Genomic DNA, 112,537 nt, shown 5'->3' on the forward strand with positions numbered 1-112,537 from the left:
CTTGACGGCCAGAAGCTCCCGGTCCCCGATGTCATAGTTACACTCTGCTGGGGAGAGACGGCGAGAATAAAAGGCACACGGGTGCAGCTTACCGTCCGTCTGTTGAGACAGAACTGCCCCAACCCCGGAGTCCGACGCGTCCACCTCCACAACGAACTGCCGTGTAAGGTCCAGTTGCTGGAGTATGGGAGCAGTGGTGAACCTGTCCTTGAGCAGGGCGAAGGCTCGCTGAGCGGCAGAATCCCACTGGAAGGGAACTTTGGGAGAGGTGAGTTTAGTGAGAGGGAGAGCGATTCTGCTGAAATCGCGAATGAACCGTCTGTAAAAGTTGGCGAATCCCAAAAAACGTTGCACTTGGCGGCGATCAGGAGGAGTAGGCCATTCCACCACAGCCCGCACTTTCTCCGGATCAGTCTGCAAGTCCCCCTTCTCGATAATGTGGCCCAGAAAACTCACTGACGTCACGTGGAAATCGCACTTCTCCCCCTTCACAAAGAGCCGGTTCTCCAGAAGGCGTAGCAGGACCTGCCGGACATGGACCTTGTGCTCCTCGAGTGTCTTAGAAAAGATCAAGATGTCATCTAAGTACACAAACACACAACGGTTAACAAAATCACGAAGGACATCATTAACCATCGCCTGAAACACTGCGGGGGCGTTAGCCAGCCCAAACGGCATCACGAGATACTCAAAGTGGCCCCGATGCGTATTGAATGCGGTCTTCCACTCATCCCCCTCTCTGATGCGCACCAGGTGGTAAGCGTTGTGCAGATCCAGCTTGGTAAAGACGGTCATGCCCTGAAGCAGTTCAAAGGCGGAGGAAAGCAACGGCAAAGGGTATTTGTTTTTAACAGTGATCTGGTTAAGGCCCCGAAAGTCAATACACGGCCGCAGCGAACCATCCTTCTTATCCACAAAAAAACCCCCAGCCGCGACAGGGGAAGAGGAGGGGGGAATCAACCCTGCCGCCAGCGACTCCGAGATGTAGCGCTCCATAGCATCCCTCTCAGGCCGGGAGAGGCTGTACAGGCGGCTAGACGGCAGCGGAGCTCCAGGAAGAAGATCGACGGCACAATCGTACGGGCGGTGCGGGGGAAGGGACTGCGCCCGATCCTTACAAAAAACATCCCGCAGATCATGATAAACCCGCGGAACCATCAAGAGGTCCGGGGCGTCCGACGGCGAGGCCGCGGGCGGGAGCGGAACGGGGGAAGCCGTGGCCCGGAGGCAGTTCATGTGGCAGGCCACACTCCAACCCAGCACGGCACCCTTCTCCCAGTCGATATGCGGGTTGTGGAAGACAAGCCAGGGGTGACCCAGAACCAGCGGAGTGAGAGGAGCCTTAAACGAAAAAAAACAAATCCTTTCTGCGTGATTGCCCGAGAGAGATAATGAAAGGAATTCAGAAACATGAGTGATGTCAGGCAGGCGCTGACCCGACAGTGCGTGAACGCGGAGGGGGCGTGACAGAGGCTCCAAGGCGATGTTCAGTTTGGCGGCGAGTGAGGTGTCAATAAAGTTCTGCTCAGCCCCAGAGTCAATGAGAACGGAGAGAGAATGAGAAACAGTCCAAACACGCAGTGTAGCCGGCAAAAGAAGTCTGGGGAGAGGGCTTTCACTCGACAGATCGCCCACCAGCACCCTCACGATCACTGGTGAGCGTGCCCTTTTGCCAGCGTTGGGCAGGAGGAGACAGAGTGGCCTTTACGGCTGCAATAAACGCACTCACCGGAGGCAAGGCGGTGCTGGCGCTCCGCGGGCGACAGCCGTGAGCGCCCAAGCTGCATGGGCTCTTCCCCATCATTGGTGTCGGCGTCAGACGACCCATGGGCTGCAGTAGGGGTCCCACAAAAGTCCAGCGGGGCATGCCCCGAACGCGCGCGTGCGCTCCGATGTGCGCGCACCTGATCGCACATCGGAGCTTGAGCCCAGGTTAGAGCACGGTCCTGGAGTAACTGGACGATATAAGCGATTTTCGCACCATCAGTAGAAAAGGCTTGTGGTTGCTGGCGAAACTGAAGGGCACACTGAGTGAGATCTGAGGCAGAAGAGAAGGAAAGTCACCAACCAATCAAAAATCACGAATTACGAAGCACAAGAGCTGTGAGAACACTAATGTCAGGAGTACAATCATCCAGCGACGACAGGATCTATGTTTCAGCCTCAAATAGTGCTCCCGGTGATGACCAGTGATTGTTGTCAGGTGTGTGTGTGGGCCAAGGGCGGGAGCCCACAGTGAGTGCCGCCCAGGCAGAGAGGGAGAGAACAGAAACAGCAAATGTAGCCTTGTGGGGCCGACCGGGCAGGCACGGAGACCATGACAGATTAGTCCTTAAGCTTTTATTTTGAAAATGCTTTCGGCAGATTAGTCCTTAAGCTTTTATTTTGAAAATCCTTTCGGCGGATTAGTCCTTAAGCTTTTATTTTGAAAATCCTTTCGGCGGATTAGTCCTATTTTTACAGATCCGTGCAGTGGATCAGACTAATTACATCCTTTCGGATAAGACCTAGGTTCGTTTTACGCGAGTGTAAGTGAGTGGTTTCTTTACCTTCCCAAAACTCTCTGGCTATGTTGAAAGTCAGCCACTGGATCCCAGCGTCGTGGACGACTTAATGACACTGGCCAGAACCCGAATTTCACGTCTCTGGACTTTGACTCCTAGGCTGTCGACAGGCTTTTCAGTGCAGCTTCCACGACGCCAGGACACAGCGGCCGATGCTTCCTATCCGGCTCGGAGGACCAAGAAAATGTGAAGAGAAAATTATTTAGAAGATAAAGAAACTCACAACTCAGATATCTATTTTTTACATGCGCATGGGCAGTCAACGGTCCGATCTGCTTTGCACTGACGTGCACAACAGATGAGACACAGAAAAACCGCGCAGGGCATCCAGAACGTCCTTTATTTATACTTAAAACGAGCTTTCAAGGAAGTAGGAGTGGCAAAAACATTTCCATAAAAGGAGAGACTGTTCGCTTGTCAGCTGAAATAGGAGATAACTTGGTATGTATAGAAATGCAGACATTCCCATAAAAGGAGAGAAAGAGAGAGAGAACGCCAGCTTGTCTGTAAGAATAAGAGGAAGTGTCGTATGTCCCCGCATTCCTCTACACATATGGCTTCAATCTCTTCCTGTGTTGGCTCCAATTCACAACCTATTCTTCCTTTAAATGAAGCTACAACTAAGCATTAATCACAAAATTAAAAATCTTTCATCAAGAACTTTTCAGATACTGACTTCAGCTTATTCAGCTTATTCAGCTATTTTCAGCTATTTTCAGCACAGCATCCACACAGCATTTTCGCCATAATGCAAATTTTTCTAGTTTAGATTTTCTTTTTCTGCAGTGAAGCACTTTAAGTACAAGCACTTTTTCAGTACCATATTTTTCTAGCTATAAAGCGCACTTAAAATCCTTAAATTTTCTCAGAAATCGTCAGTGCACCTTATGTATGAATTCTGGTTCAATTCAATTCAATTCAATTTTATTTATATAGCGCCAAATCACAACAAAAGTCGCCTCAAGGCGCTTCATAGATACAGAGAAAAACCCAACAATCATATGACCCCCTATGAGCAAGCACTTTGGCGACAGTGGGAAGGGAAAACTCCCTTTTAACAGGAAGAAACCTCCAGCAGAACCAGGCTCAGGGAGGGGCGGGGCCATCTGCTGTGACCGGTTGGGCTGAGAGAAGGAAGATAGGATAAAGACATGCTGTGGAAGAGAGACAGAGGTTAATAACAGATATGATTCAATGCAGAGAGGTCTATTAATACATAGTGAGTGAGAAAGATGACTGGAAAGGAAAAACTCAATGCATCATGGGAATCCCCCATCAGCCTACATCTATTGCAGCATAACTAAGGGAGGATTCAGGGTCACCTGGTCCAGCCCTAACTATATGCTTTAGCAAAAAGGAAAGTTTGAAGCCTAATCTTAAAAGTAGAGATAGTGTCTGTCTCCGAATCCAAACTGGAAGCTGGTTCCACAGAAGAGGGGCTGAAAACTGAAGGCTCTGCCTCCCATTCTACTTTTAAATACTCTAGGAACAACAAGTAGGCCTGCAGAGCGAGAGCGAAGTGCTCTAATAGGGTGATATGGTACTACAAGGTCATTAAGATAAGATGGGGCCTGATTATTTAAGACCTTGTATGTGAGGAGCAGGATTTTGAATTCAATTCTGGACTTAACAGGAAGCCAATGAAGGGAAGCCAAAACAGGAGAAATCTGCTCTCTCTTTCTAGTCCCCGTCAGGACTCTTGCTGCAGCATTTTGGATCAGCTGAAGGCTTTTCAGCGAGTTTTTTGGACTTCCTGATAATAATGAATTACAGTCGTCCAGCCTGGAAGTAATAAATGCATGAACTAGTTTTTCAGCGTCACTCTGAGACAGGATATTTCTAACTTTAGAGATGTTGCGCAAATGGAAGAAAGCAGTCTTACATATTTGTTTAATATGTGCATTGAAGGACATGTCCTGGTCAAAAATGACTCCAAGGTTCCTCACAGCGTTACTGGAGGCCAAGGTAATGCCATCCAGAGTAAGAATCTGGTTAGATACCATATTTCTAAGCTTTTCAGGGCCGAGTACAATAACCTCAGTTTGATCTGAATTAAGAAGCAGAGAGTTAGCGGCCATCCAGGTCTTTATGTCTTTAAGACATTCCTGCACTCCTGCAAGATCTAGAGTGTGATTAAAGTGGTGGGTGGGTTCTTTTACATTTTGAGAGAAGCCAGTTGAGTCTAATAACAGATTAAATGCCATGTTGAGGCTGTCATTTTTAGCATCTACATTGATGTTAAAATCACCCACAATAATTATTTTATCTGAGCTGAGCACTAAATCAGATAAAAAGTCAGAGAAATCAGACAGAAACTCTGTGTAAGGCCCAGGTGGATGATAGATGATAACAAGTAAGACTGGTTTCTGAGTTTTACAGCTGGGGTGGACGAGGCTAAGCATCAGGCTTTCAAATGAAAGTCTGTCTTGGTCTTTCGTTAATTAATAGGATGGTGTGGAAAAATTGCTGCCACACCTCCCCCTCGGCCTGTGCTTCGAGATTTCTGGTAGTTAGAATGACTCGGGGGTGTTGATTCATTTAAACTAACATAATCATCCTGCTGCAACCAGGTTTCTGTAAGGCAGAGTGAATCAATTTGTTGATCAATTATTAAGTCATGTACTAATATAATGTTTGTGTCACAGATCTTAAAGTCTCTCTCTGTGTATAAACAATGGTTGCAGGTGCGTCTTCAGGTCCACGTTAGTCACATTAGTTGAATGCACGTTTAAAAATCTGGTTTAGTTTTGTCTTTGGACCCTTGTGTAACAGGTTCTGGGTCCCAACTGTGGTCTGCCTGTTAGTGACCTCTGACCCTCAGTGACCTCTGTCCTCCTGTTACAGGTGTGTGTGTGCTGCTGCAGTCTGCACTGACTGTTTCTGCAGGTGAGTTGGTGGAAGTGAAAACATTCAGTGAGACTCCAACAAGAACACAAATACATTTATTCTGTGTGTGTGTGTGTGTGTGTGTGTGTGTGTGTGTGTCCTCCAGTGTCTCTGTCAGTCAGCCCAAACCTTCAGCAGTTCTTCAGTGGACCTTCTTCAGTGTATCTGACTTGTGTTGATGATGGACAGATAGTTGATGGATGGACAGTGAAGAGGACCAGAGGAGGACTTACTGAGGACTGTGGAGCAGCTGCAGGCTTTGGGGAGTTTAAAAGTTACACCTGCATCCTCTCAGACATCTCCGAGCCAGACTCTGCAAGTTACTGGTGTGAAACCAGTTCTGGACAGAGGAGTGATCAGATCAACATCACTGTAACTGGTACACAAACTCACTGCTCCATCTGCTGGTACAGCATCTGGATATGACTCTACTCTCATTAACTCTGTTTGTCTCCATTGGTCAGAAAAACATCTTATCCTTGAGGTTCCTGCACTTCCTGTGAGGACAGGAAGTGATGTCACACTGCGCTGCAGACAAAGGAATGGTGGCACAGTTCAGGGTTATTTCTCCATCAAAGGAAGTTCTGTTGGTCCTAAACGAGAGCACAGCATCACTAACATCCAGCAGTCTGATGAAGGCCTCTACTGGTGCTCTACTGATGACGGTGGAAAGTCTCCTCAGAGCTTTCTGAGGGTCAGAGGTCAGATCACTGGCATCACTTCCTGTTTAAAGCCATGAATTAATCTGCTGAGCTGATAATAAAGTGACTGAATCATCTTCATCATCTCTCCTGCAGATCCTCATCTTCCTCAAACACCATCTCCCTCCTCTCCTCCTGTAAACTCTCCTCTTTTTTTTACTCTTTCCATTCACCACCCAGCCTCCCCCCCCCCCCCCCCCCCCCGTCTCTCCTGGTCACAGTTGTAGCAAGTCTCGTCTCTGTGGTTCTCCTGGTTCTAGTTGTGGGTGGAGTTCTGTTCTTCTGCAGGGAAATAAAAGGTGAGAAACCTGGACAGAAGTAAAAGTCCTGTCACTTTAAAAAATTCATTTAGAATGAACTGTATATTTGAATTAAACAATTTGATTCAATTCAGTTTTATTTCCACAGCATCAAATCCCAACAACTGTCTCCTGAAGGTGCTTTATATTGTAAGGTAGACCCTACAATAATACATACAGTGAAATCCCAACAATCATTTGACTCCCAGTGGGAGGAAAAACTCCCAGGAAGAAACCTCCAACGGAACACAGCACCTTTATATAATTTAGTGTATGAAAATAAGGCCAGATAATGATAAGAAAAAAGAGGCTTTTTAGGGAATACTGCTCAGTTTTTATGATATATGTAAGAACAAGAGTTGGTCTGTCATTAACATGGTTCTTTTACATTTTGAGAAATCGAGGTTTCTGGTAGTTAGAATGACTCAGCTGCTTCATTTAAACTAACATAATCATCCTGCTGTGACCAGGTTTCTGTAAGGCAGAGTAAATCGATTTGTTGATCATTTATAAAATCATGTACTAACAGAGACTTGGAGGAGAGAGACCTAATGTTTAATAATCCTCAGTGAGTTGTTTCCTCCTTTGGTGCTTTGGAGCTCCTCCTGTGCTGATGAAGATGATGATTGTTTGTTTGTTAATTTATTTCAAACATGTAAAAAAATATTCAGGTACATTTAGTAAAGAAAATAAGAGGGTGAAAAAATTCTATACAAAAGTCAATACATTTCAATATTGCTACCGTTCTGATTCATTTACATGTTGAACGGGAGTGGGAAGAAGTAGACACCTATTTAATCCCACCCTTTTGCCATAAATTATTAGTTAATTTATTAGGAACTCCTCCTGTGCTGATGAGACTCTGTGTAATGTAGGAGCTCGGGGAGAAGACCTGTGGAGGTGTGGTGGTGACGGCTGTCTGAGACGGAGCGTCTCCCTCTTCTGTGAGTCTCGTTCATGTTTCTTCACGTATCATCTGTGTTTCCACCACTGGAGGGCGCTGTGGATTATTGATGTGTGGGAACAGTAACCAATCACTGCAGTATGAATGGTTCTCTTTGGTCATGTGAAAATTTGATCTCTGATCAGTATGTTCTTCGTTTTCAGGCCTGTTTCTGCTGACTGCTGCAGGTGAGCTGATATTCCTACACCTGTCTGTCCTCATCATGACCTCTGACCTTTGGTGAACTTTAGTGATCTCTCACCTTTAGTGACCCCTGTCCTTCTGTTGCAGGTGTGTGTGTGCTGCTGGTGAGGTTTTTTTAAATTTTTTCTATAGGTGAGTGACAGTAAAAACATTCAATTATTTTTCTGGTTATGTGTCTGTGACGGTTCTCAGTCATCCAGTTCATTGTGGTGTAAGGAGCTTGGAAAGAAAAGAAGTTCCATCTTCACCAAGGCGTTCCCAGGCCAGCCGAGAGATATAATCTCTCCAGCGTGTCCTGGGTCTGCCTCGGGCCTCCTCCTGGTGGGACATGCCCAGAACACCTCACCCAGGTGGCGCCCAGGAGGCATGCTTGTCAGATGCCCGAACCACCTCAGCTGGCTCCTTTCGATGTGGAGGAGCAGCGGCTCTACTCTGAGCCCCTCCCGGATGGCTGAACTTCTCACCCTATCTCTAAGGGAGAGGCCAGCCACCCTTCGGAGGAAGCTCATTTCTGCCGCTTGTATCCGCGATCTCGTTCTTTTGGTCACTACCCACAGCTCGTGGCCATAGGTGAGGGTAGAGACGTAGATTGACCGGTAAATTGAGAGCTTTGCTTTTTCGCTCAGCTCTCTCTTCACCACGACGGACCTGTGCAGTGTCTGCATCACTGCGGCCGCAGCACCAATCCGTCTGTCGATCTCCGGCTCCCTTCTCCCATCACTCGTGAACAAGACTCCGAGATGCTTAAACTCCTCCACTTGGGGCAGAGATGAGATTCTGAGGCCACGTAACTGAAATCCCTCCGCCACTTGGCTGCACCTAGAAATCCTGTCCTTAGAAAATTATGAACAGAATCGGTGATGGATGGATAGATTCAGATAAACAATCTGTAACACATCCCAGATGTACACATTTCTTGAAAAAGTAATGAATTTTGTAAATTAATTTGACATTAGAAACATAAGTCAAGGCTTTGAGTCTCTTGACTCTTCCTCTATGTCTTTCTCCTTTAGGTCCTCCACTTCTTTTTTCTGAGTCTGTGCTTAGACTCTTCTGCCATCTAGTGGTCTTCTGTCTGTACTGCATCTCCACTGGTCTGCTGCTGTCCATCTGCTGTAGCAGGAAGACACGGAACAAACAACCTGTTTCCATGGAGATGACCCAGCGTGATGGAGGTCAACGTTTGCAGCAATTGGATGAAAAGTGTGATGATGTTACTGCTATTATCACCACTGAGCATGCCTTCTGAGCTGCAGAGGCTGTTTTACGATGAAGTTGTGTTTGCTTTCATGGTGGATGTTCTTGAGTGTTCCTGGATTCATGTGTTCATAACTTTGATGTGTAGCTGCTGAAGGTGAATTCTTTAAATGACTCCAACCTCTGCTGGGCTGTGTATGAGCAATCAAACATCTTAAAGGGTTTTTCTGCCTTCAGCTTCTTGTAGAGTCATTAGCTGAGCTCACCTTTGCTAGCATGAGTGTATCTTCATCAGAAATCTCTTTGGTAAAGCTGCTGAACAAAAAGTAGCTGGATTATGTCGTTTTACAGCTTCTAACCTGAAAGCTGGCTGTCATACACAAGATATTCTGTTAATATCAACATAAAAGGCAGACACAGGCACACAGAAACTGTGTGTCTGTGTCTGATTTATAACACAAAGTCTCTACGACTGATTTTGTACAGATGTGCATGTGTGTTGGAGTGTTTGAAGCATCATCAGTGTCTCTGTTATGTTCAGTGGCAGGTTGTTTGTACAGTGCAGAGAGGTCTATTAACACATAGTCAATGTGTTAATAACAGCATAACAAGTAACGGTGTCAGATCTTTCTCTCCATTTTGTGGGTGCAGGACCTTGTTCGATTGAGAGGCTAGTCAGGGACTAGGCGCAGTGGTGATCCAGGATTACCCCATGCACATTAAAACAGGCTAAACAAAGAATAAAAAAGAGACGGTATAGCAATTCAGATTCAGAAGACTTTATTTATCCCCAAGGGGCAATTAAGAGACTGACCTTGCCGACCGTACATACAATACAGAAACATCACATTTGGGATAAACGCTCTCGATCTGAAAACCTAAACCAGTGTCTCTGGTGAAGTAAATAGAAGGATGGAAACTAACGGTGCTAACAAACTCTTATGTCTCTGGAAATCTAACGGTCTCACAAAAATAAAGAGATTAGTTATCCTATCAACTAGGTTGGCTGATTGTGGACAAACGCTGAGGTAAAATCATCAACTATTGCTTTGAGAGCTCCAATAAAACAAACTCCTAAAGGTAAACATGCAGGATAGAGGCATAAAACTACACTGTAAACCCGAACAAGTTGACTGAACTTAAAACTTTTGTGGAAACTGATTACCTCAAAAGATTTAAGTACAAAAACTCATATCTTCTAAGTATGGGGGTACTCAAAATTTGTATTTATTGTGTTAAGATTCAATATTGAGGAAGGGTACTAGAGGTGATCGAAGAATAACCACACCGATCCGGCCGGGTAAAGTCAAACGAAGATTTTAATGAATACACGCGTGGGAAGACAACTCTGTACGCAGACAGGAAGTAGTCTTCGACTTAATCAAAGCATGAACAGATATTTTATAGCATCAGGGTTTATTTACTGACGCCCCTTCATACGTCACAGATACATTTTATACATAGATCAGATCAACATCATCCTGACTTTTCACCTAGAAAATCATCTTCTATTTTCATGGCTAGCCCTTCCTGTCTACCTTTCAGTTCTTGTCTTGTTCCTCTTTCTTGCCGAGACACCAAGAAACGGTTCCTCTTTTACCAAGACAATTTTGCAGTTACAGCCAAACATAACTAACCTCTCCTCTAAATAAATCTAATTTAAAGTGTGTGTGTGTGTGTGTGTTGACCTCACATGCTCTTTGTGTCACCTCTTCACCTACTGTCTGTGTCTCGTCCTCAAATGCTCTTTCTTAATTCACCTGTTACACTTCTGACCTTTTACCAGACCAGAAGCTCACTGAGACTATGTGTATGTCTTCTACTAAATAAATGTTTTAATCAAGAACCTCTACTAAAACCTTAATATAAAATGATCTGATATATAAGTGTTTTGTAAGCATGTATTGCAATTCCTTCTCTGGCTCCAAGTCACTTGCACAATAGATTGTCCGAACATCGCGCCGAACAAAGCTTCCGACCCTCAATTAATTGACCGAGCTCCAACTCTTTAATAAGCACAGATATGCATTGTGTATAAAATAGTCATAGCTGCTTAAGGCCTTCTTAAAGCTATCTGTTACATTGTTAAAGCCTCGTCTTAGCCTGCGGCTCAAAATAACTTCCTGCTTCTTTCTGCATACAACTTCCTGTCAGCCTGCAACTCAGTCTTTCTGAAAGAGACACTGTTTAAACCTTGGAATGCAATATCCATGCTGCAAATTATATTATTAATGCAATAACAATTATTTAACAATAGCAGTAAAATAATTTCCCTCCTCGACACTCCCCCTTTTGACCTCTGGAACACCAGAGGTCACAATACATTGTGTCCTCACGCAGACCCTTCTCTGGTGGTCTCGAACCTCGAGATCTCCAGGATCCTCGCCCCTCCTGTGGTCGCCGAGATCGATCTTCTGCAAAGGAAACAAAACACCTTTTCTTGCATCTCCCTAACTTATCCTATCTGGGACTCTTTAATTAAAAGCCTGATCCTAATTATCTTCTTAACTTATTGACTTGTATTTATGTATACTCTTCAACGTTACTCATCACTTTAAAATTCTTTTAAGCGCTGGTCTCACGTCCAGTTGCTCGCTCTACTTTCCCTTATCTGATCATCAACATCCTGTGCACAAGTTGTCGCTGCTGCAAGTTAATCTACTCCAAAAGAAAACAACCACTTTAATCAATTATGTTTAAGCATATAAGCAATTACTCCTGTATACATTTCATCATAGCTAAATGCTGCCTTGAAACAACTCCTATGTGTTAACACTAACTTCATTTTAAAACCTCACATTTCCTATGTTATCACCTGTTTTGGTATAACCTTTTTATTTCATTTTGCTCCCTTAATGTAACAATACCTCCTACTTCTAGTTTATCAGACTTAACCAAAATATATGCTTTCCTTCCTCTTTGGTCCTTCTTTAAGTTCAGTTAAAAGCTAAATGAATTTAGGGCCTTTTGCCTGGAATCAATACTGTCATGTGTGTTTCTTAACTCTGTGTCTGTAAGCGTGTGCAATCCTTCATGAACTCATATTATCCTCACAGTAGATTGGCTAATCATAGCGCTAGCCAAAGGCTCATGACCCTCCAGAGACAAATTTGAGCCACAACTCCTTTAAAAGCACAAAATGCAATATGTATAAAATAGTTATAACTGCACCTGAAATATAAAGTTAACATCATCATAAACATCTTATGGTCATCAAAGCAATGGGCAGGGCTGCGACCCAATTTAGCCCTGTCTGCACAAATTTTAGCCAACTTGTTTTTCAAATTTAGGTTCATCCTCTCTACCTCTTGCAAATCTTTATTCTTGAAGTGAGTACCATTGTCTGATCTAATTCTCTTGGGAAACCCATGCCTTGGAATGTAATGATTAAGCACTTAATCACGCTTTTCGCGTCTTCACATTTGGTCGCCCATGCTTCGGGCCATCCAGTCAGAACATCCACACACACCAACAAATACCTCACCCCACCTGGGCCTGTATCAATCATGTCGGTATAATCAATCACGACCTCTTCTCCTGACCTTCCTGGCATGAGAACCTTACCAGCTTCAGGTTTTACTGCTGGCTTTGGGTTGTGTGCCCCACAAATTAGGCACGTTCTGGCCTTTTCCAGTATCATCCTTCTCAAATCAGGATGCCACCATCGGCACAAATTTCTCTCCATCTGTTCCACTCCCACGTGACCAAGCTCCTTTTGCATTTTATAATACTTACCTCGTCTGGGTCCTCCAGGGCCTTTTTGTGACAGATGGGTGCATTAGTGGCCGTTCTGAACCCGGCTCTCTTCCACTGAGCCAGTTCCACATGAGCTGCTCCAAACGCATATGCTGAGTCAGTGTAGATGTTCACTCTCATGTTTTTAGCCAACCTCAGGGCTCGAGTTAGGGCTATCACTTCAGCTCTCTGGGCCGACTGTTGTCCCTCGATTTTTCCTTCAACCTGGGCTTTCTTAATACAGTCATGTGGTTCTCCTGACCCCATTAGGTCTGCCATATTTATTCCTTCATGTGTGAATATCAGATTTGGCGCCTCTAAAATTTTGCTGAACCTTTGTTGCGTCAGTGGAGTCATTGTGAATGCCTGTGAGTTCACATAGGCCACTACACTGTGTGTAGTAAGCACTTTCAGTGGGTGTTCCCTCACTATATGTGCTGTTTTCTGAATTATCTTTGCTACTCCTGCTGCGTGTTGTGTGCATGTGGGATGCCTTGCTTCTGTTGAATTTAATCTTATGCTGACATACATAAGTACATCCCTACCTCCCCCTTTTTTCTGAAACAACACACCATTCACAACTCCCTTTGTTTCTGAAACATCAAGATAAAATGCCTCATCATAGTTAGGTGTGGCCAGATCTGTGGCTCTTGACAAATCCTGTTTTAGTGAAATGAACGCTGTCTCTGTGTCCGGCGTCCAAGGCAATTCAGCCTTCAGATTTCGAACACCAACTTTCTTGATCAAGTCCCTTAAAGGGGCCGTTTTACCCGCATAGTTCGGAATGAACTGCCTGCTGTAACCTGTCAAGCCAAGAAAGGAAAGCAACTCCTTCACAGTTCTTGGTTTTGGATGTGTCAGAATTTGGTCTCTGTGTGTGTTCATTAACCCCGCTGATCTGTGTACGATCACCCGGCCCAGGAATGTTACCTCTGGCCGGACCAACTGCAGTTTTTCTTTGCTCATTTTGAAGCCACACTCCGCCAATTTGTTCAACACCACGAGCGATGCTGCCGTACAGGCCGCTGCTGACGGGGCTGCAATAAGAAGATCATCAACATACTCTATTAATGTACAGCCCCCTGGCAGTTGACATGGGGACAATGCCTCTTTCAACACCTGATTAAAAAATTCCTGGTGAGAGTGCAAAGCCTTATGGTAGGCGTGTGTACCTAAATTTGCGGCCTCTGTATGTGAATGAGAAAATGTCTCTGAGTGACTCGTGCAGTGGGAGACAAAAGAATGCATTCGCTAGGTCAATACATGTGAACCACTTTTGGTCTTCAGTTTTGTGCTTCTATTATGGTCTGTTAAATGGTATGTCAGACTTCAGCTGGAACAGGACAGGCGAACAGTTAGCTAGACCCACATCTGTGGGCCCTGCGGACCACAAAGTACCAGGCAATTTTGAGAGCTCAGCTACTGCATCAGGATGATCCATTCTTTCCCTGCCATGTATTCTGGAGATTTCTTTATGTTCTAAGATCACTGCCTCGTTGGACAAACAAGTTATGCGATATATTTTACATTTTGGTGCATACCAGACATTTGGAATTTGGGTGCCTTGCCAGCATGCGTTGTCCAGCGCCCGCTTGACCATTGGTCCCAGATCTCTTGGCCCATGACCCTCGTGGACCGCCAATGTAACGTGAGGGGCTGAATCCTCTCCCACATTGTACCAAGGCAGTTGTTCATCAGTAAATTTCACAGCCGCGGCCACACCTTCTGGTCCAACATAAATGTTATGTGTTTGCACATTCCACGTCTGTCCCTCAAGATCAGACTGGAACTGTTCCCGATAGATATCGTTATCTTCCCTATCATAAAAGAGTGTAACGTGGAAAGGATCTCGCGGAGGGGAATAGACGGCCAGGCTCATTATCCAGGGTTTCCATAGCTGATAATGTCTCAGAATGCCTACTTCCACTAGCCTCCCCCAGTAGATTTCGGCAGTGGGTTGTTCAGAGTTCTGGACTTAAATATTGAGTCTTTGAAGGTGATCCCAGTTTCACAAGCAGGTCCCTGCCCATGAGATTTTCCAGGCACCTGTGAGGACACCACATATTGGTGCTTCAAAGTCTGTTTTCCCAGCTGTGTCAATGCTGGATCATCATCATTGACAGCATAGGTTCTGCCGTCCCCACGCTGTTCAGTTTCTCCGGGCTCCATCAGTATTGCTCCCCCTCCCAGCCCCAGTCGGCTACTGGGTACTGGGGGGCTGGTGCTGCATTCGGGTTTGGAGCCTGATGTGCTCCCCTGTAAGCAACTCTTTGTCTTGGGCCTCCTTGTGCCTGGGGTTGATAGCCTCGCCTCTGATAATTTCGCTGTGATTCAGGGCATTCTCGGGACCAGTGTCCTTCTGCTCCACAGCTGTAACAGGCAGTCCAAGACACATTGTCAGGATTCCCTGGATTCCGAGCCCTTTGTCCTCCCCTCACGGATCCACCACGCCCTCTCTGCGGTCCACCGGTCCCCCAATTCCCTACGGGTTGACGCTGCCTTGGTGCATTGGCGGGCCAACGGTCATCAGGGTAGAGACCCGGATCCTGATCTGGCCAGTCAGGCACAGGATCGGGCTGAGGCCTTGCCACCATTATTTTCCTTGCGCTCTCTTTATCCTCTTTCTTTCTGTCTCCTGCTTTGTTTTTTGCTTCTACCAGCTGCAACTTGACCAGCCACGCCTGGGCTTCCTCCAACTCTTTCTTTTGTTTGTTTGCCAAATCCTGTTCCTGCTGAAGTCTGTGGGTCACATGTCTCTCCCACTGCACCGAGTCTGCAACGGCAAAATCTGGGTTCTTTTCCAAGTCAACTGCAACCTGGTTGGGCAGCCCTGCCAGCACTGCCGAACGAAACCACGCTCTACTTTCACCCTCCTTCCCCGGATGTATTCCTGTTCCTAACAACCATTGTTCCTTTGCTTTAGCTAAACACTCTCTGGGTGTGTTTTTAGGATCCCAAATAATTTTTGGAATGGCTCCAAAGTTAGGAGTTGGGTCCTTCTCCCGAACTGCATCTGCTAAGTCACTCTGCACCTCATGATATTTCAGGTCATTTGCATATCTGGTTGTTTGAGCTATCTGCTCTACATCTGCTAACCCACCACCCAGCATACAACGTCCGGCCAAAGTGCGAAAGTCGCCCAGCGCTAATTCTTCTCCTTCCCAATGTTCTCCCTTGGTTATTGGTGGAAGTTGTTTAACCAATGCTTCCAAATCTCTCACCTTATAGGCGCGATAAACTGGTTCGTTCTTTGGACCTGCTATTAGAGGCAGACTTAAACCAGGGTCAGGAGCTCCTTGTTCAAAACTCACTCTTTTACTCTTCCTCAACTTTCCTTTCCCCTTTGAGCTCTTAAATATGGGCTGTCTCTGTGCTTGGTCTCTCTTCACACTTCTTTTCCTCAAAATTAGGCTTGTACTTGGTTGAGGTTCAGCTCCTCCATCTTCGTCCTCCTCATCGTCTTCTTCTTCTGATGACGTCGCACGGTCTTCATTCTCCTCTTCTGGCCCTCCCTGCATTACTCTCTGCTTTATAACCTCCAATGCCGTTAATGCCTCTATGGACGCACGTAGGGCCTCATGCATTTGTCCATACACTTCTCCTTCAGTTTTTAACACCAAGCTCAGAGGTATTTTATCACCCAGCCCTTTCTGTTGGGATATAATAGGTTTACTTACCTCAACCTCCATCGCTTGGCACTCTTTCTCTGCTGATTTTGATACTCCAGGGGAAGCCAAGCGAACAGCTTTCTTAAGCTGTTCGAGCTGATCCTTCAGAGGTTTGCATCCCCTTTTCCTACTAGGTGTCGCACCCGATCTGTCAGCCATTCTCTGAAACACAGACTTACCTCTTCCAGTGGCGTTGGTCGACTCCACCTTCTTGGTCTAGGTCACCCAGACACGCTTAACTTTCGGTTTCAGTCTTCGTCTCGCTGTTCTCGCAACCACTGGCTCCTCTTCCCCTGCTCGGTGATACACAAAGTTTAACCCAGCCCTTTAGACGCTGTCCTCGCGTTCTCAAGCGTTGACACTCAATCAAAATTATTCGCCCTCAAAGTGTTAATATATGACACCAGCAACCCTTATGCGCAACGCGCTCACCTCCGTATACTTACCTCTCCAATAGTTCCTCGGATTAGTGTTTTTTCATTTATTTTAAACCCATTAACGGCGCTGCGCGTCCCTTGTATACTTTACAGCAACACACCCTCAAGGGTCCCTCAACTTGTCCCGTACTAATAAGTCTAAAACCAAGAAATCACCTTTATGACATTATGTCAAAGCTTTCTCCATGTTGCACAGCCTGCCACAGGTTTAACAAAAAAATCGCTGCCCGAGAAGGCTCCCACATATCAAGGTGGTCGTTTTCACAAACTTCCAGCAGACCCTCAAATAAACAAAAACAACGACCCAGGCAGGCTTCCAGTTCAGCCTCCTCAATTTCTATGCACACTGAAAACTCATGGGGAGATTCTTCTGTCTCCCCGTGTCCTACACAATTCACCTCCAAATGATCCCCTACAATTGAAATTTCAGTGTGGAATGACGCAGAGATTAACATTTCCTTATTTATTCACTATATGTAACCTGAATTTTCTCTCTCTCTTCAAATAACAAAGGTTATCTTTACAATTTGTTATTGAACTACTAATTAAGTTGCTTTTTATGGTGTCAGTGATAAACTGCCCCTAAAAAGTCCACTTTATTGCGTGCTCATTAAGTTACTCCTATCAAAACTATTTAACAAGTTCAATTTACACATACTCATTAATTTGTCACGCTTATTAGTGGCTCATGGTTGCTTAAAGCCTATGTCTGACTTGACCACAGAGTTAGAGCATCATTCAATCCTCTCAGGATGACCACTCCACTTACTCTGCATCCAGTCAGCTCATGAATTAACAACCCTTGCAGACTGTAACCCTTTTATTTTTTGTTTATGCCTTTAAATCCACCTTAAATCTTCTTTACCTAAACGTTGGTTTTAAACACAAACAATTCTTATATTCTATTTTGAAACGCTGTCACCATTCATATATTTACAATGTTATTATTTACTAAGCCAGCATTTTAATTGCAGACATTTATCCACATTTGCAAACAATAGTTATAGAGCTGAATGACACACAAAACCGAAAGCATAGTCCTCTCATACGCTCTGCATCAGCTGCCTCATTTGCATGCACACACACTCTTCATCTAAGAATAGCAGCAGGCAGTCAGTGCATTGCTGACTCGACCCACAGAGATCTTTTTTTAATACAGAGACGTCTTATATTTACAACTGCACAGATTTTAAACCTTTTAACACCTATTGAATTTCGACAAATTTAACATAACCGTTTTTTGCGATCAATTAACCAGTATCAAGACTTTAACTGTTTCTGGCCTCATTTCTAAAATCCCTAACTCAATTTAAAAGCGTCAACCAACCCAAACTTTTTGAAGTTTTAGGTTAAAGTTACACGCCCGAAATCCACTTCTGCTGGCCAAAAAAGCGCAGATACCGTTGCAAACGGTAAGGAGACTCTAACTCCTAGCTATTTTGGAGGTTCCCAAGTTCTCCCCGGTTGCCAACCGTACTAACCCTATTCGCCGATAGGTCAGGGCCAAGCGTCCTTGGCCGGGAGGGAGCATTACCTCCGAGAACTGCGCTTCCTAGCAGACTCTAACTGCCGTTCTAGAATAATTTATAATACTTTGAAACAACAATCAACACCCAAAACAAGTGTATAACTGAGGCAGGTGCAACCTAGTGGTCAAATGGAGACTCCAACTCACAAAATGACCGCTCAGGTCCACTCTTATGACCAAATTTGGACTCTAACCAACACAATAACCAATTCCCTACCAACTACTTGAGACTCTAACTCAATTTCTTTGGGACTTCAACCCAATATTTAAACTTTTTCCTGGCAGACTCAAACTGCTTTAGCAGACTTTACTGCTTTCATTTCTTCTTAGCAGAACTCTAACTGTTTCAACTCATGAAATTTTCATCAAAATCAAAACAGGCATCCACCAGTAATTTCAGTGAGTAGACTTAAATTTTATCATGTCCAATTTGGCACACTTTGGAAATAATTCAACAGGTAGTGCCTTACCTTTTGGATAAGCCGGCTTATGCCCACTCACTTAGACCACTGGAATTCACGTCTGCCCGTCAGACCACCCAAGACCCCGGATTTCTCCGTCCAAACCTCCAACTCTCCCTCCTCAATAACCGGACGAAGCCCCCAAATGTTAAGATTCAATATTGAGGAAGGGTACTAGAGGTGATCGAAGAATAACCACACCGATCCGGCCGGGTAAAGTCAAACGAAGATTTTAATGAATACACGCGTGGGAAGACAACTCTGTACGCAGACAGGAAGTAGTCTTCGACTTAATCAAAGCATGAACAGATATTTTATAGCATCAGGGTTTATTTACTGACGCCCCTTCATACGTCACAGATACATTTTATACATAGATCAGATCAACATCATCCTGACTTTTCACCTAGAAAATCATCTTCTATTTTCATGGCTAGCCCTTCCTGTCTACCTTTCAGTTCTTGTCTTGTTCCTCTTTCTTGCCGAGACACCAAGAAACGGTTCCTCTTTTACCAAGACAATTTTGCAGTTACAGCCAAACATAACTAACCTCTCCTCTAAATAAATCTAATTTAAAGTGTGTGTGTGTGTGTGTGTTGACCTCACATGCTCTTTGTGTCACCTCTTCACCTACTGTCTGTGTCTCGTCCTCAAATGCTCTTTCTTAATTCACCTGTTACACTTCTGACCTTTTACCAGACCAGAAGCTCACTGAGACTATGTGTATGTCTTCTACTAAATAAATGTTTTAATCAAGAACCTCTACTAAAACCTTAATATAAAATGATCTGATATATAAGTGTTTTGTAAGCATGTATTGCAATTCCTTCTCTGGCTCCAAGTCACTTGCACAATAGATTGTCCGAACATCGCGCCGAACAAAGCTTCCGACCCTCAATTAATTGACCGAGCTCCAACTCTTTAATAAGCACAGATATGCATTGTGTATAAAATAGTCATAGCTGCTTAAGGCCTTCTTAAAGCTATCTGTTACATTGTTAAAGCCTCGTCTTAGCCTGCGGCTCAAAATAACTTCCTGCTTCTTTCTGCATACAACTTCCTGTCAGCCTGCAACTCAGTCTTTCTGAAAGAGACACTGTTTAAACCTTGGAATGCAATATCCATGCTGCAAATTATATTATTAATGCAATAACAATTATTTAACAATAGCAGTAAAATAATTTCCCTCCTCGACAATTGTTAACCTAAAAATTTTAAATTATATTTTATATTTTATTAATTGAGCTTTACTCAAAGACTGTATACTTTAATTTCAATATTTTTGTGTTTCTTGTAGTTTATTATTTTGATGCAACACAATGCAATTATATTACAACCTAAACTCAAATTATCTGATTATTAATTAAAAGATATTTATGTTTCAATGTTTGAGTGTAGACTACTAAAAAAAAAAAGTACGGAAATTCAGTTACTTTACATTTTGTTTATTTAACATTTTTCATGAAAATTTAAAAACATCACAAATGTTTTTATAAAACAACTAACATGGACATCGGCACCATAAAGTGAGCATTATAAATTCTGTGTAGAACATTTATCTTTTTATACAATCACAAAGGACGACATCAGTCCTAATTGCATCTTTCTCAAAATACACAAAAATGCAAAACAAAAAGTCAAATACTAATCACTTTTTTTTAAAATAGAAATGAAAAACAATTTTTTAAAATGGGTACAAAGACGATCAGCTTCCAAATAACCAGATAAGGCAGTCAAGTATAGGAAAATTAGGTAAACTGATGGAGTTAAATCCACCCAAAGCCTGTAGTAAACTTAAAGTGCTTCAAACAAAGTGCTCAGTAACAGAGTGCGTGTCCTAACAAACATTGCCTTATATTCCTTAAGAGCATGTAGGCAGGGGTTTCAGGGGTTTGCCGTCATCAAGCCCCATGAAGATATTTTGGACTAAGGCAAATGTGTGAACCAGCTTCCTGGAGTAGTCTAAATGCAGAGCATAGATCAAGCCAAAGAATAAAGCAAATGCATCTGCAAATCTGGGAATATCACGCATCACCTAGTCGCCTTTCACCACAACAGCCATGCTTGAGGAAGTAAAATGGACTGGACTGGGAAGCGCCGTCGGTAACCACTGTGAGAAGGGCAACTGAAGTGTCAATGAGGGTCGACTCATCCAATGCGTCCGCCTGGAATAGACACAGTATCAATGGTAAATGGCCGGTATTTGTATAGCGCTTTACACATTCAGTCATCCAGACATTCACACACACATTCACACACTGGTGATGGCAGCTACATTGTAGCCACAGCCACCCTGGGGCGCACTGACAGAGGCGAGGCTGCCGGACACTGGCACCAGCGGGCCCTCTGACCACCACCAGTAGGCAACGGGTGAAGTGTCTTGCCCAAGGACACAACGACCGAGACTGTCGGAGCCAGGGCTCGAACCGGCAACCTTCTGATTACAAGACAAACTGCCAACTCTTGAGCCACGATCGCCCCAATTAAATAAGTAAGGTTGGTTTGAGAGAATGTGACAAGCATGACCTGTAATCTAGCAAAACATTCAGCAGTGTAGTGGGTTACTTTGTAACGAGTTAGGGTACTCTACTTTTTTTGAAAAATGTACATTAACGTGTTAGCTTCTTGCATTACATAATTTGTATTTTTGTTATTTTTCTAAAAAAAAAAAAAAGTAATTTTTTATTTCATGACTTTATCTCAAAAAGAAACTAAATCTTGACTTCAGCCTGGTTTTTGGGCCACCTGCAGCATAGCCATAGTGCTGTGATACGCCTGTGCCCTGCTCCTGACCCGTGTGTGTGTGTGTGTGTGTGTGTGTGTGTGTGTGTGTGTGTATGTGTGTGTGTGAGGGTTTTCTAAAGAGAGGGTATTTTGTTTGTACAATTTGGTAGCTGCTAGGGTATTAAATTGTATTTAAAAAAATCCATAGCATTTTATCTTACTGGCAGAATTTAAGTAATGCAAAAATACACTTACATTACATGTCTAAAAGAATTCTGGGTCCTCCTCCCGCAGGTATACAGGAAGGGCACAAAGTACTGCAGTGCGTTTCACATTGATATCAGGCGCCTCCTAAAAAGGGAAAAGAAAAGTTCATTTAACGCAAAGTTTTCAGGTGTCATTCTTTGGGGAGAATACATGTTTATGAAACTGCATGACATCAGACTTTACTAAATTTTGGAGACTTTTCTTTTAAGATACAACCTTTCTGTCTCTTGTGACAGAGAGTCTGTTTCTTAATCATTTGACAAAAACCCTACACAGTATTTTAAAATAGTGTTCTCCAGATCAGAGCTGTAATCTATATAGAACATGGGGTTCAAAGCAAGGAAAAATTGTGTGTTTATCAGTGAACCTTTTAATTTGTGTTAATTTTATCATTATCAATATATGAAATCTTCACCTTAAGGGACTTAATGAATGGTTTCTTCTAAAAATTAGAAATGATTGAGTCATTTCACATCATATGAAAATATTAATTTTTAATACAAATTTGGCCCTACAAAAATGGAAACTCAATAACAAAGATAATGGAGATTCTCTAAACACGAGCGAATATCACACTAAAATTGTTGATTGTGATTTACACATTGGATGTATCCTCAGTGATTTGGTACAATTATACAACATTTTATAAGAACTGAACAACTGATGAAACAACTTACTTATGTGACCACATATGAAGTGTTATAACTTACCACAAAAGGTGAACTGTGCCACTGACCCTTGGTAGATCTGCACATGATAAAAAAAAAAAAGCATTATAAATACTAACACAGCTATTAATAATTAGGGGTACATTTAAGATGTTAATGTCACAAAATAAAATAGACTGGTAGAAAGAAGTACAAGGAAATGGTAATGGGGGGAGCCATGAAAATAGATCTTTTCAACATGATTCAGTGTGACAAAGCCAGGGCATGATTTTAAAAAAACAGGTTGTTACGGTCCTGGGTCAGTGACCCAGTGTTTTGAGTTTCTTGTGCCTCTGAGTTTTTTGTATTATGTTCTTAGTTCTCTTTGTTGTCCCAGCTTATTCTTTAGTGTAGTGTCTTAGTTTGGCGTTCTTGTATTCTGTTTAGTTCTGAGTATTTGGTAGCTGCCCTCTGTGTTTCTTAGTTGCTCTGTCTCCCCTAGTCTAGTTTGCATCTGTACTAATTCCTGTTTTACTTTGAAGGTCTGTGTCTCATGTGAGTGTATCCTACTTTGCTCCCTTGTCTAGTCAGTTCTGATTTCTCCCAGCTGTGCGCTCCTTCTGTGTCTCATTCCCCTCGTTACTTCCCATTGTATTTAAACCCTGTGTTTCTCTGAGTCAGTGCTGCGTCATCCCTCAAGCTGTGTGTTTCCTTGTGTGCTTCTCTGCAAGGTGTGAGTTTATATTTTCCCAGTTTAGTTTTGTATGCTCGTTTTCTGTGAGCAGCAATTAAAGCTGTGATTTTGAGTTCATCCCCTAAGTCTGAGTCCTGCATTTTGGGTCCAACTCCTGCCTGCCGCACAGCGATTCATGACACAGGTCTTTTAACTAGTGATGGGCAGATGAAGCCCCATGAAGCACTGAAGCTTTTCATCCAATTGGTTCACCCCAACGCGAAGCTTCATGAAGCTTCATTTGCTCTAGCAGGACACCTACTGGACGTAAAAATAATAGCTGGCATGAATTTGAAGAGTGTGGCATTTTGCACACAGCCTGTAAATGTCAACAACAAAAGGAGTGTGTAAAACATGTATATTGTAGTGATGGCAGTATACTGTGTATATTTATAGTGGCAGTATGGGAAATGATTATTTGGAAATGCTTGAAATGGAAATGATCATTTACTGTGAGGTGAGGTGTGGTTGGGGTGTGGACAGTAGTTGTGCTTTTGTAACGTTGAGGTATGGACAGCTACACACTGAGGCTTTGAGCCTCAGTCCTGCCTGTTCACATTTTATTCTGTAAAAACTAAATTTTCACTGCTTTTATGACCTTTTTAGTGGGGAGAACATAGCTAGGATTTAATGATTTAACAAATCTTTTGAATCCTTTGTCCTCCACAATGCTAAATAGCTGGGAGTCCTCAATCACCATGCTGACCAGGGGCCCGTTCTTCGTACGTCGCTTACTACATCCAAGATCAAATGACACATCCAAGACCAAATCATCGCGCTAACCGTGAGCTCGCTAATCCGGTTCTCCGAACACACCTGCTGTTGACGATTAGTACAGCTGGACGCAGTAATGTGACATCACTGGGTGTCGTAAAAGGGGCTACGCATCGATAGTAGAAACATTGATCGGCAACCCTCTGATTGGTCGGCGAAAATGTCGAAGGAGCGCGCTCGGTATTTTTCGGCAGCAGAGCAAGAACTCTTGATTGAGGGATTTCAGGAGTTTCAGAGTTTAATCAGAACGCAAGGGAACACTGCAAAGGCTGCAAAAGCAAGGAGAGAGGGCTGGCAGAAAGTTGCTGACAAATTAAACTCGTAAGTAATTTAATAATAACAATAATAATGGAGTGGATTGATATAGTGCTTTTCAAGGCACCCAAAGCGCTTTACAATACCACTATTCAATCACTCTCACATTCACACACTGGTGGAGGCAGCTACAGTTGTAGCCACAGCTGCCCTGGGGCAGACTGACTGAAGCCAGGCTGCCATATCGCGCCATCGGCCCCTCTGGCCAACACCAGTAGGCGGTAGGGTAAATTTACTGTATTACACTATATTATCCAATATTATATTACATTATATTATGTTATATTATATCCCCGTACACATTAGAGCCACAACAGGACCCACTAGAACATGGGAACAAGTAAAAGTGGAATATAAGAATATGCTACAGAATGGTAATATTTATCACTTATATTGCTTTTCGTCTCTAGGAAAGAGACCCTGAAATAATCTGTTTGTTTGTTCATAACAGCAACCAAGAAAAGGGCAGAGCAAAAAAAAGACAGGTGGTGGTCCTGCACCCCCTCGTCAACAAGTTGGTTAAGTAAATAATACCCTCACGGGAATATCGATATCTCTCAATGAGCACACTGTCGCGCTGAGCTAAAGGATCCTGTCTGTCCCGCAATATACGCTGAATTCTGAGGACTCTCCTTATCAATCTTGCACCTTCCGCAATGGGTTGGTCGCGTATACGGACAGGACATGGCTGCGACAGGCTTCCCAAATCCACCTTCGCTTTTATAGCCGTGGTCTCTCATCTTGATTACACAAAGTAATTTGCAATTACTACTGTGAAATATGAATTACATCTGTAATAATCACATACATGTAATAGAATGTTAATAGTACATTTCCCTTTTTTAGGGAATGACCTGTATGTATCTGTGTGAAATCAATAAAAGGATCAAGTGCTGCATTATCTTTAGTTACATTGATAATATTTATTTATGGTGAAACAGTGGTGGAATATCGCTGTTGCTTTCGTATAAATGAAGCGGACATACCTGCGTGGCCGCGATCTAATCCTGTTTACATAAAGTAAGCCTGCTCCCCAGCAGGTTTACGCTTACGGCTCTGTTGCTATGGCAGCAAGTCCCGGATGAGCTTCGGGGAACCGAACGATCCAAGATCACGCGAAATCGTCAACAATCTAATCCAGCTAACTTACTTAGCGAGGTACGAAGAACGGGCCCCAGGTCTTCATCTATTGGAGATTGTTCTCCTGAGGAAAGACAATAAAGATAAAGCACAAATATAAATATCACACGTAACTTATAACAGTTGTATAATATTGTTATATCATTTAGTAACATTACTGCATGCTATATTATCATTGCATTTGATGGCTCACCTGGTCTTGCTCCACAATCGGTGTTCCCCTTATTCTCATGCAAAGCTCTGTAGTGCCTAAGCATGGATGAGGTGTTGTTGTTGTTGTCATATCCCAGCTCCCTGGCACATAGCAAACACTTCACCTTGTACAAAAGTCAAGACAGCTCAACATAAATTGTATTGCACCATCAGTATCATGAAAATACATCTTCTGTAGAAATTTACATACCTTGTTGGGAGGAATAAGATCAAAATGTTCCCACACAGGGGAGGACATCCTCCTCTTCTTAGCTGGCTCCATTCTCTCCTGACTTTCTCTCCTCACTCTCATAAACCTCCAAACGGTCTCCAAACTCTCACTAACCGCAACTCTCCATCAAACACCCACATTTTTGAATAAAGTCTGAGGGGTTTATATCGCTGTCATATCTCGCGGCAAAGTTCGAACCACTTCATGAACCAGTCACGTGGTACAGCCGGGCAGCGAGGCTTCGGACGTCATCATTTTCAGCTCCTCCCATAAATGAAGCAAGCCTCGATACGCGCTTCGCGGAAACGCCCCCTCAATTACTCGACACACGCTCCGAAGCCTCGATACAGAACGTCCCATCACTACTTTTAACCTAAAAATGTTTTAATGGCCATGAAGAAAGGTCTCTTCAATAGATCTTTCAACTCACCTGTGTTTACTGTCTCCACCTGAAATTAATTGCAGTCTGAATTTTTTTTTTCTTCTGTCTTTTTGTCTTTGGTCTTCAGCCTTGGAAGAAAAAATAAAAATATTGAAAACCTTATCAGCACACTAAATATACAACACCTTGCTATATTTCAGTTGTTTTAGATAGAAGTTACCACTGCTAGCTAAGTCACTTTTGAATGATGCTAATGAGAAGAAAAAAAACCCCCTGCTGAACAATGAGGGTGCTGTTGTAAAAACGCCAACTTTCTTGCGTTGGCAAGGGGTCGTTAAAATATCACTAAGACCCTTTCTTTACGTGTGATTCTTAGTAAAACTGTGTTTTAATCTGTTAAAACTGTAAAACTGACGACATAATCTATGTTTGAAAAAGAGCGCGAACAACTATTCACCACCTGGGTCTGTGCTTTTTAACACAACAGCGCATTCGAAAACAAGTTATTGGCTGCAACATACTAATATACTTGCTTTTTTACGGAAAAAATAAACATAACGAAGGTTCCGTTTTACTTACAAGTTTCTCCAAATGTGTTCTCCAGTCGCTCGAGAAGGGCAGCCATATTGAACAGAATTTTCTGTCAACGTCGTTCAGGTTAGAGAGAAGACGTCATGACGTCATGACGTACACATGCGGAGCTCGGAAAAAAACATTTACTCAAAAATCATAATTAAGAAAGCAGTATTTACTCTTAACTTCTAAGCCATGTACAATTATAACTGTTTGAATCATTAACCGAACAGAAAAGTTTTAAGTTGTTTCAACTTTGTGAGGAATTTTAATTGTTATATCCACAAACTTTATAAGTCAGGTAGACTGTTGGGGTTTACAGTGTATGGCTGGAGCCACCAGAGCTTTAGTACATGCCAATTAAAGAAAATAATGAAGGGCACTTCAAAATATCAATAAGAAGGCTGTGAGTCTAAACCACACACATCACTGTCACGGCTAAGACGTATGGACTCAGATGGAGACAGCACACAGGGGTGAAGAGTATGCATGGAAAACAACGCTTTTATTGACAGAATTGACAGCACTATTAGTTAGTGTTGTGCTCCACAGTTCACTCAGCGTATATGAGACAAGAATGTGCAACAATGTCAAACTAAGACTGACTCAGGGGTGTTGATTCATTTAAACTAACATAATCATCCTGCTGCAACCAGGTTTCTGTACGGCAGAGTAAATCGATTTGTTGATCAATTATTCAGTCATGTACTAACAGACTTGGAGGAGAGAGACCTAATATTTAATAATCCACATTTCACTGTTTTACTCTTTGGTTCAGATGTGGATACTTTATTGTTCTTTCTTTGTAATTGTTTATGTTTAAGTTGTTTGTTGCTGGTTTTTAGTTTGTTTTTCGTCTTTTTGGGAGCTGACACAGTCTCTATGGAGATGGGTTTTTGGGGGGGGTAGCAGGAGGAGAGAAGCTGCAGAGAGGCGTGTAAGACTGCAACTCTGCTTCCTGGTCCCAACTCTGGATAGTCATATTTTGGGGGGTTTAATAAATTTGTCCATATTTCTAGAAATGAGAGCTGCTCCATCCAAAGTGGGATGGATGCCGTCTCTCCTAACAAGACCAGGTTTCCATCAGAAGGTTTGCCAATTATCTATGAAGCCCACATCGTTTCTGGGACACCACTCAGACAGCCAGCAGTTTAAGGAGAACATGCGGCTAAACATGTCACTCCTGGTCTGATTGGGGAGGGGACCAGAGAAAACTACAGAGTCCGACATTGTTTTGGCAAAGTTGCACACCGATTCAATATTGATTTTAGTGACCTCCGATTGGCGTAACCGGGTGTCATTACTGCCGACGTGAATTATGATTTTACTGTATTTACGTTTACCCTTAGCCAGCAGTTTTAAATTTCCTTCAATGTCGCCTGCTCTGGCCCCTGGAAGACAATTGACTATGTCTCTAGTTTCACATGTCTGAGAACAGAATCACCAATTACCAGAGTTTGACCCCCGGCGGGTGTGTCACCGATTGGTGAAAAACGGTTAGACACATGAACAGGTTGGTGGGGCTTCTGTTTAGGACTATGCTTCCTCCTCACCGTCCCCCTAGCCGCCCTCTTTCCCCAGCTGCTTGGGGTCTGCCGGGGAACAGCTAGCAGGGCCTACGCTATCTTTGGCTGCACCAGCTACAGGGGCCTGGCTAGCTACGGGTGAATGAAGGGTGCGAAGCCGAGTCTCCAATTTCAGTAATCCTGGCCATCCGCTGGTTTCCTCTTTCTGGCGCAAAGTGGGCGATAAACAAACAAGAGAGAAAAGCCGATCAGCTGATCATTGATCAGTTTCATGATTGAAGTAGCAACAGGAGAGGGAGGGGGAGAGAATGAGAGAAGGAGAGGCAGCCGCAGCGTAAAGAACCAGAATAACTCCACCTTTGTGTCTTTTTCCATTCTAGCTGAAGGACGGGACAAACTGTATTTCTTTTCAGCTCAATACGAAATGTGTAATATTTTCTCTGAATGCAGGACGATTCCCTTTCTTCTGTTTAAAGATTGCTTTCAAAGCTGTTGCCCAAAGGTGGAACACCTCCTCGGCTGTAATGGGTCCAGCCCAGAGTCGATTGGGACCAATTGGCCAATCCAGCATCGTTTATACCATTAAAAAAAAAACAAACACCAGCCCACCACGCAAATGCCCATTATGTCCGTTGGCCACTCCAGCTGTGCATTACACGCATTTGTATGAATACAACCTCTTCCACTTAAAGCGTAAACAATACAACTTCGAATATGTGAACACATTTTAAATAGTTTCTCTCTGTATTTGAACCATTATTGTGCATTTTTGAACATTTAAACACATCATAAACTTTTTTATGATTATATTTAGTTATCAAAATAAAAGATACGCTGATATACTGCTGTTGATACGCTGCTATTCACAATATCACTGTTATGTCTATTTTTAATGCCGACAGCTTTTATAATACTAACATTTAAAGTCAGTTACTTTGGTCGTGATAAGCTGATCACGTGTGATTCTCTAATGATTATCTAACAATAATCTAATAATCTAATACCATGACTGTTAAAAACAGCTGGTTACCAGTACAATGATGTTCTGAATCACTGTCTCATATAAATATATATATATAAGACAATCTGTGTTATTATTTAGGTGTAACCCAACACACATTCTGAACAATCACAGAAATCCGGTTAAACTAAACTGACAGGTAGAGCGAGTTCATCCGCTGCAAAAGGTTTTCCTGCAACGACTTCTGCACAGCACCTTTTACAGGTGGAGGGAGTGCCACTAAGAAAACTCTGAGGTGAACGTACCAGCTCTAAATAGCTGCTGATGTCCTTTATCAGCAAAGAAAGTTTGACCAGGAAACTAAAACAGTTAAAGTGTCGCAGAAGAGAAGGAGAGGATGTTAAAATCACCGTTCTCTGTGTTTCTCTTCTGTTTGTTGCGACATCTGGACTGTACAGGTAAGCTGCACGTACCTATGTGAATAAACCTGCTGGTTGCGGGGAGAGATGTGGGGAGTTTTACACTGTGTACTTTACTGCAGTGTCTTTGAAAGTCAGCGTGACAGTGTAGAGTAAATGTAGGCACACAGGTAAAGGTGAGACAGGGAAATGGATTCAATGGAGTCATCTTAAGTTTACTTTCATTTTGACGTGTCTGAACGTAATCGCGCTGACACTCGACACACAAACCTCGAATAACGAGCAGCTGAGACTCTGCTGTGCCGTAAACATTAAATTTGAACAAACTTCCGTATTTTGCCGTAAAATAGATCATATTATTACTAAGATTGATGCAGTTTTTGACAAAGTTAGTGCGCATGCTGAGGGCAGGATGCTTCCGCGTGTCTGTCTGTCAGTGATGCGTGACAAGAATCCACAGATCAGGACTGTCAATAAAACTTGTTTGGTAACAGGACTGTAAGCTGAGCCACACTGACAAGAAACAGAAACAAGTTTGGAGAATCTCAAATTTTAGTTTTTACAGTGGTTTACTGCATTTATGGTTTAGTGAAGTTATGGTTGTTTTAAATAGTTACTATAAATCTGAAGTACAGAACCAAATTAGTTTAAATATGAATGCAGGTTAGCTGAATGAATGGATTGTTCAGGGTTTAGAAATATACTGGAAAATAATTTAAGGACATTTTAAATCAGTCAGTAATTATTAATAACAAATTTGTCTTGTTCTTATTCTCAATGATCCATGTAGGTAAATCCCAAAAGGTTGATTCTGTTCATCTGGATCTTTTCAGTGGGAGAAACATTTCATCACTGATCCAGGTGACGTCTTCGGTCTCAGCTGACTGCAGATTTCCCCAACCTTATAAACAGTGGATTGGCATAATGACTGAAACCAGCCCACTGAATCTAAGGAGCTTGGGAGAGACTGGACTTCTTTAAGTTGCTTGAAGACATTTCACCTGTCATCCAAGAAGCTTCTTCAGTTCTACGATCAATTGGTCGAGGGTCCCAGATTTAAGCCCTAGGGGAGTGTCCCCCCAAGAGGGACATGGACCCCCTAATGATCCTCTACCTAATCAAACAAGCCGAGGTCAAACAGATGTCGGTCACAAGAAACGTAAAGAAGTCCAGCCACTTTTCTTTCCACGCTCCTTAGACTAAGGCTACGTCCACACTAGCCCGGATAGATTTGAAAACAGCGTTTTCGTCTGAAAACTAGTGATGTGTCCTGTGTGTCGAAGCTTCGAATCGTGCGTCGGGTAATCGCGGGGGCGTTTTTCTGAAGCGCGTATCGAGGCTTGCTTTGATTACGTATGCAGTGACGTTCGAGGCCTCGCGGGCAGTCCGTACCACGTGACTGATTCAGGGACTGGTTCACCGGTTCGCGCCAGATTCGAAATAACATGGGCAGGAAAACAGCTGATTCCCCATCACACCGTGTTGTGGAATTGGATTACGTACGTGCTACATAGTTACTTGTGCATTTCTTCTTCGATGGAACCAGCAAGGAAGAGATGTTTTTTTTTTTTTAATTTTGTCTCTCCTAATAAAGTATGCACACAGTAATAAATATCACAAATGATAAACACCAAAATATAAATAAACAACACTACACATCCTATAATCTGATTTCTGTCTTTTAGTTTATTAAAAAGTGAAGCACCAAACACTATTGTGTCATTATCCAGATGTACATAAGGTTTACACATCATTATAATCAAAGAGCCCGCTTCACTTGAATTGTCCACTTGATGGCGCAGTAGAGCAAATGAATCATCACAATGCTTCGAACCATGAGTCGACCAATTGGATGGAAAGCTTCAGTTCATCATGAGGCTTCATCTCACCATCACTACTGAAAACGCTCTGCATCCACACTAGCGTTTTCAGTCGTTTTCACAGAGTTGCGCATCCACATTGAAAGCGCTTATGTTCCAGTACTGCGCATGCGTGAAACGCAAGAAGATTAGGCCTGCCTCATTTCTGTCTGCCGTTTATTTACTTTGCGACTGTTGAAAAGTCTCTTTGAAAAGCACCGAGTTTTTTAAATGGACTAACAATGAGGTGGAGTTGTTTCTGCAAGTAACACAAAAGTACAAAGTTGCAAAAGTGAGTGAGAATTAAAGAATTTGAAGAAAAGCTCTCTGGAGCACGTACAGACTAATATTAATCTTTAACAGGGCTGTCAAACAAAACAACTGCTGTATAATGCCCTCCACTATCTTAGTTTAATTGGTCACATGACTGCATCATATGACTAAAATGTGTGGGCTTAATGGAGCTCACAGATTCTGCTTCAAGGAACATCATCATCATCAGTGTGTTTCATGTAACGTGGTCTGAGTGTTGTTTGACTGAGTGTTCAGGTTTGAGTCCAAACAGGTTAAAAAGGCCACTCTGCTGGTTCTGTGTTCATGTCCAACACAAAGCTCACATAACTGCTGAAAGCTGTTTCTTTCTCTCCTCAGTTTCCCAGCATGCATCTAGGGTGCAGGTGTATGAGGGGGCGGAGTTTGTCCTGCTGCCCTGTCAGGTACCAGCTGATGTTTCCAGTGACTCCACAGCTGTGGTGTGGAACCGTGATGAGTTCACGATCCCAATGGTCCACAAGCGTGTGCAGAGCAGTGACGATCTTACAAACCAAAACCTTCGTTACCTCGGTCGAACATCAATGAGAGCCACCGCTCTGCAGACTGGAGACCTCAGCCTCACTCTGAGGAACCCCACAGTCTCTGACAGTGGAACCTATACCTGCACCGCCCGCAAGACTGGAGACAATCTGAAGGAGATCCATGTGCAGCTGAAGGTCTCAGGTGAGTGGACAAAGGTCAGAGGTCAACTGCAGAGGTCCTGAGGTCCACACAGACTTCATGCATGAACATGTTCAGTTAAAGTAAAGTGAGATGTGAGTGTTTCTGTCACAGAGGTTCCTATCTGCTCTAATAATAAGGTGTGTGCTCTGAGGTCATCTGGTTTCACAGACCTTTAGTCTTTTATGTGTGTTTGTGCTCAGACTGAACCTCATTAACTTTAAACTAACATCACTCTGTGAGGCCGAAACCTCAGAGTTTAAACTCAGAGAGTTTTACAGTGTCTGAACCCTGCGGCCTGTGGTTCAGTTCTTACCACAGAGTAACCTGATGATGCTCTGAGTAACACAGGTAAAATATTAATAACAGATTCATGTAATCATGTCATTGAACATGTTGGATGATCTTGTGTTTGTGTTACAGAACCTCCTCCCCGCTGGCCCATAGTTGTGGCATTCGTGGTTCCTGTGCTCCTCCTGGCTGTTATCTTTGGTGCCCTCGTGTACCATGCAAATAATAAAGTAAAGAACAGAGCAGGTTAGTGTGTGACACAGTAACTTCACTGACCTTCACCTCCAGTATGTTAATGCTGATGTCTGCAACCTTTTACCTCACACGTCCTTAAACTGCTGATCTGGAATCAGCCACAAACAGCAGCAGGTTCCAAACATCCCTGAAACTAATAACTGATGATGCTGAGGATGTTCCATCAGCTGTCCACACACCTCTGAACTATGTTAAGCGCAGAGGTGTGTGGAAGAACACAGGAAGCTTTCAAAATAAAATAAAAAAACACAGAACACAAAGAAAAATAACAAAATAAGAGCTCATTTTAAACTAAATGTGAACTTTCTGTTAAAATATGTAGTCTGTGTGACCTTTAGTCACAGACTGTTACGCTGATGGATGGCAGCTGTCAGTGTGTAATCCATAGAGACAGCTGAGGTGTTGTCATGGTAACAGCCTTTTTACATGATGGAGGTGAATGTATAAGCTCATTGTTTCAGGCTCACACAGGTACTGTAACAAGTGAGCTCATGTTCAGTGTCACAGCTCTGCTCTCTTCTCTCAGTCTCCATGCTGAAAGCAGAGAAGGTGACAGAGGGGGCGGAGTATATCAAACTGCTCTGGGATAAGAGTGAAGTTCCGCCTGCTGCTGTCAGAGTGAAGTGGACACGTGAACAACCCGAACATGGAGAGATCTGTGAGTGTGTGAAGGATCAGACGGGTCAGTGGAAGCTCGAGTCTGGTCCTGTTTATAAAGGTCGTGTACAGATGGATCAGCTGACTGAAGGAGACTTCACCCTGACTCTGATGAAGCCTCGCTGTGATGATGGAGGTGTTTACTTGTTTGTCGTCTACGGCCAGGATGGAAAACCCATTAAAGTGACAGTAGTGGTGCTGTGGGTCAAAGGTCAGTATGACAGACTGTGAGGTAGACTGAGCTGAGACAAACAGAAAATGAAGTGTCACTGCAGTCACACACAGTCACCGTCATAACACTGCTCATCCACATTAACCTGCACGCACCTGTGATATTATTACTATTATTAATATTATGACTCTGATCAGTCACTGACATTCACAGAAACACTTTAGAATCTGTTTGGTTGCTGCATTTATTGTGAAGGAAACACAGGAAGTGGAGAGGTACACAGAAAACGGATCAGAGTGAGTGAGTGAAGGATGCTGGGTAAGATGAAGGAGGACGGCTGTGTCCCAATTCAGGGTCTGCAGCCTTAGAGTACGCAGCCCTAACGGGTCACAAGGGCCACGTACTCAAAGACCGCTAAAGCCGGAAGTGAGAGGCTTGTGAAATGGGACGGTCTGGCCTTCATCATGCTGCTCAGGTTGCCTAGCAACCATGATACTAACCACGAGAAACGTTTCATACAGCATTGTTTGAAAGAAATGAAGGAGAAAAAATATTTTTTGTTCATTCATTTTTTTAATGACATCACTTTGATCAGTTGAATATCTGTGGCTGAGACCACGGGACTGTAAAACATGATAGTTGGGCTTCATTTCTGTACTGAACAGTCAGTTTAAGCTAGTAAATAACAATTAGTTAATGTTGTTCATGAGACTAAAGTCATTTCACTTTGGTAATGTAAATATAATTTGGCCAATATTATAGTTATTGTCAGATTATTATAATATACACTCAACAAAAATATAAACGCAGCACCTTTGTTACTGCTCCCATTCCCCATGGGATGGACGTAGAGACCTAAAATTCATTCCAGATACACAATATAACCATCCCTCCCAAACAGTGGTCACAAATCAGTCCAAATGTGTGGTAGTGGGCACATCTGCTATATTGAGATAATCCATCCCACCTCACAGGTGTGCCACATCAGGATGCTGATCTGACATCATGAGTAGTGCACAGGTGTACCTCAGAATGCCCACAACAAAAGGCCACCCTGGAATGTGCAGTTTTGTCTCACAGCAAAATGCCACAGATGCCACAAGCAATGAGGGAGCGTGCAATTGGCATGCTGACAGCAGGAATGTCAACCAGATCTGTCGCCCGTGCATTGAATGTTCATTTCTCAACCATAAGCCGTCTCCACAGGCTCCACACTTTCAGCTTGATGTGTTTGTGGATATATGACTTTAATTATCCACAAAATCATCACATTCTCTGTAAGATTAAGGTCGACTATTGAACGGCGTATATTTTAAAGTAAAGGCTTTAAAACCAAGTTAGTACAAATAATAATAATGGATTGGATTTATATAGCGCTTTTCAAGGCACCCAAAGCCACTATTCATTCACTCTCGCATTCACACACTGGTGGAGGCAGCTACGGTTGTAGCCACAGCTGCCCTGGGGCAGACTGACAGAAGCGAGGCTGCCATATCGCGCCATCGGCCCCTCTGGCCAGCACCAGTAGGCGGTAGGGTAAAGTGTCTTGCCCAAGGACACAACGACCAGGACAGAGAGCCCGGGGATCGAACCGGCGACCTTCCGGTTACAGATACGCTTCCCAACCCCCTGAGCTACGGTTGCCCCACAAACATCACTAATGTCACATAACTTTGCCGACATGTGGCCAACAGCAATGTTTTAATGTTCTTCATTATTAAACATTTGCACATAAATAAGTGACATAATATTCAGTACTTACTTTTGAAAGTTTACTCTTCGGCCGCCCTGCTTCAGCCATGCACGTTTTTTTTCCGGCAAAATTATCCACACCCACCGCCGCGCTATGAAGTCTGGGCTATGGTGGGCAACGAAGGATACACAGACCCATCCTTAAAATTCAGGGCAATGAAGGACGCATTTCGAGCAGCCTTTGAATTGGGACAGCCTTCGTCGCGTTTCTGATGTAATCGGCCTTAAAATGTGGCCTTTAAGGCTGCAGACCCTGAATTGGGACACAGCCGAAGTGTGTGTTTCCACCTGAGATTATGGATCTGACCTCAGCTGTTCTTCATCACTCTCATGTTGATGATGTCACTGCTGTGTTTGTCCTCTGCAGAGACCTGGTGGAAAATCATCACAGGCTTGTCTGAGAGGAGAACCCTCGACACTGAAGAAAAGTAAGTGTTCAGTGAGTTTATCTGAAGGTTTGTCATGAATGATTCTCACAGTCATGATGTTTGACTCCTTCCCCTCTGTGGACACATGTTCACATCATCGTCATCATATTTACTTAAAAAACACTTTGAAACAATCACAGCTGACACAAAGTTCTGTACATTGGAACTAAATAACAAAATGACATAAGATATAAATAAAAGCCAAATAAAATACAAAGTAAAATAATTCATTAGAGAAACTAAGTCTCACTGAGTTTAAAAGCCAAAGAATAAAAGTGGTTTTAAGACGTGATTTAAAAGTGGACAGTTAAGAGGCTTCTCTAACGTGCAGGGCAAATTATTCCATAATTTTGAAACCACGATAGAGAAGGCCCTGTCCCCTCTGAACTTCCTCCTGGATCTCGGTACCTCCAGGAGCAGCTGGTCAGCTGACCTGAGAGACCGACAGGGTATGTGGGGATGAAGAAGCTCAGAGAGGTAAGGCGGGGCAAGATTGTAAAAGCATTTAAAAACAAACATGAGAATTTTAAAATGAACTCTAAAAGACACAGGCAGCCAGTGCAGTGAGGCTAAGACAGGGCTTATATGCTCTCTTTTACAAGTTCCTGTTAGGAGTCGTGCAGCCGCATTTTGAACCTGCTGCAGACCCGAGAGCAACAACTGACTGACCCCCACATAGAGTGAGTTACAGTCGTCCAGGCGGGAAGAAATAAAAGCATGGATCACTGTTTCAAAGTGCTTCCTAGAAAGAAAAGATTTTACTGCTGCCAGTTGCCTTAAATAATAAAAACTAGACTTCACCACTGCTCTAATTTGGTTGTCCATCCATCCATCCATCTTCATCCGCTTTATCCGAGGCTGGGTCGCGGGGGAAGCAGCCTAAGCAAAGCAAATTTGGTCGTCCAATTTAAAATAACTGTCCAACTTAAATGGCAAATGGTAAATGGCCTGTATTTGTATAGCACTTTACTAGTCCCTAAGGACCCCAAAGCGCTTTACACATCCAGTCATCCACCCATTCACACACTGGTGAATGGTGGTAAAACCAAACAACAGGTTTAAAATAGACTTCCAGGCGTCCCAAATCACAGAGGACGACTCACAGGGACCACTGGGTCCAAACACCATCACTTCTGTTTTCTTGTCATTAAAATTTAAAAATGTTCAGAGCCAACCAAGTTTTAATGTCATCTAGGAATGTCATGAGAGGTTTTACGGAGATGCCATCCATCTGCTTGAGTGGCAAATAAATTTGGCATAACAATGAAATGAGATCCCATGCCTTCTAAAGATGGAACCCAGAGGCAATAAATACAGTAAATAGAGCAGTGGCCCTAAAATTGAGCCCTGTGGGATGCTGCAATTTGGGGTTAGTATCTTGCCCAAGGATATTTGGCATGCAGACTAGAAGAAGCCAGGAATTGAATCACCAACCTTCCAATCAGTAGATGACCTGCTCTACCGCCTGAGCTACAGCCACCCCACAAACCCTTAATAATGCAGATTCTGTGCTATGAAGGGTTTTAAAACCTGACTGAAAAACCTCAAAGATGCCATTATCATCTAGAAAATCTTTCAGTTGACTAAAAACAATTTCTCTAAAACCTTGGAAAGTAAAGGCAGCTTGGAAACAAGCCTATAATTAGCTAAAACTGTGTGATCAAGGCCAGGTTTTGAAATTTGCAGGAACCACACCAGAAGTCAGACTGCTGTTAATAATGTCAAGGACATACTGCTCTATACTAGGAAAAATTATTTTAAAAATTGTGGAGGAAAAGGATCCTGAGGGGAACCTGCGGGCTTAATATTGTCATGATCCTGGGCCATGTTGGCCCAGCAGTCTTAGTATTCATGTCTTTTTGTGTATTGTTCCTTATTTGATTTCCCCTTGTGACTTTTATCCCCTGTGTGCCCCTCTATGTATCTGAGAGCCCTCGTGTCCCCTCCTTGTGTTTCATTCCATGTTTCCCCAGCCCACTATGCCCGTGCTCTCTCTCTCCTCCGGTCTGCACCTCTGTGTACTTCCTGTTTTACTTTGACAGTCTCCCGTCAGTGTTGTTTACTCCTGCCATGTCTTGTTATGTTTATCTGTGTCAGCTGTGCTCCCATGGGTGGCCACTTCCCCTGATCATCCCTCTTGTGTATTTAGTCTCTGTGTTTCATGTAGTCTGTGTCGCGTCGTCTGTGTTCCCACCCTCCGTGTTTCCATGCCCAGTCTTTTGTATCCCCAGCCATAGCATAGATTGTTCCCAGTTTAGGTTTGTTTAGTTCCTGCTCTTGTGCTGCCCTCATTCTTGTTTGTTTCTTTCGTGATCATCAGCCACAATAAAAGGCTCGCTTTTGTTTAAGTGCACTCCCGTATCCTCACTTGTGTTCGCACCTGGGTCCTCAACACACTCTCCACACGGTCTGCCACTGCGACCGTGACAGTACGACGCGACCATGCCGGACCCAGCGACACAAGAGAGTGGGATCATCCAGACGGTGGAGTCGCTATGTAGCAAATGGCTGCAGTGTTCCGGAGTGGAGGAACGGGAGGAGTTAGCCCGCCAAGTGGGAGTATGCGCGTCTGTATTTCCCTGGTTATGGGAGGCACTACACCCGCTGATCGTTGACTTTCTCGTCACCGCTCTCCAACTCCGTCCGCAGCCGCAGCTGCCCAGTGTGCGGGCTGCGCCGCCAGAGCCCTGCTGTTGTCCTGTTTCCCCGCTGCTTCGCGAGCCAGACGCAGTTAGGGTCGGAACGGTGAGGCTCACCACCGTCACACCATCCGCTCGCGCCTCATCGGCTTCCGGGTCTTCACCGCGGTCTGGCCACACGGCGCAGCGCACAGAGATGACGGAGGCCATAGACTTTGGTGAGGAAGAGCGGCAGCAGGTGTTACGGGCTTATCGGGAGGACGAGCTCCGGTGGAAGCCCTGGCTCATTCTGGAGGAGGAACTCACACCTGTTGCATCGCCTACCAGCCGCTCGCCCTCTCCACCCCGCTCGGACTTCACTTCCCCTGCCTCGCCTTTAGCGAGGATATGGGCAGAGGATGAGATTGCCGCTACGTCACCCTCTGCTTTGGTGGCATCAGCGTCCATGGCACCAGCTACCAGAAAGAAGCGGCGCCGGCGCCGCTGTTGCACCGCGCTAACTCCGGTGAGTGACTGTGTTTTTGTGCCTCACGATCCTTCTATGGAGAAGAGGGAGATGAGCATTGATTTGCCGGGGCCGGAAACTATAGCGGAATTGTGCTCCAAAGCCGACAGAACTGTGTTTAGTTGTTCAGAAAGAGCTACTACGGAAATCATGGAGGCCGGCCTCTGTGAGCGGCAGCAAGCAGCTTGCACCCACGTAGAGGAGGAGCTCCGGGGAATGCCGTGGCTCACCCCCGATTGTCAGCACATCTTTCGGGGAACACGCCTGGCTCTCGGGGGCCCTCGGAGCTGCCAGGGTCTGCCACCCCTCACTTCCCCAACAGCCAATGCTTCAGCCTCAGTGGTTTCCTCAAGGAAGAGGCGACATCCACGTCGCCGCAGCACCATGCAGCAGCTGGAGGTTGGTGGAACTCTCGTTTCCTCTCGGACTCCGTTAATAATAGAGGTTAGTGACAATCTTTCGCCTCAAAGTCTTCCTGAGTTGCTGGAATGTGACTGTCATGAAGGGTTCGCAGACGCTCCAGAGATAAAGACAATTTCTACATGTGCTGGAGGAGCGATAGCGACCCAGTGCTCCTCAACACCACCCATTCTCTTGCTAAACGATGAAAGTATTGATCACGAACTCATGTTTGGTGTGAAGGGTGGTGATATAACCTCTGGTCATGAGCGGTGTGACTTTAATAATGACACCCTGTCTGTACCCGGTGATCAACTTGACTGTTCCTTAGCTCATCCATCTTGTGACTCATCTACTTGTTATGAATTGTGTAAACCAGAGGAGAACAATTCAAAGCGATCTCTGAGTGATGCTCTCACTCCTGTACTCAACAAGCACAATTCACCTGAGTTTTGTGTTCCAGGTCAAGAGAACAGTAATGGCAATGTGGTCTATGCTCTGAACTCTAAGAGTGAATTGTGCCCCCCGGAAGAAGATGGGGCACACATGTCTGAACCATGTAGCTCCAGCACCCCTCAGGGTGCAGGGAATGCTGAAGCTGAGATCTGGGCCTCCGATACTGTCTCTAATGGTCATGTTTTACCGTCAGTTTGCGTAAATTTGGAACCATGTTCTTTTGATTCTTCTAAATCATTTCAGGATGGGGTGTTGGTTGGGAGTACTACTGATATAGTAAGCTCACAGTCTGCACCACCACTGGCAGCCACAGCTCTATTAGACACTGTGTTAGCGGCACCTCCATTCATAGATGACTCAGAGTCTCTGTCTAAGTCAGCTTCTGGTGGGGGGGCTAGCTGGGGAATGCAGGCCTGAGACTGCGAAATACCAGGCCGAGCCGCATGATTCCTGTCAGTCAGAGCATAATGAGGCTTCAATCCCCTCTGACAGCATCACTTTTGATTTGTTTGTGACTAATGTGGTCACTGCTAAAGCTAATGGCTCTGTCAAACCAATCACAGAAGAGTTTATTCAGACTCTTGCCGTTAACCTAGTGCCAGCCGTCCCATCAGAAGGAAGTGTAACTACTGTGTGTGTAAGCACAGACACAGATGAGGTTACAAGTCCACCACATGACTGCAAAATGAGCGTGTATGTGTCTTGTTTGACCAGTTGTGCCGACTTAATGGATGTCCAGGAACCTAGCCGTGAACTGATTAATCATGTTTCTAGGAACGGTTCAGTTATAAATGCAGCTCATGTGGTCGAACTAGCCCCTTTGGTGACTGAAACCCTGTCACAGGTGGACACTGAAGAAACGTCACGTTGTCTTCCTGTGACAGAGGAAATAAACTGTGCTGAGAGCCTTGGGGGTCCACTTTTCGAACAGGGTTTGTCCATAACAGTTAACTTGCTTGCTAGGAATGGCGAGATTTCCGCTAGAGATGGTGCAGAGACTGTTACTGACTCTGGGCAATATTATGGGGTAGATGCTGCCTGTGTGTTCAAGATTAATCAATGTAATTCTGGTGAGGGTGAGGCAGCCAATCTGAGTTTGTGTTTTTCTGCTTCTGAGTTAAAAGAACCAAATACTGAGAATAAAGACTCTGACTTTATGTTTGTGAAGGAAAACGAGAATATGAATTTGGACAATGACAGGCAGACCTCTGAAAGGAACACACACCTAGTACTTGGCTGCGACACCACTTTCTCCCAGACTGCCATGGACATGTCTGTTCTGGGTTCTGAACCAGACGGTGACCAAATGAATAATGTTTTCAGGGGTGATCTGGTGGGAAATGAACCGTGTGATGTTACATTAAATTCCCCAGAGAGTCAGCGGCATCTTTCTTCTGCCAGGGTAACGGCTCAGCCCCCTGCTCAGCTCTCTGTTTTGCCAGGGGTCTCCATAACTGCTCATCCTGCATCTGTAGCTGAATGCCTGGGTGTGCCACTCCAGCACCCTGCAGCAGGCACACCACTTCACGCCACATCAGCTGGAGGGTCCGAGGGTCCCGTCCAGCCTCACGCCACGTCAGCTGGAGGGTCCGAGAGGCCCGTTCAGCCACCTGTCTCCGCTGGAGGGTCCGAGGGGCCCGTTCAGCCTCACGCCACGTCAGCTGGAGGGTCCGAGGGGCCCGTTCAGCCTCCTGTCTCCGCTGGAGGGTCCGAGTGGCCCGTTCAGCCTCACGCCACGTCGGCTGGAGGGTCCGAGGGGCCCGTTCAGCCTCCTGTCTCCGCTGGAGGGTCCGAGTGGCCCGTTCAGCCTCACGCCACGTCGGCTGGAGGGTCCGAGGGGCCCGTTCAGCCTCCTGTCTCCGCTGGAGGGTCCGAGGGGCCCGTTCAGCCTCGAGCCACGTCAGCTGGAGGGCCCGGGGAGCCCGTCCAGCCACCATCTACTTCTGCGTCGTCTGGTCCAGCCGCAGCCTCTGCTTCTGCCACGCCTGGTCCGGCCTCCGAGCCTTCATCCTCCACGCCTGGTTGTTACACCCCCGTCCAAAGTACATCCGGTGCCTCGGCATCGTCGGCCAGTTTCTGGGCCTCTAGCCAGACGTCATCGCCGTCGTGGTCGGCCCCAAGACCGCCTTCGCCTGAGTCGCCGCCGTTGCCTTCCGCACGGTCGGCCCCCTGACCTGTCTCTACGTCATTGCCGCCGTTGCCTTCCACGCGGCCGGCCTCCGGACCCACTCTGTAGCCGCTGCCGTCTTCCACGCGGCCGGCCTCCGGACCCGCTCTGTAGCTGCCGCCGTCTTCCACGCGGCCGGCCTCCGGACCCGCTCTGTAGCTGCCGCCGTCTTCCACGCGGCCGGCCTCCGGACCCGCTCTGTAGCCGCCGCCGTCTTCCACGCGGCCGGCCTCCGGATCTGTTCTGCCGGCCACTGCCACTTTTTCCGGCCCCGGAACAGCTGAATTGTGAACTTTTGTGCTGTCGCCCCCCAGGTTGACCTTCTGACCTCTTTGGACATTTGCCTCCCTGTTTTGAACTGTTTTTGTGTCTTTGTGGGCTCAGTTTTGGTTCATGCTCCTCGTCTTTGTTTGGTTTTGTTCCCTCCGTCCGGGTCCCCCGCCTCCCGCCCTGGGTGGGTTGTTCTGTTTGTCTTGTGTTTTGGTTCTCGGGTTTGGGCTGTCAGGAGCCGGCCCTTGGGGGGGGGGGTGATGTCATGATCAGTCTTAGTATTCATGTCTTTTTGTGTATTGTTTTTGTGTATTGTTCCTTATTTGATTTCCCCTTGTGACTTTTAATATGCAAAACACACTAACATTTTTATTGCAGGATTATAGGTCCAGGGTGGTGCTGCTCCAGGGGAGGAGATGCCCTGCTGTTGCCTGGGACATGATCTGGCTACCCTTTTTCTTTCAGACAGGAATCTGAGTTTGATGAGTTGACGCATGAGAGTGTCCATGCGTCAAGTGGTGGGGTCCAGAATTAACACTAAACAATGTTTACTATTATTGTTGCAGTGAGTTGTGTGATTAACCGTTTATTTACATGTTCAGATGAGGCTTTGATGGCCTATAAGTGAAGTTCACTGAACTAAAGAATGTGGTTTGATGATTGTTGACGTGCTCTCCAAATAGAAGTTTTTCTGAAATACAGGTGCAGCAGTGAGACGCGAGAAACATTCCAGGCATAGCGGACAGCCCAGGCAGTGGTTGAGGTCAAAGGTCAAGCTGGTTGGGGCCCATCATGAGATCAGACCTTGGAGCCACAGCAAGGACCATTTCAACTGCCTGCAAAATAGCGAGAGACCCTCCTGGATTTATCAGAGCCACTGCAAAGAGGTCGAGGTCCCAGGAAACCCCGGCACCCCCAAGACAGCACAATAGAGAAATCTCACACTTGGTTGTTTCAGTGGTGAGGGGGGAGTGCTGATTGAGCCCCCGTAGGGTAAGCTCGCACTTCAACCTCCAGCCTCTGATCAACTCTAGGGCAACCAAGTGACAACTCTCACCTAAGAGACATGATGCAAGACCACATCCCTCCATGGATGAATAATGCCTGGTACCGTTATATCCACGACAGAACAAAAGCAGAATCGGCAAATACAGACTATTATGTCTGTTCCCATCTACCCAGCACGGCAACATACCCCACACTATATATGTTCCTGGACCAACTCTCAGGGAAGAACTACTCTATGATATTAGCAGAGAAAGGGGACTTTGTGTCCTCTTCAACAACACATGCTGCATTTACATAAAGAAGACGCACATTCATCAAACATGACTGACGCCCTGAATGTTTTGAGACAGATCCAGCAGGCCCAAAATCAGGACTATCCATGACGAAAAGGAGTGCCTGAGAGGATCGTCCACAAGATGGGAGCTGAGGCCAGGAGAGAGACTTCAGGAGGATCAGAGATCATCTTCAGCACAGCAGACATCACACAGAGAGCTGTGCTACTGAGCTTCCAGGAGATCAAGAGGAGACTTCCCACAGCAAGATTTTAAATACAATGAAAGATTCAATGTTGACGCTGAGGAAGACAACTAAGGTGTACGACGTGCTCTGCCTTAAACCTTCAGCAGCGTTGGAAGGAGTCTAAGGATGACATCATGATTCTGTGAAAAGCACAGGAACCAGAAGCTATGGTGGTGATAACAGCAGTTTCCTATGAGGTCTGCAGCTTTGGAAATAGCTGAGACCCATGTTGACAAACAACAAAACTAACTGGTATGTTTGAATGTCTATTCTACATACATTTGGACTCTGGTCCTATGGACAGTGATGGAAACAACTGGAAGAGACATTTATGACACCCTGCAGAACTCAAACCACTCTGCAGAGAGACATGTGATTGCACACCCGGAGGAAGCATCACCAAGATGGGATGTTTTTGAAAATGTTATCTTCTTATTTTCACTATTAAATTAACAATTTCTTTGTTTGTTTGTAGGATGCAGTTTGCCATGAGATGAGATCAATGGGGAATGGGATATCCGCTAATACCTTTGTTAAACTCTGTACTTTTACAGTGATTTAGGGTGATTTGACGTATGCTGAGTATAACAATGTTGGCATTGAAACTGTCAGACATGAGGTATTCATAACTGGAAACTTTTCTAGCATAAAGGTCAATAAAGGGGGGAATGTTAGGTTTTGTATTGTTGATTGTCATTTATGCTTAGAAACATTTACTCATATATGCTTAGAAGTGTATAATCAATTGTAGATTGAAAGAATGTCTCATCCTAGGAGGTCTGTAACAACTCTGTGTAGCATGAAGAGGGGAGTGCGTTCACTCCTCTACAGAGTGTGTTCTGGCATAGATCACACCCCCTAGGAGAGGTTTTATCTTTTCTTGATATATGGTATAGCAAACACATGTATATCTGTTTGAGTGTAAGAGCCTTTTGTTTAGATGGACCTGTTAGACTCCTGGCACCAGCTTTGGGGAGTCTTCACAGGGTCACATCTTGACCTCACACACACAGTATTCTTTGTTCACATGTATACCTATGTAAGATGTTATATGTTAATGACCCAATGCATATTCATGTCACCACAATAAAAGGAGTGCTCTGGGGAGTCTGGCTGAGAGTCTGACGGAGGTCAAGTGGTGGGACGACACTTGGCTCCAGCCAGATCTCCCTCATGCATGAGTGAACCAGAGAACTTTGGTGCCTTGAGTCTTGCTTTTTGCTGCGTAGCAGATTGTCCTTAACGTTCCAGCGAATAGGTTTATGCTACAAACCTATCATTCCCCATCACATTCATCACCTGTTCCTCTGGTGTCTCTGATTGGAGCACGCAGGTGTGTGGAGCAGAGTGAAATCACACACCTAATGCTGTTTTATTCAACCTGGATCTTAGAAGTTTTGATTAACATTAAACATCGTTTAAACTGTATGTGTCTGTATCATGGGATGGATACACCCTTAACAAAACAAAGAAAATATGACAAAACCAAGTTTCCCCTCATGCTGTCGGACGCGCCTCGAGGAACCAGCTCCATTTAAAACATCACAGTCAGCTGTAAAGTGTCGTTTCAGTTTTTATACAACGTCAAAGAGCTTCATGTTTGAACAATCAGCTTATGAACAGGAATAAGAACTGCACGGTCTGGTTCTGGTTGGATGCAAACAAACAGCTGTGTGTTAATCCAGCAGCAGGACATGCTGGAGGATGGAGCTCAGCTGAAACGACCCATGAAGTCCTCACCGACTCTCATGTTTACCATCAGGACCAATCCCTGCAACTGAAATATAATCTACTAAATATCAGAGTTGAGAAGGTTGTGTTAGCGTGTGGTGAGTGCAGGATGGGGAACTCCATCCTAACGACAAATTTCATTTCCTTAAAAAGGCATCAAGAGAAGCTTTGAAGGTAAAATGAAGGTTTTAGTGTGAAACTGTTTTATCACAGCTGCAGGAAGCTGCAGATTTATGAATACACAGAAGGATTTAGTTTCACATATTTCCAGACAAAGCCATAAATGCTTCTTAATCAATGCCAGTAATATACTGCTTCCTGCTTTTAAGCTTGGGCGAGCCGTAGATGCTGAAATATTGCACCGTTCTTACAAATAAAGCAAACAAATGAAGAAATGTATTTCTATGATCTTACTCCATGGCCACATTCATACATGTGAAAGTCTCCATCCTGTGTCCTTCACTTATCTTCATCCCAGGTGTGAATTGTTCACGGGACTTAAAAGGAGGACGTGTCTGTGGAAAAGCCTCCGGTCAACCTAAACTCCTCCCTCATCAGGACACAGAAGAGCCGCTGAGGCAGCGCCTTGGAGTACGCTGCTGGTCGCGGCACACAGGTGCGCAACAAGATCTCCCGGCCTGCTGGAGGAGGGAAGTCTGGTACTCTGCTACTTCCCCCAGTTTGCTTCTTGTCAGATCCCAAGTCCTCATCGACGGGCGCCAGAAGGGCAGCCTAAAAGGGCAAAGGTCAAATGTTAGCAAACAGCAACCGATTCTGAAGAAATGTGCTGTGTGAGGTGGACACGTGGATATTCAGAAGTACTGTAACCGAGTCTCCCACAGAGACCTGATCCAGACTACAGCTCACAAACACAGCTCCTCTACTAACACCTCACTGCAGCTGCACGCTGCTGATCCTGTCTGTGATTAGAAATGATTTCAATAAAGTAAAACAGAGGCTCGTTTTCTATGAGCGTAAACAGGGATCTCTGTTTCAGTCTCAGTGTAACAAACATGTTTACTGAATAAGTCTTTCAGTAAATATGTTTTTGTTAATTCAGTAAAATCTGCAAAGATGACTTGTACTGTTGGCAGCAACAAACAGAGACAGAGTGTGGGACAGACAGGAAGTCAGGACACGTCTATGTGCTTCACAGTGGGACTAGAACATGAACATTTCTACACACACCACAGGCAGCAACTGTGCAAACCTCCACGTCACCAAAAACACCCTGCAGGTCCCATCAGAGCAACGGCAGAGAAAACAGATGAAACATCTGTTAGAGAGAAAAACGCTTCGCTGCTTTCTTACCTGTATGACACTAAAAGGGTTTTGTTTTTTTAATAATAAAGGCTTCATGTTTTACAGTTAAAGCTCATGCAAACATGCAGGCTTATTTGTCTGATCAATGCAAAAGTTCAAACATGTCTCTTTCAAGCCTCATTATCAGCTGAGATCATAGTAAAGACACAGACAGGATCCTGATCCATCTGTTCTTTATATAATTACTGTTTTTACTGTAATGTACAGTGGGGCAAAAAAGTATTTAGTCAGCCACCGATTGTGCAAGTTCCCCCACCTAAAATGATGACAGAGGTCAGTAATTTGCACCAGAGGTACACTTCAACTGTGAGAGACAGAATATGAAAAAAAAATCCATGAATCCACATGGTAGGATTTGTAAAGAATTTATTCGTAAATTAGGGTGGAAAATAAGTATTTGGTCAATAACAAAAATACAACTCAATACTTTGTAACATAACCTTTGTTGGCAATAACAGAGGTCAAACGTTTACTATAGGTCTTTACCAGGTTTGCACACACAGTAGCTGGTATTTTGGCCCATTCCTCCATGCAGATCTTCTCGAGAGCAGTGATGTTTTGGGGCTGTCGCCGAGCAACACGGACTTTCAACTCCCGCCACAGATTTTCTATGGGGTTGAGGTCTGGAGACTGGCTAGGCCACTCCAGGACTTTCAAATGCTTCTTACGGAGCCACTCCTTTGTTGCCCGGGCGGTGTGTTTTGGATCATTGTCATGTTGGAAGACCCAGCCTCGTTTCATCTTCAAAGTTCTCACTGATGGAAGGAGGTTTTGGCTCAAAATCTCACGATACATGGCCCCATTCATTCTGTCCTTAACACGGATCAGTGGTCCTGTCCCCTTGGCAGAAAAACAGCCCCATAGCATGATGTTTCCACCCCCATGCTTCACAGTAGGTATGGTGTTCTTGGGATGCAACTCAGTATTCTTCTTCCTCCAAACACGACGAGTTGAGTTTATACCAAAAAGTTCTACTTTGGTTTCATCTGACCACATGACATTCTCCCAATCCTCTGCTGTATCATCCATGTGCTCTCTGGCAAACTTCAGACGGGCCTGGACATGCACTGGCTTCAGCAGCGGTACACGTCTGGCACTGCGGGATTTGATTCCCTGCCGTTGTAGTGTGTTACTGATGGTGACCTTTGTTACTTTGGTCCCAGCTCTCTGCAGGTCATTCACCAGGTCCCCCCGTGTGGTTCTGGGATCTTTGCTCACCGTTCTCATGATCATTTTGACCCCACGGGATGAGATCTTGCGTGGAGCCCCAGATCGAGGGAGATTATCAGTGGTCTTGTATGTCTTCCATTTTCTGATGATTGCTCCCACAGTTGATTTTTTCACACCAAGCTGCTTGCCTATTGTAGATTCACTCTTCCCAGTCTGGTGCAGGTCTACAATACTTTTCCTGGTGTCCTTCGAAAGCTCTTTGGTCTTGGCCATGGCGGAGTTTGGAGTCTGACTGTTTGAGGCTGTGGACAGGTGTCTTTTATACAGATGATGAGTTCAAACAGGTGCCATTCATACAGGTAACGAGTGGGGGACAGAAAAGCGTCTTACAGAAGACGTTACAGGTCTGTGATAGCCAGAGATTTTCCTTGTTTGAGGTGACCAAATACTTATTTGCCACCCTGATTTACCAATAAATTCTTTACAAATCCTACCATGTGGATTCATGGATTTTCTTTTTCACATTCTGTCTCTCACAGTTGAAGTGTACCTCTGGTGCAAATTACTGACCTCTGTCATCATTTTAAGTGGGGGAACTTGCACAATCGGTGGCTGACTAAATACTTTTTTGCCCCACTGTAGAATATCATGGACATAATACACAGACTGCAGCCTAAATACTGCTAAAAACAGCCCTTTTTATTTTTAAGGTTTTACGTATTAACCTTTTATTATAAGAGTCACCTGATCCTTAGCAGGTGTGTATACAGAAATACACCAGGTCATTATTTAAGCAAAGCGAAGCCAAACTGCTCCTGTGTGACAGATGAAGTCCACCTTTAAACAGCATTTAGATGCTGTTATTGAAACTCGATTAGTGGCAGCACTGGTCTGTGGGCTGGGGACACTGGTGCCACCAGTACAGCGCGCACTTTTCACAGCGCCATCATGTGGATCAAACTGTATTCTGGGTCAAACCTGATGTTTTATCATTTACACTGAACAAAAATATAAATGCAACACTTTTGTTTTTGCTCCTGTTTTCCATGAGCTCAACTCAAAGATATGAAACATTTTCTACAAACACAAAAGACCCGACACTCGCAAGCAATGTTCCCTCTAAGCTGCGCGCGTGCACAATTGCGCACTGCTGGCACAATTGCGCACTGCTGGCACGGTCTCTGCACAGAAAATCTGCAAAGAAAAATCACCTGAATTGAAATTAAAATGAAAACTTTAACGATTCTGTTTTGCAGTGTTAGTCAGTGACTGGCTGCTCCCGTATGGGATCAGAACGAGGCCACCTTATCCCGTAGTCCAGCCAATCACGCGATTCACATTCGTATATACGCAGCTGATCAACGTGGCTGACAGGCTATGACAGCGTCCTTATGTGCGACACCGGTGTTTTAGCAAAGCGGCTGATGTGGAGTGAAGCCACGTTAATGACAACGTGTACAACCATTGGAGATGTGAGCAGGACAGACGGAACAACTGACGGACAAAGTGTGGACTTTATACCAGTTTTTGAATTGTGTTGATCGGCCACGTAAAACCAGAGTTATGATAAAATATCTGCATTGTTTGGTTTTCTTCCTGAATACTGTCGTTGTTTATATTTACTGCAGGAAGAAACGGTAAAAACGCCGTTTTATAAGGAAAACGCTCGAAAGCCTGTGAGCAAAAACAACACCAAAACAAACCCCCACCAGCCTTTCCTATTGGTGGAAAAATGCACCATGTCGACCAATCAAAAAATGATATGGCAACATGACATTTAGTTGTTTAGGAAGGGGGAAGTTTTAGGAGTGACGGCGTGTTTGAGATGCGATTGCCAAGTTTAGCACAAATCTTGTGTAGTTAGAGTGTAGTTAGTGTGTAGTTAAGAGTGTAGTTAGTGTGTAGTTAGTGTGTAGTGTAGTCAATAGTTTTGTTGTGTGTGTCAGAACAATGGTTTACAGGTGTTGCAGCAGTGACACATCTGCTGCTGTCAGGCCTGCAGGTATCAGGCTGTTGTTCTCCTTCATCTCATAGTGGACAGAAATTATTTTTTGCAGCGGCACAAATAATTTGTGTGGCATCAGATTTGATGCAGAACAGCTGATTGTTCTGCAAATAGTTTGAAATGTTTATTTAAAAAACACCTCGGCTGCATTTTTAGGTAAACAGCTGCAAAAAACTCTGTTTGCAAAACTCAGTTACTTTTTTGAAGAAGTCTTGTTGTGTAAAAGTATTCTTGGATGCTGGTGTGACCACAGTGCACACGTCTGCTGTTGCTCACAGTGGTCCAAGGGACGCTCAGGGAGTTTGTGTGTTCAGACACGTGAAACATTACAGGGAACATTGCTCGCAAACACTGCTCACAAATCTGTCTAAATGTGTGTTAGTGAGAACTTCTCGTTAGCTGAGATAATCCATCCCACCTCACAGGTGTGGCATGTCAAGGTGCTGATTAGACAGCATGAATATTGCACAGGTGTGTCTGAGACTGCCCACAATAAAAGGCCACTCTGAAATATGCCGTACATGTGTAGCACAATGACACACATGTCGCAAAACCAGTCAGGATCCGGTTCAGCTCATGGAAACAAAAGTGTTGTGTTTATATTTGTGTTCAGTGTAACAAATACTGAGACGTGTAATAATGTCGTGTGTTGTTCATCTGAGGATGCTGCAAAGAACCAGATTATTTTTATTATCCTGTTTGTCTGTTATGTGAACCTTTAGAGGATGTACCTTATAATGACTGAGTGTGTTTATCGCACTATGTTAAATGTAACTGTGAGCGACACGAGGCTTACTGCTCATGGTTACCTCATCAGTGGTGAAGTCAGCCAGCTTGATGCAAGAAACAGGAAGAAGAAAAGGATGAAAGAGCAACACACAGATGAAAAACAAAAACAGACTTTCTAACCGACAGAGCTGAAATCTGAACATGTCACCAGCTGCAGGAGGCAACGCTCTGAACCACGTCGTTCCTCCTCCAGATGGAGCTTTCACTGCCTATAGTCTCTTGACATACAATGGTTGGATTCTCCTATGATACTGTATCAGCTGAGCCTCAAATTCTTATTGTAGCCAGATGGGCTACTCGCCTTCCGTTGTTTTTCTTCTCTCATTCTCTCTCTCTCTCGCTCGCTCTACCACCCTCGCTCTCTTTCCACTGCACTCGCTCCTTGTATCAGGTGATCGGGTTAATTGGGAACCCACCTGCACATTGATTGCAGGGTGGCGCTAGCCTGTATAAAGCTAAGCCGATGTCTTGTTGGATTAATTCCTCCCGAGCTTCTGGTACGATACAGCAGTAAATGCTGGCGTACTGCGACGGACTGATCAGCAAGAGCCGATTATACGACAGCTACAGGTATGCTCTCGCTTAACCTTGGATTCCCTCCGAATACTGGAATTGGTGTTAATATCCTTTTCCGGCCTGTTGTAGCGCAGCAGTCTGTTTAATTCTGCCATTGCGGAGAGAGGTGTTCGTGGTATCTCCACCAATGAGAGTATAGTGCCTCCGGTCCTGGGGTAAGCTGTTAGAACTACTTTTATTAGCATTCATAGCTATAAGAGTTTAAGGTTACACTTATCTGTTTCAGGGTTCACTGCTGTACTCACCTCTCCATGGTAAATTGTCCAACCTAAATTGGAAGAGTGGACTGCCTTCTCAGTGGCTGTTGTGAACTCCTCCTTGGTGGAGTCTGCTGTCTTGTCTTGTTTTGTCTTATCTTGTTTTTATTAAGTAGGCTTACCTTTTTTTTGGGTTCGCCTGGTGTTCTATTTTACCCTGGACTGTTGCTCGTACCCACACTTCTGTGATCGGGCTGAAGTGATTCTCTGCCCGAGTGTCGTGCTGGGACTCTAAATCGCCTGGGTGGCCGGTCTCAGCCGGTGGGGAGCCAGACCGGCCTACGCCTGAGAATAATTATTACCAGCACGAGTGGTAGTTTGACCCGTGGGGAATAAGCCTTTCCCGTGTGTGTGTGTGATTTCTTTTATTAAAGTTATTAAAGTGTGTTTTAGTCTTTTTATGATTTGTAGCGAGCCTGACGCTCAGTGTCCTTTTATTCTTTTAACATACTTTTCTGTGTTTTATTTCAGTGAAGGAGGACGAGCCAGTGGCCCTGGGACCTCAGGTGGTGGGTCGTTTTCACACTTTCTTTTGTACAGCACTGGGTGGTCTGCAGTGATTCTTTTGGTGTGATTTTCTTTTGGTTCCACGGCTGCTGGTAAGTCCAAGTTCCACGATTGTTTATTTTTACTGTAGGACACTGTCAATAATGACGCTACATCTTGACTTTTAATATTTTATTTATAAAATATTATTTATAATATTTTATTTATTGCTATAAATAAAACTGTTTTAATATTGGAAGCCAACCTGCCTCAGTGTGCATCCTTGAATCTGTGCGGTCTTCTTTTATTCCTTTTATTTATTTTTCTTAAATATATTTCCTGGGGGTGTAATTCCCCTAGGTGGCGTTGTCAAGTTTATTTATTTTGTGCATAACCCCGCCGACCACTTGGTCACATACTTGGCGTCACGAACAGGGTGCACGTTTGAGGTAGATGTTTGGTTTTGTAAATTGTTTTATTTTTTTGCAACGAGTCTAGTTCACCTGTTTGAAGGCTCTATTTGTTTTAGAGTGTGATTATAGACAAGACAGCAGTATCCAGGTAGAAGGAAGAGTAATAGGATTTTAGCACCTTGCTGATTTAATTTTCTCTTTTTTTTGGGTCAAAATTTATTATGGAGGAAGAATTGCAGCAACTTAGAGACTTGGTAGCGCAGTTAAGGGCAGATAATGAGCAATTGCGCCGGGATGGGGGCGCTGTGCTCGAGTCTGGTGGCGGGGCCGCGTCGTCCTCTTTCGTACCAGCTGGTTGCGTACCAAATGTTGGTAGCCAGGCCGCCGTTACAGAGCGTCTGGTGGTGGTGCCTAGGGACCGTAAATGTCCCATGTTCAATGGTAGAACAGGCATCAATATAGCTGAATGGGTCGAAGAGGTTCAGGCATGCATGCGTGCCCGGCACCTGTCTGTTGCTGATCAAGCTTTCTTTATTTTTGACCATTTAGAGGGAGAAGCAAGGGAGGAGATCAAATTTCGCCCTAATTTAGAGCGAGGGGATCCTGTTCGGGTGTTGACCATTTTAAAGGAACTGTATGGCAATGCGCAGTCCTATGTCACTCTGCAGCAGGCTTTCTTTTCGAGGAGACAACGGGAGGAAGAGACTTTGCAGGAGTTTTCCTTAGCGCTAATGGCTCTGATGGAGCAAGTAAAACAAAGTGCACCTGATGGTATGCGTAACGCAGAGGTGCTGCTCCGAGACCAATTTGTAGAACATGTTGTTGATAGTGGTCTCCGCAGAGAGCTTAAACAATACGTTCGCCGTGTGCCCACTGCCACCTTGTTAGAGGTGCGCGGGGAAGCAATTAGATGGGAAAGAGAAGGGTTTTCAGGCGGTGTTCGCGACCGTGGCTATTCTCAACCATCGGCATATGGTTTTCAGTGTGGAGTGCACACTAGCCCTAGGTTCGCTCCTGTTGGTACACCCGAGTCCGAGTGGCGTGAGCTAAAGGAACTCCTAAAGCGCCAACAAGAGCAGTTAAATCGGCTCACTGAGACAGTGGCTTCTTTACAGAACCCCCGAAGAAGTGTTCGGCCTTCACGGGCTGGCTCGGTGATTTGTCGCCGGTGTCAGCAGCCAGGACACTTTGCTAGGGAGTGCACTGGGGAGCGGGCTTCACGCCGCCCTAGAGCAGGTTCTGATTCAGGCCCTCCTTACGCCGCAGTTGGCAATCATCTTCCCGCTACCCAGTCGGAAAACTAACGCCATCTGTGCTGCAGAGTCACAGTTCAGGTGGGGAGTTCACTGGCTCACAGAAAGATAGGATTGGCAGGCTAATTTCATCGTGTCCAAAGATGGATGTGCTTATTAGTGGGGTAACTGTCCCTTGTTTGGTGGATACTGGGTCCATGGTTTCCACCATCACAGAAAGTTTCTTTTTGGCACATTTTGCCCCTTGGGGACAAGAACGCCTTCAGTCATGTCATTGGCTACAGCTTCGGGCTGCCAATGGGCTTGCCATCCCTTACATTGGCTATTTGGAGCTCAGTGTACTCCTGTGTGGCAAGGAAATGCCCTCTTGTGGAATCCTTATAGTGAAGGACCCTCCTGGGGCTACGCCCTCTGTCCCTGGCATCTTAGGAATGAACGTAATCCGCCGCTGTTATCAAGAACTGTTTGGGGCTTTCGGTGGCTCCTTGTTTAATTCTCCTTCTGTGTCACAGGCACCGAGACCAGTTTTGGAGGCCTTACATCAGTGTCACCAGTCTGCAGCCCAAGCCCCAGAGGACCCTGTCGGTACCGTTAAGGTACAGGGCCCGCGGGCCGTGCGGATACCTGGTGGTGTTATGCAGCTGGTGGCCACTACTTGTTCTCAGCAGTTGTCAGGTCAGGCTGTGCTTTTTGAACCTTCTGAGTCCGGGTTGCCAGTTGGGTTGCTGGCCTCTCCATGTTTGGTTCAGGTGGATAAGGGCGTTGCCTACATCCCAGTCACCAATGTAGGGACAGCGGAAGCTGTTCTCCACCCGCGGACCCGTTTGGGAGTGATAAGCAAAGCTACTGTTGTTAGCCTCCCTGCCGGTGTTAGCGAGGAACACTCTTTTCCCGTTACCGTTTCCTCCCATACAACCAGCAGCCCTGCTCAAGAGATGGTGGATACGATTGACCTGTCTGCTCTCGCTGAGTCAGAGCAACACGAGGTACGGTTACTTTTGCGGAAGTACCGCTCTGTTTTCTCCACTTATGAGGGAGACTTGGGCTGCACAAACCTCATTTCGCACGACATACCGCTACTCGATGACGCACCTGTCCGGCAGAGGTACAGGCGAATTCCTCCTTCTGATTATGAGGCTGTCAGGGCTCATATCAACCAGCTACTGGAGGCCCAGGTAATTAGGGAAAGTAGCAGCCCTTATGCCTCTCCCATCGTGTTGGTCCGCAAGAAGGATGGAAGCCTCCGGCTGTGCGTTGACTATCGTTTGCTGAATAGCAAAACAAGGAAGGACGCCTTCCCCTTACCTCGCATCGAGGAAAGTCTGGATGCCCTAGCTGGCGCACGCTGGTTTTCTACCATCGACCTGGCCAGCGGGTACAACCAGGTGCCAGTTTCTGAGCCGGATAAGCCCAAGACCGCTTTTTGCACGCCGTTTGGCCTGTTCGAGTGGAATCGTATGCCATTCGGGCTGTGCAATGCTCCTGGTACCTTTCAGCGCCTAATGCAGAGGATGTTCGGGGATCAGCAGTGCCAGTCATTACTGCTGTACCTAGACGACATCATTGTGTTCTCCTCGTCTGTCTCTCAGCACCTGCAACGGCTAGAGATGGTGATGGCAAGGCTGCAGCAACAGGGGCTCAAGGCTAAGTTAGAAAAGTGTGCCTTTTTCCAGCAGAAGGTTAACTACTTGGGCCATGTAATCTCCTGTGAGGGTGTCTCGAGATGTAGCCAGATGGGCTACTCGCCTTCCGTTGTTTTTCTTCTCTCATTCTCTCTCTCTCTCGCTCGCTCTACCACCCTCGCTCTCTTTCCACTGCACTCGCTCCTTGTATCAGGTGATCGGGTTAATTGGGAACCCACCTGCACATTGATTGCAGGGTGGCGCTAGCCTGTATAAAGCTAAGCCGATGTCTTGTTGGATTAATTCCTCCCGAGCTTCTGGTACGATACAGCAGTAAATGCTGGCGTACTGCGACGGACTGATCAGCAAGAGCCGATTATACGACAGCTACAGGTATGCTCTCGCTTAACCTTGGATTCCCTCCGAATACTGGAATTGGTGTTAATATCCTTTTCCGGCCTGTTGTAGCGCAGCAGTCTGTTTAATTCTGCCATTGCGGAGAGAGGTGTTCGTGGTATCTCCACCAATGAGAGTATAGTGCCTCCGGTCCTGTGGTAAGCTGTTAGAACTACTTTTATTAGCATTCATAGCTATAAGAGTTTAAGGTTACACTTATCTGTTTCAGGGTTCACTGCTGTACTCACCTCTCCATGGTAAATTGTCCAACCTAAATTGGAAGAGTGGACTGCCTTCTCAGTTGCTGTTGTGAACTCCTCCTTGGTGGAGTCTGCTGTCTTGTCTTGTTTTGTCTTATCTTGTTTTTATTAAGTAGGCTTACCTTTTTTTTGGGTTCGCCTGGTGTTCTATTTTACCCTGGACTGTTGCTCGTACCCACACTTCTGTGATCGGGCTGAAGTGATTCTCTGCCCGAGTGTCGTGCTGGGACTCTAAATCGCCTGGGTGGCCGGTCTCAGCCGGTGGGGAGCCAGACCGGCCTACGCCTGAGAATAATTATTACCAGCACGAGTGGTAGTTTGACCCGTGGGGAATAAGCCTTTCCCGTGTGTGTGTGTGATTTCTTTTATTAAAGTTATTAAAGTGTGTTTTAGTCTTTTTATGATTTGTAGCGAGCCTGACGCTCAGTGTCCTTTTATTCTTTTAACATACTTTTCTGTGTTTTATTTCAGTGAAGGAGGACGAGCCAGTGGCCCTGGGACCTCAGGTGGTGGGTCGTTTTCACACTTTCTTTTGTACAGCACTGGGTGGTCTGCAGTGATTCTTTTGGTGTGATTTTCTTTTGGTTCCACGGCTGCTGGTAAGTCCAAGTTCCACGATTGTTTATTTTTACTGTAGGACACTGTCAATAATGACGCTACATCTTGACTTTTAATATTTTATTTATAAAATATTATTTATAATATTTTATTTATTTCTATAAATAAAACTGTTTTAATATTGGAAGCCAACCTGCCTCAGTGTGCATCCTTGAATCTGTGCGGTCTTCTTTTATTCCTTTTATTTATTTTTCTTAAATATATTTCCTGGGGGTGTAATTCCCCTAGGTGGCGTTGTCAAGTTTATTTATTTTGTGCATAACCCCGCCGACCACTTGGTCACATTATGATCTCGAGCTTCTTCAGTCTCAGTGAATCCTTAGTTGGCTCAGATGCATCATCTGGTGTTTGAGTGTAACAAGGTGGTTGTAACACAAAAGGAGTGTAAACAGGTGAGTGTGGTTTGTAGTGTAAACTAAAGCAGCGTGTCTAACCAACCACATCTCCATCGCTCCACAGCTGCTGAGGGAGCTACAACCCTCATTCAGCCTTTCACAGACATACAGCAATGAACTGTATGAACAATAAACTTTATTCATACACACAAATCCCTTTAGGGTTGTGTCAGCGAGGGCAAACGTGCCGCATCAAATACATGGAGCTACAAGCTGTGGTGACCCACTGTCAGTAAGGGAGCTTTATTACACACACACAGCATCACAACAACAGTTACCTCAAGCTGCTTCTATGTTATAAGGCAAAGACCCTGCAGTTACACAGGAAACATTAGGTGACCATCTGTGAGCGACAGTGGGAACCAAAGCCTCTAACATCCATCGATAGATGAGGGGCAGACGGACTGAATGCAGAGAGGTGTACTAACACATGTTGAGTGAAGAAGAAACACCCAGTGCATTATGGGGAACTTAGACCTATAACTTAGACCTGTGCGCCTTAGCATATGCTACTTCCGGCGCATAGCGCTTAGTTTCCGGTGTGATATTCGCTCCTTGTTCAAGGTCGGGTTTTTCAACCAAATGGACGAATCAAGTGGCGATTTACATTTCTCGAGATGTCGAATGTATCTGTAGATGATGTTGATCGACTTGTCGATATTTTTTCCCCCCGCACCTCAGAGAGAGACAGGATTCAAATTTTATACTTCTCAGTATTTGTATACAGCGCTCCCTCGTTTATCGCGGGAGTTACGTTCTAAAAATAACCTGCGATTGGTGAAATCTGAAGTAGCCAACTTTATTTTTTACAATTATTATAGATGTGTTAAGGTAAAACCCGTCACTACACACTTTATACACTCAGACCGACATGAACATTTTCACACGTTTCTCTCCTGTTTAAGCTCTCAAAGTTCAAACCTTCGTAGACAAATAAGTCCAGTATTACAGAAACCAAAGATCAAACCGTGTTTTCAGGTCCAGCACATGAGAACAGAGCAGCTGAGAGATAATTCAACATCAATGAATCATTAATGAACCAATGAATAAGCGATTCTGTACTGTACAGGAGAGACGGCACGGAGGAGATCAACAATAGTCTGCAGCCAATCAGGACGCAGAACACAAAGCGCTGTGATTCATCCGTGAAGCGCACACCTCTCCAACGTGCCAGACGCCATCGAATGTGAGCATTTGCCCACACAAGTCTGTTACGGCGACGAGCTGGAGTCGGGTCAAGACCCCGATGAGGACGACGGGCATGCAGTTGAGCGTCCCTGAGACGGTTTCTGACAGTTTGTGCAGAAATTGTTTGGTTGTGCAAACCAATTGTTCCAGCAGCTGTCTGGGTGGCTGGTCTCAGACGATCTTGGAGGTGAACCTGCTGGATGTGGAGGTCCTGGGCTGGTGTGGTTACACGAGGTCTGCGGTTGTGAGGCCGGTTGGATGTGCTGCCATATTCTCTGAAACGCCTGTGGAGACGGCTTATGGTTGAGAAATGAACATTCAATGCACGGGCGACAGATCTGGTTGACATTCCTGCTGTCAGCATGCCAATTGCACGCTCCCTCATTGCTTGTGGCATCTGTGGCATTTTGCTGTGAGACAAAACTGCACATTCCAGGGTGGCCTTTTGTTGTGGGCAGTCTGAGGTACACCTGTGCACTACTCATGATGTCAGATCAGCATCCTGATGTGGCACACCTGTGAGGTGGGATGGATTATCTCAATATAGCAGATGTGCCCACTACCACACATTTGGACTGATTTGTGACCACTGTTTGGGAGGGATGGTTATATTGTGTATCTGGAATGAATTTTAGGTCTCTACGTCCATCCCATGGGGAATGGGAGCAGTAACAAAGGTGTTGCGTTTATATTTTTGTTGAGTGTATGTAAGCTCTGCTCCAGTGTAATGCATAGGTACAACAATATGCTTTATCTTTAATATAGTTTGGTCACAAAAGACCAAAACTGAACTCTTTGAAGGCTGTAAACACACCATGTTTGGGTGGCTTCACCCCAAAAACACCACAGCAACACTGAAGTCTGGAGGCGGGAGCATCATGGGGGGGGGGCTGTTTATTCAGCGTACAGCACTGAGACATTAAACATAACTCCAGGAAGGATGAATGGAGACATTGTTGATTAGAATCTGCTGCCATCTACCAGGATGATGAAGATGAAACAAGGATGGATGTTTCAGCAAGACCATGATCACAAACACAGCCAATGGAAACGGTTGGTTTCAGAGAAATCAAGTAAAGCTGCTGGAACGGCCCAGCCAATCACCTGAGCTGAATCTGTGGGAAGGATCCACGGAGCATTCGGGATTTATAGACTGTTTGTGTGGTGAGTGGGTCAAAGTCATGAGCAATGATGGGACTGGTTTCTCCATACAGACGCTGCCATGAACTGTCATCACCAACATTTGTATAAAGTAATAAATAAATGTCCCTGTGTCACTTTGTATTATTACACAACTTCATCTGTGGTTTGATTCCTTTGCACGTCTGGATTGGAAGTGTTGTTACCGACATCTGGTGATAATTTCACATCAAAGCACCTTTAGAAATATATTTACTTAGAGAACAGCCCGCAGCCCACCGTAGTAATAGTTGAACAGACACACACACAGAGCCAGACGGTAGGTCAGACTGTCACTGGGGGCCGACTTCAGCTGGTGGAAAAGGTTCTACAACGAGGGAAAAGACCATGAAATCAATAAAAATCCTGACAAAGTACTGACAGCACTGAGCCTGTCTTCACTCTGAAACTTATATTGGACCTGACCTGAGTGTAACCTTGAGTGTGCGAGTGGTGAAGAGGCAAACATACATAATCAGAGGTTTTCTCTTGCTCCGATGTCCCACTGGAGTTGGACAGCTGAGTGTTATTCTTACAGTCAGACTTCTCCACAGCAGCATCTGGAAACAGAGACACAAACACAAATAAATAAGTCTGTCATTTAGAAACTCTGTTGTTTTCTAGATGTTAGAAGAATTAAACAAGTGCAGCTCACGTAGTCATCACTTCATGATAAAACACAGGATGCTGATCGCTCAGTGGCAAAAGCAGGATGTGACCAGAAGTAGACAATAAAAATAAGAACGCTGCCTGATATCCTGTTTAAGATGACGCTCTTGTGCTTTACTGAGCTGCTGTCAGATGGGATCAATATCTGTGGCCAGCACTCTAAGACATAAATGCAATTACGGCTGTAGTTTTAAGATTCAAGGCTGTCTTAGCTCGAGCTCGAGCTGCTGAGTGTGACGGGCTCAACAGTAACCAGGAAGGAAAAACTGTTTGTGAAAAGAAGCAGAGGAGCCACATCAGTACGAGTCAAACTACCACACGCTCCGAGGTCTCTGCTGCTCTGAATATCACGCTCACCGTCTCCTAACACGGGATCCACACCTCTTCTGTCAGAATCAGTTTCCTCATAAAATGAGCTGAAACCATTAAAACTCAGTCAAGTATTAGTCAACTCCGACTAGTTAATGCCTTTTAAACAGGTTACATGATTAACTCTTACCAGAAGGACAGAATTGAGTATCTCGGTGTTAAGGGGCGACTCATCGATGCGTCGATGGCGGCGAATGTGCTTCCGGGCACTGTGCACCATGTTGGAGACAGACAGTTTGGAAATGGGCACAGTTGCTGCTGGCTCGGTCAGCTTGGACAAAGCAGAGCTGATATCACTGTTTTCTACAGACGACAAACACATCCAAGAGTTTCTGTTCAATTGCTGAGGCCCGGGTCAGCACAGATGCCCAGATCTCCCAGTAAGCTACGCACGTTTCCAGAATGCAGTATGGTCACTCAACAAGTAAAGCCAGGAACCTGACCTTTGCCCTCATCTTCAGCGTATCCTCTTCCAGGAATCTCCTCTGTACACTCAGTCCTACAGCAGAGTTTAAAGAGCTCTGTCACAGCCTCACCTACAGGGAACACAAACAGTTACTGACCTGATATTTTCTTATTCAAACTTTTCATGAAGCACACGCTTCAGCACAGCGAAGCAGGACAACATCTGTGTAACATTTTCTAAATCATGGACGTGGCAACAAAAGAAAAGTCCACTTTACATCACATGTAAAGTGCTTGGGGCTGTCATGAGAGGCGGGGCACACCCTGGACAGGTCGCCAGTCTGCCGCAGGGCAAACACAGAGACAGACATTCACACCGTGGGAAATTTAGGGCCCCAATGAACCTGTCCCCACTAACTGCATGTCTTTGGACTGTGGGAGGAAGTAGGAGGCCCACACATAGAACAATGAGGAAAAAAAGACACTTTATTTGTCCTTTACTATGTTCTTTCTATCGGTAGCTTGATTACATCCGTCTTATCTGCTGCGTATCATTTGATGCATGAATTTTAGCTTAGAAATAGTTTCCTCTGTGCTTATCTTAATGACCTTGTAGTACCATATCACCCTATTAGAGCACTTCGCTCTCACACTGCAGGCCTACTTGTTGTTCCTAGAGTATTTAAAAGTAGAATGGGAGGCAGAGCCTTCAGTTTTCAGGCCCCTCTTCTGTGGAACCAGCTTCCAGTTTGGATTCAGGAGACAGACACTATCTCTACTTTCAAGATTAGGCTTCAAACTTTCCTATTTGCTAAAGCATATAGTTAGGGCTGGACCAGGTGACCCTGAATCCTCCCTTAGTTATGCTGCAATAGACGCAGGCTGCCGGGGGATTCCCATGATGCATTGAGTGTTTCTTCTTCACTCACTATGTATTAATAGACCTCTCTGCATTGAATCATATCTGTTATTAACCTCTGTCTCTCTTCCACAGCATGTCTTTATCCTGTCTTCCTTCTCTCACCCCAACCGGTCGCAGCAGATGGCCGCCCCTCCCTGAGCCTGGTTCTGCCGGAGGTTTCTTCCTGTTAAAAGGGAGTTTTTCCTTCCCACTGTCGCCAAAGTGCTTGCTCATAGGGGGTCATATGATTGTTGGGTTTTTCTCTGTATCTATTATTGTACGATCTACTGTGCAATATAAAGCACCTTGAGGCGACTGTTGTTGTGATTTGGTGCTGTATAAATAAAACTGAACTGAACTGAACAGGTAAAAATATGGCGACATCAGGAGTTTCAGACGGTGAGAGAATGAATCTCGCTGCAAAAGAAATGATGTTTTAAACCCTGCATGTCAACGTCTCCCTGCACACCAAGCAAACATTAAATAAACTGTTTTATAGTCACTGTCTCGACTTGTTTCTGTAATTTGATGTCATCCATTTTTTTTATTTTGCCATTTTTATAAGAACAACAGAGCAGCTTTTTCATTTCAGTCGTTTTATTTTGACTCATGATTTTTTTCTTGACGTCGTTTTTTGTTGCTGTGATCTTTTGATGTTAAAGTCTAGTGTTGACCACAGAAAGAGACTTACTGTGATTATACTGTAATCTGTGAAAATCCTCTGTGTGCAGCTGATGGTTAAAAGAAAACATTTCAGTTCATTCAGATCATTTTTATGTTGACAATAGAAAACCATCCTGAATGGTCGGTTTGAATAAGTGCAAATTTAGATCCTATATGGTTGAAAATAACTTAAACATATCGTGATTTATTTCGTGTTTTGTGATATAGCAAAAAAATATTGTGATATTACATTTTCCTCATATCACCCAGCGCCACCATAGATGTCCATACATGACGTCTAACAATGAAGAATGACACGGGGGAAATGTATTGGACAGAAAGAAAGGTGCAAAAAGACACATTTATGAGTAATTACAGAGCAATCCTGCCACTTAGTGCAAATTAATATCAGCCGGTTCAGTCCCAACTATGGCCTCATTAGCCAGGTTTCACACAAGAAGCGTCTCATGATGGGTAAAACCAACAAGCTCTCTCAAGACCTTTGCACACTTAAGACTGATGGCATCGGCTACAGAAGAACTTCTAAGTTACTGAAGGTTCCAGTGAGCACTGTTGGGGCCATAAACCTGGCGTTGCCCCTGCAGGGTTTTTATTTATTTACGATAAACCAGCCACGACCAAGCGCTCCCCACACGATTTCAGACAGACGAGTGAAAAGACTTATCAGAAGAACGACCTGGAACCAGCAGGTACAATCGTTCCACAGGAAACAACAACATGACCTGCATCACACACACGACTCCTAAAAGCCACTGGCAGGGTTTCTGGATGTCAGCCACTTGCTGACATGTATTTAAAAAAAATTTAATAATTTCTTAATAATAATATTACATTTTTCTATTTGTGTATTAATGACATGACATGTACTGCCTACCTGGAGGCTGCTGTGGCCATGAATACTGCTGCCAGTCTTGGAGCACGTAGGTGAAGCGAATGGCGATGTTGACTGGAGGCAGAGGGAACAGGGAACAACCCTGATGACAACAGGAAGACATCAGCTCATGTTTATGGTAACAAGCTGCAGCATTAATCTCTCTGTACAGGCGTGGATTACACCTCGTCATTGTCGGCTGTTTCTGGGAACATACTGAACACATTTAACCCTCATGTGTGGATGATGACAACATCAATCAGGATTTTTATTCTTCTTTAGGAATGAATATAAGATTTTTGAACTTCATTTTTTAAATGTCCACTTAGGTGGACAACATCGGTTTTGACTTATGAAGGGTATGGAGACATCAGTGTGTAGTGTTTCTGTGCAAGTTTACCATCAACACCAACACAAATACAAGAAAACAGCCTTTGAATAGCTGCAGACCACTGTGCATGAAAGGGTTAAACAACGTGATGTCTGGGAATCCATTGTGTTTCCAGGAATAGGAATAAACAAAGTTCAAACAAACTGATCATTAAACCGACATCCACTTCCTAACAGTCTTTATTTTATTCACAAATTAACTCCACAAAAATCCAGAAACCGAATTTACACAGAATTAGACGTCTTCTTCTTCCTCCTCTGTTTTCCCAATGTTCACATAACTAAGCAGTGTGCTGTACTGTTATCAACCTGCTCTTTGACGAACTATTACAAGAATATATTCTTATTATAAGATAAGATGTTTGTGTTATTTTCAAGTTGAATACAGTTTTTGTGTGACTGTCAGAGCACAGCAGGAGGAGGAGGAGGAGGAGAGACTGTACATGAGCAGGAAAAACCAGATGAATAAATGTTTTAGAAAATACATTTACATGCACTTCGTGGATGCTTTTATGATTATTAGTTGCATTTAACAGGATTCACATCGTCCTAAAATCGTCTGGAACAGGATGCTGAGGTGATACTTGTAGAACATGGGTACATGACGCTCTGTGGCTGCACAATTTTAATTTTTCTTTATTAAAAACAAACAAACAACCTTGAAATATGATCCATATAAAGATGTTTGTTCCAGAGCACTTACTATCTTAGATTTGAAGATGTCGAGCAGGCCGGACAGGTGGTTGTACTGCACGGGCGCTCGACGCAGGTGAACGATCTCAAAGTCGGTGCGCACGCCTGGTCCTTTGCACTCTCCGGCATACATCCGCCTCCACTTCTGCTGGATCTGCACAAACATCGGCACCTGACTGAACACAAGATAAACAGCAGAAGGCATTACTAGCAGGATCTCTGGTACACGCCCGACATCCAGCTTCAGTTTCTCTCAACCAGCAACAATCCAGCTAAACTAAACAGTCCGACTGAAACACAGAGCAACAAGCTGCAGAACTGCATTGTACTGGCATGTATGTCAGCACTGTCACTGCACGGACCACTGAGTGCTACACAGACTGGTTTTAATATGTTGTGTTCATTGGCGTAATCTGGGGCTGCAGCAATTCATCACTTCTAAAAAAATCCTCCAAACCCATTCTTTGCTGCGATGCAGCGATGCAGCGATGCAGCGTGCTCTGTGGCACAGACTTGTTCAACGATGTAAACGTGTGTGAGGGATAGGTCAGTAGGTAGAGTGGCTGCCCCGGGATCAGAAGGTTGGGGGTTTGAATCAAGTGAAAAGCTAAGCTGAGGTACCCCTGAGCAAGGTCCCTACACGTCTGCTACCCACCAGCTCGATAGCTAGCCGGGAGCTCGAGGGTCACTGAAGCCGCAGAGAACGGCACAACTCCCGGCACATCATATTCAGATCACCGCAGACTTTCGCTACTCAGGTTAAACGTGATATATAAGTCACTTAGACAACCTAAAAATGTTATTGTTGGACTTTTTTCAGTGTTTTATTTGTTCGTGAGTAAATCGGTTTGGCTGAGATTAAAGTTATTAGATTAGATAAAATAAAACTTTATTAATCCCCCAGGTGGGTTCCTCCTTGGTTTTCACACAGCTGAATAAACGTCAAACAGAAAACTGATTAAACAGAAGTGTGAGATGGTCGAGAGTTTACTCCAGTGTCCTGTTATATTTTAGACAGCAAGGAGCAGACGGCCGAGTTTATTAAACTCCACCGAGACAGCAGTGACGCTAATCCGAAGGCGAGACCGTCCAATTTAACAGCCGTTTACTTCCGGCCTACCCGACCTTCTCAGGACCCGGCCCACATAGACCGCGAAGGCCGGGTCCTCAGGAGGATGCAGCCCATGAATTTGGACACGACCACTGACATGTTACAAAACAAACTCACATCGCTATCAGCAGCCATGTTGTTGCCTTTGGCTGCCTGATCGGTTCAGGAAATTAGGATGTTTTTCTACGCATGTGCGAAAAGGTGGTCGCTTCCTCTATAGTTCTTTCACAATAAAATAAAACAAACAAATTCTAAATTCATCCATCCATCTTCATCCGCTTTATCCGAGGCCGGGTCGCGGGGGCAGCAGCCTAAGCAAAGAGGCCCAGACCTCCCTCTCCCCAGCCACCTCCTCCAGCTTATCCGGGGGAATACCAAGGCGTTCCCAGGCCAGCCGAGAGATATAATCTCTCCAGCGTGTCCTGGGTCTGCCCCGGGGCCTCCTCCCGGTGGGACATGCCTGGAACACCTCACCCAGGAGGCGCCCAGGAGGCTCCAATCTCTAAGGGAGAGGCCAGCCACCCTTCGGTGGAAGCTCATTTCTGCCGCTTCTATCCGCGATCTCGTTCTTTCGGTCACTACCCACAGCTCGTGGCCATAGGTGAGGGTAGGGACGTAGATCGACCGGTAAATGGAGAGCTTCGCTTTTACACTCAGCTCCCTCTTCACCACGACGGACCGGTGCAGCGTCCGCATTACTGCAGCTGCAGCCCCAATCCGTCTGTCGATCTCCGGCTCCCTTCTCCCATCACTCGCGAACAAGACCCCGAGATACTTGAACTCCTCCACTTGGGGCAGGAACTCATCCCCGACCCGGAGTGGGCACTCCACCCTTTTCCGGCTGAGAACCATGGCCTCAGATTTGGAGGTGCTGATCCTCATTCCCGCTGCTTCACACTCGGCTGCGAAACGTTCCAGTGCGAGCTGGGTGCATTGTGTGCCGGGTGGCGGCCAGGAGCGGAGGCCCTGGCGGACTGACCCCCGGCTGCCAAGACTGGCAATAGGGACAATTCTAAATTCAATTCAATTTTATTTGTGTAGCGCCAAATCACAACAACAGTCGTTGTGCAAAACTCATTCAGGCATTTGATGACAGGTTTCAAGATGTGAAGAATATCCAAAAGGAACTGGAGATGTTTGCTACGCCGTTTAATGTGCAACCATCTGTGCCAGACACTTTCCAAGTGGAAATAATTGGGCTGCAAAACAACTACGAGCTCAAAGCTAAGTATAACAGCCTCTCTCTGCTGGACTTTCACAAACTGTACGTTCATGCTGAGGCTTTTCCCATCCTGGCGAGACATGCCCTGAAATTTGCATCTCTGTTTGGGACAACGTACCACTTTGAACAGGTCTTTTCAAAACTGACTCTTGCAAAGAGGCGCTTCCACTCAAGACTAACTGAATCAAACTTGAAAAAGCAGCTTCGAGTGGCATCATCATCATCACTGCCAGCTGACATCAGACACCTCGCCAAAAAGAAACAGTTCCAGCCATCTCATTAGGTGAGTCTGATGAGCAGAAATGCAGCAGTAACACAGCAGCAGCCCAAGCAGAGAAGCCTCCTCCAGCTTGTCCGGGGAACGCCAACCCATTCTCAGACCAGCCAAGAGATGTTAATATAAGCAATTAGCAGGGTGTGTCAAAGAGTGAACAGAACATCGCCGAGTCAGCTGACAGCTCCATAAAACGTGTTTCCTACAGCAGCAAACAGGCTTCAAGAAGTGACAGTAAGGAGAGGTGTCAAGATCTGTGGGCCAGTCAGCCTCTTGTGTAAAGGACACAGTGATGCTGAAGTCATAGAGGCTGTGGTCAGGTCAGTCAGCCCAGGTTTCAGTATTCCTGACATGCCTGAGATAAAAGGACCTCACTCCCCGTTAGTTAAAGGAAATATTGAAAGCTCACCAAAAAACTGCTGACTTAACTCTTTGTGCTTGCATTGGCTCTCAGGAAGGCATCAGTGCAGCACCGTACCAGTGACAGTGAGGAAAGCTGCTCATCATTGGTTATGGCTCAAGAACTGCTCCAAAATCGAATTACCACCTCATTCCTGAAAAGCAGGCAGTTTATGAAAGATTTTGAGAATATATCAGTGATTCTTGAGATAAGGGACAAAACATGTCCAAAGTTTCTGTCAACACCATCAGATTTTTTAAAAAGTACAAAAAAATCAGGAATTATTGTGGGTAACTTACACTGTGAGGACCCCTTTACCACTTCCTGTTTGATACACATGCCATGAGGTCACTGCTCTGGTGAGTTTTTTTAATTTTTATTTCATTTATTGCATACCTTTCTGATAAAACTCTGTGTCACAACCATAGTGCATCAACACCACAGTAGAGGCCATAAGCAACTGATGAACAACAAGATGGCGTCTGTCAGAAAAACGTGCTATGAGAGAAAGTAGGGTATTTTGTCAGCACCATCAGGATTTTTGCCTGACGGTGTTGACCCTTTTTCTAATGATTTTGGCAAATGTCACAAAAGTGTCCTATTCACTAATTATATTAAGTTATTTTTATTACTATTTCAGTCATATTACTTCCTGTGCATTTTACTGATATTTCTGCTTTACAGATGTGTCGAATATTATGGAATTTGCCTGATCTTGAATCTCATAGTTAATGTATACTTTATTAATCCTGTAGGAAAATGCTTAGTCCTCTGCATTTAACCCATTTACTCAGTGAAGCAGTGGGCAGCTACCAATCCATGACCCGGGGAGCAGTGTGTAGAGACGGTACCTTGCTCAAGGGTATCTCAGGATAGCCGCTGTTTGGTGGATTTGAACCCCCAACAGGGCTCTAGAGTGCGACCAAATTTTTCAGTGGTGCGACTAAAAAAAAATATTTGGTTGCACCTGTGCGACCAACTGTTCGGGTAGCAAAAAAAAAAAAAAAAAAAATCTGCAACCTTCCCTGTGGTCAACAACAGACACACATTTTGTCCCTATCGTGGACTAAACCAATCAGAGATAGTAAGGGGCGGGACCTCTCTGATTGGCCGTGGTCCAGTTGAAAGTGCAGGTGGAAGTGGGAGGTGAGTAGCTTGAATAAAGCGATATCAATTCATTAAATCCTGAATCGACTTTTAAATATAACTGTTTTGCCAGAAACGCCAGATTCTCAGATTAAAGCTCACAAAACCAGTTCAACAACAACCAAACAGCAAATCAGAGCAGGTACACGGACTCCACACAAAGACGTAAACACAGAGCGGACCCGACCCATCAGAATTAACTTTGTCTTTCTCGGCTTTCTCACCCGACGGCCCGTAGACGGACACGCTGTCGGAGCTTAGCGAATCTGATGCGTCCGGTCCGCGATGTGTTTACGTCTTTTTGCGCTGATTCTGAGCTGCAGGTTTTGTCTCTCTCCAACCAAAATTCACCGAGCTGAATTTTGCTGTTTTGCTTCCACGACTATTAAAATCACATACATGCACAGCTAGCTCTCTCTCTATCTCTCTCTGTACTTCAAGAACAGTTTCCCGTCTCCAATCTCTGTTTTCTGTATTATTTATTCGCTTATTACCCACCAGTCTACCGTTGTTTACAGTGCTGTCGGCTACTGTCTTTTTCTTCAAGAAAGCCTATTTTTTCTGTTGTTCAATACCGAAGAAATTTAAACTTTATATGCAGAACATTGTAGAATATTTTTAAGGTTATCTGCTATAAAAAGCCAGACCAGGAAAATCTCCTTCATGTTTTTCTGTGTTTTATTCTCAGTTACTTTCACACAAAGGAATCTGCTGTGATGTTCACAATTCTGATGAAGTCAGTACTGATAAATGATCAGAATTATAATATTTCTGACTGTCTGAGGCTAAGTTGAATCGAATCGGGACTTTGAAAACCGGAATCGAATGGATTATAGAAATCAGTGATGATACCCAGCCCTAGTGAGCAGCCTGGGCACGACAGAAGTGGATGTAGCTGTAACAGGAAAAGAACTATTGCTAACTTTTCTGTTAAGTTAAGGCCTGATCCTTCTGAAATTCATAGCCAGTGCTCTGACACGGTGTCATCAATCTTTGAATGCTGAAAAAGCACAGTGTATCCAGAAAAACACATTATATTATATAAATTATTATAAAACTTGTGTGCGCCTAACTTTTGTGCCGGTACGCGTACGCCCATGGCAAAAAGTTAGTCTAGAGCCCTGCCCAACGATCATGGGGCAAACACTATCTACTGAGCTATCTCTGCCCCGAGAGCTGGTCTTTTAAGTGATGATGTATGAACCCTGCTTTCGGGTCCAAACTACTCTGTGTTTATTAAGGCTGTTGTGTTTTAACATGTTTTTATTCTTTTTTATCTTGTTCTATTTAATCTGAACAAGCCCCTAAAAACAGTCAGTGATCACTGTCAGCCTAACCATCGGGAACCCTCACGTTAACTTTTATCAAGTGGAAAAAAGTTTCACTGTGTTTATGTTACGCTAACATAGCTGTGTTGCTAGCAATCACGTAGCACATCATTATACACCAGCTAGTCCAACATCAGTAACCCTACAAACGCCAGTGCTGTTTAGTTTTGTCTTCATTTATGTTGGAAGTGATAGCAGAGCTGGTGTTAAGGTGGAAACCGGCGAGCTAACTTCTAACTCTGTTAAATTTCATATATTCTGTTTTCATGGATGCCTGGATGTTACACCTGGTAAAACAGCCACACTGATCATTTTATTAAAGATGAAAGAATTTAGACAGTTTGTAACTCTCAGTGATGCCGCAGAGTTCCTTTGACTTTGGGATCTGCAGCGGAGTTTGGACCTGGAAACGGCTAATGACATCAGACTTAAAGACCGGATAGCATTTCTGTTGCTTAATACATATTTGTGTTGTGAATATTCATCCTTAATATGTGTAAATGCATATGCTTCAGAAAAATTATAGCAATTACAAAATGGTACATTTCAGGCTAGAATAGCAAAGAGGAAGCTGTCAGTAGAGGAACAAAAGAGAAGGAACAGGGATGATCAAAAAATAAGTAGAGAAAAAATTAACAGCCAGCCTGAGTTTCTCATAAAGGGAAAGATGGAGAAATAGAGTGAAAGAGGGAAAAATAAAGAACATCAGTGATCTGAAAGGAAGAGAAAAAAAGGCAGAAGAGAAGGTTTTGGAAACAAGCACAGAGAGTCAAAAGGAGAGAAAGTCCAGCAGCGTCTAAACACACAACCACAGAGTACTTTAGGAATCAAGGAGCAGTAGGCAGCTACTTGCTGGTGAACTATTAAGATGTAGAACTTGACATGTGCAAAAACAGAATTGTTATGATGTGTCTTGTGATATTACAAAGGTTGTTAAGGTTTAATGGTCATTTTGAAAGAAATAATATCCTGTTTTCTACTCATGTGTCACCACTTGTCAACTCCATAATATGGATTTTTTGTTTATTTTTCTGTTTTGAAGAACCATATATTTTCCTCCCTCATGATCTTCCAATAAAAATACGTAATTTTCTAAATAAATATGTAATTTTCACGCTGCTAAATATGATCGTTTCTTATGGAGATTAAATACAAGCTTCTGAAAATATGTATGACTGTAACTCTAATAATCCATGCATCCATCCATCCATTCGCTTCCGCTTATCCTTTTCAGGGTCGCGGGGGGCGCTGGAGCCTATCCCAGCTGTCATAGGGCGAAAGGCGGGGTACACCCTGGACAGGTCGCCAGTCTGTCGCAGGGCCAACATACAGGGACAGACAACCATTCACACTCACATTCACTCGCACATTCACACCTAGTGGCAATTTGGATTATCCAATTAACCTATCCCCACAAGCTTCATGTCTTTGGACGGTGGGAGGAAGCCGGAGTACCCGGAGAGAACCCATGCAAACACGGGGAGAACATGCAAACTCCACACAGAAAGACCCCAGCCTGATGTTGGAATTGAACTCAGGACCTTCTTGCTGTGCGGCAACAGTGCTAACCACCGTGCTGCCTAACTCTAATAATAAAAAGCCAAAACAATCTTACTTTTAAATGTGGTATAATTACTTTGAAAACATATGTGCATAAACAGTAGAACAGAGAAGCTGGTAATAGTCAAAATAGCTGAAACAACTTAATTTAAAATATATATTTTTACATTTCTTTGTGTCTGATGGTGTTGACTAAAACCTTGCACTTCTCCAGCAAAAACATGATTAAAAATTGTTACACCTGGCAGATTGTACCAAAACAAGGTGAGACAGCCAAAACTTTGTGTAACAATTATATGTAAATATGTCTTTAAGAGAGTAAAGAGAGGTTAGTTTATTTTGGAGTAGAGCTCCATTTATTAAGAAAAATTAAAAAAAGACAGGAACACTCTTTAGAGGTTTGTGGGTGGCTCTCAAAAGAGCCGTTGTGGGGAAGTCACTCAGACTTCAAACAGGCTACTCCTTTGGTTGCCAAGACACGGCTCCCTCCGCCGAGAAGTGGGCCATGAACTTCTCCCCCACCAGGACAGCCTCTCTGGAGGAGTTGTTTGCTGCTACACGACCCAGGCCTTGCAACGGCTCCACCACAGCAGGTGCCACACCCCTCACAGCAGGTGCCACACCCCTCACAGCAGGTGCCACACCCCTCACAGCAGGTGCCACACCCCTCACAGCAGGTGCCACACCCCTCACAGCAGGTGCCACACCCCTCACAGCAGGTGCCCCTCTCTTGTCCAAACAGCACAGAAAATTGTGGAGAACACACGTTGCCTTCACACACTTCTCCGCAATTTCAGGACGGAGCTCCATGGAGCGCAGATACAACCTCTACTGTGAGGGAGAGAGGGAAGTTCCAGCGCTCCTGGAATCCCTCTGCAATGCACCGCCAGTCTTCAGTTGAAGGCACAGCCATGAAGTCGTCCACTAGACAGTCCCAGATGGACGTCGCTACCTGGGGGGTGATCTGGCTCACCAAGGACACGCCAACTCGAAAACTGAATGCGATGGTCCTGAAGGAGTCCTCGGTGGCAAGGAACCTGGACAAAATGCTGCAGTTACAAAATACATTATTCAAATTCCAAAATACTTTTGTGATGTCAGATTTAAATTACAAAACATAAATCTTACATAAAACCTTTTGTAATTACAAGGATAATTACATGATATATATTAGATATAATCTAAAACAGTCTGCTGGGATTATATACAAATATTCAACTATCCCAGAATTAAACCAGGTCTAAATAAAAAGAAAGGAGTGAGTATCACTACAAAGATTAACCCACAGTGGTCCTCATACCACAGTTTGATATCAGCAAACAGCGAGAGCATACATTGATATGACACCACAGCCATGCTATCATTCAAACACTGATAACGGCATAAATCGAATTACAGTGGGGCAAAAAAGTATTTAGTCAGCCACCGATTGTGCAAGTTCCCCCACCTAAAATGATGACAGAGGTCAGTAATTTGCACCAGAGGTACACTTCAACTGTGAGAGACAGAATGTGAAAAAAAAATCCATGAATCCACATGGTAGGATTTGTAAAGAATTTATTTGTAAATCAGGGTGGAAAATAAGTATTTGGTCAATAACAAAAATACAACTCAATACTTTGTAACATAACCTTTGTTGGCAATAACAGAGGTCAAACGTTTACTATAGGTCTTTACCAGGTTTGCACACACAGTAGCTGGTATTTTGGCCCATTCCTCCATGCAGATCTTCTCGAGAGCAGTGATGTTTTGGGGCTGTCGCCGAGCAACACGGACTTTCAACTCCCGCCACAGATTTTCTATGGGGTTGAGGTCTGGAGACTGGCTAGGCCACTCCAGGACTTTCAAATGCTTCTTACGGAGCCACTCCTTTGTTGCCCGGGCGGTGTGTTTTGGATCATTGTCATGTTGGAAGACCCAGCCTCGTTTCATCTTCAAAGTTCTCACTGATGGAAGGAGGTTTTGGCTCAAAATCTCACGATACATGGCCCCATTCATTCTGTCCTTAACACGGATCAGTGGTCCTGTCCCCTTGGCAGAAAAACAGCCCCATAGCATGATGTTTCCACCCCCATGCTTCACAGTAGGTATGGTGTTCTTGGGATGCAACTCAGTATTCTTCGTCCTCCAAACACGACGAGTTGAGTTTATACCAAAAAGTTCTACTTTGGTTTCATCTGACCACATGACATTCTCCCAATCCTCTGCTGTATCATCCATGTGCTCTCTGGCAAACTTCAGACGGGCCTGGACATGCACTGGCTTCAGCAGCGGAACACGTCTGAATGAATGAATGAATATTCTTTATTGTCATTGTCACAGGTACAATGAAATTGAAAGATGTCTCTGGTCAGTGCAACATCACAAAAGATAAATACTTAAAAACTATAATTAAATACTTAAAAACTATAATGATAGGATATAAAAGATAGAAATACATATAAAATACAGTATTCTCATACCGTAGATACACCCAAGCAATCCAGGCCTAAGGCCCCATACAGACACTCAACATACGACCTAGTTGATATATCACTCAAACAATCAATCACTCAATCAATTTGTTAGCGCATCCAACAAAACACGTCTGAAAGCATTCCAACATCAAGGGCACAAATGACAACAGGGGCAATGAGAGTCATCTACTTTTAGTAGCATTGAGACATGATATTGCAATTGGGTAGAAACTGTGTTTGAGTCTGTTAGTCCTTGTGTATGTTGTTCTATACCGTTTACCTGAAGGCAGCAGTTCGAACATGGAGTGTCCAGGGTGTGAGGTGTCCTTTATGATGTTATGGGCTCTTTTGAGGCAGCGGGAACTGTGTAGGTCTTTCAGTTTGAGGAGAGGGCAGCCGATTGTCCTTTGGGCAGCGTTGATTACTCCCTGGAGTGCTTTCCTCTGAGCCACTGTGCAGCTAGCGTACCATATGCCTATGCAGTACGTTAGTATGCTTTCGATGGAGGCTCTGTAGAAAGACACCAGCAGTCTCTGTGTGATGTTGTTCTTCCTAAGCACTCTCAGAAAGTACAGTCTCTGTTGTGTCTTTTTCAGTAGCTCAGAGGTATTCACACTCCAGGATAGGTTTCCCTCTATGCTGACTCCCAAGAAGCGGAAGTCTGCCACCCTCTCCACACAGTCGTTGCTGATGATTAGTGGTTGGATTTCTGTCTTGTGTCTTCTGTAGTCAATTATGAGTTCTTTGGTCTTTTTCGTGTTTAGGAGAAGGTTGTTATCCTTGCACCATGAAGACAGCCGCTCCACCTCATCTCTGTAGGCAGACTCATCTCCCCCAGATATGACCCCCACCACAGTAGTGTCATCTGCGAACTTTACAATGGCGTTGCTCTGGTGGGCGGGGGTGCAGTCGTGTGTATAAAGCGAGTAGAGCAGTGGACTAAGCACGCAGCCCTGTGGCGACCCAGTGCTTAGATTTAGGGCTGGAGATGTGTAACATCCCACTCTCACTCTCTGTCTGCGGTCGGTGAGGAAGCTATTGATCCACTTACAGGTGCTGTGAGGAAGCCCTAGGTCTTTTAGCTTGGCGTCCAGTTTGTATGGAAGAATGGTGTTAAATGCCGAGCTATAATCCACAAAGAGCATACGCACATAGCTTCCTTGCCTCTCCAGATGTGTTAATGCTACATTGAGTGCTGTTGCTATGGCGTCCTCTGTCGATCGGTTTGCTCTGTAGGCAAACTGGTGTGGGTCAAGGCTGCTGGGTAGGGCTGCTGTGATGTGGTAACGCACAAGTTTCTCAAAGCACTTCATCACCACCGGGGTTAGTGCCACTGGTCTATAGTCATTTAGGCTAGAGATATGAGATTTCTTGGGCAAGGGTATTATGGTGGAGGTCTTGAGGCAGGGTGGGACGTTTGACTGTTCAAGGGATTGGTTAAAAATCCTGGTGAAAATATAGGCAAGCTGGTCTGCGCAGTCTCTCAGCACACGTCCTGGTACACCATCTGGGCCGGCTGCCTTCCTCGGGTTAACAGCCCGCAGGGTGCGCCTCACTTCATGCTCCTCCAGAGTGATGATGGTACTGCTGCTGTGGGCTGTATGGTGTAGCTGTTCCTCTGAGGCATAGGGTGCAGTGACCTCAAAGCGTGTGAAGAAGATGTTCAGCTCCTCCGCCAATGCTGGGTCACCTTCAGCCATACCTGATTTGGACTTGTAGTTTGTCAGCTGCTGGACACCCTGCCACACCAGCCGGCTGTTCTTACTCTCCAGGTGGTTCTCGATCTTCTTCCTATAGTCCGCCTTGGCCTTCTTAATGCCTTTTTTCAGGTTGGCTCTAGCCCTGCTGTAGCTCTCCCTGCTTCCGGACCTGAAGGCGCTGTTCCTCTCTTTTAACAGCTGCTGGACTTCCCGGGTCATCCATGGCTTTTGGTTGGTGTAAACCCGGATCTGCTTGTCTACTGTGACAGTGTCTATACAGTGTTTGATGTAACAGAGGACACTGTTTGTGAACATTTCCAGGTCTTGATGTTGGAAGATATTCCAGTTGGTTCTGTCAAAGCAGTCCTGTAGCTGTTGAGAAGCGCCCTCTGGCCATGTTGTTATAGTTTTAGTGATGGTCGACGCAGTTTTCCTGATTGGGGCATATGCAGGAATTAGGAGCAGGGATAAATGGTCAGATTGGCCCAGATGTGGTAAGGGTCTTGCCCTGTAGCCCTTCTTGATGTTGGAATAGACTTTATCTAAGGTGTTAGCCCCTCTCGTGGCACACTTCACATGCTGGTGGAAATTAGGGATAGCTGTTTTTAAATCCACCTGATTAAAATCACCCGCTATAATGTGCACTGCCTCAGGATATTTATTGAGTTTATTGTTGATGTTCGTGTGCAAAAGCGCTAGTGCCACGTTAGTATTTGCATCTGGCGGTATGTAAACAGTTGTTATTACCACAACAGTGAACTCCCGTGGAAGATAGATGGGCCTGCATTTGACAGTCAGATATTCTATGTCTGGAGAACAGTGACGGTCTATGATCACTGTGTTTGTACACCAGCTGTTATTCACGTATATGCAGATTCCCCCTCCTTTTCTCTTACCGGAATTGTTTGTTCTATCCTGGCGCTGTGCGGTGTAGCCTGCTAGCTCAATAGCAGAGTCCGGGATGGACTGATGCAGCCAGGACTCAGTGATTAGAAGAATACATGAGTTTTTGATGTGATTGTCCGTTGTTATTTGTAACCTTAGTTCGTCCATCTTGTTCGCCAAGGATCTGACATTCGAGAGATATAAACTCGGGAGCGGTGGTTTGAAAGGCTTCCTCCTTAGCCTGGTTAGCACGCCAGCCCGGCAGCCTCGCTTCCTCCTTCTCTCTCGTCGCCGTCTGCGTCTCCCTCCCGCCGGAATAGTAATCCAAGGAGCGCCCGGTCTCCTCGCTACTTCCTCTGGTATTTTGTGTGAGTGGATAAATTCCATGGTCACGCTCACACGGTAACTCACTCCGATCTTAAGAAGATCATGTCTGCTGAAGATGTTATTCGCTTGACTGATCGCGCACAAAACAAAACACAAAACGTACAAAGATAACCAAACACCACACTGACCAGTGGTAGATCGAGCTGCTGCAACTGTGTGCGCCGCCATCTAGCCCACATCACTGGCACTGCGGGATTTGATTCCCTGCCGTTGTAGTGTGTTACTGATGGTGACCTTTGTTACTTTGGTCCCAGCTCTCTGCAGGTCATTCACCAGGTCCCCCCGTGTGGTTCTGGGATCTTTGCTCACCGTTCTCATGATCATTTTGACCCCACGGGATGAGATCTTGCATGGAGCCCCAGATCGAGGGAGATTATCAGTGGTCTTGTATGTCTTCCATTTTCTGATGATTGCTCCCACAGTTGATTTTTTCACACCAAGCTGCTTGCCTATTGTAGATTCACTCTTCCCAGTCTGGTGCAGGTCTACAATACTTTTCCTGGTGTCCTTCGAAAGCTCTTTGGTCTTGGCCATGGCGGAGTTTGGAGTCTGACTGTTTGAGGCTGTGGACAGGTGTCTTTTATACAGATGATGAGTTCAAACAGGTGCCATTCATACAGGTAACGAGTGGGGGACAGAAAAGCGTCTTACAGAAGACGTTACAGGTCTGTGAGAGCCAGAGATTTTCCTTGTTTGAGGTGACCAAATACTTATTTTCCACCCTGATTTACCAATAAATTCTTTACAAATCCTACCATGTGGATTCATGGATTTTTTTTTTCACATTCTGTCTCTCACAGTTGAAGTGTACCTCTGGTGCAAATTACTGACCTCTGTCATCATTTTAAGTGGGGGAACTTGCACAATCGGTGGCTGACTAAATACTTTTTTGCCCCACTGTAAATCGGGACTTGATGAGACCCGAGTATCACTAGAAATATTATAAACAGTCGTCTCCGTACCACAGCTTGCTATCAGTAAACACCGACAGCATTCATTGATAGCATAGCACATCCATGTTAGCACAGGTATCAATAAAGGACTACCGTATTAAACACTTTTACTAACCTCAGGGAGATGGACAGGCGCTCTGCAGGTGGGATTGAGCGTCTGTAGTTGGTGTCAAGGCGGGCAATGCTGGGACCAACGCGGGACAGCAGGTCCTCAAACTGGGCGAGTGAAAGACGGTGGTATTGCTGGAATCTGCCGTCATCCAGGCGCAGCTCCTGGAGCAAATGGTGAAACTCACCAAACTGCTCACGCGTCTGGAGGACCTGATGGACCCAGGTACGGCGAGGACGTCCTTAACGCCGCTGCTCTGCTCCTTTTTGGCTCCTACCTTAAAGCACACTGTGCGCTGTCGATCTTACGTGCTGCACAATAATGTTTAACATTTAGTATTTACTGTTATATTCCCATAGATCATCATGGTGTTGTTTATTTTATTGCTCTAGTCTTCTTCTGCTTGTTTTCTTTTTTCTTTCTCAACAGGTGATCCAGGAAAAAAAAAAAAAAAAAGACCCCAACGTATTAGCCAGAGGTCCCTTTACTACGGTTCGGAGCCGCGGACCTGTTTTATTTACGAGATCACTGCAAAAAGTGCAGCCTTACCTAATGTGCACCTACTGTTACTCATTTATATTAAGATTTAAACATCTAGTTGGTGTTGGTATGGAGAGTAACCTTCGGTAATAGTAATAAATCACACAGCAATAGGATATTCATGTAGTTGTAAAGTATTCAGAATATGTTACTTCTATTATCTTTGGTGGAATACATTTTAAAATTAACACTGTCAACAGGTTAGCACCTCATACCACAGTGCAGCAAAGCAGTCTCATGAGCGCTGGGAAGGACACTTAAGGACACTTTAAGGAAAACTTAAACTGAAAGCGAGCCTTTATTTGGGCTGATGCAGAAGGGAGTAGACAAAACATAACAGGGACTGAGACTGCAACTAACCAAAAACCTAAACTGGAAAAACACTAACCTGACTGAAAGGCATAACTATGATCACTGTGAACAGAATGCTGTGCAGATGCATGGAAACTGTGAACCAAGTGGCGTGACGAAAGAGACATGAACATGACCTGCACGGAACCTCATCGTGCGGCTGCATGAAAAACAACATAAACCAAATGGCAAACATGAACTGCACAGAATCCTGAAAAACACTTAACTTGACCGGGGGGAAGTACACAGACGACGCGACACAGACTGTATGAAACACAGAGACTAAATACACATGAGGGATGATCAGGGGAAGTGGCCACACATGGGAGCACAGCTGACACACATGAACCTAACGACAGGACAGGAGAAATGAAACTGAATACACTGACATTGAATACAGACTTTCAAAGTAAAACAGAAAACATGGAGATTAGACGTGACATGAACTTGACAAACAAAGAAAACTTGGACATGAAACATGGCAGAATGTAACTAGATCAGGGGTGCCCAATCCCGGTCCTCGAGAGCTACCGTCCTGCAGCTTTTAGATGCATCCCTACTCCAACACAGCTGAATCAAATGAATGGCTTGTTATCAGGCCTTTGCCAAACACGATGGCATGCTGAAGAGGTAATCAAACCATTTGATTCAGCTGTGTTGGAGTAGGGATGCATCTAAAAGCTGCAGGACGGTAGCTCTCGAGGACCGGGATTGGGCACCCCTGAACTAGATAAACCGAAATGAAACTAGACTAAAAAGAATAACAAAACACCAAGAAACTCAGAATACTGGGTCACATGACCCAGGGCCATGACAATACGGAGGTGTTATCAGCTCAGTATTGAACAAGAAATATTAATGCTTCAAATTATTTGTCCTAAAGGATGCAAGCTATACAGAGTACTGCACATGTGACTTTGTGAACATACCTCATTAAATATAATTCGGACAGTTTTTTAACCTGAATATTTGCAACAAACAAAAAATATACAGAGTCAGTGCTAAAAAAATAATCAGAGGAAAAAATTAACATTTTAACTTAAGCTGCCAAGCGGAAGTAGTTGGTTTCAGTACATAAGTATCGGGCTTTGCTATTTAATCCGTAGCTATTGACTAATGAGGGGTTACTGAAGTGGCAGGTTTTTAAAAGTTGGCGTTAATGTCGTTCCACATGTGGAAAGCGACAGAAAACATGCTGCTGTTTGCACATATTTAATAATCAGCTCTGCACAGGAGCAGAAGCAGAGTCCAGCCTGTTGCTCATAAAGAAAGTACAGTAAGCGTGGTTAGTCACTGAGCAGCCCGGTGCGTTTCTCTTGATTTCTTTAGTCAGGGTAAATTCATTCACCTGCACGGGTTAGCTAAACGAACTTTACAAAACAAGTTTCCCCGACAGCCGAGTGCTCACCTAAGGACCTAAGTTACGGATTAGCTTACACACACATTTAACTTACCGAAAATAATACGGTGGGGCCTCAGGTCCTCCTGTCTGGTAGTCCAATTTACTGAAGAACACCTCAGGCTGTCACTTTGAAATAGCCGGTAATGTAAACGCTGGACCTCTCAGCATCTGCCATTCCCGAACAGACACATGCAAGTTTGTCCGTGACTGCAGCCGCGCTGTACATTTATTTCAGTTTCAATATTTTTTTCGGTTTCATTTCAAGGTGGCATCGTTCTGATCCCATACACACACAAATCCTGATTTACAAGTACAAAATATTTATGACCACAATTTGAGCCCATATACTCTCTCTACCACAGCTGCCTTTGAACTTGCCTGGCCAGGTCTGAGTCCAGCTTTGCTACTCCTGCCAGGTCACATGACACAGGGGTGTGCTCTGATGTCAGCAGGCAGGTCAGTGGAGCCCTCTGGTGGTGGATATATGGCAGTGAAACAGGAGGAGGCCTGAGAACAGACAGCAGGCTTAACTAGCAGGACAAAGTAGCATGTAGTACTTGAAGGAGTCATCACAGCCAATCAGCTCTCAGGAAAATGGAACATCACATAAATATTTCTCTTCTTTGATTTTCATCAATGTATTTCCTTTGATAGATTTTCCGTCAACACTTCTGCTTGATTAGAAGCTCATAGGCAGTTCCTGTCACTCTACAATAAAACAATGTAAAGGCTGCCCTCTCTGCCCTCCCACTAGCTGACACAAGTAAACTGTGCTAAGATGCCCTACATGGACTAAGGTTCTTGGCCACACACATATAGATTTGCTTGGCTGTAGAAATCCATGCCATGAAGCTCCCAGCGCACATTTTTGATGCTTCTGTCTGTGGCAGAGCAGGTTTGGAGCTCTGCAGAGCCTTGGTGACTTTTACTGACTATGCACCCCTACCCATTTATTATGGGTAGGGGTGCATAGTCAACAAAATAGTCAACAAAATATGTAATTTGACATATTTTGTTGTTTTGTGTGTGCGTGTTTGTCTGTGTGAAGTTTTGATGTGTATGTGAAAAACACAATTTTGAAAACACTGGAAAAAGACCTCAAGACATGTTTTCCTTTACTTTCTATGAAACAAAAATTCCCACCAAGGCTTTTCAGTGTGAAATTTAGTGTATAGAAAATACCTGTGCCAGGTTGTCTCCATCTAGTGGTGAACATGGCCTCACCACTACATCAGGTGAGCTTTTCACTGTGCACAGTGACACAAAAGTCATTTAACAATTTTAAAAAAAGCAATGTTACAGATTCAGTAAGAACTGAAGTTTATCATAATCCTTCAAGTTTCACTCAGTAACAGCAGCTTTTTATTATTGGCTATATTTTAGAGTCACATTTATATGAAATGTCAAACAATCACAGAGTGACACTGAACTAAACAATCAATGCCATGTGAGTTGTTCTTGTTTGTTCTTTATCTCGGATTTATTGTAAGCAGCGGGAGTAAAAGCTAAAGAAAAATAGTAAAGATATGAATGAATCTCTGCTCTTACAGCTTTTATTGTGCCATAATGTCTGCTTTGAAACCGTCCTCTTGCTCGTCTCTTGGATGCTCACCTCTTCTTCACCTGTTCCTTTCACCAAACTGCTGCACTCTCGTTCTCTGCTCTCGCCTCCTCTTCTGATTATAATTAGATGCAGTCAGCATGTGCCAAACAAACTCCCCCCAAATCGATCATGTTTGATATGATGATGACGTTTTTAACATCTTATTTATGCACTTGTTGGGTGGGAAAGAGTAAACAAAGATGGGGCATAGAAGCAGAACTGAGTCCTACGTGTGGAGGGACAGTAACTGTGTGTGTATATGTAAGCATTTAAACACTGCAGAGAGTCAAATTAACAGTAACACTATTTTGTCTAAGTCCGCCATTGTAGAAATTCATTTCACCGAAACAATAACATGGCGCACAATGTGACAATAAACGTATAAAACACAAATTCTTACCTAGCAGGAGAATAAATAATCAGTATTTTAAGGCTACTGCATGTATAGATGTCACTGCTGGCTCACATAAGCTAGCTCTGAGACCCGCCAGAGTTTACGCCACAGTTGACTGTCGCGAAAGAGTCGTAAATCACCGGCATTGTAAAACTTAAAATGATTCCAGGGCATGTTATAAAACACCCAATAGATGTACTGGATATTAAACGGTATCAAACGACTAAATGAACACAGGGTTACAATTACATGCTCACGTCGTCACATCGAGAGTTTATTCATTAATCATCAGAGTTCAACAATGTTACATCCAGTTGAAAACAGCTTCACTAACGCCAGCAAAACAGGCTAACAGTATATAAGAGCACAAAAACAGCCGTGCTTATCGACAGCTCGACATATCCTCAACAACTCACCTCAGTATGTGTAACCCGTTCATGTGTTACGCCTGTTGTTCTTGCGTTGTGTTCTGGCGTGAAAGTAAGAGGCAGGAGACAGTACTGAGTCTTTGGCTCTTTACTGCACATCTGCAACACAGAAACATGTGTCTGATCTGTGTGTGTCACGCGACTGCCAGTACACCTCTCCTCCGGCCATGCTGAAAGCAGCTGTGTCTGCAGCTTCATTAACACTACAATAATATAATGAATCAAATACAACAAATTGTTTTAAAACATTAACTTAAGCTCTCAAAAACAAAAAGCACAAAATAAATAATATGTCACTGAAAAAACATCAAAAACAACTTATAAGAACAATAAACAAAATAATTCAAAAACAAATAAACAGTCAGATAAATACAATTCAATAACCAGGACCCAATATTCTGGTACTTATAGTTCAAACATTATACTTCAGTACAATTATATTAATAACCGCCATCTAACAGGCAGTACAACACTGTACTTATAAAAACAATGACTGAAAGACTGCATCTCCAAAACATAAGAACATCTCCATACCTGCAACACAGAAATATGTGTCTGATCTATGTGTGTCACGCGACTGCCAGTACACCTCTCCTGACGAAGGAAAAAAGAGTGCATGCTGTTAAAAAAAGACTGCCGCGAGTAGCCGCTAGCAATCAGGCTAACTTAGCATGCTAGCATTTTAGCTGCGTTCTCGGCTAAAACTCATTATAAGTGTATATTAGTGAACTCCGCCCTCCACAAAACTTATCCCGAATGAGTCTCTTAATGACAAACAAAAACGCGGCGGTTTGGCTGTATTCACATTGCAGCTTGGGATCTGAACAAACTTTAATTAGCTGAGAGCAACGTGGCAGTGACTTACCTCCGGCCATGCTGAAAGGAGCTGTGACAGGGGCACACATGCACGCGCCTACGTCACCACGCAGCGCACACACACACATGAACGCACTATACACATATGCAGCATATTTATTTTACTTGGTTTTAGAGTTGGAGTATTTACATATTGATCTGAAATATTTTGCTGCTGAGCAGCAGAGCTCCAAAGCGTCCCCCTGTAACCATGGTTACGCAGATGCGTTCCGACTGTCACGTCACAGAGGAGAACCTGTTTCAAATGTATACCTGGATCAACCTGCAATCAGTTTGAAAAGTTTTCTGCTGAGATCCGCAGCTCGACTTCCTGGCACCCCGGGATAAGATGAGTTGCTGTGTTTTTCACGGAGAAAAAATAATTAACATGGAATAACGTCAGTGTTAGATGAAAAAAAAAAGATGCAAGCAGAAGAGGACAGCAGATTGAGAAGAGATTTCTTCAAACGGTAAGGAGCTTCTAACAAGTGATATCTGATAAGCTTAAATCTTAAATCTAATGTCCAGATTCATGCTAAACTTTTCTGATTACTCCGTGTATCTGCACCGTTAGACTTTTCATCGCCACTTTACGGTAACATACTGGCGTCACTGCTGCCAGCGTCATACCGTGACGCCGTGTTACGCTAGCTTACCTTTCTGCAGGATGATACCGTTTTTGCTGGTGTGGTATAATACTCTTGGACAAATTATGGTAACGCACCGTAGCCTTTTTTACGGTATCTCACTGGCGACAGTTATGTCAGTGAGATACCGTTATGTCGTTATGTCGTAAATTACGTCAACAAAGTAACATCATACTGTGATTAAGAAATTGGTATACTACCGCTTATTCACGGTATGTCACTGTAAGCCCGCTGCAAGGTAATAAACTGCAATATATTAACCAGTAACTTACCGTTATCACGCATCATCAGTACCAAAAATATTCATCTCTGCTAGAGGACACCGTGTCCCAACAGGCGGTCATTTACTCTTTTAACAGGTCGTAATTTACCGTAATTTCAGTTAACAGTAACATACTGTAAGAGACTGGAGGGTTCCAAAAAAATTGGATGGATGGATAGACACACACACACACACACACAAAATATAATTCATGTGCTTTGCACCACTTTATTTCAGTTCTGATTCTTCCCTGCTGAAATACACATTTCCAAAATCAAAAACTGAAAAGAACTGAAAACATATTTTCATTGAGGAAGCACTTGTTTTTACTAAACCATGTAATCCATTATTTTCTCAGATGGTTGTACAAACAATAACGATATTATGTCATATCCATATCATGGCAGACAACACATGCTCAAGTGTTGGGTTTCCTTACTTATATTTTGTAGGGTCTCAAACCTACAATGTGAAGTGCCTTGGCATTCATTTTGTTGGCACCATACAAATAAACTGAATTGTAATGGATATAATATCAAGCCCCACACGTCTGCCTTTATATACACTTTGTCCAAAATACTGGCTCACACGACCAAATCATTGCACAAAACAGGGTCCACAAGGACATGGATGAGCGTGTGTGGTGTGAAGGAACTTGACTGACCTGCACTGAACCCTGATCTTGCTTTGTGGACTGAGTTCATTGATTTGTAGGGTGAGCCAATACATGTGACAATTAAAGTGTAAGTAGCTGAAATAATTTTTAACAAACGGGTAAAAGAAGGTTAGCACTGGTGCTGCACAGCAAGAAGGTCCTGAGTTCAATTCCACCATCAGGTCTTTCTGTGTGGAGTTTGCATGTTCTCCCCGTGTTTGCGTGGGTTCTCTCCGGGTACTCCGGCTTCCTCCCACCGTCCAAAGACATGCAGCTTGTGGGGATAGGTTAATTGGATAATCCAAATTGCCACTAGGTGTGAATGTGCGAGTGAATGTGAGTGTGAATGGTTGTCTGTCCCTATGTGTTGGCCCTGCGACAGACTGGCGACCTGTCCAGGGTGTACCCCGCCTTTCGCCCTATGACAGCTGGGATAGGCTCCAGCGCCCCCCGCGACCCTGAAAAAGGATAAGCGGAAGCGAATGGATGGATGGATGGATGGGTAAAAGAAGGAAAAAAAATCAAAACTGTTGCACTCAAAAAAACCTATTGGACAGAGACAGCGTCTTGCAAGATGGCGAGAGAGCTTGTCTTCATTGTTGCTCGTCTTGTGTAAATGTCCAGAAAGCATGGGCCATGGATCATCTGTGGAGACATGGGTAACAACACATTGGTCACTTAAATTATACAAGAAATTTACTAATTTCCCTAATTTGAAGTTCTCCACTCAAATTCAGTAAGCCACTGGAGGAAAGTTGTGACATGAGGGTTAATGTGAACAACCTTTCGCTTCACAGTGGTCCCAGTCTTCCTGCTTGTCCCAACCTTGGAGGTACATTTTGTTCCCTCTTCAGGGTTTATCCTTACAAAAAACCTTGCACCCGCTGACTCCTGGTATTCCAGGTTCAATACATAGAATGAACCAAAGAAGACTGACATTGCATCAGCACAGGTGTTCTCTTTGTCCAGCTCAACAATTACACGCCCCTCTGCACTCACCATCCAGCAGGTGGCGGTCATTGAACTTTGTCCTTAAATGTATAGGGGCAACATGTTGTCATTATGCAACATAAAATAATTTCAATACTTCACTTCTTCACACTGTCTAGATAGTCATAAAGCAAATAGCTACGTACAGTTAATTATTAATGGCCTTATGTACACAAGTCCATTTTAACATATTATAATTGTACATAATTGGGAATTATTCTGCCCATTAAACACACCTAACAAAGAGTCAGCCCAGTTAAAGTACCGGAGGTGAATCAACTGTATGGTTATTTTGGAGTTTATAGTTTGTGCTGCTGTTAAACTTTACAGTATTGACTTCAGTATTCCTGCTGTTGGTGTAGCTAGACTACTATGTTGATCAGTAATATGTAATGTGAAATTTGATATTGTTACTTTGCTGGATTCACTGAGACACATGTCCAACAACCTTGGTTTATAAAGGAAATTACAGAAATTTGAGCTAACAAAACAGAGACTGGATACCTGTGTCCACGAAAAGCTCCTGTGCCAAACAGAAATTTTAATATGGTCTAATCAGCTCTATTTCATAAATGACTTCTTACCAAGCATAATCAGCCTTGGGGTGCTTGGCAGGCTTTTAACATGCAAGCTGAACAATATAAATTTGTGTGCACTGAAGCCACAAAATTTAGAAATACACAGTTGCAAAAAGTTCAGTGACCAATTACCTTTGCTAAAGGACATATGCAATGCAAAAAATAAGAGTATTGTCAATAGGGACCAATTCCCAGTTTTTACATGATCAAAATTATTCACAAAAGGCTTCAATAAACAGAAAATGTGTGCCAACAAGAGAACAGTGCACAAAAATGAAAAGATATTTGAGCTCGACGCTTTAATGGGTTTAACATGACTTAGTCAGCACTCCGCACCGTACAGGTAGTACAAGCACACCTGAAAACACTGACCAGCTAACAGCTTTAAGCATTTGGGCGCAACCTCGGTAGTTCACCGATTCACCTGTTGCAAACGTCCAAGTTTCTATCAAGTCTCATAAATCCATCGGCAACTATTACCTAACCAGTCTTTTGAGTCTCCACATTCATAGATATTGACATTTTGTCTTTGAATGAAAATATCCTGGTAGGGTAGCTTAAAAGTCAAAACAAACAGTACTAAGAACGCATTTCGGACTTCTCTCGAATAAGTGAAAAAAACACTTACCTTCAGACTGATTAGCTGGTTCCGATCCAACTTTAATGTGTCCCATGTCAGTCCATTTTAGGGAAATAGTGTTAAGTGGTTTCATTTAATTTTGGGATACTCCCGCATGGACGAGCCGCAATTTGGAGTCTAGCAGAGTTATCACGAATAGCATATGATCTTCAGATATAATCCAATCAACCTTGCATTTAATCCCATTGAACATCCAGTTACCTCTGACTACTTCTAAGTTGCACATGTTAACGGTCATGTTAACGGTCTAATCCCTAAAGTCCCTAACTCAATTTAACTGTGTCCAAAAAAGCACAAAGCACCGTTTCAGACGGTGAAGTGGTGAAGCCACTTACCGGTAGTTGTTCTCGACTCCATAAAATGATATTATAATTCAACACATCTTACAGGCACACCTGTCCAGGTGTGCCTGTAAGAAGAAAGGAAGGAGAGGCACACCTGTCCAGGTGTGCCTCTCCTTCCTTTCTTCAAAAACCTTATTACAAATACAAATGAATTACAATATCACAATTTTTTGATGCATTTATTAGTTTATTGACTTGCCCTAAGGTTGGTGAGCCATCTTGCCGAGGACTGCACCGATGATGGTGCCCGTTGTGGCAAGGCCTAGGCCTAGGCCTAGGATGCGCACAACGTTGGCAACGGAGGTCTGTGCTCCTTCCTCATGCCTCACCTTATGGACATCATTCAAATTCCTTTCAAGGTTGTCCATCTTGGCAATGAGCATTCTATTTTGCTCTATGAGGACGTCAAGATGCTCAGCTATTCTCTCCATTGGCTCACTTTGGAGCTGCTGCGGGGCAATGTCTCTATTTATGGACTCATGTGGCAACTTTAGTGATGTCACTGCTGATGTTGTCACTGTTGGTGTGACCTCATGACTCATTCATGCTATCTGAACTGTGGTGTAATTATGAGGTCACAGGGGGACGTGAATTTATTCATAAAGTTGATAGAGAGTTTGGGTCATAACTCAAAGATGCAATGATGCAGTCAAATAATTTGGAATTAAATATCTCTGAATCTGGTGTCCTTAGGGACTAGTAAAGCGCTATACAAATACAGGCCATTTACCATCTGTAAATTACAACATTTAGAGGGTTCTGACATCACAGTCATCTTTGTGACATCACATCCAGTCTCTCTGTTGTGATGTCAAATATCAATGCCAGATTCGCTTCTCTGTTGACATCACAGCAGAGAGATGAATCTGGCATTGATATTTGACATCACAGCAGAGAGATGAATCTGGCATTGATATTTGACATCACAGCAGAGATATGAATCTGGCATTGTTATTTGACATCACAGCAGAGAGATGAATCTGGCATTGATATTTGACATCACAGCAGAGAGATGAATCTGGCATTGATATTTGACATCACAGCAGAGAGATGAATCTGGCATTGTTATTTGACATCACAGCAGAGAGATGAATCTGGCATTGATATTTGACATCACAGCAGAGAGATGAATCTGGCATTGATATTTGACATCACAGCAGAGATATGAATCTGGCATTGATATTTGACATCACAGCAGAGAGATGAATCTGGCATTGATACAGATGGTAAATGGCCTGTATTTGTATAGCGCTTTACTAGTCCCTAAGGACACCAGATTCATCTCTGCTGTGATGTCAAATATCAATGCCAGATTCATCTCTCTGCTGTGATGTCAAATATCAATGCCAGATTCATCTCTCTGCTGTGATGTCAAATATCAATGCCAGATTCATCTCTCTGCTGTGATGTCAAATATCAATGCCAGATTCATCTCTCTGCTGTGATGTCAAATATCAATGCCAGATTCATATCTCTGCTGTGATGTCAAATATCAATGCCAGATTCATCTCTGCTGTGATGTCAAATATCAATGCCAGATTCATATCTCTGCTGTGATGTCAAATAACAATGCCAGATTCATATCTCTGCTGTGATGTCAAATATCAATGCCAGATTCATCTCTCTGCTGTGATGTCAAATATCAATGCCAGATTCATCTCTCTGCTGTGATGTCAAATATCAATGCCAGATTCATCTCTCTGCTGTGATGTCAAATATCAATGCCAGATTCATCTCTCTGCTGTGATGTCAACAGAGAAGCGAATCTGGCATTGATATTTGACATCACAACAGAGAGACTGGATGTGATGTCACAAAGATGACTGTGATGTCAGAACCCTTTAAATGTTGTAATTTACAGATGGTAAATGGCCTGTATTTGTATAGCGCTTTACTAGTCCCTAAGGACACCAGATTCAGAGATATTTAATTCCAAATTATTTGACTGCATCATTGCATCTTTGAGTTATGACCCAAACTCTCTATCAACTTTATGAATAAATTCACGTCCCCCTGTGACCTCATAATTACACCACAATTCAGATAGCATGAATGAGTCATGAGGTCACACCAACAGTGACAACATAAGCAGTGACATCACTAAAGTTGCCAGGTGAGTCCATAAATAGAACCCGTGACCTGGAGCAGGTATCGCTGTTTTGGACCTTGTCCCTGCAGCAGCTCCAAAGTGAGCCAATGGAGAGAATAGCTCAGCGTTTAGAGTTCCTCATAGAGCAAAATAGAACGATTAGTGCTAGGATGGACAACCTTGAATGGGAGTTCAGAAAGGAAAGGAGGCGTGAGAAAGCACCACAGAGTGCCCTTGGCAACCTAGGTCTAGGTCTAGGTCTAGGTCTAGGTCTAGGTCTTGCCATAATGGGCCCCATCTTCGGTGCAGCTTACCTGTCCACCTTGATTGGCTGCTTATAACATAATAACTATACTCTGCTCTCATTTATGTTAAGTTTTATTTTGCCCTCACTTGCTAATTAAAATAAAGAAAAATTATATTTAAAAATATATATTAATTGCTCTGTGTGTTTATTTCAATGAAGACGTGTATTTTTTGTGATAGAAAAATATAAATTGTCCAAAACATTTGAGAGTTTTTAAATTAGCACTGCATGAGTTTAACTGTGGCACAGACAGCTGTCAATCCTGGTGAGTGAGAGTTCAACCTCCAAACTGAACCCAGTGTGTTACTGGCAGAATCACAGATTTACTCACATTTACTGATTGTTCTGTAGGGTCTTTACAATTTTCAGCCCCTTCAGGTGACTGTTGTCTTCTGACTCCATCTTTATGGTTTAGTTAGATTAAATATTTAACCAGTTAATTCAAGAATGAAAGACACATTTATCACAAAGGCACTCTTATAATGTAGATTAAATGTGTGTTGACATAACATCTAGATGTATGATTAGAAAGAGAGAAATGTTGTAATGAGTAATGACATGAACAAAGTGCAGTATTCCAAGATGGCATCAGAGTTTTAACACCTTTTATAGTCATGTTTTTATAATTATGCTAAGTTTAAAAGCTCAAAGATAATGACATAGATGCATCTGTTTCTGTTATTATCACAAGACCATATTGGTCGCACTCTAGGGCCCTGAACAATTAGCTAATGTTGTTCATGAGACTAAAGTCAGTGTAAATATATGTGGCCAATATTCTAGTTATTATATTAATCATTATAAGTTATTACAGCAGTGAGTTTGAACTCTCAAATCAAATCACTTATTGTCACATCACATGTGCAGGTACACTGGTACAGCACATGTGAGTGAAATCAACCCGTTCTCACTCCCGACGCGTAAAATAATGACGACAGAAACACACACTTTTTTTTTTAATTTATGTTTTATTAGTTTTCTTATTTATACAACATATACAACAAATTCAATTTAATCACCGTGAGGGGGAAAGCAAAACCAAACCGAACAACAACAGAAGAGACAAACGGACCAAAACAAGACCAAACAAAACACAAGAATAAACAAACCAAGAAATACAATGACATTATACAAAATCGGGCCTCCCATTTTGTACATATTTCAACCATTTCAACCAATATTCTTCAAAAGAGTCCGCCTGGCACTTTAGCCTAAAAGTTATTCTTTCCATAACAAAAATATTATATATCACATCAATCCATTCATCTATGGTAGGAATATCCTCTTTAATCCAAAGGCGAGTTATGGCCTTTTTGCAAGCTACCGACAGCACACTGAACAAATACTTATCCGGTTTGCATAGATTAAGACTCTCTAGGTTGCCTAGGTACAATAATGCAAAATGAAATTGTATTTTCTTTTGGAAGATTGTTTCCATGACCTTATGTATTTCCTTCCAAAATGGAACCACACGGGGACCTTCCCAAAAAATGTGAAAATGATTTGCTGTTGCATGTCCACAATGCCTCCAGCATGTTGTGTTCTGAGAATAATTGGATTTTTGGGCTGGGGTAATAAAATAACGAAATACATTCTTCCAGCTGAATTCCCTCCACGAGGGGGAGCTTGTTACTGACCACTGCTGCCTACAAATCCCATCCCATTCCTCTCCTGTTAAGAATAGATTGCTCTCTGTTTCCCATCTTCCTTTAACATATCTTGTATCATGACCCCGTAGATTGATCAGTGAACAATATAATTTGTAAATGATTTTTTGATAGGGTCCATCTCTATATGCATTCTCGAATATATTTATAATCTCTTCATTCCCAGTCGATAACTGAGAATTGTTTAGCTTTTTTTAGAAACACACTTCTTACCGAAGAAATGAATATTATTTTACAGTGTTGCTGAATCACATGGATGAATTTAACACCTGGACACAGTTATAGGGCTTTGGAGCGTGATGTCACGGGGGTGGGCTTGGAAAGGATTTTGGCCCGATCCGCCATTTTGGGGGTCTAGCACAAGTGAAGAGGGAGCGAAGGCACACACCAACAGGCACACACCAACAGCCATGGTTCGTTCTTGCTGTGTGGTCGTCTGCAATGTTCGATCGCACGAGGCACAACATGAGGCAGCTCGTGTATTGATGTTACCAAACGAAGGTGTCTAGCCTGGATAGCAGCTGTGAGACGAGCTGATATCCAGTTCTCTTCCATCTCCAAATATCTGTTGATGCTCCTGACATTTTCATTCCGGTAAGTTCTAAATATGTTCATATCACTCTTTATAGCCTATTAGTTTTATTTTCTATGCGCTCTGAGCTCATAGCAAATTAGAACAAACATCCTACTGAGTGATTTTGCAGAACTACCTTCTATTTATAGAGTTGCTAATTATTTGGCATTATTGTAGTAAACCAGCCTATGAAATGGGTGAAACACATCATGACTGGGTTCCAGCGCTACACAAGGGACCTGCTTCAAACATACCACCATGCCAATCAGATTACTTCTTCCATGTGAGGGTGAAGAGGTGACCCTCCTGGATAAGATGGTGAAGGTTTGCTGCGTTTTGGTGAACAGTGTGATAATAAAACTGATGTGATGTTCTATAAGGTGGTTTTAATAAAAAAAGAGGCAAAAATTAGTTTGTTTCTTTATTCAACTTTTGAACAGTGGTACTCAGTCAGTAGCTAGTTGAAGGTCAGGTGGTTTTAGTGGCGTACCACTGAAGTGCTCTTCGTAGATGTGGTTAGGCAGGATAGAAACTGCAGAACCTGTGTCCACAATCAGTTCAATGTCCTTAGCTGATGACGTAGGTGTGCTCACATTTATGCTGCATTGCAATCCTTTTGATGCATGAGAAGGATCTGTTAAGTAAAGGACTGTGAGTTTTGGCAAATGGACTTCCCGTACATCTCTTGTCTTGGATGAGCAGCAGACACAAGCAAAATGTCCAATTTTATGACACAGTTTACAAGTAGCTTTGGATAAGATGGTGAAGGTTTGCTGCGTTTGGTGAACAGTGTGATAATAAAACCAGGGAAAAATGAAACCTGCTCCTGTTAAATATTCTTAAGTCTTGTGTTGTTAAAATTGCTGTATTTTTTCAAAAGATACAGTAAATAAAGTAATGTTAGTAGTGGGTGATATCATGTAAACACTGTCATGATTTTGTGTAAACATTTTGTCATTTGTAAACTATAAATGACATTGATTCTACATTGTAACTGATGTGATGTTCTATAAGGTGGTTTTAATAAAAAAAGAGGTTGACAGCAAATATCTCGATTAGCTTCAGTGCATCTGTAATAAATATGTGCAAGTTTCACTGCTTCGTTTAAACTGTATGATACTTATACTGACCCAGGGTCAGTGTAAAATACAATCCCAGCTGTGTGAACAAAGCCACTGTAAATTTAATCCTGTATGACAAACCTCAGGATGCTGGTTATTATTACTCTTTCCTGCTGGCACACCTGTCACACCTGAGAGTCAGCTAGAAACTTACAGTGACGTGGAAATCATGCAAAGACTGCCAGACTCTGTAATACTGCAAATGATCAGTGACTCAGGTTATCACTAAACTTTAAACAGCACCTCTGTGTGCTGAACATCTAGGATTGAGTCAGGCTGCATTGACTGTGGGACTTTAATGTGTTAAAAGCAGGTTGAAGACGGCTCAGAAACATTTGAAGATTAAAATTTAGCATTATGGCTGCTACTGGTTTGTAAAGCCTCTACTCAGCTGTATTTTTGTTACTAATTTATGTTTGTTGTTGTTTAACACGGATTTCAGAAGAGCAAATATGCTTAATAGTTTAACTAGATTTCATTTGTCAGTGTAGGACTGCTGAGTCACCTGAAGAACTCATTTCATTCATTCTCCACATGATGTTCATTTACAGAAATGTTTCACAGGAACTGATTTCTCCCAAAGGTTGAACTAGTGTGTTTCCATAGATTACCTCTGTATGAATGTACTTCTTAAATGAAGGCAAGTGTTTGTCCTTTTTTGTTCCTCAGGTACAGTACGTGATATCAAGGGCAGGCGGTCAACACTGGGGACAAGAAGCAGACATACTTCCAAGAGGGAGCTGCAGTGAGGTCAGAGGTCAGAATCTGAAACAGCTCAGGTTTATATTTTAGAGGTTATAAAAAAATCAAAATGTATTTATAAAGAAACCTTTAAATAATAGTCATAATTATGATTATTATAAGAAATATCAAACATTTAAGTGGATTTTCTGTTACACATGTTGTGTTAGCCCTGCGATAAACTGGCAGCCTGTCTTTGTCCTGTATCAGCTGGGATAGGCTTCATCCACCCGCAACCCTGAATTGGATACATTGTATTCCAATTATGTAATCTGATCATTTACAAACTCAAGGTATCTAATCAAAATGTAAGTAATAATTATAAAATGGGAAAGCAGAAATAAGTGTGACATAAATGTAAATGTGTTAGCTGACATAGAGGACAGCTACATGTAGTCTGAAAAACCTTTGTTGTCAAGTTTGCAGGTATATCAGCACGAGACATTCTTACATAGAAGAGACATTAAAGTCTCTGACTCAGTGAAGCATTATTGGTCCCATCTGTTTGGATAAATATAGGTTCGAGAGGCTCTTGGGCAAAAGGGGGACACGTTCCTGTTCCTTTTTCTGGAGGATACACCGGACCGAAGGATACACAGATTGTTGTTTGAAATCGGGGCAGAATAATCCCCTGATCTGTGCAACGACTGAAGGGTTGTCTAACCCCTGAGGTTGAAGAAAGAAGAGCAAAGGACCACCCAACTGGACGACACTGGTGGCTGCAGCAATAAAATAAAGGTCTAAAGCTCCTTGGACAGAAGTTCTAGTCTGAGTACGTCTGAAGGAGTGGAGTACCTGAATCTGGCATTAATATTTGACATCACAACAGAGATGAATCTGGCAGTGATATTTGACATCATAAAAGAGAAGCGAGTCTGGCAGTGATATTTGACATCACAGCAGAGAGACTGGATGTGATGTCAGAACCCTCTAAATGTTGTAATTTACAGATGATAAATTGTATAGCGCTTTACTAGTCCCTAAGGACCCCAAAGCACCTTACACATCCAGTCATCCACCCATTCACACACCGGTGACGGCAAGCTACATTGTAGCCACAGCCACCCTGGGGCGCCCTGACAGAGATATTTAATTCCAAATGATTTGACTGCATCATTGCGTCTTTGAGTTATGATCATAGGCTTAGGGTTAGCACCACTGTTCAAAAGTTGAATAAAGAAACGAACTAATTTTTGCCTCTTTTTTTACAGGCCATTTACTATCTGTAAATTACAACATTTAGAGGGTTCTGACATCACAGTCATCCTTCTGACATCACATCCAGTCTCTCTGTTGTGATGTCAAATATCAATGCCAGATTCATCTCTCTGTTGTGATGTCAAATATCAATGCCAGATTCATCTCTCTGTTGTGATGTCAAATATCAATGCCAGATTCATCTCTCTGCTGTGATGTCAAATATCAATGCCAGATTCATCTCTCTGCTGTGATGTCAAATATCAATGCCAGATTCATCTCTCTGCTGTGATGTCAAATATCAATGCCAGATTCATCTCTCTGCTGTGATGTCAAATATCAATGCCAGATTCATCTCTCTGCTGTGATGTCAAATATCAATGCCAGATTCATCTCTCTGCTGTGATGTCAAATAACAATGCCAGATTCATATCTCTGCTGTGATGTCAAATATCAATGCCAGATTCATCTCTCTGCTGTGATGTCAAATATCAATGCCAGATTCATCTCTCTGCTGTGATGTCAACAGAGAAGCGAATCTGGCATTGATATTTGACATCACAACAGAGAGACTGGATGTGATGTCACAAAGATGACTGTGATGTCAGAACCCTCTAAATGTTGTAATTTACAGATGGTAAATGGCCTGTATTTGTATAGCGCTTTACTAGTCCCTAAGGACACCAGATTCAGAGATATTTAATTCCAAATTATTTGACTGCATCATTGCATCTTTGAGTTATGACCCAAACTCTCTATCAACTTTATGAATAAATTCACGTCCCCCTGTGACCTCATAATTACACCACAGTTCAGATAGCATGAATGAGTCATGAGGTCACACCAACAGTGACAACATCAGCAGTGACATCACTAAAGTTGCCACATGAGTCCATAAATAGAGACATTGCCCCGCAGCAGCTCCAAAGTGAGCCAATGGAGAGAATAGCTGAGCGTCTTGACGTCCTCATAGAGCAAAATAGAATGCTCATTGCCAAGATGGACAACCTTGAAAGGAATTTGAATGATGTCCATAAGGTGAGGCATGAGGAAGGAGCACAGACCTCCGTTGCCAACGTTGTGCGCATCCTAGGCCTAGGCCTAGACCTTGCCACAGCGGGCACCATCCTCGGTGCAGTCCTTCGCAAGATGGCTCACCAACCTTAGGGCAAGTCAATAAACTAATAAATGCATCAAAAATTGTGATATTGTAATTCATTTGTATTTGTAATAAGGTTTTTGAAGAAAGGAAGGAGAGGCACACCTGGACAGGTGTGCCTCTCCTTCCTTTCTTCTTACAGGCACACCTGGACAGGTGTGCCTGTAAGATGTGTTGAATTATAATATCATTTTATGGAGTCGAGAACAACTACCGGTAAGTGGCTTCACCACTTCACCGTCTGAAACGGTGCTTTGTGCTTTTTTGGACACAGTTAAATTGAGTTAGGGACTTTAGGGATTAGGCCAGAGACTGTAGAAACAGATACTGGGTAAGTGGCTGCAAAAAAGTGGAGCTTTCTTCGGTTAGACCCGTTATGTTAAATTTTTTCGAAATTGGTTAGGCCTAACAGCTTTAGCACCTATCAGTGTTTGTAAATATAAGACGTTGTTGTAATATAAATTAATATAGCTTTGGTTGAGCTGGCTGTGAGACTGTGTGTGACGTGAAGCTGCAGCACTGCGAGCTATCTTTAGACTGTGTGTGCACATTCTGCTGGGAGGCGCACAGACGAGTTTTGCTTCCTGTTTAGCGTGTTATAGAGCTTTATAATTATGAGTTGCAAACAATGATACATGCCTGTAATTAAAACGCTGATTTTGCTGATTATAATATTACAAATAAGGTTTTGAATGACTACGGTGAATGTTTGATGTTTGGCTGGGTTTTGATATAGAAGAGACAAATCGTGCATGAGTAAGACCGGCACTTCAGTCGGCAGAGTGAGTGAGTGATAAATACAGCTGTGATTTGTTTCAGTTTTGTGGTGTGAAGTATGTTGGGTTTTAAAACTGAAGTGCAGAGAGGAGTGTGTGGGGAGGCTGGCATGTCGTCTGTGCTGTAAAGGTGGGCGTGTTGCCTGCTGGTTCTTCTGATAAACTGGCAGCCTGTCTTTGTCCTGTATCAGCTGGGATAGGCTTCATCCACCCGCAACCCTGAATTGGATACATTGTATTCCAATTATGTAATCTGATCATTTACAAACTCAAGGTATCTAATCAAAATGTAAGTAATAATTATAAAAACTGTAAATTTGGCTCAGGGGGACCTGAAAGCCAGGAGACAATTTATTGACTTTGCCCACAATCTTATGGAGGAAAAGATTTCCAATAAATATTAATAGAGCAAAATCTCTCTCTCTTAAGTATTTGCGCCTAACCACGTCCTAACCTAGCAGTCATATACAGCTATTAATTAATCCTGCATTTTTTTGTCAAAGACATTTCTCACCATGAAATTACCCGATTCAAAACATGAACACACTGTTAGCCTTTGCAGTAATTTCCATATCTTAGTACTGCAAAATCAACAGTAAAAAACTCTAAAGGATGTTGTCGAAGGAGTTTGCAAAGAAAAGACCTGGATGACTGAGAACCTTCACAGTCTAAAGGATGTTAGCAGTTTAGTACTGTAATTTGCATGTAATTGTGGGAAAATTCCATGAGATTACATTATTTTTACGGTAACTCACCGTACTCATGGAAACAGCTGTAAAATACAGCAAATGTAACAATTGGTGATGTTACTGAGATTATACTATTACACCATCCGGATTTCTGTTGTTTTCTACTGTAGATCTAAGAGTAATTACTTAAATCCTCATTCAGAGTGTATTACTATAAAATGCGATTCACTGTGAAAGTAGTATAACATATAAACTACAATATACAGCATGATTTTTAACTTAAGGAGTAAGTTGCAGCCACACTAAAATTTAATTCCTTGAACTGAATGGAACCTCATATATTAATAAATGTATTTGTTTAGTCAAACAATGTGAAACATTATTAATACTATTAATTAATAGTATACTTGTAAGGTTAGTATTGTGATAGAGTCGAGTATATTTTAATTATACCCTTGTAGACATTATGACATTATGCTAGTACAATTATGGTGAACAAAAAGTACATCTAAAAGTTAATTTCAAGAATACTGTTATGTACTAAAACGGGGGCCAATATAGTACCAAGAAGCATTATTAGTATACGTACTAGGTAAGGTATACTTGGGAAATATAATTGAAGTATACTTATTTTTTGTATTGCCAGCAACAAAAACTAATGGCTACATTTAGAGTAATGTTTAAAAATGACTTCATTTAGCAGGATGTTGCTTTTTTCTCTTCTTATTCTTTCTTATACTGAACCTTCATTTGTTTTGTATAAGATGGTAATTTTTAAGACCCCTCTGCCTAACTACAGTGAACTGACCTAATAATATGCTCTGGTCGTCATTTTACACAAGGTGTCACATCCATGAAACCTACACCACTAACCAGCATCAGTCCTACAACTTCACTCTCAAAATTAATAAATTCTGGGACAAGCAGAAACTGTATTTTTAGCGGTGCATTTTGCTGCAGGCCAGACTGCTATTAAATGCTCTCCTAAAGAAATAATTCCTTTGTAGCACCACTTCGTCTTGGTTCAGAAGAGATGTCCTGGATATACGTGATAATGTAACACATTATCACAGTTTAGCGCGTTGGGTTGTGTTTTTAAAGCGATTGTTATGTTTTAAAGCTTTGTAATGCGACAGGTGCGATAGCCGACACCACACCTTCACCTGACGTACAACGTGACGTATGACGCACACGTCGGGTATTCACTTTCAAAACAAAAATGGGGATAGAAAATAGAAAATATTGCTCGAGGTGGTTAATGCTCCTTTCGCTGGTTGCCAACCACCATTAAATAACAATAAGAAGAAAATATTGATCTGCTTCTCTTAGTTTTGCACGTTTAAGCTGCAATTCAGACTCAAAAAAAGCTGCAAAGCAGGAGAACAACATGGCCATCAACTATTCTGTGCCACAGATTCAGTTCGCTGCAGCACAGAGTGATGATGAGACCGTTAACATGTGCAACTTAGAAGTAGTCAGAGGTAACTGGATGTTCAATGGGATTAAATGCAAGGTTGATTGGATTATATCTGAAGATCATATGCTATTCGTGATAACTCTGCTAGACTCCAAATTGCGGCTCGTCCATGCGGGAGTATCCCAAAATTAAATGAAACCACTTAACACTATTTCCCTAAAATGGACTGACATGGGACACATTAAAGTTGGATCGGAACCAGCTAATCAGTCTGAAGGTAAGTGTTTTTTTCACTTATTCGAGAGAAGTCCGAAATGCGTTCTTAGTACTGTTTGTTTTGACTTTTAAGCTACCCTACCAGGATATTTTCATTCAAAGACAAAATGTCAATATCTATGAATGTGGAGACTCAAAAGACTGGTTAGGTAATAGTTGCCGATGGATTTATGAGACTTGATAGAAACTTGGACGTTTGCAACAGGTGAATCGGTGAACTACCGAGGTTGCGCCCAAATGCTTAAAGCTGTTAGCTGGTCAGTGTTTTCAGGTGTGCTTGTACTACCTGTACGGTGCGGAGTGCTGACTAAGTCATGTTAAACCCATTAAAGCGTCGAGCTCAAATATCTTTTCATTTTTGTGCACTGTTCTCTTGTTGGCACACATTTTCTGTTTATTGAAGCCTTTTGTGAATAATTTTGATCATGTAAAAACTGGGAATTGGTCCCTATTGACAATACTCTTATTTTTTGCATTGCATATGTCCTTTAGCAAAGGTAATTGGTCACTGAACTTTTTGCAACTGTGTATTTCTAAATTTTGTGGCTTCAGTGCACACAAATTTATATTGTTCAGCTTGCATGTTAAAAGCCTGCCAAGCACCCCAAGGCTGATTATGCTTGGTAAGAAGTCATTTATGAAATAGAGCTGATTAGACCATATTAAAATTTCTGTTTGGCACAGGAGCTTTTCGTGGACACAGGTATCCAGTCTCTGTTTTGTTAGCTCAAATTTCTGTAATTTCCTTTATAAACCAAGGTTGTTGGACATGTGTCTCAGTGAATCCAGCAAAGTAACAATATCAAATTTCACATTACATATTACTGATCAACATAGTAGTCTAGCTACACCAACAGCAGGAATACTGAAGTCAATACTGTAAAGTTTAACAGCAGCACAAACTATAAACTCCAAAATAACCATACAGTTGATTCACCTCCGGTACTTTAACTGGGCTGACTCTTTGTTAGGTGTGTTTAATGGGCAGAATAATTCCCAATTATGTACAATTATAATATGTTAAAATGGACTTGTGTACATAAGGCCATTAATAATTAACTGTACGTAGCTATTTGCTTTATGACTATCTAGACAGTGTGAAGAAGTGAAGTATTGAAATTATTTTATGTTGCATAATGACAACATGTTGCCCCTATACATTTAAGGACAAAGTTCAATGACCGCCACCTGCTGGATGGTGAGTGCAGAGGGGCGTGTAATTGTTGAGCTGGACAAAGAGAACACCTGTGCTGATGCAATGTCAGTCTTCTTTGGTTCATTCTATGTATTGAACCTGGAATACCAGGAGTCAGCGGGTGCAAGGTTTTTTGTAAGGATAAACCCTGAAGAGGGAACAAAATGTACCTCCAAGGTTGGGACAAGCAGGAAGACTGGGACCACTGTGAAGCGAAAGGTTGTTCACATTAACCCTCATGTCACAACTTTCCTCCAGTGGCTTACTGAATTTGAGTGGAGAACTTCAAATTAGGGAAATTAGTAAATTTCTTGTATAATTTAAGTGACCAATGTGTTGTTACCCATGTCTCCACAGATGATCCATGGCCCATGCTTTCTGGACATTTACACAAGACGAGCAACAATGAAGACAAGCTCTCTCGCCATCTTGCAAGACGCTGTCTCTGTCCAATAGGTTTTTTTGAGTGCAACAGTTTTGATTTTTTTTCCTTCTTTTACCCATCCATCCATCCATCCATTCGCTTCCGCTTATCCTTTTTCAGGGTCGCGGGGGGCGCTGGAGCCTATCCCAGCTGTCATAGGGCGAAAGGCGGGGTACACCCTGGACAGGTCGCCAGTCTGTCGCAGGGCCAACACATAGGGACAGACAACCATTCACACTCACATTCACTCGCACATTCACACCTAGTGGCAATTTGGATTATCCAATTAACCTATCCCCACAAGCTGCATGTCTTTGGACGGTGGGAGGAAGCCGGAGTACCCGGAGAGAACCCACGCAAACACGGGGAGAACATGCAAACTCCACACAGAAAGACCTGATGGTGGAATTGAACTCAGGACCTTCTTGCTGTGCAGCACCAGTGCTAACCTTCTTTTACCCGTTTGTTAAAAATTATTTCAGCTACTTACACTTTAATTGTCACATGTATTGGCTCACCCTACAAATCAATGAACTCAGTCCACAAAGCAAGATCAGGGTTCAGTGCAGGTCAGTCAAGTTCCTTCACACCACACACGCTCATCCATGTCCTTGTGGACCCTGTTTTGTGCAATGATTTGGTCGTGTGAGCCAGTATTTTGGACAAAGTGTATATAAAGGCAGACGTGTGGGGCTTGATATTATATCCATTACAATTCAGTTTATTTGTATGGTGCCAACAAAATGAATGCCAAGGCACTTCACATTGTAGGTTTGAGACCCTACAAAATATAAGTAAGGAAACCCAACACTTGAGCATGTGTTGTCTGCCATGATATGGATATGACATAATATCGTTATTGTTTGTACAACCATCTGAGAAAATAATGGATTACATGGTTTAGTAAAAACAAGTGCTTCCTCAATGAAAATATGTTTTCAGTTCTTTTCAGTTTTTGATTTTGGAAATGTGTATTTCAGCAGGGAAGAATCAGAACTGAAATAAAGTGGTGCAAAGCACATGAATTATATTTTGTGTGTGTGTGTGTGTGTGTGTGTGTGTCTATCCATCCATCCAATTTTTTTGGAACCCTCCAGTCTCTTACAGTATGTTACTGTTAACTGAAATTACGGTAAATTACGACCTGTTAAAAGAGTAAATGACCGCCTGTTGGGACACGGTGTCCTCTAGCAGAGATGAATATTTTTGGTACTGATGATGCGTGATAACGGTAAGTTACTGGTTAATATATTGCAGTTTATTACCTTGCAGCGGGCTTACAGTGACATACCGTGAATAAGCGGTAGTATACCAATTTCTTAATCACAGTATGATGTTACTTTGTTGACGTAATTTACGACATAACGACATAACGGTATCTCACTGACATAACTGTCGCCAGTGAGATACCGTAAAAAAGGCTACGGTGCGTTACCATAATTTGTCCAAGAGTATTATACCACACCAGCAAAAAACGGTATCATCCTGCAGAAAGGTAAGCTAGCGTAACACGGCGTCACGGTATGACGCTGGCAGCAGTGACGCCAGTATGTTACCGTAAAGTGGCGATGAAAAGTCTAACGGTGCAGATACACGGAGTAATCAGAAAAGTTTAGCATGAATCTGGACATTAGATTTAAGATTTAAGCTTATCAGATATCACTTGTTAGAAGCTCCTTACCGTTTGAAGAAATCTCTTCTCAATCTGCTGTCCTCTTCTGCTTGCATCTTTTTTTTTTCATCTAACACTGACGTTATTCCATGTTAATTATTTTTTCTCCGTGAAAAACACAGCAACTCATCTTATCCCGGGGTGCCAGGAAGTCGAGCTGCGGATCTCAGCAGAAAACTTTTCAAACTGATTGCAGGTTGATCCAGGTATACATTTGAAACAGGTTCTCCTCTGTGACGTGACAGTCGGAACGCATCTGCGTAACCATGGTTACAGGGGGACGCTTTGGAGCTCTGCTGCTCAGCAGCAAAATATTTCAGATCAATATGTAAATACTCCAACTCTAAAACCAAGTAAAATAAATATGCTGCATATGTGTATAGTGCGTTCATGTGTGTGTGTGCGCTGCGTGGTAACGTAGGCGCGTGCATGTGTGCCCCGGTCACAGCTCCTTTCAGCATGGCCGGAGGTAAGTCACTGCCACGTTGCTCTCAGCTAATTAAAGTTTGTTCAGATCCCAAGCTGCAATGTGAATACAGCCAAACCGCCGCGTTTTTGTTTGTCATTAAGAGACTCATTCGGGATAAGTTTTGTGGAGGGCGGAGTTCACTAATATACACTTATAATGAGTTTTAGCCGAGAACGCAGCTAAAATGCTAGCATGCTAAGTTAGCCTGATTGCTAGCGGCTACTCGCGGCAGTCTTTTTTTAACAGCATGCACTCTTTTTTCCTTCGTCAGGAGAGGTGTACTGGCAGTCGCGTGACACACACAGATCAGACACATATTTCTGTGTTGCAGGTATGGAGATGTTCTTATGTTTTGGAGATGCAGTCTTTCAGTCATTGTTTTTATAAGTACAGTGTTGTACTGCCTGTTAGATGGCGGTTATTAATATAATTGTACTGAAGTATAATGTTTGAACTATAAGTACCAGAATATTGGGTCCTGGTTATTGAATTGTATTTATCTGACTGTTTATTTGTTTTTGAATTATTTTGTTTATTGTTCTTATAAGTTGTTTTTGATGTTTTTTCAGTGACATATTATTTATTTTGTGCTTTTTGTTTTTGAGAGCTTAAGTTAATGTTTTAAAACAATTTGTTGTATTTGATTCATTATATTATTGTAGTGTTAATGAAGCTGCAGACACAGCTGCTTTCAGCATGGCCGGAGGAGAGGTGTACTGGCAGTCGCGTGACACACACAGATCAGACACATGTTTCTGTGTTGCAGATGTGCAGTAAAGAGCCAAAGACCCAGTACTGTCTCCTGCCTCTTACTTTCACGCCAGAACACAACGCAAGAACAACAGGCGTAACACATGAACGGGTTACACATACTGAGGTGAGTTGTTGAGGATATGTCGAGCTGTCGATAAGCACGGCTGTTTTTGTGCTCTTATATACTGTTAGCCTGTTTTGCTGGCGTTAGTGAAGCTGTTTTCAACTGGATGTAACATTGTTGAACTCTGATGATTAATGAATAAACTCTCGATGTGACGACGTGAGCATGTAATTGTAACCCTGTGTTCATTTAGTCGTTTGATACCGTTTAATATCCAGTACATCTATTGGGTGTTTTATAACATGCCCTGGAATCATTTTAAGTTTTACAATGCCGGTGATTTACGACTCTTTCGCGACAGTCAACTGTGGCGTAAACTCTGGCGGGTCTCAGAGCTAGCTTATGTGAGCCAGCAGTGACATCTATACATGCAGTAGCCTTAAAATACTGATTATTTATTCTCCTGCTAGGTAAGAATTTGTGTTTTATACGTTTATTGTCACATTGTGCGCCATGTTATTGTTTCGGTGAAATGAATTTCTACAATGGCGGACTTAGACAAAATAGTGTTACTGTTAATTTGACTCTCTGCAGTGTTTAAATGCTTACATATACACACACAGTTACTGTCCCTCCACACGTAGGACTCAGTTCTGCTTCTATGCCCCATCTTTGTTTACTCTTTCCCACCCAACAAGTGCATAAATAAGATGTTAAAAACGTCATCATCATATCAAACATGATCGATTTGGGGGGAGTTTGTTTGGCACATGCTGACTGCATCTAATTATAATCAGAAGAGGAGGCGAGAGCAGAGAACGAGAGTGCAGCAGTTTGGTGAAAGGAACAGGTGAAGAAGAGGTGAGCATCCAAGAGACGAGCAAGAGGACGGTTTCAAAGCAGACATTATGGCACAATAAAAGCTGTAAGAGCAGAGATTCATTCATATCTTTACTATTTTTCTTTAGCTTTTACTCCCGCTGCTTACAATAAATCCGAGATAAAGAACAAACAAGAACAACTCACATGGCATTGATTGTTTAGTTCAGTGTCACTCTGTGATTGTTTGACATTTCATATAAATGTGACTCTAAAATATAGCCAATAATAAAAAGCTGCTGTTACTGAGTGAAACTTGAAGGATTATGATAAACTTCAGTTCTTACTGAATCTGTAACATTGCTTTTTTTAAAATTGTTAAATGACTTTTGTGTCACTGTGCACAGTGAAAAGCTCACCTGATGTAGTGGTGAGGCCATGTTCACCACTAGATGGAGACAACCTGGCACAGGTATTTTCTATACACTAAATTTCACACTGAAAAGCCTTGGTGGGAATTTTTGTTTCATAGAAAGTAAAGGAAAACATGTCTTGAGGTCTTTTTCCAGTGTTTTCAAAATTGTGTTTTTCACATACACATCAAAACTTCACACAGACAAACACACACACAAAACAACAAAATATGTCAAATTACATATTTTGTTGACTATTTTGTTGACTATGCACCCCTACCCATAATAAATGGGTAGGGGTGCATAGTCAGTAAAAGTCACCAAGGCTCTGCAGAGCTCCAAACCTGCTCTGCCACAGACAGAAGCATCAAAAATGTGCGCTGGGAGCTTCATGGCATGGATTTCTACAGCCAAGCAAATCTATATGTGTGTGGCCAAGAACCTTAGTCCATGTAGGGCATCTTAGCACAGTTTACTTGTGTCAGCTAGTGGGAGGGCAGAGAGGGCAGCCTTTACATTGTTTTATTGTAGAGTGACAGGAACTGCCTATGAGCTTCTAATCAAGCAGAAGTGTTGACGGAAAATCTATCAAAGGAAATACATTGATGAAAATCAAAGAAGAGAAATATTTATGTGATGTTCCATTTTCCTGAGAGCTGATTGGCTGTGATGACTCCTTCAAGTACTACATGCTACTTTGTCCTGCTAGTTAAGCCTGCTGTCTGTTCTCAGGCCTCCTCCTGTTTCACTGCCATATATCCACCACCAGAGGGCTCCACTGACCTGCCTGCTGACATCAGAGCACACCCCTGTGTCATGTGACCTGGCAGGAGTAGCAAAGCTGGACTCAGACCTGGCCAGGCAAGTTCAAAGGCAGCTGTGTAGTAAGTAAGTAAGTAAGTAAAATTTATTTATATAGCGCTTTTCACAGATAAAAATCACAAAGTGCTTTACAACACAGAAAATGGGAATGTAAAACAATATAACAGTAAATAAAACAATGTAAGACAATAAAACTATAAAAACAGCATAAGAAGAAATTAATCAAATGCTTTTCTAAATAAAAATGTCTTCAGCTGTTTCTTAAAACAATCAATGGAGTCCGTGCAGCGAAGAGACAGTGGGAGAGAATTCCACAACCGTGGTGCCACAGTCTGAAAGGCCCGATCACCACGAGTTTTAAAACGAGTGCGTGGTACCACCAACAGTCTCTGATCTAATGACCTTAAAGCCCGAGAAGGTGTATGTGATTTCAGCAGGTCAGATAAATATTGAGGAGCCTGACCATGCAGGGCCCTAAAGGTTAGAACTAAAATTTTAAACTGAAACCTAAAATTTACAGGCAACCAGTGAAGGGAGGCCAAGACTGGAGTGATATGCGATCTTCTCTTGGTGCCTGTTAAGAGACGTGCTGCAGCATTCTGCACAGTCTGAAGACGATTTAAGGCTGATTTGTTAAAACAAGTAAAAAGGCCATTACAATAGTCTAAACGAGAAGAAATAAAAGCATGAATAATCATCTCAAGTTCAAGCTTTGATACCATTAGTCTGAGTTTAGAAATATTCCGTAAATGATAAAAACAGTTTCGGACTAGCTGCTTAGAATGCTGCTCGAGCGACATCGAGCTGTCAAATAAGACACCGAGATTTCTAAGGCTTGATTTTACGTAAGGGTCTAAGAAGCTGATATGCTGTCTAATTTCTGGGACCATATGGTCTGGAGCAATAATTAGAGTTTCTGTTTTATCAGAGTTTAGTTGGAGAAAATTGTCATATAACCATTTGTTGATTTCTGTCAGACAATTACTTAAATTAGACAATTTATAAAACTCAGACATTTTGAAGGAACAGTATAGTTGGATGTCGTCAGCATAGAGATGATAGGAGATATATTTATAGCGCTTAATAATTTGGCCTAGAGGAAATACATAAAGTAAAAAGAGAATTGGACCCAGGACAGATCCCTGAGGTACCCCACACGGCAAAACTGTTGATTCTGATGTGACATGATTCATGCAAACAGTAAAAGATCTCTCAGACAGATATGATATAAACCATTTTAAAACAACACCAGTAATCCCAAACAAGTTCTCGAGTCTGTTTATCATGATACTGTGATCTACAGTGTCAAAAGCAGAGCTGAGATCCAGCAGGACCAGCACTGTGTATTCTCCAGAGTCTGCTGCCATCAAGATATCACTAGATACTCTAAGTAAGGCTGTTTCAGTGGAATGCAATTTACGAAAACCAGACTGGAAAGTGTCCATAACAGCATTTTTATCCAGGAAATAGTTAAGTTGTTCTAGTACTACTTTTTCTAAAATTTTCGATATAAAAGGCAATTTGGATATTGGCCTATAACTGTTAGGAAGAGATGGATCCAGCTGGGGTTTCTTTAATATTGGCTCGACGATAGCTTGTTTAAAGAAGCTGGGGACTGAGCCAATATGAAGAGAAGTATTTATCATTTCCACAATACAGGGGCCAATTGAATCAAACACACTAGTGAAGTTAAATGTGTGTGTAAGCTAATCCGTAACTTAGGTCCTTAGGTGAGCACTCGGCTGTCGGGGAAACTTGTTTTGTAAAGTTCGTTTAGCTAACCCGTGCAGGTGAATGAATTTACCCTGACTAAAGAAATCAAGAGAAACGCACCGGGCTGCTCAGTGACTAACCACGCTTACTGTACTTTCTTTATGAGCAACAGGCTGGACTCTGCTTCTGCTCCTGTGCAGAGCTGATTATTAAATATGTGCAAACAGCAGCATGTTTTCTGTCGCTTTCCACATGTGGAACGACATTAACGCCAACTTTTAAAAACCTGCCACTTCAGTAACCCCTCATTAGTCAATAGCTACGGATTAAATAGCAAAGCCCGATACTTATGTACTGAAACCAACTACTTCCGCTTGGCAGCTTAAGTTAAAATGTTAATTTTTTCCTCTGATTATTTTTTTAGCACTGACTCTGTATATTTTTTGTTTGTTGCAAATATTCAGGTTAAAAAACTGTCCGAATTATATTTAATGAGGTATGTTCACAAAGTCACATGTGCAGTACTCTGTATAGCTTGCATCCTTTAGGACAAATAATTTGAAGCATTAATATTTCTTGTTCAATACTGAGCTGATAACACCTCCGTATTGTCATGGCCCTGGGTCATGTGACCCAGTATTCTGAGTTTCTTGGTGTTTTGTTATTCTTTTTAGTCTAGTTTCATTTCGGTTTATCTAGTTCAGGGGTGCCCAATCCCGGTCCTCGAGAGCTACCGTCCTGCAGCTTTTAGATGCATCCCTACTCCAACACAGCTGAATCAAATGGTTTGATTACCTCTTCAGCATGCCATCGTGTTTGGCAAAGGCCTGATAACAAGCCATTCATTTGATTCAGCTGTGTTGGAGTAGGGATGCATCTAAAAGCTGCAGGACGGTAGCTCTCGAGGACCGGGATTGGGCACCCCTGATCTAGTTACATTCTGCCATGTTTCATGTCCAAGTTTTCTTTGTTTGTCAAGTTCATGTCACGTCTAATCTCCATGTTTTCTGTTTTACTTTGAAAGTCTGTATTCAATGTCAGTGTATTCAGTTTCATTTCTCCTGTCCTGTCGTTAGGTTCATGTGTGTCAGCTGTGCTCCCATGTGTGGCCACTTCCCCTGATCATCCCTCATGTGTATTTAGTCTCTGTGTTTCATACAGTCTGTGTCGCGTCGTCTGTGTACTTCCCCCCGGTCAAGTTAAGTGTTTTTCAGGATTCTGTGCAGTTCATGTTTGCCATTTGGTTTATGTTGTTTTTCATGCAGCCGCACGATGAGGTTCCGTGCAGGTCATGTTCATGTCTCTTTCGTCACGCCACTTGGTTCACAGTTTCCATGCATCTGCACAGCATTCTGTTCACAGTGATCATAGTTATGCCTTTCAGTCAGGTTAGTGTTTTTCCAGTTTAGGTTTTTGGTTAGTTGCAGTCTCAGTCCCTGTTATGTTTTGTCTACTCCCTTCTGCATCAGCCCAAATAAAGGCTCGCTTTCAGTTTAAGTTTTCCTTAAAGTGTCCTTAAGTGTCCTTCCCAGCGCTCATGAGACTGCTTTGCTGCACTGTGGTATGAGGTGCTAACCTGTTGACAGTGTTAATTTTAAAATGTATTCCACCAAAGATAATAGAAGTAACATATTCTGAATACTTTACAACTACATGAATATCCTATTGCTGTGTGATTTATTACTATTACCGAAGGTTACTCTCCATACCAACACCAACTAGATGTTTAAATCTTAATATAAATGAGTAACAGTAGGTGCACATTAGGTAAGGCTGCACTTTTTGCAGTGATCTCGTAAATAAAACAGGTCCGCGGCTCCGAACCGTAGTAAAGGGACCTCTGGCTAATACGTTGGGGTCTTTTTTTTTTTTTTTTTCCTGGATCACCTGTTGAGAAAGAAAAAAGAAAACAAGCAGAAGAAGACTAGAGCAATAAAATAAACAACACCATGATGATCTATGGGAATATAACAGTAAATACTAAATGTTAAACATTATTGTGCAGCACGTAAGATCGACAGCGCACAGTGTGCTTTAAGGTAGGAGCCAAAAAGGAGCAGAGCAGCGGCGTTAAGGACGTCCTCGCCGTACCTGGGTCCATCAGGTCCTCCAGACGCGTGAGCAGTTTGGTGAGTTTCACCATTTGCTCCAGGAGCTGCGCCTGGATGACGGCAGATTCCAGCAATACCACCGTCTTTCACTCGCCCAGTTTGAGGACCTGCTGTCCCGCGTTGGTCCCAGCATTGCCCGCCTTGACACCAACTACAGACGCTCAATCCCACCTGCAGAGCGCCTGTCCATCTCCCTGAGGTTAGTAAAAGTGTTTAATACGGTAGTCCTTTATTGATACCTGTGCTAACATGGATGTGCTATGCTATCAATGAATGCTGTCGGTGTTTACTGATAGCAAGCTGTGGTACGGAGACGACTGTTTATAATATTTCTAGTGATACTCGGGTCTCATCAAGTCCCGATTTACAGTGGGGCAAAAAAGTATTTAGTCAGCCACCGATTGTGCAAGTTCCCCCACTTAAAATGATGACAGAGGTCAGTAATTTGCACCAGAGGTACACTTCAACTGTGAGAGACAGAATGTGAAAAAAAAAATCCATGAATTCACATGGTAGGATTTGTAAAGAATTTATTCGTAAATCAGGGTGGAAAATAAGTATTTGGTCACCTCAAACAAGGAAAATCTCTGGCTCTCACAGACCTGTAACGTCTTCTGTAAGACGCTTTTCTGTCCCCCACTCGTTACCTGTATGAATGGCACCTGTTTGAACTCATCATCTGTATAAAAGACACCTGTCCACAGCCTCAAACAGTCAGACTCCAAACTCCGCCATGGCCAAGACCAAAGAGCTTTCGAAGGACACCAGGAAAAGTATTGTAGACCTGCACCAGACTGGGAAGAGTGAATCTACAATAGGCAAGCAGCTTGGTGTGAAAAAATCAACTGTGGGAGCAATCATCAGAAAATGGAAGACATACAAGACCACTGATAATCTCCCTCGATCTGGGGCTCCACGCAAGATCTCATCCCGTGGGGTCAAAATGATCATGAGAACGGTGAGCAAAGATCCCAGAACCACACGGGGGGACCTGGTGAATGACCTGCAGAGAGCTGGGACCAAAGTAACAAAGGTCACCATCAGTAACACACTACAACGGCAGGGAATCAAATCCCGCAGTGCCAGACGTGTTCCGCTGCTGAAGCCAGTGCATGTCCAGGCCCGTCTGAAGTTTGCCAGAGAGCACATGGATGATACAGCAGAGGATTGGGAGAATGTCATGTGGTCAGATGAAACCAAAGTAGAACTTTTTGGTATAAACTCAACTCGTCGTGTTTGGAGGACGAAGAATACTGAGTTGCATCCCAAGAACACCATACCTACTGTGAAGCATGGGGGTGGAAACATCATGCTATGGGGCTGTTTTTCTGCCAAGGGGACAGGACCACTGATCCGTGTTAAGGACAGAATGAATGGGGCCATGTATCGTGAGATTTTGAGCCAAAACCTCCTTCCATCAGTGAGAACTTTGAAGATGAAACGAGGCTGGGTCTTCCAACATGACAATGATCCAAAACACACCGCCCGGGCAACAAAGGAGTGGCTCCGTAAGAAGCATTTGAAAGTCCTGGAGTGGCCTAGCCAGTCTCCAGACCTCAACCCCATAGAAAATCTGTGGCGGGAGTTGAAAGTCCGTGTTGCTCGGCGACAGCCCCAAAACATCACTGCTCTCGAGAAGATCTGCATGGAGGAATGGGCCAAAATACCAGCTACTGTGTGTGCAAACCTGGTAAAGACCTATAGTAAACGTTTGACCTCTGTTATTGCCAACAAAGGTTATGTTACAAAGTATTGAGTTGTATTTTTGTTATTGACCAAATACTTATTTTCCACCCTAATTTACGAATAAATTCTTTACAAATCCTACCATGTGGATTCATGGATTTTTTTTTCACATTCTGTCTCTCACAGTTGAAGTGTACCTCTGGTGCAAATTACTGACCTCTGTCATCATTTTAGGTGGGGGAACTTGCACAATCGGTGGCTGACTAAATACTTTTTTGCCCCACTGTAATTCGATTTATGCCGTTATCAGTGTTTGAATGATAGCATGGCTGTGGTGTCATATCAATGTATGCTCTCGCTGTTTGCTGATATCAAACTGTGGTATGAGGACCACTGTGGGTTAATCTTTGTAGTGATACTCACTCCTTTCTTTTTATTTAGACCTGGTTTAATTCTGGGATAGTTGAATATTTGTATATAATCCCAGCAGACTGTTTTAGATTATATCTAATATATATCATGTAATTATCCTTGTAATTACAAAAGGTTTTATGTAAGATTTATGTTTTGTAATTTAAATCTGACATCACAAAAGTATTTTGGAATTTGAATAATGTATTTTGTAACTGCAGCATTTTGTCC

At 43.4% G+C, this 112,537-nt stretch overlaps 4 protein-coding genes and 1 long non-coding RNA gene across 9 annotated transcripts; 3 read left to right on the forward strand and 2 right to left on the reverse strand.

The window, feature by feature from the left end:
- Nucleotides 1–5,238: 5,238 nt before the first annotated feature.
- LOC146683845 (uncharacterized) lies at nucleotides 5,239–6,378 on the forward strand. Its single transcript, XM_085445581.1, has 6 exons — nucleotides 5,239–5,248; nucleotides 5,337–5,343; nucleotides 5,386–5,450; nucleotides 5,557–5,829; nucleotides 5,915–6,151; nucleotides 6,248–6,378. Exons 1-6 carry the CDS (start codon nucleotides 5,239–5,241, stop codon nucleotides 6,376–6,378), a joined length of 723 nt encoding a protein of 240 aa, XP_085301707.1.
- Nucleotides 6,379–20,052: 13,674 nt separating this feature from the next.
- On the reverse strand, nucleotides 20,053–26,910 carry LOC146683846 (uncharacterized). The gene is made up of 7 exons (XM_085446546.1): nucleotides 26,609–26,910; nucleotides 25,627–26,157; nucleotides 25,417–25,540; nucleotides 25,234–25,287; nucleotides 22,325–22,361; nucleotides 21,603–21,698; nucleotides 20,053–20,788 (listed from the first exon to the last, which is right to left on the reverse strand). Exons 2-6 carry the CDS (start codon nucleotides 25,726–25,728, stop codon nucleotides 21,677–21,679), a joined length of 339 nt encoding a protein of 112 aa, XP_085302672.1. The 5' UTR covers nucleotides 25,729–26,157; nucleotides 26,609–26,910; the 3' UTR covers nucleotides 20,053–20,788; nucleotides 21,603–21,676.
- Nucleotides 26,911–29,356: 2,446 nt separating this feature from the next.
- Nucleotides 29,357–44,493, forward strand: LOC146683847 (uncharacterized). 4 transcript variants are annotated; one of them, XM_085446552.1, is made up of 6 exons: nucleotides 29,357–29,547; nucleotides 32,019–32,363; nucleotides 32,784–32,897; nucleotides 33,433–33,774; nucleotides 35,855–35,915; nucleotides 42,730–44,493. In XM_085446552.1, exons 1-6 carry the CDS (start codon nucleotides 29,487–29,489, stop codon nucleotides 42,791–42,793), a joined length of 987 nt encoding a protein of 328 aa, XP_085302678.1. In that variant the 5' UTR covers nucleotides 29,357–29,486; the 3' UTR covers nucleotides 42,794–44,493. The 4 variants fall into 4 exon arrangements, with proteins under 4 accessions (XP_085302678.1, XP_085302675.1, XP_085302676.1 ...); XM_085446549.1 differs by having other exon boundaries at nucleotides 29,514–29,547; nucleotides 30,342–32,363; XM_085446550.1 differs by lacking the exons at nucleotides 29,357–29,547; nucleotides 42,730–44,493 and adding an exon at nucleotides 38,371–38,427 and having other exon boundaries at nucleotides 30,059–32,363.
- A 1,291-nt stretch (nucleotides 44,494–45,784) lies between these two features.
- Nucleotides 45,785–80,511, reverse strand: LOC146683848 (rab3 GTPase-activating protein catalytic subunit-like). 2 transcript variants are annotated; one of them, XR_014917625.1, is made up of 8 exons: nucleotides 80,398–80,511; nucleotides 64,532–64,697; nucleotides 63,442–63,541; nucleotides 61,021–61,113; nucleotides 60,708–60,880; nucleotides 60,011–60,099; nucleotides 59,757–59,867; nucleotides 45,785–46,341 (listed from the first exon to the last, which is right to left on the reverse strand). XR_014917625.1 is itself a non-coding variant. In XM_085446553.1 (7 exons), exons 2-7 carry the CDS (start codon nucleotides 64,685–64,687, stop codon nucleotides 59,849–59,851), a joined length of 630 nt encoding a protein of 209 aa, XP_085302679.1. In that variant the 5' UTR covers nucleotides 64,688–64,697; nucleotides 80,398–80,511; the 3' UTR covers nucleotides 57,894–59,848. The 2 variants fall into 2 exon arrangements, 1 of the variants encoding a protein (XP_085302679.1); XM_085446553.1 differs by lacking the exon at nucleotides 45,785–46,341 and having other exon boundaries at nucleotides 57,894–59,867.
- Nucleotides 80,512–83,890: 3,379 nt separating this feature from the next.
- On the forward strand, nucleotides 83,891–94,836 carry LOC146683849 (uncharacterized). The gene is made up of 3 exons (XR_014917606.1): nucleotides 83,891–84,095; nucleotides 94,169–94,256; nucleotides 94,760–94,836. It is a non-coding gene; the product is annotated as an uncharacterized LOC146683849 (long non-coding RNA).
- The last annotated feature ends 17,701 nt before the right edge of the window (nucleotides 94,837–112,537 follow it).

The sequence above is a fragment of the Copadichromis virginalis genome, linkage group LG22, assembly GCF_057382275.1.
Source record: "Copadichromis virginalis isolate Kocher_CV1m ecotype Utaka linkage group LG22, C_Virginalis_male_GT1.1, whole genome shotgun sequence".
Taxonomy (NCBI): Eukaryota; Metazoa; Chordata; class Actinopteri; order Cichliformes; family Cichlidae; genus Copadichromis; species Copadichromis virginalis.

Coding starts and splice junctions, on each gene's coding strand:
- LOC146683845 (XM_085445581.1), top strand. Junction 5,451..5,556: donor TGCACTGACTGTTTCTGCAG/GTGAGTTGGTGG, acceptor TGTGTCCTCCAG/TGTCTCTGTCAGTCAGCCCA. Junction 5,830..5,914: donor GATCAACATCACTGTAACTG/GTACACAAACTC, acceptor TCCATTGGTCAG/AAAAACATCTTATCCTTGAG.
- LOC146683846 (XM_085446546.1), bottom strand. CDS start 25,728: ATGAGAGTGAGGAGAGAAAGTCAGGAGAGAATGGAGCCAGCTAAGAAG. Junction 25,541..25,626: donor ATCTTATTCCTCCCAACAAG/GTATGTAAATTT, acceptor CTTTTGTACAAG/GTGAAGTGTTTGCTATGTGC. Junction 21,699..22,324: donor GGCACAGTTCACCTTTTGTG/GTAAGTTATAAC, acceptor TTCCCTTTTTAG/GAGGCGCCTGATATCAATGT.
- LOC146683847 (XM_085446549.1), top strand. CDS start 31,826: ATGGAGCTCACAGATTCTGCTTCAAGGAACATCATCATCATCAGTGTG. Junction 32,364..32,783: donor TGTGCAGCTGAAGGTCTCAG/GTGAGTGGACAA, acceptor TTTGTGTTACAG/AACCTCCTCCCCGCTGGCCC. Junction 32,898..33,432: donor TAAAGTAAAGAACAGAGCAG/GTTAGTGTGTGA, acceptor CTCTTCTCTCAG/TCTCCATGCTGAAAGCAGAG.
- LOC146683848 (XM_085446553.1), bottom strand. CDS start 64,687: ATGTTTGTGCAGATCCAGCAGAAGTGGAGGCGGATGTATGCCGGAGAG. Junction 63,542..64,531: donor ACATCTTCAAATCTAAGATA/GTAAGTGCTCTG, acceptor TGTTGTCATCAG/GGTTGTTCCCTGTTCCCTCT. Junction 61,114..63,441: donor ATGGCCACAGCAGCCTCCAG/GTAGGCAGTACA, acceptor TGTTCCCTGTAG/GTGAGGCTGTGACAGAGCTC.